The sequence below is a fragment of the Syzygium oleosum genome, unplaced genomic scaffold, assembly GCF_021117445.2.
Source record: "Syzygium oleosum isolate NSW1041296 unplaced genomic scaffold, Sole_v2.1 Sole_v2.25, whole genome shotgun sequence".
In the NCBI taxonomy this organism is placed as follows: Eukaryota; Viridiplantae; Streptophyta; class Magnoliopsida; order Myrtales; family Myrtaceae; genus Syzygium; species Syzygium oleosum.
This window is the reverse complement of record NW_026607509.1, coordinates 3,478,450-3,619,674: the sequence shown is the minus strand read 5'-3', so window position 1 is coordinate 3,619,674 and position 141,225 is coordinate 3,478,450. Positions and strand designations below refer to the sequence as shown.

The window sequence follows — 141,225 nt, the reverse complement described above, 5'->3', positions numbered from 1 at the left end:
TCAGCTGTCAAAAGAAAAGAGAGTGGTCGATCGAACACAATCAATGCTTTTAAAAAGCCCTCTCCAAAGTTGTGTAGGAGTTCCGCTAGTTTAAGAAATAGTTACGATATTTTATCAAGTCATTTAGAAAAATATTAGTAAGAGATCTTAATATCCCTATGGCATTAAAAATATGATGAAGAAATGATCAAATGAATGAAGGATCCGCGATCCGGTGAAACCCCATTCCAAATCAATTGCACATATAGTCTATAGATCTTGATGTGGATCAATAATATCACCTTAACATTTCTCACCCATAACGCTTTTATTATCAACGATTGAAATGAGTTTGCTTTACATGATTCAAAGACTAAATTTTTTTTTCTAAATCAACCTATGATATACTTTCGATTGTGACATCAGGTTTTTGAGTAAGTATTCCATGAGCCTATTACATATACCAAACTGAATGTGAACGCTTAGATTTGGTTAGGTCAATCATCTTCGATAGTCCCAATCCAATTTGGAAAATGCTTTGGTAACCGTCCTCTGTCATCAAACCAAATAACAGGCTATTATTCACCGTTCATTTTGTAGCGTGTTACCTGATTGTTTCACATAATTTCCTCCTCAGATAAATGTAATGCGCAGTTCACCTTTGGATGGTCTTACTCATACAGGAAGTTAGTCATGTAATAGTGATAAACGTAAAGACAGTGTATTGGATTACTTTTACACAAATGAAATACGGTAATATTTCGAAACGATGATACCGAAAATGTGTCAGCTAGTTTACTCGATTTAAATATTATACATGGAGGAGTTAGGATATGTAAATTGATGTTGAGCGACGTCGCAATATTGAGGTGATAGGTAACTCTTGTACCATCTCAAACTAGCATGGTCCATTTCAAAGTCATACTTGCATGAATGAATCGATTTATATATATGTATAACACATATAATTGTAATCTCTTCATGGTCGTAATTTTAACGTGAAACTCACAAGTAAATTGACTAGTCAGCATTACATGAATAAATTAAAGAACTTATACTGCACACGGGGAATAGAGTCTATTTTTCCTTTTACAAAAGCAATGATTTTTTTTTCATTTTACAAAGTAATCTTTAAATTATGCAGGAATAATTGTCTAACTTAAATAATAGTTATGTATCATGATTTGAGAACTGCTTACGTAAAGAATAAATTACACCGAAATGTATTGGTGCTTTTTAAAAAAGTCCAACTTTGTAGGTTTATAGACTTCAATTTTTGTGAATTCCTATCACGAAAATATATCTATTGGTGGAACTATTAGACAAAAAGGTGGGCTTAATGGTCCATAGTTATCGTTGAGGAGATGAAATGACAGAAACGGACGAGAAGAAAGCTATTTAAAAAAAATATGAAATTAAAGAGTGACTTGAAGCCGTGAATAATAACCATTTTGTTTTATTTTTCTGTTCCAGAAATAAGTTTGGAATAGAAATTCGTTTGATAACGCAATTTTATTTTTTAATTTCTGGAATAAATTTTGATTTCAGAAATAGGTTTGGAATAGAAATGAGAAGTAAAAATTTTCTACTTTTATATTTCTGAAATAAAAATGAGAAATAAAATTATTTTCATCGCTCGCCCTCGCTACTAACTGGTTGCCCACCCATCGCCGCCCACTTGCTGGCCGTCGTCTCCTGCCGTTCACCATCTCCTGTCGTGGGCCGCCATCTGCCAGCCACCGTCTCCCGCCGCCGGCCACCCTCCTCCCACCACCGTCCTCCTCCCGCCGCTGCCCACTATGGGCCGCCGCCCGCCGTCCGTCGGCCACCGTCTCCCGCCGCCAGCCTCCCGTCGCTACCCCCCTCCCACCGCCGGCAGTCACTCGCCTCTCGCCGCTACCCAACGCCGGCCGCCTCCAGCCGCCGTCCTCCGCACTGGCCGCGTCGCCGTCCGTTGCCGCCTCCCCTCACCGTTCGTCGCTCGTCGTTCGCTGCCAGCATTCGCCCTCCTCCCGCCGCCCTCCTCCCATCGTCGCCCCCCTCCCACCGCCGGCCGCCGTCCTCCGCACTGGTCGCGTCGCCGTTCGCTGCTGCCTCCCCCCACCGTCCGCCGCCCGTTGTTCGTTGCCACCGTCCGCCGCCCACCGTCAACTGCCCGCCGTCCACTCGCCGGCTAACCAAGAGGAAGAAATTTTGTGCCGTTATCAAATAATTTTTTTTTTCGGGAACAGAAATTTTGTGTCGTTATCAAACGCGCATTTTTACTCCAAAATTCATCCATAAAACAAAAATAGAAAAACTAGCCATAAATTTATTTCTAAAACAGAATAGTTGTCATTCGCGTCCTTATTTGCTTGGTTTCCAGTCTTTCAATTGAAAAACTCGTGGCCACTATTGCTCCGTCATTCCTAAAACTGACGGAGCGGTCATGCTAGCGGGACCCATCCAATTTTGCATGTACATTACACTCGTATCAATTTCTCCGTGTTTTCAAGCAATATTGGGCCGACAGTGTGACCTCACATAAATAGATTTTCAACCGAACGCGTCAGCCATTCGCTCACGCATCAAATAATATAATGATTAGGTTCAATATTTTTTATAACACCTCGATCACGAGAAGATTAATCGTAAACAAACCAATCTCACCAAGACCAACGTCGTTCCAGCAACACCAACAAACAAGCAATGAAAGAAGCAATCGTGCTGTATCCGTCACCGGCCATCGGCCACCTCATCTCCATGGTGGAGCTCGGCAAGCTCCTCCTCATCCACCGCCCTTCCCTTTCCATTCACATCCTCATCACCAACCAAGCTTACGACGCCGGCCCCACCACCGCCTACATCGCCTCCGTCTCCACCACCGTCCCCTCCATCGCCTTCCACTACTTCCCTGCCACCACCCTCCCCCCGGACTTCTCCACCACCTCCCCGAACCGCGAGACCCTCGCCCTTGAGCTCCTCCGCCTCAACAACCCTAACGTCTACTGCGCCCTCACCTCTATCACCAAAAACCACATCGTTCACGGCCTCATCATTGACTTCTTCTGCGTCGCTGCTGTCGCAGTCGTGCGTGAGCTCAACATCCCCTGCTACTACTTCTTCACTAGTGGTGCTGGTTTCCTCAGCTTCTACCTTTACGTCCCAATTCTTCACGACAAGTTTGCCAAAAGCTTTAAAGACTTTGACGCCCCCATAGATGTCCCCGGCACACCTCCAATACCACCCTCTGACGTTGCGAAACCGTTGCAGGATCGCTATGACGAGGCCTACAAGGGCTTCTTGGATTCGTCCCTGAAGATGCAGACTTCAGCCGGGATCATAGTCAACACCTTCGAGAAGCTCGAGCCAAGAGCGATACGAGCCATCATGGACGGCAAGTGTGTGCCTGGCGGGTCCACTCCTCCGCTTTACTGCATCGGACCGCTGATCTCGAGCAGGGAAGGAAACGACGGCGGATTTCCGGAGTGTCTGACGTGGCTGGACTCGCAGCCGAGAGGGAGCGTCGTGTTCCTGTGCTTCGGGAGCTTGGGCGTGTTCTCGGTGGAACAGCTGAAGGAAATAGCGACGGGGCTGGAGAGGAGCGGTCAACGGTTCTTGTGGGTGGTCCGTAACCCAACAGAGGACAAGAAACAGAAGGCAGCCACGTTCGCGATGCCCGACCCACACTTGGGCTCCCTGCTTCCGGAGGGTTTCTTGGAACGTACCAAAGAGAGGGGGCTCGTGGTCAAGAAATGGGCCCCGCAGGTGGCGGTGCTGAGCCACCCCTCAGTGGGCGGGTTTGTGACTCACTGCGGGTGGAACTCGGTGCTGGAGGCAGTGAGTGCGGGCATGCCGATGCTGGCGTGGCCGCTCTATGCGGAGCAGCGGCACAACAGGGTGTTGCTGGTGAAGGAGATGAGGATCGCCCTGCCGGTGGACGAGTCAGAGGGCGGGTTGGTGAGTTCGGAGGAGGTGGAGAAGCGTGTCAGTGAGCTAATGGAGGGTGAGGAGGGCAAGATGGTGAGAGAGCGAGCGCTTAACATGAAGGAAGAAGCTAAGGCTGCTCTAAGCCCCGGCGGGTCGTCTCAGTCGGCGTTGGCCGGACTCATTGATTCGTGGAAGCGCGAGTGAAATGCGCTGGATTTCGTAGGTCTTCTCGGTCGGCCGTCTGCTGATGAATTTTTCTTGTCGTCTTTTGGGTTTTTTTTTTTAGCAAGTCTTTTGGGTTTGAAACATTCGAGGATGGCGGATTGACGTGCGTTACGAACAATGGTTGAATATTATCTCGTAGCTTGTGCTTTGATTCTCTCCCATGCAGACAAAATCCTTTCTTTTATGGGTGAAATAAAATCTCTCTTCTTGCAAATTTATTATCTCCCTCTGTATTACCTATTTCCATTCTCTTCTCGGGGAGTCGGGAGGTGGTTTTGCAGACCGCAACAGTACAAAATCTCGGTACCGCGGTTGCAGTGCTGTTACTGTAGTAAAGCATGTAATATAAAACACATAACTCACAGTGCAGTTACAGCCTAAGAAGCACGGCCACTCTCCGGGGACCTCCGTGTTGTGTCGAACACGTGTCGAATGTGTCGAACACCAACACTCGTCCGACACTTTTTTTTTAACTATTTATTTATTTGTGAATTTGAATCAAATTAATTTGATTGAAATAATTATAAAAATGATAATTTATCATATATATATAAAAATATATTTAATATACAGCATATCTTAACGTTTTAAAATTTTTATTTTTTAAAAAATGACGTATCGACGTGCCATGTGGTATCATATATTATCAATATCGGTGCTATTTGGGTTACGGCACAACAAACAGTTACCCATCCTCGGCCACCTCACCACATGTTCTGTTTTTTTCCTTTTGGCCACAGACAGAGACCAATAAAATGTTAAACATACAGGTTGTCGTATTGGAAGGGGTTCTACATCGAACGACTAACTCTGCCGGTGGGCCGCAGCATTAACGTTGTTGTCGAACACCCATCCTCGGCCACCTCACCACATGTTCTGTTTTTTTCCTTTTGGCCACAGACAGAGACCAATAAAATGTTAAACATACAGGTGGTCGTATTGGAAGGTTCTACATCGAACGACTAACTCTGCGGGTGGGCCCCAGCATTAACGTTGTTGTCGAACACGTGTGTGCAAACGTGTGAGTCTTAAATCACCATCATGTACATCCATAGCCCAAAACAGATGTACTTAAGTTAAAAAATAAAATGAAAAACTTATGAAATTATGCATAGCTATTTTCAATAATAAAAGTTACTTTCATGATTATGACATTTGGGAAATTCTTAGATGACGATATTTACCTTTTAAACTTACAAATGATTTTGGTTCATACGGATTAATCATTGAAATGGTCAAAAAGTAATCCAAAAGCTTCCTTAAAGATGAGGGAAATTTATATAAGAATCACGCTACAAATTACACATTTGATCGCATTATAGTTATCATTGACGTATTAATAAACTCATATCTTAATATACTACGATTGATTTTTTAATCGCGCTTTCTATAAACAATTTCCTTTAATTTTCTTTTTCTACTCGACGTGTGCGTTGGTCAATATAAATGTTTTCGAAGAGATGCTATTTGATTCAAAGTTTGTGCCTTGAAGATGATGAAATCTAAAGGAACACTAAAATTGAAGAAAAATTAGTTGCACCAAAAAGAATGGGAACATTATTTGAAAGTCCGTACAATCAATAAATTGAAAGAAAAGATTGTGTCGAATATTCACGTTTGGCATCTCTAGACTCTACCTCAACCCCAAAGAAAAACTATAAATCATCATATAATTCCAAACTTTATTGATAACTTAGATCAGATCACATTTAAAAATACAGAATTGCATTAAATGATTCGATAGTGTTGAATTAAGTTTTCAAATAAGTCAATTACATAGTGTTTTCTCTATAGTGTTTTCAAATAAGGTACAATGCTCAAATTGTGACTTCCCCCTTCGACCTTGTCGGATCATGCAAGCTCCCGTAGTAGGGAAGGAGGCACTCGAAATGGCGTGTACGATAATTAGGCCTTTCCTCATCGTCGAGGATTAGGGATCGCTGCCGCCTGCTATCCTTTCTTTAACGATGCATGAATGCTACATTCGCCTAACCAAATTAGCTGTGTTCCTCATGCAAGCTTTTTTTACTGTGCTTGTAACCATAGATCTACGATATTATTATGCTAGAAGTTAAGAAAGGTCGATTATGTGTTTCTTATAAAAATCCTACGGGCTTAGCTGCCCTTTGTCAACCCATTTCCTTTGGGACTAGGAACCATTGGGAAAATTATACAAAGGATTCTAAGCATATTGCATTTGTGCCAATTCATTCATAAACTTTTCATTTGGACCAATTTAGTCATAACATTTTGACGATTTGCCAATTAATACTTAAATCTTTCAATTATGCTAATTCAGTCCTAAAATTTTTTACGATTTGCCAATTTAGTTCTTCTGACAAATTTTGATCAAAAATCACTCACATGGAGAATTTTTAAAAAATTGTTCACATTTAAATTTTTTTCTTTCCCTTTTTTTTATAACCATGTTTTGACAAGTTTGCCGGTTGACCTTTCTAGGCCATGTGCGAGGGTGTTGGGCTCTCACCTAGATTCAAGTGAGGGTTGCAATGCCCTCACTTGGTCTAGGCAAGAGCTGCAACCCTCGCCCATGGTTGACGAGGGCCGTAGCGTCCTCACCTCAACCAGGTCGCCAGCCCTCGCATTGGCTGGCAACCTCATTGCCTAGGGTTACGAAAAAAAAAAGAGAAGAGAACAAAAGAAAAAATATAATAATAAAATTCAGAAAAATTTAAAAAAATTATTCACCTTAGCATTGACCGTGCCATGTAGATCAATCGACACTGAGTAAACTGCAACGTTAGCAATTTTTGGCCAAAATTAGCTTAATGGAATAAATTGGCTAATTGTCAGAAGATTTAGGACTCAATTGCCAAATCGTCAAAAGTTTTAAGACTAAATTGACAAATCATCAAAAGGTTTAGGACTATTGGTCAAATTGAAAGATTTAAAACTGAATTGGTACAATTGTAATATATTTAAGATTTTTTTGGTAATTTCCCCAATAATCAATACCATCGGCCGTCAAAAGAAAGGGGAGTGGGGAGTGGTTAATCCATCCCAATCAATACTTTTAAAAAGCCCTCTCCAAAGTCGTGTAGAGCATGCTAGCTTGAGAAATAGTTAGAATTTTATCAAGTCATTTAGAAAAAAATTAGTAACAGATCTCCCTTACCAAAAAAAAAAAAAATTAGTAACAGATCCATATAGCACTAAAAATATGATGACAAAATGATCAAATGAATGAATGATCTGAGCCCAAACCAATAAGAAGCTATTGCACATATAGTCATATATCATGATGTGGATCAATCTCCTCTTAACAATTAATTAGGAACAAGGACCCTATAAGTGTTATAACTTTCGTACAACGCTTATTTGAATACCATAATTTTTTTTCGATCACTTAAGTATCACATTGATGAAAAATCATTCACATAAGTGCCTATTTCGGCAATTCATCCTACGTGTAATAAATTAGAGTCCCATGTAATTTTTTCATAAAATAAATTAAAGTCCAAAGTGAAAAATGAAACAAAATTGAAGTCCAAATTATAACACTTCCAGCAGTATTATCGCAATTAATTATATATGGGTCTCACCATAAAGCCTCCATTATCAATGATTGAAATGAGTATAGTATACATGATCTATATATTATAAAATATTCTTTCTAGACCAACGTACAATAATCATTCGATTGGGACATCATGTTTAAGAGCAAGTACCCCATGAACCTAATACATATACCAAATTGCATGAACGCTCAGATTTGGTGAGACTCATCATCTTCAGTGGTCCTGATCCAATTTTGAATATACATTACATATCTCAGGCAATATTGGGCCAATACTCTGACCTCACACAAATTAATTTTCAAGTGATTTTGTCATCCATTCCCTCGTGCATCGAATAATATAATGAAAGACTAGGCTAACATAACAGCACCGTTACAGAAAGAAGGACCACGCATTCCAGAGCACACGCATAAAATTTGTTCGTGTGGTAACAATATCTTCTTCACATCCTTGGGAAAATATGTGGGGGTGACTGCGCCATCACTGTTAATGAAAGGTACTATCTTTAATAACATCTCGATCTCGAGGAGATAAAATGGGAACCGGACTAAAAAGAAACAGAGCAATCTCACACGAAACCCTCAGTCTCAGAGAGCTTCAACGCCGTTCAAGCAACACCAACAAGCCCAAGCAATGAAGGAAGCAATCGTGCTGTATCCGTCACCGGCCATCGGCCACCTCATCTCCATGGTGGAGCTTGGCAAGCTCCTCCTCACCCACCGCCCTTCCCTCTCCATCCACATCCTCATCACCAACCAAGCATACGACGCCGGCTCCACCACCGCCTACATCGCCTCCGTCTCCGCCACTGTCCCCTCCATCGCCTTCCACTACTTCCCTGCCACCACCCTCCCCCGGACTACTCTACCACTTCCCCCCACCACGAGACCCTCGCCCTCGAGCTCCTCCGCCTCAACAACCCCAACGTCCGCCACGCCCTCACCACTATCTCCAAAAATCATGTCGTTCACGGCCTCATCATCGACTGCTTCTGCGTCGCTGCCGTCACCGTCGCGCGCGAGCTCAACATTCCCTACTACTACTTCTTCACTTCCGGCGCCGGCTTCCTTAACTTCTTCCTCTACTTCCCGACTCTTCACGACAAGTTTGCCAAAAGCTTTAAAGACTTTGACGCCCCCATAGATATCCCCGGCACACCGCCTATACCGCCCTCCGATGTTGTGAAGCCGATGCAGGATCGCTACGACGAGGCCTACAAGGGCTTCTTGGATTCGTCCCTGAAGATGCGGACTTCAGCCGGAATCATAGTCAACACCTTCGAGAAGCTGGAGCCGAGAGCTATACGAGCCACCATGGACGGCGATTGTGTGCCCGGCGGGCCCACTCCACCGATTTACAGCATCGGGCCGCTGATCTCGAGCAGGGGAGGTGACGATGGCGGATCGCCTGAGTGTCTGACGTGGCTGGACTCGCAGCCGAGAGGGAGCGTCGTGTTCCTGTGTTTCGGGAGCTTGGGCGTGTTCTCAGTGGAACAGCTGAAGGAAATAGCGACGGGGCTTGAGAGGAGCGGTCAACGGTTCTTGTGGGTGGTCCGCAACCCAACAACGGGCAAGAACCAAAAGGCGGTCACGTCGGCGATGCCCGATCCGGACTTGGGCTCGCTGCTTCCGGAGAGATTCTTGGAACGTACCAAAGAGAGGGGGCTCGTGGTCAAGAAATGGGCCCCGCAGGTGGCGGTGCTGAGCCACCCCTCAGTGGGCGGGTTCGTGACTCACTGCGGGTGGAACTCGGTGCTCGAGGCGGTGTGCGCGGGCGTGCCGATGCTGGCGTGGCCGCTCTATGCGGAGCAGCGGCACAACAGAGTGCTGCTGGTGCAGGAGATGAGGATCGCCCTGCCGGTGGACGAGTCGGAGGACGGGTCGGTGAGTTCGGAGGAGGTGGAGAAGCGAATCAGAGAGTTGATGGAGAGCGAGGAGGGCAAGATGGTGAGAGAGCGAGTGCTTGCCATGAAGGAAGAAGCTAAGGCTGCGCTGAGCCCCGGCGGGTCGTCTCGGTCGGCGTTGGCCGAACTCATTGAGTCGTGGAAGCGCGAGTGAGATGCCCTGGAATTGGTGGGTCGTCTCGGTCGGCCGCTTGTCGTCTTTTGCGTTACGACTTACGAAAAAAGTGGCATGTGCTTTTTATGTTTTTATTTTTTGGAAACGTGAACAGAAGGATGAGCATGGTTGAATTTTATCTGGTAGCCTGTGCTTTGATTCTCCCCCATGCATACAAAATCCCTTTTCAGTCTCTCTGTCTGTGTTGTCTGTCTCCATTTTCGGGTGCTTTTGCAGACAGCGACTTAAGGCGCAAATAGTAACCATTCTACTTCAGAAATTAAATTCTTGTCAGAAATTGATTTCTAGAATTCTTGCCAGAAATTGATTTCTGAAGGAGAAATCTGTTTGATAAAACATGACTAAATTTGCTCCAGAAATCTGTTTTGATTTGTTCATTTTTTTTGCACCTAAAAAAATTTAAATTTCACTCAAAATGGGTGGCTACAGGTATTCTAAGCTATTCTGTGAAGTTTTAAAATATTTTATTTTTTAATTTTTTTGGGCACCTCAAAAAATTTAAATTTCACTCAAAATGGGTGGCCACATGTATTTTTAAGCCATTATGTGAAGTTTTGAAATTTTTGATTTTTTTAAGCACCTCAAAAAATTTAAATTTCACTCAAAGTGGGTGGCCACAAGTATTCTAAGTCATTCTGTGAAGTTTTGAAATTTTTGATTTTTTGATTTTTTTGGACACCTAAAAAAATTTAAATTTCACTCAAGGGTGGCTTCTAGGCCATTCTGTGAAGTTTCGAAATTTTTTATTTTTTTATATTTTTTGAAAAAAATTCACCAAATTTCCTATTTTCCCGAAATCTGACTTTTTTTTATTTTCTAGAATTTTTCAATTTTTATGCATTTTCTGAAAAAAAAAATTAGTGAGATCTTAAAATGTGTTGTAAAGGCCACGAAAAAGAGAGAAAAGAGGGAGAATGCATTCTAGAAGAGAGAAACTACAAAAAGTAGTTTCTCTTTTTCTTGCCCAAAATTCATTCTGGAATAAAGTATTTTTGACAAACGCATTTTTATTCCAGAATGCAAAAATTGCTTCATAATGTATTCCGGAAATTTTTTAACAAACGCATTTCTGTTTCGGAATGAATTCTGGAGCAGAAATTTCCGGAATGCATTCTGGAGCAATTTTTGCATTCTGGAATAAAAATGCGTTTGGTAAAACTTCATTCTTTTTTTGGCTCTGGAATGAATTTTTGCTTCCAGAATGAGCTTTGGCCAAAAAAAGAAAAGCTACTTTTTGTATCTTCTCTATTCCAGAATGTATTCTAGCCCAAATTTCCTTCTTTACAAGAAATCAAAAATTTCAAAAAATCAAAAAATAAAAAATTTTCAAAATTTCACAGAATGCCCTAGAATATCTGTGGCCACCCACTTTGAGTGAAATTTAAATTTTTTTAGGTGCCAAAAAAAATCAAAAAATCAAAAATTTCAAATTTTTACAAAATGGCTTAGAATACCTGTGGCCATCTACTTTTAGTGAAATTTAAATTTTTTTAGGTGCTAAAAAAAATCAAAAATTTCAAAATTCCAAAATTTCACAGAATGACTTAGAGTACCTGTGGCCACTCACTTTGAGTGAAATTTAAATTTTTTTAGGTGACCAAAAAAAATAAAAAATAAAAAATTTTACATAATGGTTTAGAATACACGTGGCCATCCACTTTGAGTGAAATTTAAATTTTTTGAGGTGCCCAAAAAAATCAAAAAATAAAAAATTTTACATAATTGTTTAGAATACCTGTGGCCACCCACTTTGAGTGAAATTTAAATTTTTTTAGGTGCCCAAAAAAAATAAAAAAATCAAAACTTCACAGAATGGCTTAAAATACATTTGGCCACCCACTTTGAGTGAAATTTAAATTTTTTGAGGTGCCCAAAAGAAAATTTCAAAATAAAAAATTTCAATATTTTACAGAATGGCTTAGAATACCTATGACCACCCACTTTGAGTGAAATTTAAATTTTTTGAGGTGCCTGAAAAAAAAATCAAAAAATAAAAAACTTCAAAACTTTCTAGAATGGTTTAGAATACCTGTAGCCACCCACTTTGAGTGAAATTTAAATTTTTTGTGGTGTCCAAAAAAAAGCAAAAATAAAAAATTTTAAAACTTCACAGAATGGCTTAGAATACCTGTAACTACCCACTTTGAGTGAAATTTAAATTTTTGGGCACCTCCAAAAGCAGAAATTTCCTTCTGTTTCATCAAACAGATTTCTCTTCTTCTCCAAAAATCAATTTCTGGCAAGAATTCCATAAATCAATTTCTAGCAAGAATTTGATTTCTGGAGTAGAATGGATTCCGTGCGCGCCCTTACCATTATGAAATATTCTAAGCACCACGATATGAAAATAGAGTTAATATCATCCAAAAAATCTCACATGGATATATTTGTGACAAATTTAATTCAAACTAATTTTTTTACCACTAAAAATCCTAAATTTGTATACTTATAAAGAATTTACCCAAAAATAATTTTTTAATCTTAAAAAACCTCAAACTGGTACATTTGTGACAAATTTACGCTCCGCTAAATTGAATTAATACCGTGGAAATCACAAACCGGTAAATTTGTGACAAATAAATGGGCTAAACTGGTACACTTTGTCAACTGTCATATGCCATCCAACTTAGCAATTTAACAGTAAAATTTAACGAAAACTAATTAAGGGTAAATTTATCACAGATATACCAGTTTGAGATTTTTTGTGATATTAACCTTTGTATAAAAGATACTGGGACATCTAGCATAACTTTTTTTCTTTTTTCTTTCTCAATTGAAATCTCGCGGCTCACTGCAAATTGAATGTTTTTTTATTCGCTGAAATTTTTGCAATGTGTAATTATTGGCACGTGAATTTATATATGATATTTCTATACTATTTGGAAACTTAGATAATATTTTAAATTATGACAGAAAAGAAAAAAAAAATATTGGATTCCTTCGATTATTGACAAACACATAAGCCCTAAATGACTCGTTGCCTAGGATTATTTCACCTTCATGACGCAAGTGCACTACAAAACCAATCTGTAACATAACCTAATTAATTAATTGTACGATGAAAGCATCACAACATTTGAAATCGACTCCACGCATTTTCAAATGTCCAAATCATTGTTTGAAATTTCAGCCCTCGGTCGGAGTAGGTGCGGTGTCTATGTAATCTCCATGCATATAATTTGCATGTTCGTATAATCAATAAATTAGAAGAAAAGACAGTGTCGAATTTCCATGCTCGGCCCCACGTTTGAATTGAGTTGTCAAAGATGCCAATTACATAGTGATAGCGTTATCTAGTACAACGCTCAATCAATGCTTTTAAAAAGTCGTTTCTAAAGTCGAGTCCCACTAGTTTAGACAATCATTACAAATTTTATCAAATCATTTAAAAGGAAAAAGGTAAGAGGTCTTAATATCCTTAATATAGCACTCAAAATACAAAGGATTCAAATGAAATGCTAACCAAAACGAACGAAAAACTATTGTATATATAGTCATGTTTGGCTGGAATTACTCCTGCGACGAAATATAATTCATCGAAAGTTGTTCTTCGATTTTTAATGAGAGAAAATCGAATTTTGTGGCGACTCCGAACAAAAGATATTCAGGAGAGAACCAAGAACTTGTTTGTTTCAATCAAATAGTACGAACTCAAGTCGTGACAAGATTTAATCGATAGGAAATTTAGACTTCATAATCAATCCGAACAAATCTGACCAGCCATTGACTGGCAGCATTACATTCGAACTCCATCAGTACCACGCTACGCTGTTACTAGGTTTACAACATAGATAACTACAGCTAAGGAAACTGAAAGTACAGTGCAGGAAATCAAAGATAAAAAGACAGCATTTTGATTGTGTGTTCGGGGGGAGCGTTTTGCCGGCTATCGGATGGTATTTATACTGTGAGCATGATAAACGTCCTTTAGTGCCATCTATCATATCATATCAGATAACCGCCGTTGATCTTATCTTCGCCGTTTATCCTTACGACACCTATACAAAAACTGCCATCAATCTTATCTTTTATCCTTCATCTTGTAATTGTTGTTTGACCTTGTCTTTGCTTTGACACCTGTCCTTCTATGAATGGTAACTGTCATCGATCTCATCTTTGTCTTGACACCTGTCCTTTTCTGTAGGGTAATCGTCATCGATCTTGTTTTTGTCTCGACATCTGTCCCTTTTTGTTAGGTAACCACCACTGATTGTGCATAAAATCACGCGTTCTTTTTTCTTATGATAGCTTCGGTGGCCTGGTCTTCACATAGTGACAGTTTCATCGATAATCTACAATACGAATTCTCAAGTGGCAACTATTCCTTATTCGATTCCGGTCTTTTCAATTTTCAAATACTCAAACTTCCCACCCGTACATTTTAATGATTGTCAGTTGTCTGCTGCTGTAATCTTGACAACTAAACTTTATGGCTTACATAATTTTTCATTGATGATCCTACGCATTTAGCTCTATTGTCCTGTATATCCCCTAATTTTATTTTTATTGTCGACAACCTAATTAATTATCGGTGACAACAAGTCTATAGATAATGTGGATCATATATTATTTTAACAATTAAATATATATGGGTCTCACCATAGACCTACATTGTCAATTTTTGAAATGAGCCTAATCTGCATGATCTATAGACCAAAATATCTGCAAACCAACATTCGATTGCAATATAATGTTTTTAGATCGCGTATTCTATGAACCTGATACAAATATCAAACTGAATTTGAACGGTGAGATTTCATGAGACCGTCATTTTCAAGGGTTCAGATCCGAACAATATTGGACCCATGCTTTGACCTCACAAAAATAAATTCACAATAAATTGCATCAGCCATTTCGACCCGCATCCGACAAAATTGGAATTACGAGGCAAAATATATTTTATGGTCACCTCGATCTCGAGAAGATAGAACAGACAAATCTCCCTCACAACCTCCGTCTCAGAGAGCTTCGACGTCGTTCAAGGAACTCCACCAAGCCCAAGCAATGAAAGAAGCAATCGTGCTGTATCCGTCACCGGCCATCGGCCACCTCATCTCCATGGTGGAGCTCGGCAAGCTCCTCCTCACCCACCGCCCTTCCCTCTCCATCCACATCCTCATCACCAACCAAGCTTACGACGCCGGCTCCACCACCGCCTACATCGCCTCCGTCTCCGGCACCGTCCCCTCCATCGCCTTCCACTTCTTCCCTGCCACCACCCTCCCCCCAGACTTCTCCACCACCTCCCCCCACCACGAGACCCTCGCTTTCGAGCTCCTCCGCCTCAACAATCCCAACGTCCACCACACACTCGCCTCTATCTCCACAAACCACGTCGTTCACGGCCTCATCATCGACTTCTTCTGCGCCGCCGCCGTCACCGTCGCGCGCGAGCTCAACATCCCCTGCTACTATTTCTTCACTTCCGGCGCCTGTTTCCTCAACTTCTTCCTTTACGTCCCAACTCTTCACGACAAGTTTGCCAAAAGCTTTAAAGACTTTGACGCCCCCATAGATGTCCCCGGCACACCGCCTATACCGCCCTCCGATGTTGTGAAGCCGATGCAGGATCGCTACGACGAGGCCTACAAGGGCTTTTTGGATTCGTCCCTGAAGATGCAGACTTCGGCCGGGGTCATAGTCAATACCTTCGAGAAGCTCGAGCCAAGAGCTATACGAGCCATCATCGACGGCGAGTGTGTGCCCGGCGGGCCCACTCCCCAGGTTTACTGCATCGGGCCGCTGATCTCTAGCAGGGGAAGCGACGCCGGCAGATAGCCGGAGTGTCTGACGTGGCTGGACTCGCAGCCGAGAGGGAGCGTCGTGTTCCTGTGTTTCGGGAGCTTGGGCGTGTTCTCGGTGGAACAGCTGAAGGAAATAGCGACGGGGCTGGAGAGGAGCAATCAATGGTTCTTGTGGGTGGTCCGTAACCCGACAAAGGACAAGAACCAAAAGGCCGCCACGTCGGAGATGCCCGACCCGGACTTGGGCTCGCTTCTTCCGGAGGGTTTCTTGGAACGTACCAAAGAGAGGGGGCTCGTGGTCAAGAAATGGGCCCCGCAGGTGGCGGTACTGAGCCACGGCTCGGTGGGCGGGTTCGTGACCCACTGCGGGTGGAACTCGGTGCTCGAGGCGGTGTGCGCGGGCGTGCCGATGCTGGCGTGGCCGCTCTACGCGGAGCAGGGCCACAACAGGGTGTTGCTGGTGCAGGAGATGAAAATCGCCCTGCCGGTGGACGAGTCAGAGGACGGGTCGGTGAGTTCGGAGGAGGTGGAGAAGCGAGTCAGAGAGTTGATGGAGAGCGAGGAGGGTAAGATGGTGAGAGAGCGAGCGCTTGCAATGAAGGAAGAAGCTAAGGCTGCGCTGAGCCCCGGCGGGTCGTCTCGATCGGCGCTGGCCGGACTCACTAAGTCGTGGAAGCGCGAGTGAAATGCGCTGGAATTTGTAGGTCCTCGTCGCCGTCGTTCGTCTGTCGATAAATCTTTCTTATCGTCCTTTGGGTTTTGCAGTGTTCAACTAACGTACGACGAACAAAGTCGCACGTGCTTGATCTGTTCTTCTGTTTACCTAAATGTCAACATAAATGACGTGCAATGGTTGAATATCATCTTGCAGCTTGTGCTTTGATTCTCCTCCATGCAAACAAAATCCTTTCTTTTATGGGCGAAATAAAATCTCTCTTGAATTGTACCTGCATGGTTCTTGTCTCTCGATCATCGATGTGTTACTATCTCCATTTTCTGGTGGTTTCGTAGACCACAAGTGTACCTCAGGAAAAAAAATCTTAGCGTCAACATAAATGGTCTCATTCGACTTTAGAGTATGACGGTTTTAAAATGATATATGATTAAATGTATAATGTACAGCACTTTAAAACGCAGCGACAACATAACATTATGAAATATAAACTACCGCTATATGTGTTATTTTATTTTTTGGGCAAGGACAACCATTAAAATGTTCAACAGTCGCATGTCCACCCATTAAAATTTTTCTGTCGATGGTCCGGAAACCATTTAATCCGAGCTATCGTGACTCAACTAGGACCACCTGAGTCCAAAACGACACGCCGTTCTTGGATAACGGGCACAAGTGGTGACGAGGATGTAGAAGGGAGCATGGTTTGGGTGGACGGTTCCAATCATGAAATTGAGAACCGCTCAACGAGGACCGGTTCCAAAAAATTGGAATCGGGAACCGCCCGTTGGTTCTATGGATCCACTCGAGAATTGGACCGTCGGTCTGGTCCGATTCTCGGTTGGGTCTATGGAACTAGTCCCACCAAGTTTCACGTAAATGGAGGTAACCAAGAGCAAGTGAGGGACGCGATGAATGGTCGAAGGCGCTGCCGTGTATTGATGGGAATTGAGAGTCAGTGCTGTGAGTTAATGGGCAATGAGCTTAAGAATCGAGATCATGAATAAGAGATAGAGAGACGACTTAGACAAAGTAAGAGTGAGATAAGACTAATACTTAGTTGATGAACGTTGGGCTTAGATTAGGGATTTTAGGGCTTTCATTTTTCTTAAAATGTTTTTTTTTGTTGGAAAATTTTCTTAAAAATTATATATATATTACTGATCCGGTCCGGGTGGGCGGGTCCATTTCTAGAACCGGGAACCGGAAAGGTACTCACCGGTTCTAGTAAATTGGAACCGAGAACTGGACCGGTCCCCACGAAAATCACCAGTTCCTGTCCAGTCTGATCCGGTTCCGGGCGATTTCCGGTTCCTTTGCACACCCCACGTGGATGAACACAGAACGTTGTTTCATCCACGCAAGATGGCCATTAGGTCCACTGGGCCGGAAAGAGTGTGTCCGTGGGTCGGTGAGTTGGGTTTGGAGCTTTGGATTCTGTAATTCGCTATTTTTTTTCCAAAATAATCAATTTTGAATCAAATATTTTCTTTTATATATATATATATATATATATAGCTTCAGAAATATTATTTTAGTCTTATCTAATTTTTGTCGACCAAACATGACATCAAAGTAAAATGAACATTGTACATTCTAGACCTTATTTTAGTTGGGCCTAGATTCCATCTTTTATGGGGTTGCAGAATCAACAAGTCCAATTCAAGCTTTCGAACAATGGCGAACTCAACTAGCCCACGAGCTTAATTGAATCCTTAGTATCTTGGATTATATAAATTACACATTGCTATGTAAACTCAAGTTTGAGGCAGGCTGTTGGGTTCAAGTTTTGGGGGGGGCGGAGGGGTTGGTTTTGAGACTCCAAAGCCCCTTAAGTAAAATATGGGGTGTTTAGCAAATTTTTTGGGACTGCTTTGGCCAAATGCTGGTCTTGGCAAAGTTGAAAGCCCAAGCCAGGTGGAGACGGCTTTCATCATTTGCGGAAGGCAATTCCTTGGGTTAAATAAAAAAAATTTCTTCCAAAACTACGCTCACCAATTTTTTCATTTTCTGATTTTGCCCTTGTTACAGTTCATCTTCTCTAGACGAGGGCGGCCAACGAGGGGGTGGCAAGGTCGCACGACCCAAGCGACGGTCACCTTGGGTTGAGTGACCTCAAGCGGCCCTACCGGGGTCGTGTGACCCTCGCCGGGGGTCGTTGGGGGCTGCTTGAGGTCGTGCAACCTCAGACAACTGCTATCGGCGCTAAATCTAGCTCGACGGCGGCCTAAGCCATTCGCCGGAGTAAGCGAAGGGTTTGAGTATTTTTAATATAAAAAAAAAACGCAACCAAAGTCCTTTGCTAGAAGAAGTTTGCCAAACACCATTTAACCCAAAGTTACTTTACAAATGACATTTTACCAAATGCAATAAAAACCCTTTTAGCTCAAAAGCATTTGCATTATCCAAAAGACTTTCCCCACGGCTAAACCTAACGCACCCTAAAACTTTGGATGGTTAGTGTTTTTTTTTTAAAAGTAAACGAAAGATAAAATCGAACTTAAAGTGTCCCCTTGCGATTTTTTATTATCATGCAACGGGCTTCTGTCATGAAAGTGCTGAAACTTATCCAAAATTACGAAACCGGATCATAAATCGAACTAAACTAACTCTAAAAGTCAAAGGTGCTCGAGCAACATGCAAAGTGATGAGGTAAGCCATGAGTTCAGACAAGATATGCTCTCAAAAGGAGCGTGGTCCAAACATAACACCGACGATACTTACTTAAAAACCATGTAAAATGACGGGTTTCGTTGTCAAAGTGATGAAGGAAATCCGCACCAATATCATAATTTATCGTTCACGCGCCGTCGCCTCCGATAGAGATCCAGCTTCACGCTAATATGCATGACTGGAATATACTTGTTTGCTCCGCATTACGTCGCTGCGTCGCTATCTTGACAAGGAGCTGAACTCAAATTAAAGCCACTACTTGGCACTTTGCATGCTCCATAGGTATTAAGTCCAGATATGTCTAGAAATGGTGATTGGTGGTGGTGGTAGTGGCGGCGGTGGCCCAGACAAGACATATCGCCGCTGAGTATGCCATCTCCAGCACTTTTTAATTCGATGGATTACATGCAAAGCCGACACCTTTATAGTCAGACCTAGCAATCAATGTTGCATCAAATCACCTAACATTCCCTCTGACCATCCCACTTAACTATCAAGAGTTTTCCAAATGGGCTTGACAACTATCACGTGTTAAGAGCTTAGATAACGCGACGGTTTGTTCGAATAGTTTTAGGCCGACAGGAAAATGAAGCCGACGGCGTTAGTGGGACAACGGAAATTTACGATGGGCAAAATCGAATTTCAAGACCCGAACCCTAACACGAAGAGTGTTGCTGCCTTTTAACTGTCTCGACTCTCGGCTAGTTGAGTCCGACAAGATTCACTCCGTGCCTTCTTTTTGTTCCCGAATGTATTTCCGAAGCTACCTTTCTTCGTAACATACTTCAACTTTCCCCCCGAAGTTGACAGATGGGCGATAGATTACCAGCTCTTTCTCACGACTTTATTATTTGTAAAGCAAACAGTAATCTCATCACAATCATTATAACAGTAGTAGTAAATGCCCTAAATGGTGCATCCGCAAAAGAACTAAAAGCAAAAAAATAAAGTTGTCAGTATATTTTAATTTGAGTTTTTGCATTTCTGCATGGGTTCTAGCTAATTTTCCGGTTGGATCTACTAGGGCCATTCCGTGAATTCAACGCAGCATCGGTTTGTCCGATTTGATTGGTTATTTTATTCAAAACAAAAGATAAAGGATCACGGTCTGGTGGGTGAACTATAAAATTTAGTGAACAGTGGAATGATGTTGCTTTCGGAAGAAACCAGATTGCAATTTACAAAGCCGAAAGGAAACAACCAAACATGTTTGAAGATGATCATGTGCTTGAGGAGTGGGGTCTTGTCTTGTGGTACACAATAAAGTTGAGAAAATTACCATAAAGTCATAAACCTATTGTTCGAATGCCAATTTAATCCTTAAACCTTTTAATTTGATCAATTTAGCCTTACACTTTTTAACGATTGGTCAACGTAATCATTCCGGCTGATTTTGACACGAAAATTGCTTACATGGGCATAGGCTATCCTACATGACACAACCGGCATTGATGTGCACCATTTTTGTAATTTTTTTTTATAATTTTCTCAATTTTTTTCTTTTTTTCCCTTTTCTTTTCTTTCCTTTTTTTGTTTTTCTTATTTCTCTCCGACGGTCCGTGGCCTCGGCGGTGGTCAGTGGAGGTTGCTGACCACAGGTGAGGGCTGAGAAGCCCTTATCGACCCTCACTGGCCCAGATTTGGCAAGGGCGTGTGAGGGGCCGCGAACCCTTGCCCAGTGGCCGGTGAGGGCTTTGAACAAGCTATGACGTCCTCGCTTGTGAAAGAAAAGAAGAGAGAAAAAAAAGAAAAAAATCAGAAAAATTATTTAAAAAATGATAGAATTGTTCATGTCAGTGTCAGCGGTGTCAAGTAGTGCTGCCCGATATCCATGTTAGTGATTTCCAGCCAATTATCTCCAAAAAAGGTTAATACCAACAAAAATCCTATATCATGTCCTTGTGAAATTTTTTTTTTGTTTCACGTTGGTACAAGTTTGAGGTAGTTAGTATTGCGGTAGGCAACATTTAGAAATTATTATGATAAACATAAGGTCTTTTTGTCACACTGATACAAGTTTAATGGTTTGATCGGGCAAAAAAAAGTTTTTGGTGTTGATATCTCCGTGGACATAATTTAGGGTTTTTGGTGATATTTTTCCTATGAAGAATGTGATAAGACAATGAAGAATTCTAGCAAAAAATCAATGTTATTCTTAGAGACGATTTATTTAGTGATGCGTGAATATAATTTTAACAAGGACGGAGCCTCATGTAGCCTATTCACATGGGTTTTTCATTTTTTTTTTTGGTTATACGTAATCTCGGGTCTTTGAAAGGTTAAAGTAGCTTGGAAAACACTTACAATTTTCTAAGCATTTTGAAGTACTTATAATTTCGTAATTCGGTCGGCCATCAGCTCTCGAGCATAGCCCGCACGGATCAATTCACTCGTATTACGATCTATGGAGTTGGCTTACATGCAAGGGCCTCTTCACGCAAATATTGAAATAGACTGAATAACGATCTAGAGAAATGTTGTAATTTCCTAGATCTTATATAAGCAAAATAGCAACTATATTTAGTATTTCTCAATATAATCTCGAGCAAAATACAACGACCTATTTACTAAAGAAAATTTGATTTTCGAACCGGTAGAGTAACATCTAGATTTATTGACATCCTAATTTGTTCAAACATATAGTGACTCTATTTGTCGTACTATTCAATAACCGCAAATATTGTCGTGGTGCACCGGGGCACCATCCTTCTCATGGCACGCTCATTTAAAATGGGATTTTCTTCACGTTGAATACAATAAATTATGCTTAAATGGGAAAACTACCACTCTTGACATTAATGCACATACTTCTATTTACATTTGAGACATGCTTCATGGCGACAGTAGTGTCTCAGACCCGAAAGACGATTAAAAAGAGTTGGGCAATTTCCGCACTCAAGAAAGTCATGTTGGGAGCGCGCGGCAGAAACTCGATATATTCACTCAGGAAATCACCAAAAGGGAGCTCAAATCCGAGTCTATCAATTTATTCAGCTGAATTTACTTTCAATTAATAGTTTACGTCAATGAGTTATAAGTCAATTTGAATATATTAATTACTTTACATTATATCAATTTTTTTTATGCGAGACTTTTCTAACATGACAAATTCCGGCCCAACTTGACCAATACTTGACACCCGATCTTCCGGATCACCTCGAGCCCGCCACTATGCACGACTAAAGACATGGTGATGTCTCGTTGCTATATTTGTACTCCCGTGGGAGCCCCACATGCATTACTTTCAACTGTAGTCTTGTCCCGAGTCCGGCATTGTAGGCAAGACTTTATGGTCAGATGAAGTCACGAAACTTTTACAAATTCCGAGGATTCGTTGGTCGAGAATCGATGACCATTGAATCATAAATCTTCAAATCATTTAAACTTTTACGGTTTCCGAGGATTCATTGAAAGCTTTTGAATATTTGTGAGATGTCTAAGTGGCATTCACTGATTGGGAACACAGGAAAGCTGAATTTATCGTTAATATTAAGTGGATAAACACAACGAAAAAAAAGAATTAAAAAAAGAAAAAAATCAAGACACAATATTTATTTTGATTCACTTTTAAATTAGGGCTATATCCAGTAGATGATTTTACTATAATTAGCACTTCTCATTTCTCTATTATAACTATCAATTACAAAAAAAAGAGATTACATATACTCAGTATCTATTCATGGATCCAAGTCCAAATTATCAATAAAATATAAACCCAAATTATGAAAGCCATCTGGATAGAGAGTATGACCCACACCCCATGCTTTCTTGTCAATGGGAAGTGTGAACCATACCTCAACATTTATCCAGTAACAGAAGATCTTCCTCCTTTCTATAGGGACAAAAAACCAACCTAGGAGTTGATAAGAATACATATCCATCTATCCCTCAAGAGGGAGCCATGCGAAACCAAAGATTATCTTAGGAAAATAAAAAACAAAACCCAAAGTTATTGAAGAGATCATTTCTAGGTATTATTCGTTGGCCACAGTCGGCATTCATCGACGATGTAAAATCAAAATCACTATTGTCGTTGTTACTATTTGCAAGAAATATTTCTTCACCTTTTGGTTTAACTATACTAACAATCGAGGTCGGCTGGTTTTGTGATTGGGCTATTTTCACTTACAAATGCAGGAAGAGAAAATCATTTCACTATGATTTGTAAGGAATTGCAAGGGAACCAAATCGAAATTCTCTTCTATCCAAATGCTTAATAGCAATTATTAGGATTAAAGAATAGAACATTTTCATATAGCTTAGGGACTACATTAAATATGTATCAATAATTCAGAGACCACATTGAACAAATTAAAAGTTCATTAATCATATTGCATATTGAGCCAAAGTTCAGAGATAATTTGTGTCATTTTTGCAAAAAAAGAAAAAAGAAAATTGAAGTTCCTAATGAAGTGGGCCCAGTTATGTACACGTGATTTGTATAGATCTTACGTGGCACTTGATCACCCAATATTTTTCTCAAATAGCGTCCTCATAAACAATAGGCCATTGAATTCACACATATGGAAGGATTGACTTTAGAGAAGTTCGAAAACCCATCACTAATCCTTCCAAAAAAAATTTCTGGAATTGTTATGTCCTCCACGAATGGGAGACAATCCACGGACACAAACTTTCTTTGCCCTCGAATTAATTCTTTTCTTTTAAAAAGAATTCTTCACGTCAAAAATTCATAGAAAACTACAAGAAGACAATTCTTCACGTGGAGATTGTATCTATGCTGGCTGGCGTTGACTAGATCACCACTAATTCCCATGGAGCTTATGACTGGATATGAAACATCCACCTCGCTTGAACTCGCTTTGATTGACCCAATCAACTCGGCCAGGGCTGACAGAGATAGACCCACCCTTACTCAGGGCGGGAGCGCGGCCACCGCGGCGTCTCGCATGGACAATTTTCCTTCCACAAATATATATATTATGTCCGTACCACCAATGAAAATGGCACTTAAACATTTCACCGTACACTTGCTAACTCGAGAAAAAAAATTCCCACGAGAAACCGAAGGATTAACTTTAGTAAAGATAAAAAATCCATTGCTAATCCTTCCATTTGTGATAACAGCATGTTTTAGATCCCAAAAAAAAATTATTTAATTATGAATTATTGTGAGTCCATTCCTTCAATAATTTGTGATTTACAATATGCTGTTATCCCCACAGTGATCAAAAGCTGTAATGCTAGCAAAACTCTTTTAAATTCTAAAACTACTGTATTTCTGCGGACGCGAGACCATCCACATACTTCAAGTGGAAATCGTGACTGTGCTGGCGCTGCCCAAATCACCACCAATTCCCATGGAGCTTGTAACCGAGTTGGAAACATCCACCTCGCCCGACCCGGCTTTGAATGACTCGATCAACTCAGCCAGGGCTGATCGGGACGACCCGCCCTTGCTCAGTGCGGCTGCCGCGGCGTCTCGCATGGCCAGGACTCGATCCCTCACTGCCCTCCCTTTCTCCGATCGCATCAGCTCATTGACTCGCTCCTCCAGCTTGTCCGCCGAGACGAGTCCGTCGTCCTCCGATTCGGTCACAGACAGAGCCAGCTTCAGCTCCTCCACCAAGTAGGCCCTATTCAACCTCTGCTCCGCGTAGAGAGGCCAGGCCAGCATGGGCACACCACGGCACACCGCCTCGAGCACCGAGTTCCACCCGCAGTGCGTCACGAACCCGCCCACAGAACCGTGGCTCAGCACCTCCACCTGCGGGGCCCACGACTCCACTATCATCCCCCTCCCATTCGTCCTATCCACAAACCCTTGGGGCAGGAACGACTCGACGCTAGGCTCGAGCTCGGCTAACGTGCGCCGAGCTTCGTCGTTAGGCGGCGGAACCCGCACCACCCACAAGAACCGCACTCCGCTCATCTCCAACCCTACTGCCATTTCCTTCAGCTGCCTCGTTGAGAACGCACCCATGCTCCCGAAGCTCAGGAACAGCACACTTCGGCTCGGTTGCGAGTCGAGCCAGCCCAAGCACTCGTGCCTCTCGCCACCACCTTCGATTCCTCCGCCTGTCGCCACCAGTGGCCCAACACAGTACGTCGGAGGAGTGGCTCCGTCCGGCACGCAGTGGCCGTCCCTCAGAGCCCTGAGAGCACTGGCTTCGAGTGAGTCGAACGTGTTGACGATGATGCCGGCCGAGTTCGCCATCTGAACCGCCGTGTCCAAGAAATGGCTATAGACCTTGAGGCTCCGATCGCTGATGGCCATGGGCATGTCTCGGGGCGAGACCGGAGGGAAGCCAGGGATCTGAATGGGCACGTTGAGGTCTTTGAAGCTCTCGGGGTACTTCTTGTGGAGAGCGGGAATGTAGAGGAATGAAGCCAACCCGCTCGCGCCGGAGGTGTAGTAGTAGTAGGTAGGGATGTTGAGGGAGGTAGAGACGCCGAAAGCGGCGTTGCAGAAGAAGTCGATGACGAAGGCTTTGATGTCGGAGGACCTGGAGAGAGAGAGGAGGGTCTGGTGGAGCGTCGGGTTTTGGAGGCGGACGATCTCGAAGGTGGAGAAGATGAAGTTGGCGGGAGAGGAGGAGAGGTGGTCGGTGTTGGGGAGGGAGACGGCGGGGAGATGATGGAAGGTGATTGAAGGGTGGGAGGCGGAGACGGCGGCGACGAAGTGGGTGTCCGGAGGTGGGGTGGAGAGGAGGAGGACGGTGACGGAGAAGGAAGGGCGGTGACCAAGGATGCTCTTCGCGAGCTCCACCATGGAGGCGAGGTGGCCTCTTCCGGGTGAAGGGTAGAGGACGATGGAGCCGTCCATTTGGTGTGGGTCGAGAGTGACGGATGCGGCGGCGGAGATACGGCGGAGGAGGAGGCGGTGGCAGAGACGGAAGAGACTAGAGAGGTTGTCTTTGAGTGGGTGGGTTGCTGTCTGACTGCACTGAAGGGGGAAGGGAGGCAGAAACGAGAACGCGGTAGCCATCATTTATAGCATGAACTAGTGGTGCAGGACGACTCCGCGGCTCTCTCTCTCGAGAATGCTTGTTGTCTTATATATTTGTGTCTACATAAGAAAGAACAATATTTCATATAACTCTCCTTGTCGGAAAGAGCGACCTTTCATATTTGAAATTTTCGTATTTTTTAATATTTAAAAATTGATTATAATGATTATGAGCATTCTCAATTTTTAAATATCTATATGTGGAACTTTAGTAAGATCATTTGAAATTTTACGTTAAACATGTTTCATAATACTTCAAAAGAAAAATGAAAAAGGAAACTACCAAGAAAGTCAAAAAATTACTTTTTGTTGTTTAAAATAAGTACGGCTCATGATTGATATTTTCCGTCAATGTAGTATATTTGAACTATATCACATATTTTGAATAAGGAAAAATTGTCAGAAAAGTCCTGAATCTTTTTTTGATGTCAATTAAGTCCTAAACTTTTTATTTTTGTGTCAATTCAGTTCTTCCGGCTAATTTTGGCCGGATTTTGCTGACGTGGATGTCGAATAGTCTACGTGGCACCACCGGCTCTGACGTGGATAATTTTAAATATTTTTTAATATTTTTTCGATTTTTTAATATTTTTTCTGATTTTTTTAGGCGAGGCTCGGCCGACCCTCGCCAGATCCAGCTAGGGTTGGCCTCGCCAGATCCAGCTAGGGTTGGCCTCGCCCAAGCCTGATCTGGCAAGGTCGGCCCTCGCCCAAGCCACAGCGACCTCACCGAGCGTCGGCCGGGCCTCGCTTGTGGCGGGCGACGGCGGCCTCGCCCTGGCAAGGCTAAGCGGCTGGCCAAGGCCGGTGTCCGGTCACCGGCCAGGCCAAAGGTTTAAGAAAGAAGGAAAATAAAAAGGCAAAAAAAGAAAAATATGTTATTGAAAATTATCCACGTCAGCGCCGGCAGTGCCACGTAAACCGTTTGGCGTCCACATCAGCAAAATCCGGCCAAAATTAGCCGGAATGACTGAATTGATACAAAGACAAAAGGTTTATGACTCAATTGGCATAAATGCAAAAGGTTTATGACTTTTCTGACACTTTTCCCTTTTGAATAATGACTTTTCTCAACAAGTATACATTAGAAGTAAGGTTGCCTATACGAAGTGTTTACATTCACCGACACACAAAAACTTACGCTTAGCTTTGAATCATTTGATATCTTCATATTAGCGACCTATCCATGCAATATCAATGGAAGATGAAAGATCATTATTTACTTTCGGGAAAATTCCAAATCAGTACTCAAAGTAGGGCAATTTTCTCAAAAAAGGGTCCAAAATGGACATAGTATCAAATAAAGGCATGAAGTGCCCAATCAGTCTCAAATAAGGGACTGAAGTGCCCAATTAGTCTCAAGTAAGGGCCTGAGTTCGCCGGCTGGTCAAATGCTCACCGGTCAGCGAGCACGTCACTGTTCCGATCGTTGGAATAAGGGCAATTTTGTTTTTTACTTTTTAAAATTTTTTTGTTTCTTTTTTCCTTTTACTGATTTTTTCTTTCCCTTTTCTTGTTTTTTTTCCTCTTTTCCCTCTACCGGCCATAGCCGGGGTCGGCGGAGGTTGCCGGCCTCAGGCGGAGGCCGCCGTCGCTAGGGGCGGGCGAGGGCCCAGCCCAGGTGAGGGTTGCCGTCGCCCAACGCCAGTGAGGGAAACCTAGGGCCGCCCTCGCCGGTGTTGGGCGAGGACCGCCCTCGCCTGGGCTGGGCGGGCGAGGGCAACCCTCGCCCAACACCGGCGAGGGAAACCTAGGGCCGCCCTCGCCGACATCGAGCGAGGGTCGCCCTCGCCCACCTAGCCCAGGCGAGGGCAGCCTACGCCTGAGGCCAGCAACCTCCGCCGGCCTCGGCTATGGCCGGCGGAGGGAAAAGAGGAAAAAGAAAAAGAAAAGGGAAAGAAAAAAATAGTAAAAGGAAAAAAGAAACAAAAAAATTTAAAAAGTAAAAGACGAAATTGCCCTTATTCCAGCGATCGGAGCAGTGATGTGCTCGCCGGCCGGTGATCATTTGACCTGTTGGCGAACCCAGGCCCTTATTTGAGACTAATTGAGCACTTCGGGCCCCTATTTGAGACTGATTGGACACTTCAGGCCCTTATTTGACACTATGTCCACTTTAGACCCTTTTTTGAGAAAATGACCCCACTTTGGGTACTGATTTGAAATTTTCCCTTTACTTTCAGAAAGCATTGCTTGTTCTTCTTGCGTCAATATGATGTCAAAATCTCATTTCGATTTTTCTTTGTTATATAATCTAGAAAGGATCTTTAGATTTACGAAGCGGCAAACCTACAAGCAAGTCCGCGATTTCACGACACAAGAATCACTTTTCCTCTGCTTGTTACGACTAGCTGACTATTTTTTTTTTTTTGGTCAGATGACTAGCCAAAGTTTGAGCCATTGTTTATGTCATTTTTTAGGAGACTAGCAAGTATCACTTAGAGGGGGTGAATAGGTGATTCGAGTACTTTTTGATCAATTTAAAGTAGAAATAATTGATCATGGGCAAAGTCTGAACAATGTTCAGTTTTTGAACAAATTTTGAACGGCAAATAAGTAAATGTGCAATTAACTAAATAAAAAGAGTTTTAAAGAAGAGAAAAATTGCACACAGATGTATAGTGGTTCGACTTAGATCAAGTCTATGTTCACTCTTCCACGCTGACAGCCTACTAGCTGAATTTCACAAGATGATCAATTAAGAGATTACAAATTCTGAGTTATGACTTTTTTGTGAAAGATAGGTCACTATATCTCACTCAATCACTCTTACAATAGATTTCTCAATATCACAGATTTTGGCTTAAGAAGGACAAGTTACATTGGTCGGAGTTTGCTCAGACTTTGGAATAGATGATTATGGATATTATCTCTCTACTTCTGCTCCTCGACAATTTGTCTCATTTTATACTTCTCCACTTTCAAACTAGTCGTTGGACAATCTTCAAAGGATCATATTCCAATCTTCACCTTAGACAGATTTATATAAAAATGATTGAGTAGCCGTTGAGTGACAAAGTTTGAATCATGCTAGATGTGGTCGCTCATACAGCCAGAACTTTGGTTTCCATAAGTAGAGCTTCTCCATTTAGAAATAAACTTGTCATGGGTTTGATTGTCAATCAATTTAAGATATTTCGCGATGTAAATATTCCTTCCAAAATAGCCTTTTAAGATTGAATCAATCAATTCTTTCCATTGGTGAAATCAAAGCCAGATTACTAGCCGTTGTTCTGAGTTTGTGATAACATCTGGATAGATTCCGATTCCTATCTTGCGCTCAGAACTTGAGTCAGAATGATTTGTTCTGTAAATTCTGAATCTTTTGATTCCAATATATAAACTGAAGTTCTTCAATTGCCGTGTACAAAGTCTGAACTTTGTTTTTTTGCGGTGCAGGACCTGAACTTCTCCTTCTGATTTATGTAAAGTCTGGACTTCTAGTATATAACTTCCTAGACTTAGAATACTTCAAAAGCATATGTCAGACTTACTCATGGATAATTTTTCGACATCAAAATCTATTACGAAGTTTTCCCAACAATTTTCCCTAATTGTTTAAGCGACAAACAAAGCAATGCGGTTAAAAAGTCCACACCGTTAGAAAACAAATCTTGTTTTAGGCCTAATTCTCTAAAAAAATCCCCAATTTTAGGTCCAGTCCCAAATTTGCTTCGAATTTTTTTTTATCTAAGAAAAAACCTCAAACTTTGGGTCCAATCCTAAATCTATCCCTAACTTTGTTTTTATCTAAAAAAAACTCCCGACTTGTTCTAGTCTCAAATCTGCCTCGAATTTTGTTTTATCTAAAAAAATCACTAAATTTCAATCTATTCTCAAATTTACCCCCTTGGTTTAGTCCCAACTTGACGTGGCACTTTCACGTCGATAACAAATCCACATAAGCAAAGTAATGGGGTTTTTTTCTAGACAAAGAAATGTTCAGGGTAAATTTGGACTGAAGCTAAAGTTTGGATTTTTTTTTAGGTCAAAAAAAGTTTTATTGGGGTGGATTTCTTATTGACCCTAACTTTCATAACCTAGAACGGTATTATTTTGGAGAATTTTAACAATTTTTATTAGATTGGATTTGTTATCGAAGTGGAAATGTGACGTCGGTCTATACCTATCATCCCATTACTTTGCCGATGTGGATTGTTATCGACATGGAAATAACACGTCAACTTGGGACATAATCACTGGGTATATTTGAAAATAGATTGAAAATTGGTGATTTTTTTTAGACAAAATAAAATTCGGGGTAGATTTGGGATTGAGCTTAAAGTTTGGGATTTTTTCTGAGATAAAAAAAAAGTTCGGGATAGATTTGGGATTGAACCTAAAGTTTGGGGTTTTTTCCAAGATAAAAAAAAAATTCAGAGCAAATTTGGGACTTGACCTAAAGTTGGGGTTTTTTTGTGGGAATTAGGCCGTTTGTTTTATGTTTTTTTGTTGAGAAGCAAAAGGTAATAAGGGGCGGCACATCTACTAGAGTTTGATTGAATTCTTTGAGGTTTACATCGCGATGCCTGGCACGTCTTTGAGCCGATAAATTGTGGTGAGATTTATGGGCCTAATTCTGTAAAAAAAACCCCAACTTTAGGTCAAGTTTCAAATCTGCTCCGAACTTTTTTTTATCTTAAAAAAACCCCAAACTTTAGGTCAAGTCCCAAATCTGCCCCGAACTTTTTTTTGTCTTAAAAAAAACCCCAAACTTTAAGTCTAATCCCAAATTTTGTTTTTTGTAAAAAAAATCACCAAAATTCAATTTATTTTCAAAATATATACCCCGTGATCCAGTCCCAACTTGATGTGGCATTCCATGTCAATAACAAATCCACATCAACAAAGTAATGGGGTTTTCTTTTTAGATAAAGAAAAGTTCTGAGCAAATTTAGACTGAACCTAAAAATTAGGTTTTTTTTAAATTAAAATTTTTTTTGGGGATGGATTTATTATCGTCCCTAACTTTCATATCCTATAATGGTTTTATTTTGGAGAATTTCAATAATTTTAATGTGTTGGATTTGTTATTGAAGTGGAAATGCGACGTCGGTTTGTACCTATTGTCCTATTACTTTGCTGATGTGGATTTTTTATCGACATGGAAGTGCCACGTCAAGTTGGGACCGGATCATGGGGAAATATTTTTGAAAATAAATTGAATTTTGGTGATTTTTTTTACACAAAACAAAATTCGGGGTAGATTTGGAACTGGATTTAAAGTTTGGGTTTTTTTTTACACAAAAAAAAAGTTTGGGGCAGATTTAGGATTTGACCTAAAGTTTGGGGTTTTTTACGGAATTCACCTGAGATTTATGTAATTCATTTGTAAGATTGAGAGATTATCTCGAGAGTAATTGTGGGCTAAACATCGTGTGAGTCTTTGGATGTAATCCGGGGTTGGAAAACTCTGAGAGTGACTTGAGTGTGGATGTAATCTCTGCTGCATTGCTTGATGTACGGTGAAATTTTATACTGCTTTCCTAGTGGATGTAGCATCGACCGAACCACGTAGATATGGTGTCCAGTTTATTTGTTATTCTGTTTATTTTATTGTTCGATCATTTGGTTTTTACAATACCATATTTCTCGACAAATTTAATTATTGAGTGACGTGGTGAAAGTTAATTTTATTTATAGAGATGAATTATTTAATGATCCGCAGATACGGTTTTAAAAACGACGGAGCCATGCTGTCATGTAGCCTATTTAAACACGGGTCTTTCGTCCTTTTGGCTTTATAGAATATCGGGTCTTTGAGAGCTTGAACAAGTTTTTGGGAAAACACTTACAACAACTATATGTTGCATTCTCGAAATAAACTAGAGCACCATACAACGACCTATCTGGTAAGGAAAATTCTATTTTCAAACCAGCAAAGTAACATAGATTTACTGCAATCCTTCATTTATTAAAGAGCATAGCGACTCCACTTATTGTATTATTTAACAACAATGAATACTTTTGTGGTGCATCGTGTCGTGACCTCACCTCTCGTGAGTGCACCAACTAGGAGTTCGGCTAATGGATTATTAAGGCTAAGCTTAACTCGGGCCCTCCCAAGCCCTACCAATTCGCGACTTAGGGTTGAAGTTCTTAACGTGCAAAAGTTTTCATAATGGAGTCGCCACTAATTTATTTGAAGTAAGTCGATTAGAAACCTAAATAAAACATAGGGAGATATGTTTTATTTTTATGAACCAGAGATTCTATGCAATTTGTGATAATATCAAATCAATTTGTTCAATTTAAATCATGATAATATCCATATTAATAAACCAATATTTTCCAACTCGACATTTTCCAATGAAAATTTCAGCTCTTATAATGTTCATGGGCTTGGCCAAGAATTTTCTTGAACGTGGGCTTAGTCCAATTTCATTAAATTCAAAACCATTCACTCGAGTCCATCCGCCGCCAGTCCAATGCAAATACAGTTATATAGGCCTAAATATTAATCAAAATACTCCTAATCTATATGCGATTTAACTAATTTTTTGTCTAGGAACTGGGATCGATCACTAATTTTTTATGCAATGAACGACTAACTGGGTCGCAAAAATTTAGGTATCAACACATCGAAGCACCACCCTTCATATGACATTTACAATGTGATTTGTTTCATAGGAATATATCAATGTGAAGTATGATAAATTACACTTGAATAGAGAAACTACCATACTAGACAAAATAAGTTTTAACAATACATTTATTTACATTTGAAATGTGCTCATCACGGTGACAATAGTGTCCTAGAACACAGTACTAAGTAGAGGTGATTGACGGGCACTTGAATGGCACATTAATTAGCTCTCAAAATCGAGCCTGCCCCTTTCCATGACTAAGGGCCATTTAGTAACATTTCTGTTTTTTTGTTTTTCAGTTCTTTTTGTTCCTTGAAATAGAAAAAGAATAAAAATTCGTTTGATAACGTCAGTTAATTTTTTTGTTTCCTGGAATAGAAAAGTGGCCAGGGAATAGATTTGGAATATAAACAAGAAGCAAAAAAAATCTACTTCTTATTCTCAGGAACAAAATGAGAAACGAGATCAGTTCTCTCTCTTTCACAAAATATTCTCATGCTAAATCCTAAACCCCGAATCCCTAAAACCCTAAACCTAAAACCCTAAACTCTAAACCCTATACCCCAAACCCTAAACCCCAAAACCCGAATCCCTAAAGCCCTAAACCCAAACCCAAAACACTAAAGCTTAAACCCAAAGCCCTAAAACCCAAATCCTAAAACCCTAAAACCATAAATCCTAAAACCCTAACCCCAAACCTTAAAACCCTAAAACCCCAAATCCCAAAACCCGAATCCCTAAACCCCAAACACAAACCCTAAAACCCAAAATCCGAAACACTAAACCCAAAACCCTAAACTCTAAAAACCATAAACCCAAACCCTAAAACCCTAAACCGCAAATCCCGAACCCTAAACCCCAAACCCTCAAATCCTAAACCCTATACCCCAAACCCCAAAACCCGAATACCTAAAACCCTAACCACAAAACCCAAACCCTAAAACCTGAAAACCCGAAAACCTAAAACCCTATAACCCCAAACCTTAAAACCCTAAGTTTCTAAACCCTAAATTGCAATTTCCTTGACCACCACCTAATATTTACTTTGTCTATAATAAGTAATTTTCTTTATGATTGTGTTAAGGTCATCCAATTCCATATCATAATATATTTTAATTCTATTTCTAGTCCAGTTTTATCCAAACATGAATTGTTAAGTCTCTACTGACGTTTTGCTAATTAAATGAACAATTTGGGAGTTAAAATTTTTAGGGTCGTACCAAACTCATGTCTGTTCTTTTCCTATTTCAGAAATAGAAATTTTGTGCAGTTACCAAACGCGTTCTTTTGCTTAGAAACTCGTCCAAAGAATAAAAATAGAAAAAACTATTTTTGAACAGACATTATTTCTTGGAACAAAAATGTTATTAAATAAACCCTAAAGAAATGGGTGCTCTCTCGTTGCTACATTCATACACTCCCGTGGAAGCCCCATGTCTATTGCTTTCAATAGTAGTCTTGTCACCATCAAACAGATGTCGGCAAGGTTGATTATAGTCAGAAAATCGCACCATTGAAGTAGGTGCATTTCTACAAATTCGGTGACCCCGATTGTCGAGTATTGATGACCATTGCATCATAAAAGATCAAAAATTTATTTGCGTTATTCTGTCTAAAACATACGATAAAATGTATTAGGGTGCGATGTTTTTAGGATGATGGATCAGTCCCTCAAAAGACTATAGAAATTCCCATGAAGCAATACACCATTCATTGTCCAAGGAATCTTTGTCCCAAGGCCAAAATCTTCGTACGTTTATAATGGAATTTATGTGGATAAAGTGCCAAATTCTTTACAGGATACAGATCTAAGCCTTTTAGTAGTTTGTCATGCATCAGAAGAAATTGCGCCTCTATATTGGAGAAATTTCTGTTGTGCAAAATAACCCAGCCCAAAAAGAGTTTCTAGTGACTAATAAAGAGAGTGTTGGGGTGATTTTTCCGTTTTACACACTAAGTTTCACTAATTACAAATGTAGTGTCCGATAATTGAATTTGAATTCACACGGTATCTTCAAATTTTAGACATGTGAATATTAATCTTTGACCATATAACTTACTAACAGACACTGGATATCAAAACATTTGGCGCCGCGACACGCGTATTAACGTGTCTAATATTAGGGTCGCGGTTTATATTAAAATTTTACTATATTTTTCTTTTCACACATATGGACATTACAATAAATAATTTCTTTATCTGATGGGTTGCTCCCAGCGGGAAAGCCACCTAAAAGTCATACACATTAAAAATGTCGATGATGTGACTCCCTCCAAATGGGCACCCGACCGAGACAACCGAGAGTGTTCAGAGTTATTCGAACATTCGGCTTCTCGTTAATTGAAATGGGCGTCCCCCATCTACACAATACACGGGCCAATAATTAAAGCACCCGAGGCCGATATCCTGATACGTGATTTGAAAAGAATGCACAAATGCGATAATTCAAACTTGTCTTCGTGCATACATAATATATGATCCGGTGAACGCTTTTGTGATTAGGCTATTTTGCTTACAAATGCCGACTGATAGAGTTATTTTAGGATGCGCATGGCAACGATTCTGTGCCCGGAAACTGATTCTGGTTAGAAATGATTCTTTTTTATTCCGTGCTCGGAAATAATTTTTAAGCATTTGAAGGCGTTTGGTAACTGTTCAAAATTTCTATTCTTAGAATAAAAAAAAACAAAAATATGTTTGGTAACTACACAAAATTTCATTTTATTAATAGTATTTTAATAATATTTTTAAATTTTTAATATTTCTTTCTTTCTTTTTCTTTCTTTCCCTTTCCTTCCTTGGCCATGGTCGGTCGCCGGCGACCGGCTACAGGCCAGGGTCAGCGAGGGCATCGCGGCCCTCGCCGGTAGCGACGGCGAGGTCGGCCTCGCCTTGGCTGGGTGAGGGCCGCGGGCGGCAGGCCGAAGAACAACAAACCAAAAAAAAAAAGAAACCCAAGAAGAATCAGAAATGGAAAAATTGTTCTAGAATCAAAAAGCTATTTTTTTTGCTTCTTGATTTTATTCCAAAATTGATTCTGGGAACAATTTTTTGCAAAATTGTGCCCGGGCACAAAAAATTTAACAAACGGATTTCTGTTTCCAAACTAATTCTAGGAACAAATGATAAGTTGCCAAACGGGCCCTTACTATGATTAATAGGAATTGCAAGGGAATCAAATCGAAACATTTACGCACTTAACACCGAGTATGTTCTCATATTAATGTTCGGCACCAATCCTTTACGGTGAAAGGACAATTCGTGATACTTTTAGGAAAAGAGAATCACACCCCAAAAAGTTTATATTTACTGTGTTGACACTTATTTTTTAATTTACTCAAAATTAATTATACAAAAATTTAAGGGTTAATGTCCTTAATTCCTAAAACAAAAACATTTAATATTTAATAGCATTGCATATAGACATTAGGTATTTTTGCATTATTAGGATTTATTAGAACATATTTTTTTTATAAAAAAAAATCAAATCGGGCCGGGTCAGGGCCAGCCCGACCCGACCCCTTCTTCTTTTCCCCTCACTCGCGCGCAGCACTGGCCCTCTCCCTTTCTCTCTCTCTCACGCAACCGGCCACGGCCAATCTCTTCACCTCACCCACGCACGGCCCAGCCATCTCTTAGAATGGCGGGTCTCGACATACTGTATCAATCACAAGATATGCTCAAGCACAAAAAATAATTTTCCCGATCTTAAAGGGCATAGAATATTCCTAGCATATAAAGAAAGGACATATCTCGCCGATACATTCAGGTAGACCATTCCCTTAATAATACCATTCAGAAAGAAAACGTAAGTATATAATAATAAGTCCTTTATTTAATATATTAAGCGACGATAATCATTTTTGTTGAATATCAAATATGACTCGCTTATTCACGTCAAAACCCCACAGAAAAACAAGAAGAACTCTAAAACAACACTTCAGGTGGAGATTATAACCGTGCTGTCGCTGCCCAGATCACCTGCAATTCCCTTGGAGCTGGTGACCCGGTCGGGAACATCCACCTCGCCGGACCCGGCTTTGATGGACCCGGTCCACTCAGCTTGGGCCCATAGGGATGACCCCCCGTCGCTCAGCACGGCGGTTGCGGCGTCTCGCATGGCCAGGACTCGATCCCTTATTGCTCTCCCTTTCTCCGATCGCATCAGCTCATTGACTCGCTACTCCAGCTCATCCGCTGAGATGAGCCCATTCAACCTCTGCTCCGCGTAGAGCGGCCAGGCCAGCATGGGAAAGCCTCGGCACACCGCCTCAAGCACCGAGTTCCACCCGCAGTGCGTCACGAACCCGCCCACCGAGCTGTGGCTCAGTACCTCCACCTGCGGGGCCCACGACTCTGCTATCATCTCCCTCCCTCTTGTCCTATCCACAAACCCCTCGGGCGGGAACGACACGACGCCCGGCTCGACCTCGGCTAACACCTACCGAGCCTCATCGTGAGGCGGCGGGACCCGCACCACCCACAAGAACCGCACTTTGCTCCTTTCCAACCCTATTGCCATTTCCTTCAGCTGCCTCGTCGAGAACACTCCCATGCTCCCAAAGCTCAGAAACAGTACGCTCCGGCTCGGCTGCGAATCGAGCCAACTCAAGCACTCGTGCCTCTCTTCGCCACCTTTGGTTCCTCCGCCGGTAGCCACTTGTTAGCGATATTAGGATATCTATTTGATTCTGCATATCTCTCGGGATTATGCATATATCTCTTTCGATATTGCATATCCTTGATTGATTTAGATTTGATACAATATTTATCTTGTTTCCTTAATTATTTATCTAATAAGCTTATAAATAGGTTCTCCATGTACTCTTTTATATATTATCAAAAATACAAAAATCATTCTTCTGCTTTACTTTTAACTTGGTATCAAAGCCACCGTTCCTAAGGCAACTTAGTGCACCGGGTGCACTTCGCACCCGGTGCGCACCTCACACACCCCAGAAATTTACCCAATCCTATTTTTCCGCTTTATCATCCTTAGCGCAAAATAAATCCATCTCCGCTCAACAGTGTACATCTGGGTATCTTATTTCCGTATGAGTAAGCACCGCGGTGGTCGTGTTTCGACAATCGCACTGACCCCATCGCCCGTCGAGACTTTTTCATGGAGGTGGCTTTCTTTCAATGCCAGCCACAAAGGCCGCATCCCAGTAACTATTTTTCAAGCCAGCCATATAGGCCGCTTGATGCTACGATAAAGGCCGCGTCACTTAGTTACTGTTTCGCAAGCTAGCCCATTGGCCGTTTGCTATTCCCCTCCGATTCTCGACCTTTCGCGCGTCATTTCAAGAAGCCGACACCACCACCAGACTTGCAACTGTCAGACGATCAACAAATTGAAATCTCATCGTTAATGAAAGCCTGGAGCCAGCACACGCACCCTACGCGCAGCTACGCCACGCATCCTCCATGGGTCCAGATTATTTTTTAAACTCAAGTTGATTTGTTCCAATTCACTTGCATTTGAGGAAGATGTTAGCGATATTAGGATATCTATTTGATTCTGCATATCTCTCGGGCCTTGATTGATTTAGATTTGATATTATGTTTATCTTGTTTCCTTAATTTTTTATCTAATCAGCCTATAAATAAGCTCTCCATATACTCTTTTATATATTATCGAATATACAAAAATCCTTCATTTGCTTTACTTTTAACTCCATCAGTGGCCTGACACAGTATGTCGGAGGAGTGGCGCTGTCCGGCACGCAGAGGCCGTCCCTCAGAGCCTTGAGAGCGCTGGCTTCAAATGAGTCGAACGTGTTGACGATGAGACCGGCCGAGTTAGCCATCTGAACCGCCGTGTCCAAGAAAAAGTTATAGACCTTGAGGCTTCGATTGCTGATGGCCATGGGCATGTCTCGGGGCGAGACTGGAGGGAAGCCAGGCATCAGAATGGGCACGTCTAGGTCTGTGAAGCTCTCGGGGTACATCTTGTGAAGAGCGGGAACGTACAGGAACGAGGCCAACGCGCTCGCGCCGGAGGTGAAGTAGTAGTAGGTGGGGATGTTGAGGAAGGTGGAGACGCCGAAGGCGGCGTTGCAGAAGAAGTCGATGACGAAGGCTTTGACGGCGGAGGACATGGAGAGAGAGACGAGGGTCTGGTGGAGCGTCGGGTTGTGGAGGCGGACGATTTCGAAGGTGGAGAGGATGAAGTTGGCGGGAGAGGAGGAGAGGTGGTCGGAGTTGGGAGGGAGATGGCGGGGAGATGGTGGAAGGTGATTGAAGGGTGGGATGCGGAGACGGCGGCGACGAAGTGGGTGTTCGGAGGTGGGGTGGAGAGGAGGAGGACGGTGACGGAGAAGGAAGGGTGGTGGTTGAGGATGTGCTTCCCGAGCTCCACCATGGAGGCGAGGTGGCCTCTCCCTGGTGAAGGGTATTAGATAGTCAAATGTCTAAGGTTTCGATTAAGAGAGAAGAAAGTGCCCTCTTCAGTGATAAGAGAGGGTTCAAGGGTCAGAGGCGAACCGGTGCTGACAATAAAGATGGCAAGTCGAGGAAAAGCCATGTCGAATGGCAAAAGCAACCAGCTCGTGAAGAATGGCAAAAGCGTCCAGGAGAGACGAGTCTTCGACTAGGGGGAGCCTGGCGGGGCGATGGCAAAAGACGTAGTGGATGATGTTACGTCTGCAGCAAGGAGGGCCACTTTGCCAGAGATTGTCGAGCGAAGAAAGTTGAAGGAAATGTCGCAGCATTATCGAAGAAGACTGATTTCGATGAAGATAAGGAACGGGATTTCCAAACGTCTGTTGCAATGGTGGTATCAGACGAGCTCGCTGCCTCTTCCACAGTCAAGTCAAACGATGCGATGGCATTAATCTCTGTAAGTGAAAAGTCGATTAATTATGATTTCGACTGGATTGTTGATTCAGGGTGTTCGAGTCATATGACTGGAGATCAAGGCAAGCTGTCGAACATGCGTGAATATACCGGAGGACGTGTTGTTATTACTGCAGACGGCTCGAGGTTGCCGATTACTCATATCGACAAGACGATGATAACTCCTCGATTCCATTCACAGCTAGTTGAATTGAAAAGTGTGTATCACGTGCCAGGAATGAAGAAGAATTTATTGTCTGTGTCCCAGCTCACAGACTCGGGTAATTATGTGGTGTTCGGTCCACGAGATGTTAAGGTGTACCGAAGTGTGAAGCCCACTGGTCGACCAATCATGGAGGGACGTCGGCTGGAGTCCGTTTACGTGATGTCTGCTCAAACGGCATATGTAAACAAAACCCGAAGGAATGATACACCTGATTTATGGCATGCGCGGCTTAGGCATGTAAGTTATCACAAGTTGAAGGTGATGATGCAGAAGAACATGCTGAGGGGTCTTCCCCAGTTGGAAGTGCAAGAAGATGTGGTTTGTGCCGGGTGCCAGTATGGGAAGGCACATCAACTTCCGTATGAGGAATCATCGTTCAAAACTCGGATGCCTCTCGAGCTCGTTCACTCGGATGTGTTTGGTCCAGTGAAGCAGCCGTCTGTTAGCGGATTCAAGTATATGATCACTTTCATCGACGACTTCTCCAGGTATGTCTGGGTTGTTTTCATGAGGAAAAAATCCGAGGCGTTTATTAAATTTAAGGTGTTTAAGGAGAAGGTTGAAAGTGAAGTAGGCAGAAAAATTCGTTGCCTACGCACCGATAACGGGGGAGAATACACTTCCTACGAGTTCACGAAATATTTGCAAGAGTGCAAGATACGTCGACAGTATACTTGTCCGTATACACCGCAGCAGAACGGTGTTGCCGAAAGAAAGAATCGGCATCTAGCTGAGACATGCAGGAGCATGTTGCACGCGAAGAATGTTCCACCGAGGTTTTGGGCCGAATGTATGAAGACAACGGCTCACATGATTAACAGGCTGCCACAAGCAAGGTTTGGTTTTATGTCACCATACGAGAAGCTATGGAATCGCAAGCCTGTGGTAAGTCACTTTAGAGTTTTCGAGTGCGTATGTTATGCATTTGTGCCTGATCATCTTTGCAGCAAATTCGACAAGAAGGCGATTCGCTGCATATTCGTGGGATATGATGATCAACGAAATGGGTGGAAGTGCTGCGACCCTACAACAGGGAGGTGCTATACTTCAAGGAATGTGGTGTTCGATGAATTGTCGTCTTGGTGGTCACCTCAAGCTGTCGAATTGCCAAATTCACAGCATTTCGACGAAGAGGTCGAAGAAAGGCCGAAAGAATTCGACGAGAATCAGCCTATTGAAAAAGATGTCGAAAAAGATGTCGACACACAGTCACCAGGATCAACAAGTTCATTTGATGAGCGTCCAAGGTCGACAGAAGAACTTCGACCAAGTCAGGTCGAAGAACTTGAAGAGGAGGAGCCTCAACTTCGGAGATCGACGAGGCAAAGGAAGCCAAACCCCAAGTATGCCAATGCGGCATTGACTGTAGATGTTGGCATGGTCGAGCCTTCGACATATGAAGAAGCCTCGAAGGGTACAGAATGGAGGAAGGCCATGGAAGAAGAAATCCTCGCACTAAAGAAGAATGAGACGTGGGACTTGGTACCGAAACCTGAAGAGGTACGTCCTATTTCCTGCAAATGGGTTTATAAACTTAAAACTCGACTAGACGGGTCGATTGAGAGGTATAAAGCACGTCTAGTGGCTCGAGGTTTTTCGCAAAAATATGGGGTTGATTATGAAGAGACCTTTAGCCCGGTAGCAAAGGTTACCACAGTTCGAGTTCTATTAGCACTTGCAGCAAGCAAGTCGTGGAATGTGTGGCAGATGGATGTGAAGAATGCTTTCTTGCATGGAGAACTTGAGCGAGAGATATACATGGAGCAGCCAGATGGTTTCAAGAGCAAAACTTATCCAGAATATGTCTGCAAGCTAAAGAAAGCGTTGTATGGCTTAAAGCAAGCCCCGAGAGCGTGGTATGGAAAGATTGCAGAATTCTTGTTGAAGAGCGATTATAATGTAGCTCCAGCAGACTCGAGTCTGTTCATGAAGGCAGAAGATGGAAAGGTTGCAGCTGTGCTGGTTTATGTGGATGATCTCATCATTACTGGAGATGATGAAGATGAGATATGTCAAATTAGAGCCAACCTCTCTGTGCGGTTCTAGATGAAGGAGCTTGGAGAGCTGAAACACTTTCTGGGGCTCGAGGTTGATAGGACAAAAGAAGAATTATTCCTATGTCAACAAAAGTATGCACGAGATCTCTTGAAAAAATTCGGGATGCTCGATTGCAAACCTATATCTACTCCGTTGGATGGGAACGCAAAGCTATGTGCTGAAGAAGGTCGAGAGCTAGAAGATTCGTCTATGTATAGGCAACTGGTAGGTAGTCTAATCTACCTTACCATAACTCGGCCTGACATCGCTTTTGCAGTGGGAGTAGTGAGTCGATTCATGGAGAAGCCAAGGAAGCCTCACTTGGATGCAGCCAAGCGTATCCTGAGGTATGTAAAGAAGACTTTTGATTTTGGGCTTTTGTATAAAAAAGAATCATCGGGTGAGTTGGTCGGTCGTTGTGATGCCGGCTATGCTGGAGATCAACACACACGGCGATCAACTACTGGATACTCGTTTCATCTTGGATCAGCAGTAGTATCCTGGTGCAGTAAAAGACAGCCGACTGTGTCTTTGTCTACAACAGAAGCTGAATACAAAGCAGTAGAAATGGCAGCTCTGGAGAGCATGTGGCTAGTGCCGTTATTGGATGATCTTCATCAGTCGATAGATTATTCGACAATATTGTATTGTGATAATCTATCCGCTATAAGCTTGGCAGAAAATCCAGTTTTCCATGCTAGGACTAAGCATATGGAAGTCCACTATCACTTTCTGAAAGAGAAAGTGTTGGAGGGCGAGATCAAGATGGAGTACACCAAGACAGGTGATCAAGTTGCTGATATCTTCACCAAAGGTCTTGGAGCTGCAAAGTTTGAAGAGTTTCGAACTCAACTCGGTATGGTTTCAAAATCTATCCTAAGAGAGAGTAGTTGGTGAGGGGGAGTATTGAAGATATCACCGCCTTATCTCTCTAGATCTTTCGTAATTAGTCTTGACCTTTCGTATTTCAATGACTAGTTAATGTGATTGTTTGTATTTGGTCTTGACCTTTCGTGTTTCGATATCTAGTTAATATCATATACATGTATAGTTATTTATGAGTCATATCAAGAGTCATGTATTATGCCTATATAAAGGCAAGTCTAGTTAAAGTATTTGTAAGGTGAATCAAGTTATAATAAAATAGTTTATTCCTCTCCTCTCCTTGAGTGTTTTTCCTTGAGAGTTACCAATTAAAGTCGTTCACCTTCGAGAGTTGTCGACGATAGTTATCGACGATCGAGGCTTTCACTTTTGAGTGTTACACCTTAAATCTCAACAGAGCAAGCTCTGGAGGAGAGAGAGAGAGAGTGCAGTAATGGCGGTGGTGCTTTGTGGAGACTGTAGAGAGAGAGAGAGAGAGAGAGAGAGAGAGAGAGAGAGAGAGAGAGAGAGTGGGTGAGATCAGATCAAAAAGGAATAAAAAGCAAAAAAAAAAATAAAGAAGAAGAAACCGAAAATCGAGCCGAATCGATTTTTTTGGTTTGGTTCAAGGACGCACCCCAACAGTAAAAAAATCTAATCGAATCGAACCGTTGACACCCCTAGTGTGGGGAACGGTGGCCGAGGGAAGGATCGGAAGACGGAGGAGATTGTTATCAGGTCTGAGTAAGATTTGATTTAAGTGTGGTGAGCACTAAAGTTAAGAAGCCACGTGTTGCAATCCTATAAATGAGACAGCAGATTGGACCAGGACTGGGGACATCAGATCTTCATCCCCGTGGAAGCAAGAATTCAAGAATTCTTAGCACGTCTGTGTTCTCCTTTCTAAGGAAAACAGCAAGCCCTAATATAACTGCTTTGATTTGAAGTCTCATGTCCCCCAACGTGCGATGCTATGAAGTTCTCCACAAGAATGAAGTTCTGCACATGCACAGAGAAAACGCACAACACTCACTTCACCCACTCTTGATCAGGCAGAAGAAATCTTGCATGCCCTTTTGTTTTTATTGGGAAGAAATCTTGCGTGCAATTGAGGAAGGAACAAGCAACGGCGTTCTAAGTGCCTACTTTATCTAGTACAAAAAGCTCTGCTGCAGCAAAGACTTTTTAAGTTTATGACTCATTTTGACAGCTCTACTCATTTTGACAGCAAAGACTTGTTGGGTACTCGAATTTAACTCGTCTGTCTAAATACTCATTTATAGTTTGACCTATATTACAAACTGTCGCGACCTAAAATTCATCTCAGGCTAATGGATTGTTAAGACTAAGCCTAACTCGGACCCTCCCAAGCCCTATCAATTCGCAACTTAGGGTTTAAGTTTTTTAACATGCAAAAGTTTTTATGCTCGGAGTCGCCACTAATCAATTTATAGTAGGTTGATTAGAAACCTAAATAAAACATAGGGAGATATGTTTTATTCCTACGAACCAGAGATTCTAAGCCCGGGGACTTGATTACGCTAGATCTGGTCTAACGCCCTTTCGGTACCTTTTCTTTTCAAAAAATGTTTTGGCAGGCAGTTTGGATCCATTTCAACTTAGTTACTAACATGTGAGGTGTTCATGCGAGTGCGCAAACTACCAATTTAACACCCAGAAAGCATTAAATAAATTGCAAGTTTGGAAGAATTACTTACCTGGAAGCAACGTAAGCATCTGCATTGTTAGCTAGAAAATCACATTGACACCCTAATATGATTTCTAATTAACAAGCAATTCACTCAATTTCTTTTTTTGGATTTTCACTTATTTAAATGAAAGCTAGCCTATATGCAATGACATGCGAAAATTAACATGTGATTAATGCAGCCTAACATGCAAACTATATGTCATACGACGACGTGACCTAATTCTAACGACAGACAAATGATTTATTTTTGGTATTTTCAAATGAAATTCGAAATAAAAAATGCCAATTATCTAAGCATGCAATTTTAGACTAAAGAAAGCAAATTAACCTATTCTAGAACCCTCTTTTTGGTATTTTTTTTTATCGAAATTCGAAATTAAAATCAACCCGAAATGAACTATCAAGGTTAGAATAATATCTAATTAAACTAGGAAACAAATTACCCTAATTCCTAATTTAAATTAGAAATTATCTTATCTTTCTAGCAAATCTTGGTTGTGCTATTCTATTCAAAAAAAATGTTATCTAGATATATTCTAAACATGCAACATTATCTTCAAAGAAATCAATTCAAATTGCATCTAATCTTTTTGGGTTTTCTTTTAAAGAAACAAAATCAAATAAGAGATAAACACCACCATCAAATCAATATCCACAATCCGCAAAATTTTTCTTATCAAATTTAAATGAGGCAAAGAAATCAAACTAACGGTCATATCTATAGGGTTATAGATATCGACAGAAAGTTGATTGGTCAAATTCGGAAAGCAAATAAAATCTATTATCGTGTCCAAGTGATTATGGACAAGATAACGATTTTTCGTATCGCCGCGTATCGTACCTTAGGGATAAGGTCGAATAGTGGTCCAGATACGTTGCTAAATTAGGCAAAATTCCTAATTTTAAGTGTTTCAAATATTGCGGATATCCCAAATATTATCCTAAGATTTAGCAATCCACCAAATAATATCCACGAAATATTCAAACACCGAAAACTTAAGAAATTAAATATTTCAAAAAATATTCGGATAATGATCTTACTTAATTTGCGGATATTTTCCAAATTCGAACTTGCGGATCGGGATTACGGATTGCGATGAGCGGCGAAACGGTGGCCGACGGATCGACGACGGGCAGCGACTCCCCGCGGGACAGCAGCGGCGGTACTGAACGAGCTTGCACGGGTCGACAATAGCAGCGACGAGTGGTCTTCGGAAGTCACGGAACAGCAGCAGCTCACCACGGGAGGGCGACGAACGTCGGGGATGGCAGCAACTTCGGAGGATGTCGGCGTTGTGGTGGGGCAGGCGTCGCACGGAACGCAACCAAAGGAACAGCCGGCGTCGGGGTTGGCCTCGTGCGAGCAAGGGTAGCGACCAGCAGCAGTGATGGTGTGAGTGCAGCGGCGACAACAGCAGCGGGATTCTCAAGCGCCGCGAAGGAAGCAGCAGCGGAACCTGGGGGCAGCAACTGTTGACCAAAATTCCACGAACATGGACTAGTGGAATTGCTAGACACCTGGACTCTTTCTTCAACTTCACGTGGGTTTGTCTATTCAATTACCAAACACGCTTGATTTGACCGTGTTTGGCGTTGATCTAGGCTCCTCCACTGCTGGTCTGGACAGCAGAGGGACGCGAGCGCCGGCAGCAGCAGCTGGTGCAGTGGCAGTGGATCGTCGACAGCAACGGGAGCAGGCTTCGACCAGCAGCAGCTCGGGTCACCTAGGGACGGCAGCGGGTAGCAAAGGTGACGCAGGGCAGAACAGCAACCGAGCTCGGCGGGCGCTGGTCGGACTCGGTGGCGGAGGCAACGTGAGAGTGGCAACAGGGGTGTCGCGGACACGATGGAAGGGCGGCGTGGCGGTGGTTCACACACACGCAACTGACTCTGTCTCTCTCTTTCTTTCACTCACGTGTTCTCTGAAATTTCTGAACTTGAAAATTATGAGCGCCCCCCTTGATTATGACGCATAACGACATATTTATATCGCAACCCTAGGTTAATTAACCGGGCTTCCTAGTCTTAATGGGCTTAGGCTTGGGCTTAGATTTTAATTTAATTTAAATGGGCTGAATTAATTAAGGATAATGGGCCGAATTAAGCTCAAATTAAAACAACCGAGCCCGTTTGACTTGTAATTCCCGGCCCTTGCATTCCAAGCGAGCCGAGTCTCGTTCGATGAAATTTTAAGCTCATTCGCCACTGCCAATCTGATGCAAAAAATGCAATTAAATTAAATGGACCTAAACTATATGTTTATGCAATTTAAATATTTTTGTTTAGGGGTTAAAAATTTAATCCCTAATTTTCTATGCAAATTACACTAAATGATACGCCAAAATTTAGGTGTCAACACAAACTAGCCTGCTACATCCTTATATAACATTCTCATTAAGAATATTTAACCCTTTTAGGGATATTTTCGCATATCTGAAGTGAATACTTCACTCTAGAGAACCTTTCTTTTCTTACTTGTACGTAGAAATAAGAGCCAAGGTTTTGCAGTTGCTGTACTTGTACATGGAAAATGAGGATAGAGTGATGCTGCACATACTATCATTCATAGTGGAAGTGATTTTACAAACTCATGTAGCAAATGCAATTAAGAATTAAGCAAGTATGCCATACGAAATCATAAACTTATAATCTGCCACGTCAAGTAATAAACAAATTATAACAATCTCATCGCTTGCATCATTCATGAAGACGGTTAATGCTAGATATACTAACAAGTGGCAAATTACAATGACTTTTTCAGTTAACAAGAATATGTTTAATAGTCAACTCCAGCCTGTCACATAAGTTCATAAACGAAATTTTATTAACAATCTGAGCATGCTGAGGGATTATTGATGAGGTTAATAGCAGGAGGAGCTCTGGCTGTTGGGGAAAATAGGCCCGAGCGACTTTGAGCCTGTAATAAGACTTTGGTTGGCCCAAGAATATACACATTCTGAGAAGTGGGGGGATTTGACTTTGGCCCAAGAAGTCAACCAAGATTTGTTAAGGTTTTGTTATTTCTTTCGTTCGAATGGATTTTTGATGACCTGAAGTAAATTTGTTTTGCGAATGAAAATTAACGCTAATGTAATCACCCCTCTTGAGATTGGATTTCTTATCCATTCTTTCTGCTCGTGAATTATATTTTCATAGACCTCTCCTAACAAGCAGCCAGAATATGGACAGAACAATGGTTCTTGATTCATGATTTTGAATCTCCACGTTCTCAATTTTTATACTTTTTGTTTGACATTTCATTTGTGTATTTGTCATTCCTTTTACAAAAGAAAGGATGAGACATCAAATTGCAATACTTATTGAATTATAATGTAAGCACATGCAATATTTTGAGCACGTACTAAAATGAATCAATGGAATAAGAGTGAACATAAAACGTAAATCCCCCTCTCTTGAAAGCATAGACTAACGTGATAGCATATAATAATGTAAATTCCCTCTCCTAATAGCTTTCCTTCCTTTTATCAAAAGTTTCACCTGCCATCTGCTTGTGTGTGAAAAAGAAGAGGAAGCTATATGATTAGAAATTGTTTGAGTGTTAAAAATATTTTCTTTTCTCTTGTTTATTTGCTCCTCTCTAGTCTCTATTTATGGATAGTTAGAGGAAAATTCTCCAAGATCATCTTCCGATACCATATATTTCAATTTCCTTCTTTACGGAATTCTCTCTTTCCTTTTCTGTAACCATTTATTATCTCTCTTTTGTTTTGGCAAGAGTTGATTTATCTTATCATCCATGACAATGTATTACAAAAAAAAATTGTTGGTTATCTTGCAAAAAGATACAATGTTCTATCGTGATTTTAAAGAAATTCAGACCAAGAAACTGGAACTGCTTGGCGTTGTGACCCGGCATATCTCTTTATGACTAGGTTGGTAATCTTTCAGAAACTCTACGAGGTCTTGCCGGCAGTAGGGAAGACCCAATCTTTATGAGGCGTGGGTTGCCTTTGTGCCTACGGGGGCCGACGGTTCACTTCATCGGTTTCTTCGATCATCGCGGAAGAGGCCCTCTTTTTTCCGACTTCTTTCTAGTCTTATTTTGATTTGACTGCTTTTTGTTTGATCCTTTTAACGGATCAGCTTGCCAGGGAGTTCTTTTGGGAGCGTAAGGTGAGGACGCTCGTTTAGGCTCCACTTGATTTATTTTCTGAATCAGAACACATTCCTTCCTTTTCTTGTGAAAATTTTGTTGCCAATAGTTAGTCGTGATAACATCTTGCATCTCTTGATACTTCAAGTTAATTATCATTTCCAACTTTGCAAATGTTAATATGGCTGTAACATGATTACTGGTAAATATATTTTTACTTATGTTACTATATCTAATATGTTATATCGATAATATGTTATATCGATATTCATATCATAATGGTATAATATTGGCGGCCCCCCATACTTTAACGTTTGTATGAGAATTAATTGATATTAAATTGAAAGGAGCATGAGCTATTATTTAGAAATTACAATAAAACTTCAAAGATATATCTTAAAGTATGATGTAGGTTACACTTTGAACTTCTTATTATTGTAGAAATGTGTTTTAGAATAGTAACATTAGTAAAACTGAAAATAATTGAAAAATAAACAAAATCACTACAACGCCAATAGAAGATTGGTTGGTATTGTCTTGATCACTTGACAAAGTTCATCGAAATTGCCTTACTTTTCATTTGAAGAGTTCGAACACATACCCATTCAATATCATTTATTCGTCAAATGAAACGTAAAAAGGACATGGAACCTTTTTGTCTAGATCGATATATTTGTAAAAATGACACTATCTGACATCATTTGTTTGTGAAAACATTTTGTTCATATATGGCTACAGATAGGACGTTTTGAGCACACAGTCATTTGTAAGACCCTTGTATCAATTATTAGTCACTTGCTCTAGTGAACTGAGTTTACATATGTAAGAACGTTATGTTACTAGCTTATGCTAGTAAGCTTTTACCTTTTGTTTCCTTCAATCAATCTGCTAGTCCTTAGATTCGCAGGGAGAATAGGGTTGCAGTTAAAGAGATGATGCATGTACGAGCACAGTGGACACCCATTTGAGACAGTCCAACAACCAGTTCACGAGCGACATCACAAGAGAGACCCGTGAAGAGAAGATGCAGCGATTCAGGGAAGACAACAAAACAAGAAAAGACACAAATTTCACCTTCGGACAAAACATCCTGAATGAGGACAACGACTGCACATCTTCTTGGTTTCTTCGCTATAGCTTAGCTCTCCGTGGATCGATAGTTGTGAACCCGTGACCTCAAATTCTTGAATTCTTATAATTAGGGAAAAGAATAAATCGTGGAGTAATTTTACACCTAATTGGATCCACCACCTTCATGTCCACAAGTTGGAAATTTGGTTGTGGGGTCAACATGCAGATTTACGTGGTTAAAAGATTTCAATAAGATTATGATACTCTTCAAGCCTCAATATTTCTTCAGGTATGTCCTCGCATGGACCCAATTCATCGGGAGCCAGGAGAATCTCGAGTATTATATTGATGGATTCCACGTAAAACTTCACTCATTGCATAACTGACATAATGTAACAAACTGAATTACAATACGCAAAATCGAACAAACTTTGTCTTTAAATTTTGATATTTGCTCGCTTCTCCATGTGTACTGATTTCTTTGATCTAGCCATTGTGACTTATGTTTGTTCCATAAATCTGGTCCATGCAGAGTGTTTTTCGTAAGGTTAATGCTAAAAAGCTTCAGCGAGAAACTTAATCCTAATAAGTGGAACTGTTATCTACTTGTTTTGTGTGAAATTGACACAATTTATAAAGCAATGGAAGCCATTAGAGGAGCATATGAAGATCTAATAGCAGTGTAAAATCGGAGAGAGAGAATAAGAAACAGAAAAGAAGAAGGCAGTGTCTTATTTTTTCTTGAAGAATATAGATTATGATGAGTAAAATATAGTTGCAAATTTCACTTCTTTGATCTCGAAACCCTTCGCATCAGAACCAGCAACCAAAGCACGCGGTAGAACATGAAGAACCCGATCAGAATGTAAATGTTTGTCCACATCTCGCCCTCGTGAAGCCCTCGCTTCTGCAACACGTCTCTCCCACTCACCATGCACGTCTTGTTCTCGTCGTACCAGATCAAGCACCTTGACAAGAGGCACGAATACTCGTTGATGAGCAGCGCGTCGAGCGCATACTTGTACATGGAGAAGAAGTACATGAACAGCCAGTACTTGGGTATGCTCTGCTTCGAAATGAAGTAGCCCGAGAAGAGGAAGAAGGCCCCAAGTAATGCCGTCACTAAAGACGTCCCCGCAATGTAGTTTGGCGCAATGGAGCTCAAGAACAAGACGAAAGAGTTCGCCATCAGGATAATAATCCAGATGACCAGGACAAAGTAGGCGAAGGCTTGCCACGAGGCGCAAAGGCCCACAAGAAAGTACATCGAGGCCGAGTATATAATAGCCACGGCAAGCAAGTAGGGCAAGAAGACGAACGTGTTCGCTATCAAGTAGGACGAGAGTCGATAGACTCCACTCGACGTTTCTCGCAAGAGGATGGGCCTTTCGTTGATGAAGACGGGTAAGGCTTCGGTCGTGGAGGAGAGGAGGAAAGTGAGAGTGAAGGCGAAGAGACCAAACCTCTTTTCGATGCCTTCCTTGTTGAACCCTATGTTGATGTAGATAGTGCCGAGGACAAGCCCAACGAGGAGGGCTTCTATGGTGTTGATCAGGAGGAGCTGTCTCGTCCTGTAGATGATCTTCCACGACCTGTTGTAGAGTGTCAAGATTTCGTCGAGCCTCGAGCTCTTGTATCTGATCTTTGAGACTTTGTGATGATGATCTGAAGCAGTATTAGTCTCGGAGCAATGAGCTGGTGATGGAGGAAGTGACGGTGGAGACTGTGAGAGCGTCTCGGGTTTGTTGTTCTCTTGGAGCCGGTTCAGTATTTCCATGGTGTACTCGAGGGCATTAAGCTGAGGCGGCACGGTGAAGCCATTGGAGAGCAAGAAGCTTTGGAGGTCGCAGAGCGTTCCATGGTGGACCACCGACCCTTTTGAGAGCAACAGAATTCTGTCAATGGTGGAGAGGATCTTGAAGCTCGGCTGGTGGATCGACAAGATCACAGTCCGGTGACGTGTGACGGCGATCTTCTTGAGGATCTGCATGACATTGAACGCCGATGTGCTATCCAGCCCGGAAGTCGGCTCATCAAGGAGGAGCACTGCCGGATCGTGGAGGAGGCTGAGCCCGATCGAGACACGCCGCCGCTCACCTCCCGATAGGGCATTCCCTAGCCGGGTATCAGCCAGGTGGCTCAGCCCTAGCTCTGTCAGGAGAGAGGCCACGACCGTTAGGAGCTGTGACTTGTCAGGGATGAGCAGGCGGGCGGCGAAGACGAATGTCTCAGAGACGGTGAGTAGAGGGAGGCATGCGTCGTGCTGGGGGACGTAGGCTGAGAGTCTGCGGAATGTCGAAGGGTTGATGGGAGAAGAGTTGAGGAGGAGAGTTCCGCGGGTGGGCGTCACTCGAGCCGCCAAAATGTCAAGGAGGGTAGACTTCCCAGCCCCGCTTGGGCCGACTATCGCAAGGATTTGGGACGGGTAGGCGACGAGGGAGATGTCGCGGAGGATGTAGGTGGGAGGGGATAGTTTTGTGCATGGTTTAAAGGCTAGGAATTGATGGAGGGTTTTTGTGATGAAAGTGTTCGACTTTTTGTACGAAATGGAAGAAGCTGTTAGCCTGTAAAGAGCAGGTTGTGGTGGTGGTGGTGTGGTGGATGGAGATGGAGGAGATGGTGGTGGTGGTGGTGGTGGTGGAGAAGTTGAAGGTGAAGGTGAATGGTCTTCCATGGAGGAGTTGGTGGAGACTGAGGGAGGGATGGGCATATGAGAATGAGAGAGATAAAAGGGGAGGATTTGTTGGCAATAATTTCCATGTGTTGTGTTTTGGGAGTATAATACTGATGGGGATATGAAAGAGATTGACAATTAAAAAGTTTGAGGGCCACGCAAAATATAACTATAAAGAAAAAATAATCTGAAATTGTGACTTTGGCCATTTGCAAATGTCCTGTTGCCTCTAAATAATTAATGGCAAGACCAATAGAACTAGAATGTCAGTGATGTATTTGATGGCCTGCTAAAAAGGGTATAATATAATGCCATCCAATAATTTTTAGTCAGGTCATGATTGAGATCTGTGACCAGGAAAAACAGATCATATCTGCACAAAATTCAGCAATTTCTCTTCTTGACATCAAGCTTCAACAGGAACGTACGAATTAGATTAATCAGTCACACAAAATATGAGGCTTGAGATTCAGCAGACGCCCAAAGATTAGTTGAGAATGGCCCAGCAGCAGAGTCTAGAAAGAAATATCTGAAGAGTAATGTGACTCCACAGACCGGATGGTATTGATAAACCAGCAAGAGGACAGAGGTGCGACCTTGAGCCAACTCAGTGAGAAAGAATCATGTGACAGCCCATTCCAAATATTAAAAGCTCTTATTCCAGGAACAAGTTGTCGATCCACCACGAGAAATTGAGTCGGAGAGACGAATGCTAGGATTTGAACTCTTGACTTGTACTCCGACACCATATAAAAAAGTCCAAATCGAAAGTTTGAGTTATCCTGTGACACGAGACTCTGTATATATAAAAGTTGCATTATTGATAGGCGACGTGGGTTTACACTACTTGTATGTTCATATCAAGTGAAATGTTGGTATTGTGCGAACTGTTGGATCAAGTGTTTTTGTATAAGATGATACAAAATTTTATATTGGAAATAAACTCTCTCGCTGATCACGAGCTCTCACAAGCCAGCAGCACTTCACAACGCCATTATCATCAGTTCGCAGCACATCCTGTTGAGGTTGATGTCTTGTATTCTGTTATCCAAAATCCTTATGAGGCGGTTCCGAAAGGCCCCCTTACGACTGAACAGCACGGGGGTCCCGCTCCCCGGTGAGCGGGCAGGGGTCCGGGGGGGTCGCGGGGGCAGCGCCCTCGGGCCGCCAGAGGCTATTTTAGGCTATGTGGGCAATTTTGTAATTTGTACCATGTAGGGTTTCGCTATATATATTTAGGGCGAAACATGTCTCTAGAGAGAGAGGGAGGAGGTGAGAAAGAGTGGCTATACACTTTTCTACGTTATTAGTAAAACGGATCTCTTCTCCCCGTGGGCGTAGGTAGGCGGAACATCTCCCCTGCTGAACCACGTAAATTTTTGTGTTGTGCGAATTTTCATTACTTTCTTGCATCGTTGATAGGATCGAATTTAGATATTCGACACATCCGTGACTTGTCCATGCTCGTATGCGGTCCACAAGCCGTGAATGTTGCATCATTCGTCGACGAGTTGAAAGGAAAGACGAAAGCTCCACATTTTCACCCAAGGAAAAACGACGAAACAGAGAGAAACCTTCCTGGCCAACGAGTTTTTTCTTGGGGAAAACAGAAGGAGACAAAAGAGGTTGAGAAGAACCGATCGAACAAAGAGAGATTGATTGTAACTCGAGAACCTAGAAAATGACCTAACATCCCTACATAATACATATTACATTGGGTTCAGTTGAGGGAGGTCCCAATGTTCATCGATCAGTATGGGTCGTATACACATGATTGCATGAAGAACCATGTTATCCTTTGAAACATTGAGCTAACGGGTGTCCATCAAATTTGACGTATCTCATGTAATGATTTAGATAGGAAATGCGAGCTGCATACAGCGAGCATATAATATTACGTTTACATATATCATGATAAAGCACACGGCTATCTATAGTAATATAATATCATAATAGAAATATACAATCAATCGGGATTGCGAGATTACGATATGAGAGATACAAAAATTCAGGTAATATAATTCTAACAATAATCATTATTATGTTATTGAAAGATTTCTTCCAACTCAATAAACCTAACATTAACTTCCCTTTGAGTCATTTTAACGAATTATTTAATGACTTTTCTTTTCCCATAAATAGCTTTTTTTTTCACAATTTAGGGATACGATCAATATGCATTTTCTAGATATGATTATCTACATTGATAAACTTGGATATAAGCCGGAAAAAGAACATTAGAAGTTTCAAATCTTTTGTATAACGTTTAGCTTAGTGCGATAACTTTTCAATCGCTCATTTAAGTTTTTTAACTTTCGAATTTAAATATATCAGTTCATGGTTTCATATGGTCCATCCCGACTGCAAGTACCTTCACCTCCTCCTGAACCATGTCAACCACCTTTTTCCACCACCATCACCTCGAGAAAAGTATCAAAAAAGTTTTAAATTTTTCAATCGGACCAATTTAGTAATAAATATTTTCATATTTGTACCAATTCAGTCCATCTGGCCAATTTAGACTGGAAATTACTGGCGTGGATATCAGCTGTCCTGCGTGGCATGGCCAGCGCTGACATTGACATTTTTTTAAATAATTTTTTAGAGATTTTTTTTATAGTTTTTTTGTTTTTCCTTTTCTTTTCTTTACTTTTTTTGGGCCTGAGGGCTGACAATGGTCACTAGCCACGAGCGAGGGCCAAGACACCTTCGCCGGCACTGGGTGAGGATGTCGTAGCCCTCAGTAGCTCTGGGCGAGGGTCGTGAAGCCCTTGCCCAGCCCTCACCGGATCTGGGTCCGAGAGAGAGAACACTTCTTCTTCTTCTAGATCTTCAGCTTCCTCTGGTGGCAAAGCAATGTGCTTGTCTCTGCAACAAGCGCCGAGCTGAGAGCTTTCATGGACACGAAAGCCAGCCTAGACCCAGAAAGCAAGTACCTTTTGTCATGGACCCTCAATGGCGATCCTTGTGATGGGTCCTTGTAAGGCGTCGATTGCAACGACAACGGTTGCGTCGCCAACATTTTGCTACAGTGGAGACGGTTCACAGGGAGGCTCTCTTCGGCCATTGTTGGGCTCACCCACTTGAAGGAAATTATGGGTAATTCGTGATCGCCCAGTGTCGGTGAGGGTCGCCGGCCTTCGCTTGTGGCCGGTGACCTTGCTAGCCCTAAGGCAAAAAAAAAAAAAAAGATTAAGAAAAAAAGAAAAGAGAAAAGAGAAAAACAAAAAAAATTATAAAAAATGTCCACGTTAACACCGGTAGTGCCACATAAGATGCTCGTTGTCCGGTTTAAAAGTGCCTCAGATAGCGTCCACGTTAACACCGATAGTGCCACATAAGATGCTCGTTGTCCGGTTTAAAAGTGCCTCAGATAGCGTCCACGTTAGCGATTTCCGACTGAAACCTAAAAAAGAACTGAAAAATAACAATATTTTCCGATATTTGCCTAGGATCTAAAAGAGAACTAGTCTTGGGTCCACCGAAACCGAATCCAAGAACTCTATGCCTATGCCTGTGCCCGGCTCCTTGGCGTCCTAGCTCGAATTTATAGAGGTTGGGCCCAGGTTGCCAACACCTAGGCCGGGGTCCATTGAGGCCATGTCCCCGACCTCGGTGTTGGGGCTTGGGTCAATCAATGCCAAGCTTAGGACTCTGGTACTGATGTAGTTGGCCAGGGTCCCAAGCACAAGCCTGGCCTCGATGGACACAGGCCCATGCGCCGGGGACCCGAGCACGAGCGCGAGGACCCGAGCATGAGCGTCGAGGTCTTGGGCACTGCCTCGATGGACCCGAGCTCAAGAGTCAAGGACCCAAGCACAAGCACCAGGGTCCAAGACCCGGCCTCAATGAACACAGGCATGGCTGAGTACCTAGGCCCGACCTTGATGTTACCAGGCTTGGCATCCAGGCACAGGCATCGACACCGGTGTCCCGAGCCCAACCTCAAAAGATCAAGGCGCGGCAGCTAGGGTCTCGAGCACGGTCTCGATGGACCTAGGTGGGGGCATTGAGGACCCGATCTCGATGCTAAGGGCCCAGGAGCGAGTGTTGAGGTTCTTGTGCCCAAGCGTAGAGTTTCTGGTCCAAGTACCGATATTTAGTCATATTTTGAAAACTAATTTTCGATTTTTTAAAGAGGAAATCATTTTTCTGAATTTAAACTTTGGTAGGGTAACATTTTCCGTTGACTAGGTGTTTACACCTAAATTTTGGTGACCCAGTTAGTTATTTTACGCATTAAAAAATTAGGGATCGATCCTGGTCTCTAGAAAAAATATTAATTAAAATGCATATAGATATTAGAAGCATTTCCATAGGCTCATATAGTTCCATTTGCATTGGACCGGTGGCGGATGGACTTGAGTGAATGGCTCTGAATTTAATGAAATTGGACTAAGCCAGCGTTCAAGAAAATTCTTGGCCAAGCCCATGAACATTATAAGAGCTGAAATTTTCATTGGAAAATGTCGAGTTGGAAAATATTGATTTATTAATCTGAATATTATCATGATTTAAATTGAACAAATTGATTTGATATTATCACAGATTACAATAGATGGTGCAATATCTTCTTTGAATCGAAATAGGAAATAATTGCAAGCAAAAAACCCTACACTTTACCCATAAATACATTCATTAAGGGCTCATAAAAGGGGGAGGCCACACAAATTCAGAATTCACGGCCAAAAGAGAGAAAAAAAAAGAGAGAAAAGCGTGTGTGAGAGAGAGAGAGAGATTTACAGCTGAAAAAGAAGAAAAATTCTCTCTCCCGCGGTGGTTCCTCCTAAGCTTTGCAACCACCCATCATTGCCGCCAACACTTCCAGCGTTCGATAGATTTAGCCATTGAAGACCCACTGCCAAAGCAACGAAATCTAGTCAAGACTAGCCATGGTCAAGCGGTAAGTTTGATCCTTGGTGGTCTCTGTGCAAAAGAAAGAAGAGAGCACTCAAATAGATTGAGTGAAAGGTGCCAGCAAAGAAAAATAAAAACAAAAGAGTGGAGACGCCCAGAGATCAGAAACCCACACTTGGAGGTCACGGTTTTTGGTTTCTTTTTGGGCTTCCCGTGAGCACGAGTTTACATCCGCCTCTTGTCCGACACTCCTGACGCTCCAAGCCTGTCCCCGCCATCTTCGGGCAGCACCATCGACCAGCAGCGAAGGCTAAGAGTTCCTTCTCATTGCTGATCGCCGAGCACCATGGAGAGACAGCCCATCGGCGAGCCTCGTTCGAAAAACCTGCCGCGTGATTCGAGCCATCCACCGTTGAGCACCCCTCTTGGCTGTGCCACAATCCGTCGACCACACTCGTGAGGAGCCTAGCCGAGTCCATCAAGTACCACCGCTACTAGGTAAATCAATTCAGAGGTCGATTCCGATACAGACTGGGCTTGAGATCCCACTGATCGTCGCTCTACAACTGCTTACTTTGTTTTTTAGGTGACTCACAATTAAACAAATTATTTGAGCTGGGAAAGCTCTTAGAAGAAATAAGCAAATCGAACTTACCACTAGAAAGGCTAAGCGAATACGCATAGACCCCAAAGAAGATAACCTCGCTCACACATGAGTCGGATTCCCTTCGGGACGAATGCAAGGACCCGAAAAAGCATTCAATCTCGCTTACAAGAACAATTTCATTGCCTTGATGCGGCAAAGGATTAGGGGCCAAAAAGATTGTGATCAATGTAATGCTTGCTTGAAGCTGTGTCTATGCCCACCCTGTTCGTTTGGAAGTGGCTCCTTCATCCAAATGTTTCTGAAGTGTTTTGCACGGCTTGGCATTCTGGATCTCTGGAATCATGTCTAGGCGATTCAGGAGAATCCTCATGGTATTGGAAGGATCGTGAATTCCATTTTCGGAATAAACGCAGGCTGCTTGATAGGCTGGAAGGGATCCAACGTAAATGATTGTTTAGTTTAGTTTCTCTAGCTTTCTTCTTGAGCTAGAAGTTGGGAAAAATGTGTTCGTAGGAAATGGAATCGGAATGTAGTCGGACTTTGAGGCGTGTAACCACTCTCTTTTAAAATCAATTTGCCCCATGAAGTTGCTATAGGTTACTGGCAAATTCCCTTCAAGATACAACAAAGTCATGGTGAGAATACTGGATAGCAATTCCAATAAATCTCCTAAAACTCTCTGCGAAACAATTGAGAAAATGACTGTCTCGTTTTTCTCTTAAGGAAGACGAAAATGAAGGGAATTCCGAATATCTCTTAATTGTACAGAATTGTCCAATATATATAAGCAAATAGAACACACCTCTTAGTGTCTAACTGTCAATACGGACATACTCTTTCATGTCCGAAAAATTACAATTCGGACATAACCCTTCGTGTCTGAAAAACCGCCATCCGAACACAACCGTTCATGTTCGAAAAGCTGCGATTCGGACACAACTCTTCGAGCATGAAAACTGTCAATTTTGGACATACCTTTTAGTGTCCTAAAATGGACAGTTTTGTCCGAACAGTCATAAGTTTAAAAAAAATTACATAAATAAATAAAAATAGATTGTCAATTAAGGCTTATTTTGGTCCGCGGCGCAGATGCGTGCTAAGTGCGCGTAATGTGAGCGTTAAAATCTCGCACCCGCACGCGGGTATTGTGGGGTCTAGCCCACTCACCCATTTTCTCCATTTACAATAAAGGATAATATTTTAACTTATAAATAGACCAAAACTTTTCTTTCTTTCCTATGTGAGACAAGGAAATAGCCTTATTTGTTTGTTTTACAAACAAACACCAAAAGTCGCTACCGATACCGAGCTGAGTCCATTCGGCCAAGCCACCATCGACCGCCACTGTCCTCGTTTCCGCCGCTAACTTGGCCAAGCCGTCATCCCCGCCGAGAACCCCGCCGCCGGTCCACCACCGTCGGCCGTCCCGTGATCCACAAACCCAATTCGGGGTCAAGCTCGAATTTGGAAGTTATCCGTAAATTAGGTAAGAAACTTTATCCGATATCGTTTCAAATATTTAAATTCCTAATTTGAGTGATTTTGCTATCTTTGGTTGGTCGGCAGATATATTTGAATGATGCATGTCGCATCCGCAAGATTTTAAAATATCCTAAGTTAGGGAATTTTCCTAACTTAACAACGTGCATGGACGACTATCCGATCTCAATCATGAGATACGATACTCGGCGGCATGGAAAATTTTTATTCTATTCATAACCATTTGGATACAATAAGAGATTTTATAATATTTCCAAATTTAAGCGAATAGCCTCCTATCGATATTCATAACCACATGAATATGATCGTTGGTTTATATCGTTTTCCTAATTCAAAGATGATACAACAAATCTTGCGGATTGCATGGATTGGTTTCGACGGTGGTGGTCATTCGGTTGTTTGATTTCGTTTCTTTTTAAAAGAAAATCCCAAAAAATTTTAGTTAGGATTTGAATTGATTTTCTTAGAAGATAATTATGCATGTTTAGGATGTGTCTAAATAACTTTTTTCGAATAGAATAGGATAACCTAGATATGCTAGAAAGATAGGATAATTTTCCAACTTAAATTAGGATTCAAAGTAATTTACTTCCTAGTTTAGGTTAGATATTATTTTAATCTTGATGGTTTATTTAGGGTGATTTCTAATTTCGAATTTTCATAAAAAAAATACCCAAAAGAAGTCATTTTAGGATAGATTAAATTATCTTTTCTAGGATAGATTGCATATAAGTTAGGCATTTTTTTTAATTCCGAATTTGATTGAAAAACACCAAAAAATACCTCATTTGCCCGTCATTAGAGTTAGGTCATTTAATCGCATGTTCTAGGTTTAATTAATTGCATGTCATAATTTGCACGTCATAGCACGTAAGTTAGTTTTCATTTAATCAAGAGAAAACCCCAAAAAAATAAATTGAGTGAATTACTTGTTAACTAGAAATCATATTAGGAATGTTGATGTGATTTTCTAGCTAACAATGCAGATGTTTACGTCGCTTTGAGGTAGATTATTCTCCTAATCTAGCAATTTATTTATTGCTTTTATTATTGGATGTTACTTTTGTGGTTTGCGCACCCGCATGGTCACCTCACGTGTTAGTGACTAAGTTAAAATGAATCAAAGCTGCCTGCTCAAATGTTTTTCATGAAAAAAAAAGGTACCGAAAGGGCATTAGAGTAATCTAGCGTAATCAAGTCCCCGTACTCACAATCTCTTGTTCGTAGGAATAAAATATATATCTTCCTATACTTTATTTGTGTTTCTAATCGACCCACCATAAATATATTAGTGGCGACTCCGCTATGAAAATCATTTGCATGTTAATAACTTGAACTTTAAGTCGCGAATTGATAGGGTTTGAGAGAGCCCGAGTTAGGTTTAAACTTAATAATTCATTAGCCGAGCCCCTAGGTGGTCCCACCCACGGGAGGTGAGGTCGCGACACTAGGATAACATTTTTCGTCTACTCATTTTCCTAAGCGATTCAAATGTCGGAAAATAAGGAAAATATTTTTTTGAAAAAAAATTTCGCGAAATAAACGGAGCCTTAAGTGCACTAAACTTCTAGTGTACTTTTCTCCATAGAAGCCTACTTTTTGAAGTTTTTCCTATTAGTAAAGGGGTGGGAATGGGCATTTATTTTTTTTTGGTTGGTAGGCAAAATTTGTGTACTGGTATCAAGTTATAGGACCCAAAAGTACATAATCAATAAATTTTGGGAATTCCAAACAACAGTTTGCTCCTAGCCCTCGATTCATCAGCCTCGGTGCTTCTCCCCCTTAATTGGCCGAGTGACTTGTCAGCCTAGGATCTATTACTTCTTTTATGAGGTTATGTGTGGATTCACATGATTTTCATTGTGATTATTTCATGGCCAGTACTTGATACTTTTCATCGATTTAGTCCATTTATTCAATTTACTCGCACTTAAGATCGTGATTTATACCAGTAAATTCATCTAAGTGATGACTCGCCTTTTTCGAATACTGATGTTTAAATTCATAGAATTGGTATGTACAACACATATCATTTGTCAAGTTGAGTCCGCAAATTAAATTCAACAAACGTTCCGTTTATTTCGCAAAAAATGAATGGTGTGAATAATATTTTCCTAAAAAGTAAAAACTATGGTTATATTCCCTTACCAAAAAATGAAAAAAAATATATTTTCATCCTCCACGAAAATATTTAAACATAAATTGTTGTCGATAATGAAAACACTTTCCATCAACTCATTATTTTCAGAGATACAAACTATCACTTTTAAGAAAATATTTTTCAAATTATTTAATTTTCGCGAAACAAACAAAGTCAAAGTATTTTTTTCCTACTATGAATTATGAAATTGAGTATTGACATGTCCTAGAAGAAGATATTGTGAAACGAACTTGGGCCCGTCCATTTAATCTCCCTTAATGGGCTTTGTTGGATCCTAGACCATACATAATAGTACACAAGCCCAAGCCCACATTTAGGGATGGGTCTTTTGGACCGGATCTAATATTAGGAGTCCTAAAACTTGTGCTGGTTCAACACTTTGGTTCTAAAATCATTTTTTTTGGCAATTCTGTCCTAAAATTTATTCCGAATTTGCACTTTAGTCCTTCTACTAGGTCTATTTGTTTTTTGAGGGTGAAAAATCCATATTGTCTGTTTTTTTTTTTTATCAATTTAACACTAAACCACATAAGATCGAAGAAATTCTAAAAAGGCCACATGAGATTTTTCATTCATAAAATGAAAACAGATCCTACATAAGTGTATAAAGTGTGTAAGTTTTAGGACTAAAAAGGCCGAACCAACACAAATTTTAGTGCTCCTGCCGTAGTTATCGAGTAACCTAAACTTTTATTCATCCGTTATGTTTTGGGCCAATATTCCTAGCATTATTAACGTTTTCTATTATTTCTCTCAATTAAGAGCCTCTCCTGAGCCGAATAAAACTTTAGTTTCGGTTCGAATATTATTCCAACCTTACAAAAATTGAAGTCTATGTCTCTACAATTTGCAAGCAGTTTGTCCTTACGAGTTCTTGCGATTGATTGCTTCGTAAGAAGTTTTCGCACATTTTTTCTTTTGCTGCTCCTGCATGTTGAACGTTGCATTAATCAAAGGACGCTTGCTTGGAAACTACTTCACCCCTTCCTTTATCTCCCACGACCTCTTTCCAAGATTTCTTACCTTGGTTTGAAGGTATAGGAAGACAGAAAAGATGCGAATCAGTTGTTCGACCGCCGGCTGGCCATCTTTTTAGATCAGCGGAAATTATCTCATCGGATGCATTTAGGCCAACGCTTAATTAGCTAATGAAGTTCATTGCTTGATATTGTCAAAATATCTAACTAATACTTAGGTAAATGAAATCGCAACAAGAAGACCAAAAGACACAAGGATGCATTTGTTTCGCGGAAAATAATTGATTTCGAAAATATTTTCCTAAAAATGATCGTTTGTATCGCTTACAAAAATCAATAAAAGAAAAGTATTTTCATCGTCCACTAAAATAATTAGACATAAATTGTTGCCGATAATAGAAACATTTTTCATCGACTAATTATTTCTAGCGATTATTTATAAAAAAATATTTTCTAAATCATTCATTTTCCATGAAACAAACGGAGCCAGAACATGAAGGTGAACTCTAGCACCGATGAAAGGTCATTCTTGCTTTTGATGGTAGAGTCTTGAGAACACGATCTATTTTATTTTATTTTTTGGTATGAAAAAGTTTAGGAGGAGGGGAGATTATCCCATGCCAAGGCCAGGGCACACCATAGGCCTAGAATTTCTTATTGTGAATTTATAGATCGCCTATCAAAGGGGACTGCTGGCAATAGGATTCGAATATGAGCATGGTGTGAGGAGAGTTCGAACCTTACTAGCTAAGCCAACCCACTTTGGCAACAATCTATTTAATTAAAGGCCACAATCAATCAACCCAAAATAGAGGGAGTAAGTCTCTTTCGATGGTCCCGATTATATTTGTGAAAAGATTGCAAGTTGAGAAAAACCCTAATGACCCACCTCAGGTAGGAGAGAAATATGTATAACACAAGTTGGGTTTGACAATCATGTGAAATTTTGTGGGCTCTACATATGAATTAATAACTGAGATGTTCTGAATTTTTGTCTGGGAAGCTTCATATCGTGTAATATAATGTATTATCATATAGGACTCCAATTTTTAATATGTGTCTCTGTGTACACAATATATATGCAAAAAATAATCTCTGATTCCTAAGAAAAAGAGATTGCAAATGGATACTTAGAGCTGGTAACTACAATGCTACATATAAACGGGCCTTGCATATTTTATTTTTTTGTTATTCTTGCTTTTCATGAACTTTGTTTCTTCTTTCCCTCCTTAGTAATAACAACAATTAAACTATCCTCCGATTAGAAGTCGTGAGCCATTCGGATCTTCTGATTCACACACCCCAAAAGGCAAAATGGAAAATTAATGAGAAACCTCCTAGTGAAGCCTGCTTTTTCAACATGGAATATTTCCAACTTGTGCGTGCGACCCACTTTAGTCCAAAGAACTTGTTGAAATCGTTTTCCTTTTCCACGTCATCACTCCTATTGTCTGGGCTTTCCAAAGGTACCGATCTATCTAGGATTATTATTTTTAATTAAAGACAACGCAAACCGTAAGGTAATTTCCTCCTTACCAAAAAAAAAAAAAACCGTAAGGTAATTTCCTAGTAATTATACTTCATTGCAAACTTTAAGGTCTAAAGATATTACAAAGGGAGCTATAGGGCAAACTATCCACGATCAACACCAGCACAAGTAGGCCCTCCACTCCACTAAAAGTGTTATAACGGACCAATACACAAACCCTCATATAAATACACCCTCGAAGTCATCACTTGCCATTCAATCTCACTCTTTCTCATCCCGCATTGTCGGATTGCCTCCATTATCACGAAGAGCTCATAGCAGAGAAGAAAGAAAAGAAGATAAAGGCAATATCAAACACTTGAATCGTTACTCCGATAACCAGGAAAAGAGCAATGGCGACCAACCCTCGCCGGAGAAGAAAGATCGTCACCTATGTCATAGCCGGCGTGATAGCACAGACCGCCATCATCCTCCTCTTCGTGCTCCTGGTGATGCGTATCCGGAACCCAAAAGTCCGGCTCAGCTCCGTCACCGTCGAAAATCTCAAGCTCAACACTTCGTCCACGTCGCCTTCCTTTGGAATGCAGCTCCATGCACAGGTCGCCATCAAGAACACCAACTTCGGCCACTTCAAGTTTGACAACACTACTGCGACAATCTCCTATCGAGGCGCTGCCGTCGGAAGTGCCGATATCATGAAAGCCAAGGCGAAAGCAAGATCCACAAAAAAGATGAACTTGACAATGTCGGTTAGTTCTAAAAACTTTTCGTCGGTTACGCAGTTTAGGAGCGACGTCAATTCAGGGATCTTGACGTTGAATGGACATGCCAAGTTGAGTGGAAAGATTGTGCTGTTCAAGGTTTTCAAGAAGAAGAAATCTGCGGAAATGAACTGCACAATGGACGTGGATACTAAAGCCAAAGAGATCAAGAACTTGAAGTGCAAGTGAAATAAAATGCATACAAGGCATAGTCGTTGTAATTTGCTTTTTCTTAATTATTTTCTTTCTTGTTCGAGTCAGTTGGATTCTTCGTTTTTTTTTTCTTTTGGGGTTTTGCAAGTGTATGCTATGCTTTTTCTGTTTATGAAGAGGGATATTGTCGATTGGCCTCACGTTTGCATATCCTGTTGTGACATGAATATGTTGTTCTTATCAGTTTGAATTCAGCTTCTCAAGACCATTTAGGATGTTCTTAAGAACTCGAAATATACTTCCTCTTGTGAAACTTCACCGCCTTGAGTACTCTTGTGGCAGGGCTTGACTCACATGAATCGGATCAAACCATTTCAATTTCCAGAATTCATTGATCATGCTAAACTTAGATGCACTTGTGCAAATGTATGTAACTTATGTCGTGCATTAGCCGCTTTTTCGTTCATTGTATCGATCAGTGCACAACATTTCCAACATTACAGATGGCTTGTATGTGATTTACCTAGAAAGGAAAAATTGTAGTAAACCTACTTTACAATTCTTTTCCCTCAACCAGTGTAATGGGGTACGGTGAACTTTGTCATTGTTAGGTCATAGCATGGAAGATGATCAACTAAAGCTAACATGTTACCGTTAGCTATATATATATATATATATATATATATTATAACTTACCTTTCGAACATATATATCACGATGCTGCTTTTCCATTCCAAAAGAAGATTTCTAAGCGGGAACGTTATTCCCCATGAAAGTACTGAACTGGGGGAGTGATGCTTTAGCTTATTTTAAAAAAGAAATGTTAATAAGATCTTTGCAAATCAATGGCAATCGTCGTCTATCAGAAGACAATGATTTAAGAAGCAAGTTGAGGGTAATATACTGTCGGTGTTTCTGGGTTCCCCACCTGACCAGATTCACGTGGAAAAACGTGAAAGCGAGGGCCAATCTTCGGTTGGAGTTCTCTCTCTTCCACTCATCATCACTAGCTGGACAGCGGAAACTGAAATGCTTTGCTTGTATTGGAGTTCAGAAAAATTGGAAAAGGAGAAACGAAAAAGTGCAGACAGAGACATACCATGATGCTAAAGACCTCATAAACAGCAAAGCAGATTATCCCTTTTACAAGTTGCGTTCGTAGATGCTCGTGACAGTTCTCTCTTTTTCCCTCCCTTTATTTGTGCTTCGAACAAAGGTTTGTAGTCGCGAACCACCATTGCATTTTCCTCATTGGTCAGCATACTTTTTCTATTTCAACGGTCAGGTGGTATTCAGATCAATTTTCGCGCATTTCAACCAATCCACTTTAGCGTAAGGCGCACTTGGCATCAGCATGGTGGAATTAGAATTATAATCTTAGAGTGCTCCTAATAAAGCTCGTGGACGCAAAACCACAAGAAGAGAAGCAAGCTCCTTTGCCATTTAAGTTGGTCACTACCATTGTGATGCCAAATCAAACTAATGCACCCATAGAATAGGGTAAGAGACTTCAATTTTTAGCGAACAATCTTCCGCTAATTTGAGAGTTTCTTTTCTAGTAAGACAGTTCGAAAATTGTCATCAATTGCTAATTGTATGCAAATGCATTTTATGTCGGTGGAGGAAATATTTTCTTGGTCGTGTTGAAGTCGAACATAACGAAGCAAAGTCAAAATGGATGTGGAATTGATGTTGATAAAAGGCAACTTCTACCCATTTTACAATCAAGCATCTAAATTTTTCTTTTGACAATCAAATACCTCAGAGTAAGCGAATTACACTCGTGCCTCTGTTAAATTCATGGACGGAACACACTAATAACCACTAATGCGGCTCTAACGTCGTTAAGTGACCGTCTAATATGCTTACGTGGTCTCCACATGTTCGCCAATCATCATCAACCACTCCCGTCAGCCGCCAGCCAACGCCGCCGCCGCCACCACCCACAATTACCATTACGAGGACCGCCATCTGCCTGGAAGTTGTGCAACCTCTGGATCTATCGTGCGGAGGCCATGCAACTCCAACTCGAATAGCCCTTTGCGATTGGATAGTTATGGCCATTAAAATGCCGACATCTCAATGGTGGCAGCAGATGGAGGAGACGACGGCAAGAATTGATTGGGGGCGTACCAATTAAGAAAGAAGTGTAATAAGAAAAAGGAAAGAAATGAAAAAAGGGAAAGAAAGAAGGCAACACAAAATCATGTGTCGACTTGGAAAAATGAAATGACATGACTGTCTATGTCGTTCTTTTGACCTTATATATAGACCACCTCAGTAAAAATTATGTGAAGTGGCGCTCAAGTTAACAGAGATCTCACGTTGATTAACATTTGAAAAGTTGTGTTGCTCGATTTAAAAAGAAAAGGTAATTGATCGTAAAATGAAGAAAAATTCAGATGGTTACGATGTTGTTCCTCACGAATTAATAAATGCGAAACAATGGAAGTTTCAAATATTCCACGCTGCAAATTTTCCGTTTCTTTTGTCTTCGTGATTCTTGGCCCCGATACTTTGTCCTAGGCTTGGCTTCTTAATCTTCTGATGGGCTGGGCTGGGCTGTTCTACCAGATTCAGGATCGTCGGTCCACACTTAAGAGGCCTATTTACGTAGAAAATAAATGTCAACATCAAAAAAGAAAATAAATCAAACACAATTGCTAGAATGAATCCGTAATTCGACATATCAGCTGGAAAAAATGGATGATTCTACAAAAGCAAAAATTTGACACCGGTCACAAAAAAAAAAAAACGGAGAGAGAAGGAAGATGTGTCCCCGGAAAATGGTAACTTCGTGGTTTTAGATATGGGGTTAATACCACGAAAAATTTCAAATTAGTACACATTTGATAAATTTACCCCAAACTAATTTTTCGACCACCAAAAATTCCAAACTGGTACATCTGTGACAATTTTACCCTCCATTAGTTTCTGTTAAATTTTACTGTCAAATTTATGAGTTTGATAATACGTGACAATTGATAGGTGTACCATTTTAGGGTTTTACCCTCCGTTTGTCACAGGTGTACTGATTTGTGATTTTTCGTGATATTAATTTAATTTAACATAGGGTAAATTTGTCACAAATATACCAGTTTGGGGTTTTTCGTAGTATTAACCCTTAAATATGCTACGAGGAAATTTGTGTTGGACTTCTTTGCACGACTCAAATGCTCTGGACTCAAGAGCAGCCTCTGGTGCAAATCTCTGATTCAATTGTCCAAGCCGACATATTATGACTTTATGAAACAGTGATATCACATGACATGTCGATGTGATCTACGAAAATCTACGAAGTGTTGACCTCTAATTTTTAGCTTATTTTTTCAGATTTTTTTAAAAATCACAAAATTAGAATTAGGAAGCTTGTCCAAGCCCGGGAACCTATTTCTAAACCAAAAATATTTTTTAAAAAAAATTTCCTGAATTTTTCCTTAATTTCTTTTATTCATAATAATAGAGAAAATCAAGAAAAATAGCAAATGGAATCCAAAAATTCCATAAAAATATTCATTAGTCTTCTTTTAAATCCAATTTCATTAATATAGTGTCGATTTTATAAAATTTCAATTGAGAATATGTTTTTTCCCAAAATTGGATAAAAACAAGTCCAAATTGAATCAAAAATTCAATTAATTCATTTCTAGTCATTTTTCAATTAGAGTGTCTTCACAACAAATGATTCTAGAACCTTGAATTGCATAATGGTCGGTCCAATTGCATAATTTACTAAAGAAATGGAAAAGTCCCAAAATCCGATTGAAAATTAAAGATTTTTAGCCCAAATTGGGGATCATTATCAATTTGAAGTTGTCGTACCATGAGACCGTCATTTCTAGGGTTAATCAGTCATGGGTAATCCAATTTTGGCATCAATTTTGCCCAATCAGGTCATCTAAATGTTAAATTGAACAAAAACCATAATGATCCGAATTTACAATTTGAGAATTTTGGGTTTAATCGTGACAAAAATTAGGGCGAATCTCATATTCGGGTGTGAAATGTGATGAGGAATCCAATTTTAGGATTAAAATCGAAAAATAGGGTCAAAATCGGGTCGAATTTGCAAATTTAGACCAACCCGGGTTTGCCGGGTCGGACGGATCGACCCGACCCAACTCGGGTCGGCCTTCTTCCTCACCCAACTCACCCAGAACGTTCTAAACCCAGAAAAATATCCCGTGCCCGCCTCTTGATCGACTTAATCCAGCCAAATAAGCACGTGTAAATATCCGATTCCAGCTAGAGAATCTCTAGCTGGCATCGAAGATTCGATTTAACCAATTTGGAGTCGGTGATAACCAATTTTGGGCGGGAAATCGAGCTACAAAAGAGAGGAAAAAATCATTATCCAAGAGGGGGAACCTATTCGAGAAAATTCCTGAAAGAAAGGGAGATTTCTAAAGAAATAGTGAGTCGAGGGTCCCAAGACCGGGTGATCGGCCTAAACGGTGAACCTCCTCACCGGTGAACTTGTGTTGAAGCTGGTCACATTGGCCTGAAAGTCAAGCTCGGCCGGCATATCCAGACGTTCTCCGACGAAGCCGAGGCCACCTGCTCGGAGTGTAAGTGCTAAAGAAGAGTTCTACAGCCGCGGATTCACTCAAAAACTTCATTTGATCTCTAACGAAGCAGCTAAAGTTCGTCCATAATCACAGTTCTACAAAATTCCAGAAGATGAACTTGAGTTCAATCTTGCTAATCACGTGATTTCTTTTGTAACTTTGAGTTCTTTGATGATCAAAACATGTTTCTGAACATTTTTTTGTTATTTAATTGCATTTTGATGGTTAAACCTGCATAAACCGAGTCGGTCGTTCATGAACCACCTCGGCGAAGCTTGCACATCCTTGCCAGAGTGTTCCCCATGGCCATAAGCCATCCAAGTTAGCTTTTTCTCACCTTGTAGACGGCTAGAGCGATCTATATGAGAATTCGTGAACTTAAATGGATTGTTTGGGTAAGTTTGCAAGTTAGGTTTTTTTTATCGGTTTTTCACCAGCCGACGACGAACTAGTTAGGTTAGATTGATAATAGGTGATACGAACTCTTCATTAAACCAACTGAAATGGTTAAAATCTCACCAAAAGGTCGTCGGCGGTGAGCTTAAACCGATGGTCTTGATAACAATAAACCCTGAATCATGCACACTAGGTGATCAGCGAAATGCCGAAGAGAAAAAGTGCAAAACGGCGCCGTTTTGGTGTCGTGCCCGTCGGAGAGTCGGCTGGCGACGGCGATGCCTGGTTCGATTCGGCCAAATCGGCCTAAACCGGGCTGGTTCGGTTCGCTTTCTCGGCGGGAAAAGTTTTAAAACTATATATAAATCAATAAAAAAAACATTTAAAAAATCAGAAAATTCTAAAAAATTTGAAAAAAATCAGAAAATTTTAGAAATTCAGAAAAACTTTTAAAATAGAAAATTCAGAATTTTTTTTAGGAATTCAGAAAATTAGAAAAAATGAAAAAAAATTCTATAAAAATTCAGAAAAACCAGAAAAACAAATAAAAAATGTGACAAATTCAGAAAAATACAAAAAAATTGGAAAATTCAAAAATCCATAAAAAATTTTAAAAAAAATTCTCAAAAACATAAAAATCAACTCTCGAAAAGGACAATTCTCAGAAAATTATTTTTCAAAAAAAAATCAAAATAAAAAATAAAAATTTAACAGAATGACTCAAAAACATTGTGGCCAACCTTTACAAGCGAAATTAGAATTTTAGAGGTGCCTAAACGGTATTTTTAGAAAATCCTTAATTTATGGGTTTTTACCCCTAAAAAAACCCTAAACCCTAAAAACAGCACACATCATTGAATGAATAAGCCTTTAGGGCTTTATTAGGGTTTGAATGTTTTGAATTGATTTTCATTTTAGAGACCCAAATTAGGATTGTATTGTTTGTTTGCAATTGGTTGTATTGCTTATATTGATTGATTGAATTTTCACGATTAGGATGGTTAGAATTAGTGGATAGACCTCGGAAACTCGTGTGACACATTAGACACATCGTATCGTTTTAAGTACCGAAAGGGCGTTAGCGATCTCGATTCGAGATCATTAGCGTAACCAAGTCCCCGTATTCAGAATCTCTGGTTCGCAGAATCGTGGTATTTCTTCCGTACCTCGATTAGGTTTCTAGTCAACCTACCAATAATGACTAATGGCAACTCTAAATCAAAAACCTAGATTGAATAGAATAATAAGAAAATTACAACCCGCTATCACGCGAGGTATGGTCTGGGAGAGACCCCCCATTTGTCTAGTGATGGGATGTCTGTGGGACGTCTAGGCGAAATATCCGCATCGGACCTTAGTAGCCCGTTCAGGGATAGTTTCCCCATTCGTGACAAATGGAAGTACCTCCTTAGCGTGCCAAAGGCGCAGCGCGACATGAAGTCATAGAAATAATCGAGCAACCGATCATGTTTATTGGAGTTTCAGAGTTTATAAAAATTCAACGTGTAGATAAATGGGGATGAGCACGAGGCTGGGATCATGGTCTTCATCCCCTGCTTGCCTCACCATCGCCCTATGCGGGGCGAGGATGCCTCCTCCGAGCGATTGTTGGCACTTTTTATTAAAAGTTTGCGATTATGTACTAAATGGAAATTGGAGTTTTCGGATATTTCGGGGAATTATACCAGAAGATATAATCTTTCGCATTAGATCTGTCGAACCTCCTTCAACCTGTGATGGGGACGATACTCTTTTGTGGGAGGGTAATGAAAGCGGGTCATTCTCCGTTAAGTCAACGTGCGAGGTAATCAATGGGGTAGGCAATCAAGAATATGACAGTATATGGTCCACAATTTGAGAGTGAAAGGGACCTCAACGTATTAGAACTTTCCTCTAGCTAGCCGCTCATAAGTGACTGTTGACTAATGAATTGAAGACGTCTCGCAACTTGGGAGGAAATCCGTATTGCTTGAGATGTGAGTCCCATGTGGAAACAACTTTACTTGTTCTAAGGGATTGTCCAATTATCCGTAGGATATGGCTTGAGTTTGTCCCACAACAATATTTGGGAGAATTAATGAATCTGTCGCAATGGTTGAATTCAAATCTCGCTGGTAAGGAGTGATCGAATTTTCATCATGATCAAAACATAATTTTTGGAGTAGGTGTGTGGCTTTTTGGGCAATGAAGAAACAAGTCACTTTTCTAGGACAACTTTGTTTTCCCTTCGAATTCGATACGAGTAATTTGGTCACACACAGAGGAAATCATTAAAGCTTCGTCTATGAATAACTCGACGTTAAATGGATCGTGCACTTCTCCAATTTTGGTTAGACGGGATCCTCCACCTTCCGAGTGGATTAAACTTATCATGATGGGGCCTCAAAAGGCAACCCAGGACTTGCTGGTGCCGGGGTTTATTTAGAAATGAATGGAGTGACTGGCTTGGTGGTTTTGCTGCATTTGTAGGAATATATTTGTCGACACAAGCAGAACTTTGGACTTTGTGGTTAGGACTCAACTTTGCCAAATAACTTGGTTTTCATAAGATCATCATTGAGATTAACTCTAAAGTCATCACCGATCTTGTTAGTCCAGAACTTATGATCGATAATGCTGGCCCTACTTTGCTTAAAGATATCAAAAGACTGATGTGCTCTCACTTTGAGTTTAAAGTGCAATATAACTTTCGTGAAGGAAATCGCTCTGCTGACTGGTTTGCTAATCTTGGAATTGATAAGCACTTGGATACTAGTTTCTTTTCATTACCTCCTACAGAATTACTTCATGTTTTACTAGATGATAAAATAGGGACAGTGGATTTACGATGTTCAATTTTTATATTCGGTTTTAACCCTTTTTAATACAAAAAAAAGGGCCTCGTTTTTATAATACTTTGTTGTATAATAAAAATGATCTTATGGGTAGGTACTAAAAAAGAAAGGTTTCCAAGTTGATTTTATAGAATAAAGAAGCTCCAAACTTCACAAAATAGTAAATGTGAGACAATTCAGAATATCGAAAGATGGAAAAGAATTGCCTCACATTTCTTATATAGAGAGTTTTACATACCTTGTATAAAAGCACGGCTCCCAGGAGATGGAAATTACCCAAAACGTTTAATACCTATTACACATGTGCCAATTCAGTCCTAAACTTTTTAATTTGGCCAATTTAGTTTTAAACCTTTTGACGATTTGTCAATGTAATCCTTTTGGCCAATTTTGCTGGAAGTTGCTGACGTGGATGCTAGTTTTCTTGCATGCCACGGCCGGTACTAATAGGGATAATTTTTATAATTTTTATAATTTGTCAATGTAATTTTTTTTTCTCTTCTTTCTTTTTTTTCCTTTTTTTTTCTTCTAAGCCTGGCGAGGATCGTTGGCCACTGGATGAAGGCCACGGGGCCCTCGCCCGATGGCCGTCTAGGCAAGGGTCGCGACCCTTTGGGCGAGGGCTGCGAAGCCCTCGCTAGCCGCAGGCAAGGGTCACCGCCTTTGCCCTGTGGGCATCTAGATAAGGGCCGCGACCCTCGTCAACTGTCGGTGAGGGCTTCCCGAACCTTACTAGGTTTAGGCGAGGGCCAGGACCCTCACCCGCGACCGGCAAGAGCTTTACGGCCCTCGCCCAATGGCCGACGAGGGTCACCGACCTTTGCCTGTGGTCGTCAAGGGGCGGCCGGCGACCCTCACTGAACTTGGTAAGGAATAGAAGCAAAAGAAAAAGAAAAAAATAAAATAATTTACAAAAATTCATAATTTTTGTAAAAATTTATAAAAAAATTGTCCACATCAGCTCCGACCATCCGACGTGACCGGCGAATGTTGATCGGCCCTCGCTGGACTTGGTAAGGAAAAGAAACAAACAAAAATAATAAAATATAATGAAATTCAATAATCTATAAACAAATTCATAAACTTTTTTAAAGAAATTTAAGAAAAATTATGTATGTCAGCACCGACCGTCCCACCGACCATCCTATGTGGCACAACCAACACCCATGTTAGCAATTTACAGCCAAAATTGATTGGAATGACTACATTGGCAAATCGTCAAACGATTTAAATCTAAATTAGCCAAATTAAAAAGGTTTATAACTAAATTGGTACATGTGCAATAAGTTTAGGATTTTTTTATAATTTTCTCCCTAAGAGAAGAGGTTGGTCTTAAATTTTTTTTATATTTCATTTCATATATTCTTTTATTTTTAATTTATTATTTGTTATCACGATATACCCAGTTGTGCGGGGCATTTTCGAGGGGGGAAAATTTGCCACGTACGAGTGGTGCCCGTCAGTCGCAGTTGGTCATTCTATCGATAAATCATCATCTGAGAGCCAACATTTCATGTTTCAACGATGATTAATTACGCAAAAAATTGCGATCTTCCCCAACAGGGCAAGATCCACTGAACTGCCTTCAAATCACCTCTCGTCCAGTGAACCGAGAAAAACCCAAAACAGGAATTACGGTGTTGGGAGACGGAGGCACATGATCCGAACAAAGGGAGGGGAACAGAACAGAACAGAACAGATCGAATGGTCTTCGGAGGAGAGCCAACTTGGTCGGGCTTTTGTTGGGTTAACTCTGAAGTCTGAATTAGGTGCGTTGCACTGTGTCTCTCTCGATCTTGAGGAACCCCGAGGAAAAGAGTGACTCCGTGTCTGTGGGTTCCTGTAATGCAGTGAATCATCACCATTCCTCGTCCCATCGAAGCGCTCAAAACTCTTTGTTTTCTTTAACCTTCTTCTTGTCTCCTGCTCGTGCGCTTTCTACATTCACATTGAAAAATTGGTGGGCTTGAACGAGGTCAACAAGGGCTCTCTTAGTTTAAGGGAAATTGGCATTTCTGGTATGTTAAGGTTGCCTTGTTGTGGTCCCTATCAGTCATGAATAATTTATATGATTGCGGCCAATGAAAGCAACTCTCGCAAGCTGAGGTCTCGCCATGGAAGAGTTATTGGGAACTTGATCCTATGATTACAGCGAGGAGTTTCGACACCACTGTTTCAGAATTTGACCTCGTCGTGTGAGATTTGGTCCTCAAGTTTCGATACTGCACATAGTTTCTGAAGCAACATTCCACCCAATGGATGATCGTGGACACTGGTGAAGTTTTTCTTTGGGGGTGCCATCAAAGCCATGTAAACTTTCACTCTGCCTCTGGGTTTCTCATAGAAAAGCTAAAGCAAAAGAACGATAAAAAGTGCCTTTGGGCAGATAGATGGATGGATACCAGATAGAGTGGAGACACAAAGCTGCACTTCATCGACTGCTACGTATTGAAGGAATTGTGTCGGCGAAATAATCTCGTCACATCATTGAAATCAAAAGCCCGTCTTTTTTAGTTATTGGTGATGTACTTTCCACTTTTCACTTTTAATTTCTTTTATAATTCAAAACATGAAATCAAAAAGTTTGTCTAAAGCTCCTGTTTATGAACTTTTGAATATTAACAGTTCAAATTTGATTTGTTTAATGGCTGAAAAGCCAAATGACAATGCCCAACATGAAGGCTGCTAGGAATGCAGAAAATCAGCAGTGACTTTTTCGTGGGGTCATGCGAAACTTACACGTAAATTAACAAATTATTTCTTCATGAGTTTTTGAACGTTACATAATATTTTTTAATTTTAACGAAATAAATATCCCTTTTACTGAGGCGGTAAACATCGTTTTAATGTAAACAGTCAGGCCGCTGATCATAATGTTCTACATTCTAATGAATAACGACTAAACACTCGTAGATTCTCATAAACTCTGGTATAAAACTACATGAATTGCTATCATACGGCAATAATTTTTTATTTAAGATTTTAGGGATTGATTAGAAGGACCAGTGACTGACTGGGGCAAGAGAAAGCAGATGCACAAATCTTGACAGCTACAACCTTACCAGGAAGATCAACCACTACTATTAGCATTGCTCATTTACCAGCCAGTGTGACTGTGATAAGATCAAAGTTACAACACTGATCGAATTTTCAAGAACATTTACAAAAGCTGAGAAACTACAGCACAGAGTCCCTACACGCTGTAACTCTGTTTTTCCTAATGGAAAACGAATTCTCAGGAACAGAGCGGAACATCGTCCTACTTAATCTTCTGCCGTGCTTCTTGTATTGTCTTTTGGGGTATAGTTAACACCAAGCTAGCTTCGTAGTTGAAGCTCAGACTGAATCTCTGTCGACTTTCCATGAGAAGAAGGATCGCTTGCTGACCGCCATAGCACGGACCCATCTGCAAAAATGAATACCCCAACGCAAAGTGACATCTTTTCTTTCAGTCGAAGGCCAAAAAAACAAGAAAAAAGGAACCATTTTGACGACCTCTGTGGGATGTCAAGTAATGTTCTACTTCAGTGTTATCGTTATGTACCTCGCGAGGAATAGTATGATTTTTTGCAATGCAAAATGGCGCCCTGAATCCCATCGTGGTGTTGCTGAGCCAGCGAGTCATCCCTCCTCGCCGGCGACGACGTCACGCTCGTCGTTGCCAGAGTAGCCGACTTGCTCTTTCCCAGCAGGTGCTTCGGCCTCGCTCGAAACCCCTTCCCCATCCTCGGCGTAGAGCCCGCCGCCGTCACCGGAGACGACGCCGGCGATGTCAGCGGCGACTCGACCGAGGGGAACTTCACCGTGTCGCTGTACCTCTTGGAGACGCCCACGGACAGGGGCTTCACCAGATTCAAGTACTTCTGCAACCCGTCCTTCGAAAGCCGCCTCGAACTAGAACCGTCGGAGAAGAAGCTCTCCGAGAGTTTACCACGCGCAGGATTCGGGGTTTGCTTATTCTTGATTTGCTCCTTCGAAGCGTCATTGGTCGCCGGAGGAGCTGGTTGTACTTCTCTGGATTTGACAGCAAAGAAGACGTTGCCGCTGGCGCTGTTTTTGAGCTCTGTTTCCCCTGTTTTCTCTGCTTTGACGTCAGGGGTGGCCACGGACCTGGACCTGGACCTGGACCTCCTGAACATCAAGACCCGAAGTTTGGGAGACGACTTGAAAAGAGAGATCGGAGACTGAGGCTGCGAAGTGGGTTCCATGGGAAGGATCTTCCGCTTGGAGAAGGGAGTGGTGGGAGACAGAGACAGAGGGACGGCCGGTTTATCAGCTTCGAAATAACACGAAGCATCGCGGCTCTTGGCTTCGACCGAGCTCGTTTGTCTCATCTCGTTGGACTGAAGGAAAGCGGCAGCGCTGGAGTCAGCTCCACCTTCGGAGTCGCTGTCGGTGGTGACGTAGCGCGCGAGCTCCAGCTCGAAAAAGGAGTCGTCTTCCTCGTCGGACCCGTAGTCCGTTTGCGCAGTGGAGTAACGCGTCTCGTCCGGCGTTGCGACGGTGGCGGTGACGGGTCTCCACAAGAGTCTGAGGAAAGAGAGAGCTTCCATGGCCGCTACAGGAAGGAAAGAAGGGAGAAAGAAAGGACAGGGTGGGGGGGGGGGGGGGCTGAGGCTCTTTGACAGAGGGTTTTGAGAGCGGGTTTGGGTTTATAGAGAGAGAGATGGTGTGGTGTTGGCTGTTCCCCAGGACTATGGAACAGTGCATGCACTTTGAAATGCAACGCTACTTTCCCGCCGCACTGAACATTCGATGGTATAGCTCTGTTTAAACAATGGATATCGTATCAGCTACGGATATGATCAGGGGATTAAAGGGAAATGACTGCTGCGCTGCGTCAGGGAGAAATGTGGGCGTGGGGAAAGCTGAATTGCATCGCTGCGGCACGCAAACGAGACGAGACTCTCCTTGGTGTGGGTTTCGCCTTTTCTCAGGGCTGGATGGTATAGCTCAGCTTTTCTTGGGCTAAGCGATGCGTACGTACTTCCGTATGTTCTTGCCAACTTTCTTTAAAAATGCAAATTTGATAATAGACATTGAAGGGTTAAAAAATAAGGGTTAATACTAAAAAAAAAACTCAAAACTGATACATTTGTAACAAATTTACCCCAAATTAATTTTTTGATCACCAAAAACCTTAAACTGGTACATTTGTGATAAATTTACCCCAAACTAATTTTTTGGCCACTAAGGGTCCGTTTGGCAACTTGCCAAATAGTAAAAATTTCTGTCCTTTTGTTCCCAGAATCAGTTTAGGAGCAGAAATCCGTTTGTTAAATTTTTTGTGCCCGGGCACAATTTTGCAAAAAATTGTTCCCAAAATCAGTTTTGGAACAGAATCAAGAAGAAAAAAAAAGTAGCTTCTTGATTCTGAAACAATTTTTCCATTTCTGATTCTTCTTAATTTTCTTCTTTTTTTTGGTTTGTTGTTGTTCTTCGGTCTACCGCCTGCCACTGGCCACAAGCCGGTCGCCGGCGGCGAGGGCAGCAACACCCTCGCCGACCATGGCCAAGGAAGGGAAGGGAAAGAAAGAAAAAAAAAGAAAGAAATATTAAAAAATTCAAAATATTATTAAAATATTATTAATAAAATGAAATTTTGTATAGTTACTAAACGCATGTCTATTCTTTTTCTATTCTAAAAATAGAAATTTTGGGTAGTTACCAAACGCCTTCAAATGCTTAGAAATTGTTTCCGGGCACGGAATCAAAAAGAATCATTTCTGAGCAGAATCTGTTCCCGGGCACAGAATGGTTGTCATGCGCAGCCTAAAAATCTGTAAACTTGTGACAAATTTACTCTCCTCTAAATTGAAATAATACCACCAAAAATCACAAATTGGTAAACTTGTGACAAACGAAAAGGTAAAACCCCAAACTGATATATATCTGTCAACCGACACATGTCATTTAACTTAGCAATGTGACAATAAAATTCAACGAAAACTAACGAAGGGTAAATTTATCACCGGTGTATCAATTTAGAATTTTTCGTGTTGAGACCCGTGCAATGCACAGGCATCTCGCTATTGCGAAGTAAAGAAAAGAAATGATTCGATATACAAAATTGCAAATATGGAATAAGTAGAATGGCCCGAGGGAGAGAGAAAGGCAACGAGAATCCCGTGGTACTAAGCTACTCCTCTACAAGTCCAAGGGCTTCGTGGGCGAAGTCTCTATTTTGGACTGGACTTCGAGCTGCAATTTTGTACAGGAGCAGGCCCAAATTTCCCAACCGAAAAAAAAAAAAAAAAGCTGGTACTTGGTAAATCCATATTCCATGCATATATCGTACGAAAAATCTTATATCTAATGTAACAAAGATGGACATGATAACATGATGCGGCTTACTTAACCAGTGATCCTTGTATGTCGCGAATCTTTTTGATTGGTTTCGATAGTTATCACGCTTAATTAGGTGGATGATATCATGTCAGCATGTCACGTGATATATGCGTTGTTACATAAGAAAAAGGGAAACGGATCCCCGCTTTTAATTCTCACTTTTGATAAAGCAAACCTTCCAAGCTCTCCGTGGTTCATTTACCTGATCAGTATTTCTTGTCTCCATAACTGGAAGGAAGGAAAGCCTCTCTATCATCATCTGCTGAACTTTGCAAAGGAGAGTGAGGAGCACAGTACCGGTTAAACCTCGAGCCGAGTCTAATTAGTATCTAAAGCCGAGTGAAGAGTTGATGGCGGTGACAAGTAGCGCGAACTCGGTTATCTATCGGTCCCCACACAGAATGATGACGTGTGGGCAACAGGAGAGGGCCCAAAACGAAGGTACTCTTGCTGGTGCATATTTGGTGGCAGATGGTCGAAGCAGACGAGGAAACAAAACCAAAGAAGTTGACAGAGAGCGTGAAAATGGACTCATCAAACGTTGTCACCTTCCCCTGACCTAATTTGTCCATGTCCTCCAATCTTGCCATTTGACATGTGGAGGGCTCTATCATCACTTGTCCCAAATGAGTGATTGGCAAAGGCTCAACGTCGGTTGGAAAAGGCGCAATGCTGTACACAAAAGGATAGCTAAAAGAACTCGATATCGGTTGTGAATGTTCTCTTCATAAGTTCCAGACTGGTTTCATTCTATTCGTACTCTGGTATTTTTGTCTTCTACGACTTGTCGAGACAAACATCCATCCATCTTTTAATCGCATGGTTCATAGATCTTTTTGCAAGAATGCTTCGCTGTTTGATGCCGCGCACTGGACTCGTCCTTGTGCCTTGCAGGAGAAGTTCCGTCGGTTCGATTAAAATCCCATTTGCCTAACTTGGGGCAGCTCTTGCATGATAATATCTACAGTCCCAAATGCTTTAGCAGAAGATGGACATTCATGTGGGCACAATCATTACATTGTCATCGAATGCATAAGATGTGTGTAGAAGACTCTTCTTTCATAAACATAGCCAAGAAAAGGCGAGTCGATCGAATGCTGCCTCGAAGAAGGATTTCTGAGACGTATGGTACTGTCGAGAATTGAAGATATGCGGCGAGGTTGAACGCATTGGTGTGTGCTTCGGTTCTGATCAATGCTCCGAGGATCAGAGAGCAACATAGGCGCATGTGATTAACAGGGACAATATCAGATGTTACTGGCACAAGATTGAGATGCCGATGTTCATGTTCCTCAAAGCACAATTAATTACTGTCCAAGTTCATTATTATGAACATTTGATACCCGTGACTGACAGCATGCATTGCTTGTATAGGGGAGATCAAAAGGACAGAGTAGCATCGACAATATGTCAGCTTCGTCCCAATGAATCGGACGGTCGGACTACTCAAAAGTATCAAGAACCTCTCTTACCAAAGGACAACTATTCCACGGTCGTCTTCATTTTCTAGTACCGTTGATGGAGATAAGTCATGTAAAGCCGAGGCAACTGCTTAATATCAGAAATTCGTTTTGGACAAATTGAAAAGTTTCCGCCTCTCTTTTTGTAACGGCGTCACTCATTCGCAACCCGGATTACTACATCCTGAAGGGCGATTTTGGAGCATTGCATTCGCTTCGTGCAGCAACGGGCACGCAGCAAATTGTCACGACTTAATCTCACAAACTAGTCCTGCTGAGATTTTGAGAGAAACCGACAACACATAGAGTAGCAAAAGACGAGTCTGCTAAAGAACATAGCACGGCAAGAAGGACATTATCTTTTTTTAAGTTCAGTCCGAAGATTTTTCCTCCATTGGGAAAAATTAAAGTACTAGTTCCAACCATATTCTTTCCTCCTAGAGTTGGAGATTCCCACGGCGACTTCCAGTAAAGCCGACCGGGCATATCTCGCTCTGTTTTCTTTATCTCCAATTGGCCTTTTACTGTATTTCATCTTCTACATTGGTCCATCGCATCTCTTTGTGGACACCCTTCCTGGGAGCATTTTAGCCTCTTCTCATCTCCCTGAAAAAGAGGTCAAGAATTGATCTTGGTCAATTCGTGAAGACTTCCTAGGACACAAGCACAGATGGCCAGGGCAATGAAGGATAACCCGCGTGAATTGAGTACGTACCGATGGATCTTTTACAGTGGAGAACCGCCTCGTAAATGGAGCTCTCTGAATCGCAGGACCTCCGCCATTCATCCGCGGAGTACGCAGAGCTTATCCTGGGGGAGCACTCGACCGGATAGACGGAGTTCTTGATCGCCTGACTTTTTGCACTACGAGTTTCCTCTGCTTTGGGTCCCGTCCCGCGTCCTCGCATTATCTGAACGAGTGGCCTGAACAAATGCAAGTACTTCCGGAATATCCGCCTTGATAGTCGCCGGCACTGCCTCAACGATGGAGAACGCAATCTGCTTTCGGGCATCACGGTTCTCTTCGCATGAACTGGAGGAGGCAGGGAAGAAGTCGGGTCCAAGGCTTCGCAGGGCTTCAGCTTCAATGGATCGACGAAAAATGGCAAGACATAGCCGTCGCGAATGACCTCATCAGCATGAACAAAAGGTAACGGAGGCTGCGAAGCCGGGAAATCGAATTTGAAGTCATGAGAGATGGAGTTCCTGCGGAAGCTCTTTGAGGAAAGGAATCTGGGGTCCATTTCAATGAAATAAGCTTCTTCGGATGCATCAAGCGAGGCCCTGATGGAACCGTCTGTAATTTCTGTAAGGGGATTTCGGTTCACTAGCCAACTATACGAAAAGCTCTCAATGGAGAGAGGCTGGGAAGCTTCCATTTCTTCCTCTGTTTCTATCTGGAAATGAAGAAGGAAGTGAGGAAGGAATATATATAGAAATGAACAATTCCACAGGCCTCTCTTGCAAGCTAGTTGACTCCTATCTTCTATCATATATATAGTGAATCCATGCGCATGTTTAAATGGTTATACCAGGATTAGTATATGTGTGGTTGGTGACATGATAATGAATTTAAAGTTTTGAAAAGAAGATAAAAGAGAACAAGAAGTGAGCCCCACGATCACTCAAAAAATTCACTATCGTACTTTATCTTTTTAAATATTTTCTCCTTTAGACTTCCCAAGCAAGATGCTTCCCTTTTTCTCAAGTTATATAATTGCGGGAGCAGAGTTCTGAGGACATATCAAAAGTAAAACAGGACAGATTATTACGTTTGAAGCTGCAGCAACAGACCAGAAACACTATTGAGATTAAGCACCTCCATGATCATGTCTGCTAATGTGTCTTCGGAACTCGTAGAGATATAAGTAAAAAATTTGAAGCCGTGTCCAATGGAAACGGATTCATGCATCCTGCATTAATCTATTCAGGCAGCCTCCGTAGCTGCATGATCTCATAAGCTTCTGGTTGATCTTGTATCTTATTCACTGGTGGACAAATTTGCTGATTTCGCTTAGCATGCTTTTGCTTTCTCATCATCCCTTTCTGCTCCGCTCGCCACAGTACCTTCTTGCGCCGGGGTGGTTATGGCCGACCTGAGAAAAGAAAATCCTGACTTCTGATGTTACATTCTAACAGCTTATGCGAAACCTAATACATATTATTGAACATGCGAGTTCATGCTCATATTCTTCTCAGCTAGAACCAAAGCATGCAATGCCAAGCTAGCCGGCGTCATGGTTCTAGATAAGCCAAAATACATCACAAGACTGCAAAACAGTAGCAGAATCAAAATAAGGTTTTTTGCGGAATACTCTGGGAATACGATATCAACTCTCGGCCTTCTTTGGTTCTCGTTTTTCCGATCAGGTAGCTGGCACTGAATTATAGTTTTTTTCCCCCAAACTTTCTGGGAGAAGCCTGTAAACAAATCCATAGCTCGGGTTAAACTGCCCGAGGTAGGCAGGCCATTGTCAGGTGGGATTCGGGTATGTGCTCAAAGAGGGATCAAACCTTCTCTTGGGCGGACAAGCACAACGATGGAGTCATTAAACTTAGAGAGTAGCCAGCCTAAGAGTACTTTCGAAATCACATTTCAGTTAGAAAGCATCAGAAGATAATGGAAATATGACACTCAAGTGATGTTTAAGAAATAGAGAGATGGTGTGTCGTGAGCCAACTCATAAGAGCTGAAGAAAGAAATTAAGGGATAAAATATCAGGGAGTTTCAGTGGCAAGGAATACTCAGGCATTTGCATCCACTAATGACCCTGTTGTTTATGAAGGTGGAATCTTCTCAAAGTTAAATGCTGGAAAAAGTTCCGTCATTATCATGTAAGCTAACCTAACTATACCATTCACTAGCAAACTACAAATGCAAGACTACAAGGCAGACAAAGGGTGTCCCATGGGTGTCGGCAAATGACATGGACATCTACCCAAGTTTTTCTTTGAGGGCAAAAAGCCAGAGATGGAAAGAGACGTGAAAGGCAATTGGCCCCATCTGCCCTCTCTTTAAAGGACACTAAGCACTTTCAAGAGAATCTAAAACACTAAATAGAAAGCAGCGCGCTGTTCCAAACAGAATGTTTTCTCGACTGTGCTTGATTTCTTCACAATCATGAGGTAATGAACAAGCTTAACTGACGCATCACCACTGTGACTCAACAGTGAAAATTCCACGAAGAATCCATTGGTGATATCCTCTGTTTAATAAAGTGAAGTTAGTTTCACGGAGCGCATTTCACATAGAGACCATATTCCAAAAAAGACGATTCCTTTGATAATGCTAGGACCTGCCCATCTCTACATCAATCTCAACACCTTAAGACCTAAGAAGAATCCACAGAAACAACGAAATCTGACCAGAGAACTAGAGAGTTCTAGAGAAATGCAACTAACGAATGAAAAGAAAATCCTACAAGAAGATTTCTCTAAATTCAGCATTCCCAGTCCTCCAGCTTCCACAAAAGGAGCGCTGTTATTCCCTTTAAGTAAGCCCCTCTTTTCCATTTCCCCGCATCACATGTCATGCAGCATGTTTGTGTGTATGTGTGCGCGCAATGGGGGGAAGAGGGAGTGTGAACAAGGTAAGTTACTGCAGAAAGAAAACTCAGGACTTACCTAACCCCAAAATGAACATAACAAGAAATCAAGAGAAGCAGTGTCATTAGAAAAAATGATGGCAATGTTTAACTAGCTGGTCAAAGAATATACAGTTTTAGGTGATATTATTTCATCAGATCTAAGAATACAAATGCATTCCAAAGGCTATGCAACACCATTGATGCCAACAAGTTCCTTGATCGTGCGAAAACAGCACCCATCACCACTCCTAGGAAAATAAGCGGAAGCATCCTCTGCATATTGAAATGAGCCAAAGCAAAAGCCAATGAACTCACCAATATTGAGGACCATACTGGCATGTACTTGGTCAAGGAAGGTAGAAGAAACCCACGGAAGACAATCTCTTCCCAAACTGGGGCACATATTGAAACCACCACAGCGTAAAGGGCCATGGCCACGGGGTCTCGTGCAACTATTGATTGCTCAACACTGGAGACTGTAACTGGTGTAGAGGGAAGAACAGGCAACAAATTAAGGTTGACTTGAGACAAACGGTTCACAAGCGGAAACATAAGACATCCTAGACCAACATCAAAGTGCCATTTTCCTTTGAGGCTGAACCTAAACCAATCAGATGGAAGGGGACGGAATCTTGCAAGACAACGATGGAGGATTGCAATTCCAGCAAGACCTTCTACTACATCAGTCAAGAGGCTGTACAGTGCTTGGCCTCTGTATGTTAGGGTTTCCTTTCTGAACCCTCCCATGTGAGCCAGGAAAGGTATAATCCAAGATCCCACGAACCAAAATGATGCGATCCATAGAAGCATTACCTGCAGTACCAAATAGCAAATCCACCATTATAGTCTTGATTTAATTCTAAAATATTGTTAATTTCCAAGTTACAGAAGAACATTATCTAATGTACTTTGATGCATAAGCTCTGATTGGACACAGATTGGAGAACTCCTGGGCCCACCCAGACATAGACACAGACCCGGAGAGAGAGAGAGAGAGATGACAGTATCTTAAATGTAAGCAAAAGGCTCATGCACTTATTAATTGTTCGAATATCAGGAGATATAGAGTTCCATGACTTTTGGATCCAGCAGACTTCATCTCTTGTAAATGATCTTCCCACCCCACAGGTACCTTATTGATGCCAAAAGAAAAAACCAGAAAAAGATGAAAGAACAAAAGAAAACATCCACTTCAGTTTGGGCTACCACGAACCACCACGATATCATTCAACCAAAAAATATTAAGGTTGACCCAACAGAGACCAGGCACCTATGCCCCTATTGAATATTTCGTCCTTTCATTTTCATAGCCTCTTCCATAGCAGAACATGCATCACAAATGCTCATGTGCACATTGAGAAACCAAAAGCTTGTAAACACAACATACAAAAGGACCAAAGGTGCTACGTTGGTGCCAAAATATACAGCCCCCTCATTGAAAACACATTAATCAAGTCAGCTTATCCAAGGTGAAATGCAAATGCTGTCATATTCATTTTCCCAAACACTATCGGCTCAAATTTCCTTTTGCACAGTTTGCAGCTTTTCACTGAAGGAGAGAAAATAGCAGGTCATAAAATTTAACTCATAGGTTCAAACAAGCTAATTTATATACAACTATTAAGTTGAAGACTGCCTATTTGTTCAATAAATAACTGTGCCATGTCCGGAGAAATCATAATAGACATCTATAATATAAAAAACTATAGTAGACACTATTCGTGAAATAAGTATTGAAGTCCTCGACAGATTCTCTATAGCTTATCACATATAATATTAAACAGTAACAAAGACACATATATATCGAATGGAATAATAGTAGCTATAGTTGGGAAAAACCTGCAGAATTGTCTCTGCAGTCCATGGCACTGTCCAAGGTTTTGCTCTGAAAATTGCATCTTTCACCTGAAATACAAAGAACATCTGAATATCATCTGCAAGACATGTGATTTATAATCACTTTTGAGCTACTCCAAAACTGAAGTTGCGAAAAACATTCGTCCAGATCCACTTTCGCTCCTTAAGAGAAGCATTGTTGTCAAGATGCACAACTAAGCTCCAACACTTAAGCTATCTTGCAATTATTACCATAATCATAAGCCACTCACAGCTCATTAACACTGAAGTTGTTTTAACAATTATCATATTTGCATTGATAACAAAAAGTTAATCATATCTGCAGACAGCTCTTCACATGTGGATATTATAAACTATAGAAGGCAATAGTCAATAGACTCAATACACATGATATGTTAACTGCAAATACCATATTCAAATGGGTGTATAGAAATATAATCATAGCCATGTGTCACTCAGACCACTGAACTGGCAATACACACCATCAAGAATAGCATACACTGGCCCAGGTAACATAGTCTTTGACATCAAAAACAATAATTCACTAACCATACCATGAAGAAGGCCTTCCCATATTTGTAACAAGAAAAAGTATTACCTTATGGATACTCGAGAACCAATTCTTCTTCCCAGTATTTGATTGGTCAAATCCATGTTTCTCCAACTTTTCCAACCTCTTGTCTTCCACCAACTCAGAATCAGGATTTTGTGACGCGAATTCATCAGGTCGAAAACATGAAAATCTCCATCTCTACAAAACAAGAACCACTAATGAGTTCCAATTATGAAACAACAAATACACTCTACAACTATTGTTTTCTCCAAATTTTCTCACAAAGAATAAAAAAAACCCTAAACCCCCAAAAGCCAGAAGTTTATTTGAATTAACTAATATGAAAAACCAGCCAAACAGTAGCTTGAACTTAATATAACGTAAATCCTTCCTTCAGTGGAATGATGGAAATGGTGAAAAAAAGATAATGCAACAGGATAATAATGCTTCACATCAGGCCATCTTCAATTAAACTAAAGACAGGAAATTAGTTGGTTCTGACAACATCAAACAGAACAATCAGCTGATATACTAACAGATAATCGTTTCCGTATTTCCATCGGTTGTCATTATCAATTCTTGCTAACACCAATTAAACAGTAAAAAGCCATCTAATTTACTACCGAAGCTCGCGTAAGTTCCACAGCTATCAAAACTAATACTACATAACTCTCAAGCCGTGCTTGAGTTATCATTATCAGTTCTTCCTACCACTGACTAAACAATAAAAACCCATCTAATTTAGTACCGAATCTCGTACAAGTTCCACAGATAATGGAACTAATACTACGTAACCCTCAACCCGTGCTTGTGCTCGGACAATGCTTATGCAGATGGCACCTCGTACTGGCCACCCCTCGCCTCTAAGATGTAAAACAGCTGACTGAACAAATAAGGTTCGATATTCAGCCAGTCTACAAATACTCCTAGAGCCTCAAACTCAATCTTATCCTACAAGCTATCATAGAGAATCACGGATTCGACAACAACAACAACCACTGCGGCCAAGATTATCAGCGAAAACGAACTCTGTTTCCGCAAATTCGAACTCACGAAACAGGAATGCCCGAACATTAGAGAGCTTACCTGCTTCGAAGGCTTGTGGAGTGAGGTGGCGAAGGGCAAGCGGCGAGCGACGGGAAGGGAGAAAGTAGCCGCCGCGGACCGCCATCTCAAATCCCTAAGCCTAGAGGTAGGAGTAGCGAGAAGGGGAGGAGGAGGGCGGGAGAGCGCGCAGGAGGAGCAAGGGCCCGGCATCGAGGCAAGCACCGGCGGATTCGAAACGGGCAACGCATCAGATCGGCGGCGTCGGAGCTCCGATTCCGAGCATCGGATTCGACCGAGACGAGCCGGCGAGCGAGCGAGCGAGGGAGAGGGGATGGTGGTGAAGAACGGTTGACGCTACTGTGGTTCGTTCGTTCGTTCGGCGGGGGAGTGGGACCCGGTGAAGCGGTGACAGCTACGGCGGCGTCGTTGGCTGCACTTGCAAGTTGCGAGGAAGGGACACGGCGTGTTGCGCGGTCTCACCGGGAAACGAAACGCCGTCCGTTTTCCAGATCACGGAAACGACGCGTCGCCAAAGCATTGTCTTTTCCTTGTAATTTCTTTTTGTCCACCTAATGTCCCCAGGAAATTTCGCAAAAATACTATTAGCTAAAGCTAATTGCCTAATAATTATGTTAATAGGTTTGCTTTGCTTAACAAGTTCCATTTGTTTCGAGGAAAATGTATGATTTCAAAAAAAAAATTTCTTAAAATGATCGATTTTATTATTTGGAATAATTAGTCAACAAAAAATGTTCTCGTTGTTGACAATAATTTATATCTAAATATTTTTTATTCATTCGTTTTTATAAGTAATATAAACGGTCATTTTTAGGAAAATATTTTTCAAATTAATTATTTTCCACAAAACAAACGGAATCTAAGAGAACTAAACCTACAATTGTAGAACTACGAACATGTACTTGATCAAAAAGAGCAAAAATTATCTCAATCATAGAATTCGTTTGTTTCACGGAAAATGAATGACTCTGAAGACATTTTGCTAAAATTGATCGCTTGTTGTCGCTTGAAATAGTTAGCCAATGAAAAATATTTTCATTATCAACAACAATTTATGTCTAATCATTTTTGTGGATGATGAAAATATTTTTCATTCATTATTTTTTATAAGAGATACAAGCGATCATTTTTAGGAAAAAAATTTTCTAAATCATGCATTTTTCTTGAAACAAACAAAGCATGATCAATGGTTCGCTTGAAATAATTAGTCAGTGGAAAAAAATTTCATCATAGATAACAATTTATGTTTAAACATTTTCGTGAATGATAAAAATATTTTTTATTCATTCATTTTTGTAAGCGATACAAACGATCATTTTTAGGAAAATATTTTCCAAATCATTCATTTTCTCCGAAACAAATGCACCCGTATACTTAACTAAATTTTCATTTGAGAAAATGACAGTAATAATTCTTAAACTTTAGCCTATCGTGCCATGTTATACTCTGACTTTTAATTAGTTCAATATAGCCCTTGAGCTATTCCTAAATGTTATTTTTTTTTGTTTGATCAAACAAATGAGAAAGTCACCACAAGTTCCTAAATTATTGCAAAATATGCAATCTAGTATCTAAACCATCATGAAATGCACAATCTAATCTCTAAACTTTCGTCTTGTTTAATCTAATTCCTCAACTTTTCCTTAACAAAGTGAAATCAGTTCTTCGGTACTATGCACAAACCTTCAAAATTACACTATTGCTCGTATTTTAGAATACCTTTTTATTTCAAATCATTTCTTAAATCAATGAAAAATATACTTTTTTAAATACCTCTTAATATTTTTTATCCATGTAAATATTACGATAATTTTATTTAAGTATAGTTTAGCTAATAATCTCCATAATAATGAAAGAAGAACCTCATTTAAAGTTGTATGGGGTTGATATTCTTGCTACTTCAAGTCTGAGTAATTTCATAAGCATATCTGGATACCATATTATTTTATTAATATACACTCGTACTTATATTTATTTAAATCCTGCTCCTAATTTTTTAGATAGATAAATTTTGTGTTTCGTGTCTTCTTAATCAAATTTAATTAAATATGTATGTTTTCAAGCTCCACAATTAATGATCAATATAAATGAAATTATGTATTCCACATTGCTGCCTCCGCTGGAAATCAAGAAAAAATTAGCTCAAGTTAAGGAGCCCGCCTCGCCTCCCCTCTTACCTTGGCCAACCGTGAGCTATTGATCCAAAAATAAATATTTTTACAAAAATAAAACGCACAAATTTAACAAAACTTAATTAAGGAAACACGAAATATAAAAACTTGAAATTTTTATCTCTCTAAAAAATTATGACGATTAATTTAAGTACGAGTATCTATAACTTAATTAATATCGTTAGTAACTATCTTTATAAAAACACTTAGACTCGAAATAGCAAGAACATCAAACGATACAATTCTATATGAAGTTCTACTTTTACTATTATAGAACTCATAAGTTAAAATATACTTAAAAATGAAGCTATTATAACATTTATATAGACCAAAAAGGTCAAAAAAATAAATAAAAGATAATATATTTTTTGTTTATTTAGGAAATGGATTAAAATGAAAAGATATTAAAAAATCTGGGCAACAGTGTAGTTATGAAAGCCTTGAACAATATATATTGAACAAATTAAAAGTTAGGAACTAAATTGCACATTTCACAATAATTCAGGGAGTAAATTGCACATTTTGCAATAATTTAGAGACTCGTGATGACTTACTCCCTTGTTCAGTTGTTTAATGAAACAAAAGGACTACATGAGAATTTTGGAATGGTTCAAGGACGTGATAATTACTAAAAAATTCCTAAATTTATTACACGGATGTCAATTCAATCCTAAATTTTTTAAGGGATAAGTGCACTAAAAGTCCTAAAACTTTTCATGAAAGTGCAATTGAGTTTTAAAATTTTCAAAAAGTGCAATCAAGTCCTAAAATTTGTCAAGTTGGTGCAATCAAATAATTATGTTAACTCCGTCCAACTTAATAAATGGAAAATGTTAACGTGACATTTTTTATTACTTTCTCTTTCCTACATGGTATTTTTTATTTTCTTTTTCAAATTTAGTTAAATTAGATTAAATAATTTAAAAAGAATAATTTTTTTTCTAAAAACCAAGTAAAAAAAAAGAAAACAAGCCCTCAAAGGTGGCCACCGCCATAATTGCCAAGAAGGGCCAACGGACGTTACCTAGGCCTTGCCGAAGCCTGATGACCCTCGCCGAACTTGGGCGAGGGCCTACTAGCCCCGATTTGGGGGGAGGGTGCGACCCTCGCTCCAAATTTGAGCGAGGGTCGCTGGCCCTTCTTAGCGGCGTCCACCACCATTAGTGTGCAGTTGGTTTTTTTTTAACTTTTACCATTTTATTTTTTTTATCTAATTTAGTTTGTATTTTTTTAAAAAAATTAATATTTTTTCTAAACGTGACGCTTGGTGGATGCCGCATCATCGCCACCATCACCACGTGTCTTAAGAAAGTAATAAAATAAGACACATTAACATTTTCCGTTAGCCTAATCTGATGGAGTTAACGGAAGGATTTGATTGAACTAATTTGACAAATTTTAGGACTTGATTGCACTTTCAAAAGTTTTAGGACTTAATTACATTTTCGTGATAAGTTTTAGGACTTCCAGTTCATTTATCCCATTTTTTAATTTGCCATTTAGTCCTAAACCTTTTGACGATTTACCAATGAGTCATTCTAGCTAATTTTAGCCGGAAATCGCTAAAATAACAATCCAATTAGTGTTGACCAACATTAGCATAGACGATTTTTGCAAATTTTAAAATTTTTCCTTTTCTTTTTTCCCTATTTCCCTACGCCGGTTACCGGCTACAAGCGAGGGCATCCTGGCCTTGCCTGTGGCTAGCGGAGGGAAATAGGATAAATAGAAAAAAAAAAAAAGGAAAAAAATTAGATGTATTCTTAAAAGAATTGCAAAAATTATCCATGTCAACGCCGGTCTGTCACGTAGAACGGTTGGCATCCGTGTCAGCGATCATCGGCCAAAATTAGCCGAAAGAATTATATTGGCAAATCGTTAAATGGTTAATGACTAAATTGGTTAAATAAAAAATTTAGGACTAAAGTGATACCCATACAATAAGTTTAAGATTTTTTTTGATAATTTTCTCGTTCAAAGACTATATTAAATTAATTAAAAGTTCAAAAATAATATTGCAAATACAACAAAAATTCACAAACCATGAATGTCAATTTCACTCCCGTTTCACATGTAGAAAGATCTTTCGAAAAGTCACGTCAAGGCGGGGACCTTCAGTTGCCAAGAGTCCAAACCGTTAATGTCAAAGTTATATGTCTAAATTGGCCAAAAGAGAGTGATTTATCTCTACAAAAAAAGGGACCTAAATTGTCAGAGCGCAATTGATGGGGTTTACTTGTTTGATCTCCCTCTCCCCCACAATCGATCACAATCATGACTTTTGCCTCAACTTTCCATCAATAAGAAGGAATTTCTCTATACAGACAGGAAACTCCCTGACCCATGTATAATTGAAAGAAAATATAAAAAAATAATCCACATTTTAAAAAAGTGTTCATTTCTCTTTCTGGAAGCAGACTGCGGTAAAAAGAAGAATTCATTTCTCTTTCATGAGAAATTTAATTACTTTGTCTTATTTCAATTATTTAATAGCAGGCTAGTAGAATTTGTAGGCATTCTAGATCATCTTGACTTTTGCGCATCTAACGCGCATCTTAACTCTAATGGTGTCCAGACATTACACTAACCTTTTCATTAATTTTTGTGTTAGAAAAAGTCCCGTTTCGAAAAATTGGTATACTTTAGGACGATTAATATATCCTAATTGACTTTTTTGAGCACTCTCTTGGCAATCTCCTCTTCCCCGCAAGTTTCATTCTTTCACAAGCCACAGCTTGATCTGCTTAATTTGTCAAAGTTTAGTTCAACCACCATCTGAAGCGGGTCCTGTTTTCCCTCCCTTTTTTCCCTCCCCCTCGTTGAAGTATCATTCCATTTCCTACTGTAATCAGCTTCACCAGATATAAGCGTGTATTTATGAGCTCGCGAACATGAACTTACTAGTTACCATTCTAGAGTGAAGTTTTCCTAAGTGATGGAAGAACTTTTAACCCTCATGTGTAATATAAAGCTTTGTGCCTCTTCTTATTGTTCGAGGGTTTTGGCACTGTGGGTCGTGCTTCTACATGGGTTTGGATGGTGCATGGCCATCGGTGGGGAGGTAAGCTTGGGCTCGAGATTGGTGGCTAGTGAGGACCGAGCTTGGGTTTCAGATAATGGGACTTTCGCTTTTGGTTTTGCCACTGCGAATGGACGAGGTGACCGGTTTCAGTTGGCGGTTTGGTTCGCGCAGCTTCCTGGTGATCGGACCCTAGTTTGGTCAGCTAACCGGTAAATCGAAAGTCATCGTCATTACGCCTTTCCCATTAGTAAATGCCACTTGGTATAATGAAATGTTTCTGCAACATATAGTTTTGTTCATACATTCACAGGAATGCCAATGCTTAAAGAATTGCCATTTTCTGCATACCTCTTGTCCTTTAAATAGTCGTCCACTAGCTGTACAAGATGTGAATATCAATTATGCATGCCATGTTTCTTGAGATGTAACCTGTTTGTGTTATTCTACGACAGATGATTGTAGACAGTTTTTGGTTGAATATGTTGTAAATTTTACCTAGCAGTAGCAAAGATGAAAGGTCTAGCCAAAGTCTTCTCATAAGGTGTGCTGTATATTCTTAAAGTGACTTCAACAAGACCAATGGTGGATAGTTTTCAAAGCAATAGGTGCTCGAAGAATTTCCTTAATCACTTGAGGCTTAGGAAAGTAAGGAGTAGGGCCAGAGATGAAGAAAATCTTTCCGAAAGATATCGGATTTTGGAAAAGTGGCTAGCAAAAGCAGGAAATCATTGGATTATATGATCAATCATTAAGACTTACCCAGAGTCCTTAATTCTTAAAACTAAGACATGGACATGATAACGGAGTTACAGAGGTTCATAGAATTCTCTTGATCAATGAAAGCGGCTTGTCTAATTCATGCCCCATTTGTTCTTTTACTGGTTGTAGAATCAGAGTTAGCTTGTCAAATCTACTTTTTGTACATTCACTGCATTTCACTTGTCTTGGAAAGTTCTCAGTCTGGTCTCTGACTTTGATAATGGAGGAGAGCACAAAATTCTTTCTCCATAACTAGTCTTTACAAGAGCTTCTGCAGGTGTATATAGTGAATTTAAGCCAGCCATATTCATTCTCTCTCTGTTACTGTCATCTCCTTATAGAAACTCCCCGGTCAGCCAAAACGCGATCCTTGAGCTCGACACCACGGGGAACCTTGTCCTCCTCAACGGCACCACCACCGTATGGACTTCCAATACCTCCAACTCCGGTGTGCATTCAGCGACCATGTCTGAAACTGGCAACTTCATCCTCTACAATGCCACCGACCACATAGTATGGCAGAGCTTTTCGCATCCAACCGACACTCTCCTCCCTAACCAACTGTTAACCATCTCTCTCGAGCTCACCTCGGCGACTTCTCCTTCACATGGCGGTTACTACACTTTCAAAATGCTTCAACAGCCGGCATTGCTGAGCCTCGCACTCACATACCACTTGCCTGGAAGCTATGATTCCTCCCCTGAATTTTACTCTAACTACTCTTATTGGACCGGACCAGACATATCCAATGCAACTGGCCCAGTGATAGCGGTACTAGATGAGGCGGGAAGTTTTGGGATTGTGTATGGTGATTCAGCCGATGGAGCGGTCTATTTGTACGAAAACAATGGCGATGATGGAGGGTTACCTTCAGCTGTGAACCGATCGTCTCGGGCTTCGGTTCTTCGGAGATTGATTCTAGAGATGAATGGAAATTTAAGGTTATACCGATGGGATAACAATGTGAACGGTTCTAGCCAATGGGTACCAGACTGGGCCGCCGTTTTGAATCCTTGTACTATAGCTGGAATTTGTGGAAATGGGATATGCAATTTGGACAGGAGCAAAACGAGTGCTACTTGTTCATGCCTGCCAGGAACTTCTAAGGTTGGCACTGATGAACTGTGCTCAGAAAATTCTTCCCTGACCGGGAAATGCAATTCAGAAAATAGAAATAAAACATCTGAGTTTAGAATCTCAGTGGTTCAACAGACAAAGTACCATTTCTCCGATCGTTCTGTCGTAGCAAACTACAGCGATGTAGCTACAGTTTCAAATTGTGGTGATGCTTGTTTATCAGATTGCGAATGCGTTGCTTCTGTTTATGGTCTAAATGAGGACAACCCTTACTGTTGGGTACTTAAGAGCTTGGAATTTGGTGGATTTGAGGACCCCAGTTCGACCTTATTCGTGAAAGTCAAATCCAAAGGCTCGGCATTCATAGATGGCCACGAGAAAGTAGTGATTCTTCCAGTTGTAGTTGTCATGGCGGTTCTCATAGGTCTACTCTGTTTATTGTTGTACTACAATGTCAACAGGAGAAGGTTGCTTAGGAAAGCAATGGAAAGTTCCTTATTTACCTTGTCCGGTGCGCCAATGAATTTCACTTACCGTGACTTGCAAATTCGCACCAGCAACTTCTCGCAGCTAATTGGAACAGGTAAGTGCCAATATTGCTAAACTTTATTTATCCTGGCCAAACAGCAAAGGAAGCGGAGGGTAAACAGGATTTGGTCTGTTTGAGATCCGAGATTATTAATGTAGTCTATACGGTGTTATTTGCAGGGGGATTCGGAAGTGTGTATAAGGGAAGCCTTGCAGATGGAACTCTAGTCGCGGTGAAGAAGCTTGACAGGGTTTTACCTCATGGTGAGAATGAATTTATAGCCGAAGTGAACACCATCGGTTCAATGCATCACATGAACTTGGTTCGTTTATGCGGATATTGCTCTGAGGGTTCACAGAGGTAAAAAACCATCCCCATGAAGTATTTTGAGAGCATGGAAAGCTTGATTTGCATAACTTTGCATACCAGTTAGTGAAATAAGCCCATGTGCTCATTTGACTTTGTATGTTTAATTTAGTTATAAAGGAGAATCCTGACTAATCAACAGAAACTTTCCATTTTTATTCTTCTTGATTGCTTGATTGGTAATGGACAGGCTTCTTGTTTACGAGTTCATGAAAAACGGGTCCTTGGACAAGTGGATTTTTCCTCCGTTCAGCTTGCGAGACAGATTGCTAGATTGGCAAACCCGCTTCCACATAGCCATCGGGATGGCACAAGGGATCGCATACTTTCACGAGCAGTGTAGGAACCGGATCATACATTGCGACATTAAGCCGGAAAATATTCTACTGGATGAGAATTTCTGTCCCAAAGTTTCGGATTTCGGGCTAGCTAAGTTGATGGGGAGGGAGCACTCACATGTCATGACCATGGTAAGAGGAACTAGAGGCTACTTAGCTCCAGAATGGGTTAGTAACCGGCCTATCACAGTAAAGGCCGATGTCTATAGTTATGGGATGCTTCTTTTGGAGATCATCGGAGGACGGAGGAACCTGGACATGTCTTTTGACGCTCAAGACTTCTTCTACCCTGGCTGGGCTTTTAAGGTACCCTCTCAAACAAGAGAATTAATACCGTTTCATGGTGTTCACATTCCTTTTATAGCAGACGTTTGCATTCTTTCTTTTCGGATGCTTTCGCTATAATGATCCTGTCGACGTCCTTGCAGGAAATGACAAAGGGAACACCAATTAAAGTGGCGGATAGACGACTAGAAGGGTCCGTGCAAGAGGACGAGCTAATAAGAGCATTGAGAGTCGCATTCTGGTGCATTCAAGATGAAGTCTTCATGAGACCTACAATGGGGGAAGTGGTGAGGATGCTAGAAGGCTCGATGGAGATCAACTCGCCTCCAATGCCGCAGACTGTACTTGAATTAGTTGAAGAAGGGCTAGATCAAGTCCACAGGGCAATGAGAAGAGAATATCATCAGTTCAGCTCTTCTACTATCACCAGTCATCTATCGTCTAATGCTGCATGCAGTTACTCGACGATGTCGCCCAGATAATATAGACAAGATTAGAGGAAAGAGTGGCCAATCAAATGAGATAGATTCTTCGCAATTTCTGCGAGTATGGCTGAATGTCAAATCGCAGGATGGAACTGTCAGAATTGATCCAATTCTAATCCTCCAAAAGATCGTTGATAAGTCATAGCCAACCCGTAATGATCAAGTATGTTTCCTTTATGCCTATGCACAATCCTCCATCAATCGAAATGCTTAAGATAAACACTTAAAAAAGACATACCATACACTCGTTAAGAAAAGCCAGGTAAATTAACGTTTAGGTCTCGAAACCTCATACAGCTACGACTCTATGGCAAAGTCATTCAAGTTTAAACGTCTTCGCTGTTGAGGCACTGTAACCAGAGAGACCGTCATGATACATTGACCGTAAAATGACGCCAGCGTATTTCTTTGAACCTTGAGATTTGGAAGAACTTTCGAGGTAAGATCGGCTGCAGGCACAAAGCCCCTGCCAGTGGCTTGAGGCGCGGCTCCCGGGAAAATCTTGCTAGCCGGAATGGCCGAAGTTCACTGTTTCCAGGCTTCTTCAAGGTCGGCCACATCACCGGGAATGTACTTGCATGGCGGATTGTAATAGAACTGAACCCAAACAAAGTCCAACAGTCCTGTCTTCAGGGCATTCCCGATCCATGCACCAGGGAACAGACATTGTGGAGCGGCAGTCAAGTGCATCTTCTTATTACCGCGTCTGCTATACCCGGAAAGGTACGTCGAGAGATCATCCCGGTGCTGGTTCATGCCTCCTTCAATGTCGAAGCTGATGCCATCCAGAACCGCATCTCCAAGCGGCCGCGAAGAGGACTTCCCTCCCAGGAAATTGTTCCAGAGATAAGTTGCGACCCTCATAGCATCCTCGGCCGCAAAGAGGACTTCCCTCCCAAGAAATTGTTCCAGAGATAAGTTGCGACCCTCCTAGCATCCTCGGACGAGGCTAGCGTATAGCTACCAGCGCCTCCGATACTGGGCTTGGCACGACTTTATTTCAGGACTCAGCTTAGTGCAAGCATTGACGGATGGGTCGGTTTATCACCGGAGTTCGGCCATTTCCAAGTTCAGCAAGAAAACCTATGTTAACAAATTCATAGTTGCCGGTCGCACAAGTTCCGGCCAGAGAGCCTTCATTCCCGTTTCGGCCCGAACAAAGCATTAGTTCCGGTAGCTAAATCAGCATCTCTAACCACAGAAATGCCAAGGAAATCGAAAACTTAGAAGCCATCTAATGAAGACGGATGGTAAATTTTTCGTGTTTTCTTGTAACCTAGAACAGACTGTTATTCTTACAGTAGATTAAAAACGGTCACTTAATCATTTCTCTTATGTTAATTTGCTTTGCTTGCACTTACTTAGAGAACTGAACCTAGAATTGTAAAGCTATGTACATGTACTTGATATACAAGAGCAAAAAAATCTCAATCTTATACTTATCTTAAAAATATTTACTAAACGAACACTGATATCATCTTCTGTTAAGAGAGTTTGCTCCACTTAAGAAAATTTCTAATACATGAAATATCCCCGTAACTCAATACACGTAGTAGAAAAAAGGTGTTACAACTGTCAATACGATTTCGACCAAAAAAAAACTGTCAATACGATGAATTATTAGAGAGATTAGGGTGATTAATGAACAATTGCATTGATGTGTGTGTGTATATATTTATAATATATATTCCATTTTCAATGTGGATGATCTTCCGCTAAGTGATGTCACGGCGTGGACCTTCCGCTGCCAAGAGTCCAAACCATTAATGTCAAAGTTAGGAGTGATTTATCTCTACACGAAGAAGACCCGAATTGTCAAAGTTCAATCAACGTGGGGTTTGCTTAATTGATCTCCTAATCCCACATAGGGGTATAAAAGGATTGCGGAGATGAATCGTATAATGTTTTAAAAGATATTATTTATAGTTCCAAACTACACCGTGCTCTTTTCATTCTAAAAAATAAAGATGTAAAGAATTGAATTTAAGAGATATTTTCCATTTTCAAGTACACGAAAGGAAAAATCATATAGATTTAGTACTTGTGTGTTTTGAATACTTTCCAATTTCCATGTATATACATATGAAAATAATAATGTGCATACCTTTTTCAATGTACACATATTTAATTTTTATACACCTCTTTGCTCCCTATCGAGTGTCGAGAGAACAAAAAAACATCTATGACACATCTGATACATTTATCATTCTTTTGGAAGAGGGTAAAACTAACGGGCCAATTAATGTTGGTTGTCTCAGTTTTGTTAATGGATTGCATTCTTTAGAAAAAGATATAATCTTTATAAATATCATGAGGCAAAATGATATGTTATGATATGTTACTCAAGTATCTGCATACATTGCAGATCTTCTGTAATCATAAAAAATGAAAAAAAAAATTATGTTTTCTAATAAATGATATATTGTCACCTAAGTATTACAATTTTAGTGGTTGGTGATGTTTGTTTATTTCAAAGAGTTATAAGGTAATGTATCTCGAATAAATCTTAAAGTCTTAACTCATAAGAAATCTCAATAATTTTCTGACTGCAAAAACTTTATTCCAATATATGTATAGGTTAAAAATGTTTTTAAGCCGCGGTACGTGACCAGTGTGAACATAAATCCATGCGAACCATTTTTCATGCAGATCAAAGTCAGAAATACGTCAATTTCTGGGGCTCTGCCTGCTCTTTCTCTCGTCGCTGACACGCCATTATTGTTTGAAGACCGTAGAGATTCAAACACGTACCCCCCAGGTGTCCTACACATGTCCCATCCTATCCAGAAGCCGAAGCCGACCACTTGATCTGCTTATTTTTTCAAAGTTTAGCTCACCCACCACACTGCACGTGTCCTGATTTCCCTCCCTTTTTTTACTTCCCTCGTTGACCTCTCATGCCATTTCCCATAATGATCAGCTTCGCCAGATTTGCGTGTGTATATATGCGCTCACGAACGTGAACTTACACCGCTTTAGAGTGAAGCGCTTGGCTTGCCAGCTTCCAAACACAGAAGCTTTTCCAAGTGAAACAAGAACTTCAACCTTCATGTGTAATATAAAGCTTTGTGCCTCTTCTTATTGTCCATGGGTTTTTGCATTGTGGGTCGTGCTTCTGCATTGGTTTGGATGGTGCATGGCCGTGGGTGGTGAGATAAGATTGGGGTCGAGATTGGTGGCTGGTGAGGACAGAGCTTGGGTTTCGGATAATGGGACTTTCGCTCTTGGTTTTGCCGCTATGAATGGACGAGATGACCAGTTTCAGTTGGCGGTTTGGTTCTTTCAGCTCCGCGGCGATCGGACCCTAGTTTGGTCAGCTAACCAGTAAGTCCAAAGTCTGTCATCATTACGCCTTTCGCATTAGTGGATGTCACTTGGTGTAATGAAATGTTTTCATAATATATTGCTTCTGTTCATGAATTCACGGGAATGCCAATGCTTAAAGAGTTGCCACTTTCGGCATACATATCGTCCTTTAACCAGTCGTCCACTAGTTCTACAATATGTTGATACACCTTACCTAGCAATAGGAAAAGTAGGGAATCGGTGGATTATAGAATTAATTATTAAGACTTACTCAGAGTCCTTCAACCTTTTAAACTTACACATCAACATAATGACGGAGTTACAGTGGTTCACAGAATTCTCTTGATCAATGAAAGCTGCTTGTCTAATTTATGCCAGATTTATTCTTTGTTTAGTTCTAGAATCAAGAGTTAGTGTGTCAAATATACTTTTTGTGCACTCGCTGCCTTTCACTTGTCTTGGAAAGTTATCAGTTTCTGGTCTCTGACTTTGAAAATGGAAGAAAGCGCAAAATTCTTTCTCCAACTCTAGTCTTTACAAGAGCTTCTGCAGGTGTATATAATGAACTAAAGCGAACCAATTTCATTCTCTCTCTGTTACATCATCTCCGTATAGAAACTCCCCGGTCAGCGACAACGCGATCCTCGAGTTCGACACCACAGGGAACCTTGTCCTCCTCGATGGCGACACTGTCGTATGGATTTCCAACACCTCCAACTCCGGTGTGCAATCAGCGACTATGTCTGAAACCGGCAACTTCATCCTCAACAGTGCCACCGACCACATAGTATGGCAGAGCTTTTCACATCCAACCGACACGCTCCTCCCTAACCAACCATTAACTGTCTCTCTCAAGCTCACCTCAGCAACTTCGCCTTCACACGGTGGTTACTACACTCTAAAAATGCTTCAACAGCCGACATCGCTAAGCCTTGGACTCACATACAACTTGCCTGGAAGCTATGATTCCTCCCCTGAATTTTACTCCAACTACTCTTATTGGGCTGGACCGGACATCTCCAATGTGACTGGCCAAGTGATAGCGGTACTAGATGAGGCGGGAAGTTTCGGGATTGTGTACGGTGATTCATCCAATGGAGCAGTGTATGTGTATAAAAACAATGGCGACGATGAAGGGTTGTCTTCAGCTGTGAACCGATCGACTCGGCCTTCGGTTCTTCGGAGATTGATTCTCGAGACAAATGGAAATTTAAGGTTATACCGATGGGATAACGATGTGAACGGTTCTAGCCAATGGGTACCCGACTGGGCCGCTGTTTCAAATCCTTGTGATATAGCTGGAATTTGTGGAAATGGGATATGCAATTTAAATGGGAGCAAAACGAATGCTACTTGCACATGCCTGCCAGGAACTTCTAAGGTTGGCACTGATGAACTGTGCTCGGAAAATTCTTCCCTGACCGGGAAATGCGGTTCAGAAAATAGAAATCAGACATCTGAGTTTAGAATCTCAGTGGTTCAACAGACAAATTACTATTTCTCCGACTATGCTGTCATAGCAAACTACAGTGATATAGCTATGGTTTCAAAGTGCGGTGATGCTTGTTTATCAGATTGCGAATGTGTTGCTTCTGTTTATGGACTAGATGAGGAAAAGCCTTACTGTTGGCTACTTAGGAGCTTGGATTTTGGTGGGTTTGAGGACCCCAGTTCGACCTTATTCGTGAAAGTCAAATCTAACGGCTCGGCAACTCCTGAAGGTAATGCAAGAGGATCAGGGGGTTCATCCGGAAATGGCCACCAGAAAGTAGTGATTCTTCCGGTTGTACTTGTCATGGTGGTTCTCATAGGTCTACTCTGTACATTGTTGTATTACAATGTCCGCAGGAGGAGGTTGCTTAGGAAAGCAATGGAAAGCTCTTTATTAACCTTGTCTGGTGCACCAATGAACTTCACTTACCGCGACTTGCAAATTCGCACCAGCAACTTCTCGCAGCTGATTGGAACAGGTAACTACTGAGTGTAAAAACTTCTTTTATCCTAGGCAAACAGAGCCAAGGAAGCGTAGAGGAAACCAGCTTTAGTCTCTTTGAGATCGGAGATTACTGATGTAGTATATACCATGGTATTTGCAGGTGGATTTGGAAGTGTGTACAAGGGAAGCCTTGCAGATGGAACTCTAGTCGCAGTAAAGAAGCTTGACAGGGTTTTGCCTCATGGCGAAAAGGAGTTCATAACCGAAGTGAACACCATTGGTTCAATGCATCACATGAACTTGGTCCGTTTATGCGGCTATTGCTCTGAGTCGTCGCAGAGGTATAAAAAACCATCCCCATTCAGTATTTTGAGTGCATGAAAAGCTTGACCTGCATAACTTTGCATACAGGGTAGTGAAAAAAACTTGCGTGCACATATGACTTTGTATGTTTAATTCTCCATATGGAAGAATCCTGACTAATGAACCCTACTTTCCATTTTCATTCTTCTGGATTCTTTGATTGGTAATGGACAGGCTTCTTGTTTACGAGTTCATGAAAAACGGGTCCTTGGACAAGTGGATTTTCCCTTCGTTCAGCTCCCGAGACAGATTGCTAGATTGGCAAACCCGCTTCCGAATAGCCATTGGGATGGCACAAGGGATCTCATACTTTCACGAGCAGTGTAGGAACAGGATCATACACTGCGACATTAAGCCGGAAAATATTCTACTGGATGAGAATTTCTGTCCCAAAGTTTCAGATTTCGGGCTAGCTAAGTTGATGGGGAGAGAGCATTCACAAGTCATGACCATGGTTAGAGGAACTAGAGGCTACTTAGCTCCGGAATGGGTTAGTAACCGGCCTATTACAGTAAAGGCCGACGTCTATAGTTATGGGATGCTTCTTTTGGAGATCATAGGAGGACGGAGAAACCTGGACATGTCTTTTGACGCTCAAGACTTCTTCTACCCTGGCTGGGCTTTTAAGGTACCCTCTCGAACGAGAGAATTTATACTGTCTAATAGTGTTCGCATTTCCTATTATAGCAGTTCAGCACATTCTTTCTTTTCATATGCTTTTGTCATTATAAATCCTGTCAACCTCCTCTTAGGAATTGGCGAAAGGAACACCAATTAAAGTGGCAGATAGACGACTAGAAGGGGCCGTGCAAGAGGAAGAGCTAATGAGAGCATTGAGAGTCGCATTCTGGTGTATTCAAGATGAAGTGGTCGTGAGACCGACGATGGGGGAAGTGGTGCGGATGCTAGAAGGCTCGATGGAGATCAACGAACCTCCAATGCCGCAGACTGTTCTTGAATTAGTTGAAGAAGGGCTAGATCAAGTCTACAAGGCAATGAAAAGAGAATATAATCAGTCCAGCTCTTTTACTATCACCAGCCATCTGTCGTCTAATGCTACTTGTAGTTACTCGACGATGTCACCTAGATAATATAGACAGGATTAGAGGAAAGAACGACTGATCAAATGAAATAGATTCTTCGCACTTTTTTTTGCAAGTATGACTGAATGTCAAAGCGCAGGTCAATCCGATTCTAGTCCTCCAAAAGATCGTTGATAAGCCGTAGCTAACCTCAAATGATCAAATGTGTCCCTTTTGCCTATCCACAGACCTCAATCAATCGAAATGCTTTAGATAAAAGAATTAAAAGGATATACCAATTACCAAATATCCGTTAAGAAAACGTAGGTACAATGATGTGTGGGTTTCAAAACCTCATATAGATATGACTCTATGGGATCATCATTCAAGTTTTAAACGTGGCCTTAGATAGAGGCACTATAATCGGAGAGATTGTCGTAATACCTTGACCACAACATGATGCACATTTCATATTTGGAAAAGCGGGCGCCCTACCATAAGAAAGCTGCACACAGAACGATTACATTTGTCAATCCTGGACTTGGTCATAGTCAAGCCTTGCTGATTCCCACCCCTGACCATATTCATTTCACTCTACGTTCTCTACATTTATATATGATTAATAGTTCAGATTTCATCATGGTTGCGGTTCAATTTACCAGGTGATCAACCGACTGGTAAAAGAGAAGGATGGATAAACAGAAAACGTGAAGTAGCATTGTAAGTGTACAGAAATCCCAACTATTATGTACATTGCAAGGCAACCGTAACCATTGGAAGAATTATTCAAAGCCTTTACAGAAAAATGCGATGTTCCAGGGAACAAAACCTTGATTTCCATTATGCTAATCCTCGTCATCATCAAACACGACCCTCAATCTTCTCCCACCAATAGCCTTTTTGGCTATAGCAGTAGAGGGGACGTCATCACCTGAATCTGCCAACTCAGTATCCATTTTCTCTGGCGGTGCATCATTTGCTTGTTTGATGGGTGAACCAAGATCGTCATTGACGCTGCCAGTTATTTCAACTTCAGAAGTGCCCCTGGAGTTTGAAATGTTCAAGAAAACGCTATTCTGACCCCCCTTGGCTTTAACATTAATGGGCCAGTTTTGTTCATCCCTGGTGCAAAAGTTTAATCTGCTTGAGAAAATAATCCAAGACAATTTGACCCGAGCAGGTCAATGCAATCCACATTCATGCAAAATATGATGCAAATTACACTATTATCATGATATTATTGGCAATTTCATCTCACAAAAGCCAGCCATAAAAAATTTCATTTTCTCTGTTCCAAGACACTTCAGTGGGTCAATATTCAGCTCCATGTAAACTGACAGAAATCGATAGTTTGAGATCATACATAGCAAGTACACAATATATGTACATGAATAATTACATACACATACATAAATTTTATTGCTGATAAGTTAAGGCTCTTAGCTGATGGCTGCAGTCAATTATAAACAGAAGAAGAAAGCCAGAACAGTACTTTAGAAAGCAAAAAGTGTCTTCTTTGTTAACATACCCTTCTGCAGAATTTTCAACCATTGCCCCATCACTCTCTCTGTCCAAGAATGTCCCCTCTGTCAACGTTATTCTGATGCTCTCATTTTCAAAGCTCCTGATCTTTGACAATGCGGTGAGTTTTCTACTTCTATGAGCAAAGAGCATGTCAGAAGTATGTCTGTCTGTGGGCATGTGCGTGCACATATCTAGAATGACATATGCAGAAGAACAAAAACCTACAGTCTCCATATATCTGCTGTGGAAATGACGAGTCTTTAAAACTTAAATACTGTTTGAAATGTCAAATTTTATTTCTAAAGGTTCAGAACACAAGTAATGAGAAAGATATTGTGCAGCCATCTGATTAGAAGGAAGTGCACTTCAAGATTCACGTCTACGGAAACACATTACTTGTATGTAACTTTCTCTTTCTCATGAGACCTGCGCTAGGGGTATTCTGCTTCTAAACTGAGTGAAAATGGTCATTTAAAGTCCACCCCAAATGGTTTCCAAAATGCTTTAATCTTTAGGTTGTAAAGGTTGAAAGACAAGATCATACTACTAAAGTTTTGGCACTACTGAGGAGAATCTTAAAATAACGCTTAAAACTGAGACTAAAGCAACCACAACCTACAGCTTTCGTTAGAAAACTTACTTCATGACAGAGCTCAATGTTTCGTCATCAGAATCATCTTCCGACAACCTTCCTTCAATTTCTGCACTCTGCAATTTACTGCTGAAGAGTTTTTTATTCTCCTTGTTTCTTCCCCTGATGGCACGTACAAATTTCGGATAATATTAATTATCTGTTGCTGTGGAAGATCTCTCAAGCTGACAAAAACCTTATATCACAGCCGTGCGAAAATATAAGGCAGGGAAGATCAAGATTCCAGAATAAGATGTGGCAGGTTCCTCTTAGAAAACAAAGCTATAAACATGACGCCCATTCCAGCCATGGAATGATGTTAGATTAGACAGAAGTAGAGGAAATGCAAAATGGGTGGCAGTTTATATCAAGGAAACATGTGTAACAATCCAACCTATATAATCAATCCAGAAAGACTACCAACCACAGATTTCAAGTTGACTAATGGTGCAACAGATTAAATGCATTGGTTTTCAAGACCAAAATGCAGATGAACGAAAAACATTGGACTTCTCTTCAGATCATATTGGAAGCATATCAGCAAGTCCAAAATCAGAGTCAAGCATCCTCTGCCTTATCAGATTTGTGACTGACTATGGTTTGAGGGGCTGAAATAGACTCGAGACCGGACCACTTTCCCCGGGACTGGTATGAGCTGCCCGGTTAAATCCAGTATTTTGAACAATGCAGTAGACAAATAGCATAGCTATTGTAACAAACTTGTTTTGTTCTTTAAGAATGGCAAGCAGTCAAGCACCATGTACGTAACACCTGGGGATGCATGAAGGGAGTAATAGAGTCAAATTACCTCAGCCTCAATGATAGCAATGTCTCATTGTCCGAATCCTGCGTTTCATCAGCAGAATGATCACTAAGATTCTCATCTCTCAAATGCAAGGTGGCTTCAACCTTTTTCTGTCGGGGAACACGTAAACCGAGTTGTTTGAGTTTACGAGCAATTTGTGCAGGTGTGAATATTCTATCACCATCCAATGCGTTCGCAATCATATAGCTGCACCTTTTATGATCCTTGAACCTGTTTACCACATACCTTTTAGCATCAGTGATGCAAAGGAAAAGGACAATGTCCTAAAAAAGTGGAGAGATGATGATTGGACAAAACTCACTTCTCGAACAAAGCTCTAATAGCTGCCTCCTGATCTTCACTTAATGCACGTACTCTTTTTCTTGCGTGCCTGAAGCAAAACAGAGCATCAGCATTTCACATACCACTCAAAGCTCTCTATGAGCACATCCTATGTTATTACCATGGTTGCAAAGATAAAATCCTATTAAAGAAGAAAAAAAAGGACCTATTTCACCCTTAATTAAACAAGGGCAACTTCATTTTTATTAGAAAAATAAAAATAAAAGCAAAGGCATACTCCTGCTACTATGCCTCTTATCCTATTAATGGCATCTCTCCTCTTCTATGATGATGGTGTATGCTTCTTTCTTGAGATTTTCACAATCTTCTAAATGAAGAAACCGGGGATTTGCGCAACCTCATATTCTGAAGGAAAGATTGATTTATGGGAACCAAGAAACATAGACAATATATTTCTTATTTTCTAAAGGGAGTTGTTGTGGACCGACCACATAAACAGGGTACCAAATTCTGACTGGACAAAAGAAGCAACTAGAGCTTACTTCTTTGCTGGACTGACATAGCGTTCAAGGCCCAGCATTTCAATGTCTTTATAACTCGAGTGGCTCACGAAACAGGAAAAGAAAAATCTCTCTGTAATTGACCATACATAAGGCAATCAACTTTTCTTTATAACACAAGCATTCAGATAGGTGCTTACAAAGGTAGCCTCGTTGAATGATCTATCAAATCCTGTGACTTGAGAGACAAACTCCCTCTTTCCTGTGCATCTTCCCCATCCTCGGGCTGACTGGGCCTTGAAGTAGATTCCTTATTGTGAGGCATTCTGTTCTTTCGGGCAGTTCTCAATCCTAGTTGCTTAAGCTTGTTACCAACTTGAGCAGGTGAAACTTTACAATCAGGATCTAGAGCCTCCGCAATCAGATGATTGCATTTTTGTTCATCTTTGAACCTATAACAAAATTAAGCAACACAAAACACTGAGCAGTATGAATGATCACTTCATCCTTTGGTAAGGCATGAATACTGTTCTCAAGCCATATGACCAATAAAACAACATGGATCCACTATCACAGCACTTTTGAAAGAGGTTATCTTTCTTTTCTTTTCAGAAAATAAAATGATCTGACATTACTATGACACTCACAAATTATTAGTAAGGAGCATCATTGTACTGCTACTTACCTTTCATAGAGATCTCTAATTTTGGAGTCTAGCTCATGACTAAGAACGAGTCTTCTCTTTCTTTTAGAAACCTTGCCACGGTCATGGTCCAAGGAATTTCCACTGCAATAGCCATTCCCACACTTAAAGCAGGAAATTCAAGGGGTAATTGGGTATTATATCTTCAAGTTAGAAAATGTAGTACCATTCAAGTTTCTCTTTCCCATCAACGTCAATGGGTGAACTGGTGATTTCTGGTGATTCATCAGAGTCTGCATTGTCTCTGGAAACATGGAGGACATGATTTATATAATATTGACATTGTAGCAAAAGCTTGTGATCGCAAAAATCATCAAAATAAGGAGATTACAACAATAAATATAATAATGAAAAGTAAAAAGTGGCTATCTGGATAATTCATGTTTCAGGTAATATTCTCGCAGAATGTATAGTGCAAGTGAGAGATTTAAGGGTTTCTTACTTCTGGTACCCTAAGTCGTGACTTATCACCACATCAGCTTCATCTTCACCCAAGGCATCTGCTATGCTCCGACGAACCCATCCTGTAGTTTGCATGGAACCAATTTCTCCATAACCATTCTGTTTCTTCAACTTGCGGACCTCATGCAATAAATATTCAGCATTAATATGATGACACTCTTTGCGGGTCTTCCAGAAAAGCACTTCCACAAAAAGAAGGGGTTGCTGTTTCATCTTCCGTAGCATTTTTCTGACTAAGTTGGTCAAAAAGTTCACTATTTCTGTGTATTCCTTGTTTGGAGAAGACCTCTGCTCGACCAATATTTCGTGAAATATAGTCAAGAGTGATAACTGCAAATGTTATAGGACTCTTCAGATATTGAGAAACTTGATGAGTATCCAAAATTCATTAAAAAAAAAAAGTGTCCTTGACCTGATATAGCATTGGAGAAAGCTCGAGATCATCGGCAATCCTACTCAGAATTGATAGTATATAGTGATTTGTGTTGATAGAGTTGCTCTTGTAGAACTTTAATAACCAACACAGATTATGAATGATGTCATTGTTTGCAAAAGCTGATACTACGGTAGACACTTTAAAATCAACTTCATCATATTGAACAATCTGTTCATCACCAGAAGAATCACCAGTACTGTAACAAAGATCGTGAGGAGGATCAGATTTTCTTGAACATAGCAGATTGTTGTCAGTCTTCTGTTGCTCCATGGTAGATTCACCATGTTTCTCTAAAATATCAGCATCGAGAAAAATACCAGTTTCCCCACCATTAGAATCTGCATCTAATTGGCCATCTTGGTGACACTTGTCTCCAGAAGCTAGTTTTTCACCACTAGATATAGCAATTTCATTCTGAACCATAAGACAATCTGCCGAAGGGTCCATCTCTGCTTCTACTTTGTCAGTAACTCTTTTCCCCGTTCTCCTCTTTCTGGATTTTCTGGTAACCTATAAAATGAGTTGGTTGATAATTATATAATACCTAGATAGAGGGCATTTATAAACCAGAAAGATAATCAGTAAACTAAAAGCATAATGCATTTAAGATACAATCTATTGAAATAGAATAGTGAACTGAAAGCATTTAATATGGCATTACAAGCACTATATAAACAATCCCCGCATGCTTGACAAGATTATCAAGACTGCATGAATTCACTCAATAAAAGTTCATGGATGACAACCCTCATAATTTGGCACTGCATATTGGCATCTGATAATACAAGCTCAAGAAACAATCAAACCCTGTTATGTCAGTATCACTGGTCACTTGTGCAAGGGAACTTAAGCATAATGCATGACTGCAAAATATTCTGCATTGGTGTCCCGGTATGTTAATTTTGTGCGTGGGGTGATGCCTTCCTCGATAGAATCACATCCTAAGTATACAGCATGAACAGAAACAGACATCGACAGAAGTTGACAAAAATAATGGATGGAAATAACGACAGACATTGATTCTTCTCTAGAAAAACAGAAAAATTAAATTGGATCCAGCATTGCGCAGGTGGTGACTCTTGCACTCACGGTATGTCAACTCTGAGACTGCCAAAAGAATGAGTCATTGCAGGTGCTTGTGAATGAAGAGACCAAAAATTGATGTCGTAGGTGCGATGAATGATATGCGGCATTTGTAGCATTCATCTACCAGGCATTTCTTATTCCACTATTAAATGAGTTTCTACATGATAACGGAGCCTGCACCTAATTATGTATTCAAAAAGAGATAGGACTCATCAACTTGTCTCCTCCTACAAGAAAGTATAGCACAATGAATCAATAGGTCCAACCGAAATTTATTTGCCACGCAAGTTAAAATTCCAACGAGAAATTAGCCGCTCGTAGTTCACTGCTTAAGTACAAAGATTTTAATGGGAGTTTTCTTGTAAAAGACCAGTGCTTGAGAGAGGTGAGCAGCATGCAAAATTCTATGGCCCTTATCCAATGAATCACTGCACCAAAATTGCCAGAAAAGTGCACATTTACCATCTTGTACAATTGTCACATACCCTTAGTGTTCCGCGATCTTGAAGTCTCTCCATCAACTGCGTGATTGTGTGAATCACTTCTACCAAATCTGCAAGATCACTGATAGAGGAAAAAAGAAAATCAGGGAAGGAAACTTTGATAACTTTTTACACCTGGCAAACCACAATGACAGAAAACCGTGGAAAATTTATGAGAACATTTTACAAGTTTTTGCCAAAAAAAGAACATGTAACCCTGCTAAACTCACTAATACTTAGTACACCATCCTTAAAAATCTCAAGAATATGTCACTAATACTACCGTCCCACTAAAGATCAAAAGTCAGGCAGTCAGTAATCCACCAGCCCTTCTCTGTTAGTATAGGGTTTAAGATATATAAGGAAAGCAGACAAAAGTTAGAGAAAACATTTCAGTTAAAGGTGCTTATCCTCACACTTCATGTAATGTAGATCCACTTTGCATATAAATGGGGCAAAAGTAGTGTTGTCTCAGGGAGATGATTCCTCAGTGTGTAACTTGTCAGTAAGAACTTAGACTCGTCTTCTTTACCATATGACTTGTATGGGCAACATATGTCATCTAATGCTCAAATTATTAGCTGCTGCTTAATGATAGAACTATGTCCCAACCTAAGATAAAATGTTTAGAAAGCCAGTACTAGTAGTAATTTCACTTTGTAATGCAACAATAGCACATATGAAGTAGAAGACCTTCTAGGTTGCTTGTGAACATCGAACGATTTGACAAGATTGAGAAGGAAATGAGTCATTCCTTGATCAGTCTGATCATAAAATAACTTGTAAAGAAGAACCCGAGCAGTCTGAGGCTCCCTCGAATTTTCTGGCAATAATTTAAGCACCAAATCTAGTGTCCAAATCTGCAAAAGAAGACATTTTTAGGTGAATATAAAAACTAATTCCTTCCATAACAGCGCTTCCATTACTATTAGTTCTTTATTAGCGGGAAAACATCAAGTCATGTCAACATCCCCTCCAACATCAGAATGTAGTTTAAAACAGTTGCCAGAGAGCGCAAATACCAAACTTACAGGGGCTCCTTCACCATCTTTTGCACAAAAAACAAATCAAAACCACAACAACGTACAGTCTCGCAGTAAGTCCATCACAGCAGATTAGTTGTATTGTTTCATCCCATGATCCCAGTAGAAAAAGAAAGGCCAACTAAACTATAATGAGATGAGATATTTAGCGTTCCTTCGCAATGAACCCACATGAGGATGAACCACCTCACTCTTACATGCTGCGCTAACTGATTAATGTTGTACCAATTGTGATCCACTACTTATTTTGTATATCAAAATCCCACCATTACATTAATATATTAAGACCACTATCAGATTAGATATTTAGTATTTACTCGGCTGTACTATGTTTCTATCATATTACACAGTTTATTAATTCCTTCAAACTATATACTTGAGCAATTGAGGAGGAAAACTGGTGGAATGATCACTTAAGGATCTTTCCTTTCACTTCTTATGCTGTACTAAGTCCCTGTCACCTTTGAAAATTTCATCTCCACTGCACATCTCTCATACGTATCATCGGCCCCAACAAGTTAACAGTATAAAATTTGCAGGATCTTGAATATGACAATCTTGTTCCCCTCCTAACAAATGTGATCCATGACCTGAGTGAAAATTCAACATATTCACCCAAGCCTCCATCAACACATAAGCAACATAGAAGATGCATGTAGTCAAACTTGTCCTCCAAAAATCATTTCAAAGGGTAACCAAAAAGAAAAAATTACCATAGCTTTCAGAAGAGATCCTGCTGCTGATAAAAACTTGTAGTCTTTTGATTCCTTTAATCCATCAAAGGCATCACGCCACTTTGAAATAACCATCAGAAACATCGATTCATTCATTGATGCAGCAATTGGCCCACATATATCACCACTAAATAGGCTGCTGTCTTCATTGATACAACTAGATAGGGAACTGCCCATCTCTGCATCAGGCTGTAATATAACAAAATATTCATATGATATCTCACATGTATGTCACTGGAGACTGATTACAAAATCTGACCTTATGTATACTGCCCTCTATTTCAGAACTAGAAAGAAGAAATACTAACCATATCTCCTCTCACTTGGAACAATGAAAAAAGCTAAGGAGTGTAGGCAAGCAAATAACAGTATAATGATGCCTATCAAATCTTTACTGTAGAAGTAGGTTTTGTCAACTGCTCACAAGCATTACTTTCCATGGTTGTAGAAGGGTTGACCAAAAAAAAAAAAGGTTGTAGAAAGGTGACCATAAACTTTGCAACAATATCCTCCCACAATAATGTATGCAGATAGAATGACCTTTTAGCTCAAATCTATTTGATAAGAAACCTGAACTCAAGCAAAAAAATCCAAAAAAGAAGCAATGTATAAAGTACAGGTCCAAACAAAGCCCTCGTACATTTGCTCACTTAGAACTTATTCCTCTTTCTGGGAGGTCTCTCACATAATCTCCTTCATTTTGGCATTTCCTCATCTCAAAATTCCCCTTTACTAGAAGTAGTCTACAGCACACATATGGAATTGCCGTCAATCCAGAGAAAACAAACAGAAAAATCCATAACTGATCAGCCCTATACCTCACCTAGTAAACCCGAATAAGAAAGGCATTTATACTCCCAAAAGTACATAATTCAACACATGACCTACCCTAATTTTAAGAGGAAATAGTGCAATATGATCCTCCACATCGCACAGGATGTAGGTAAATATGTGTTTCCAAATTTAAATCTTACCTTGGATGCCAAAAATTTGTGATATTGAAAAGAAGTGACAAATTTTGCAGCCTCAAAGAAGTACACTACATCATTTCTCTGAATATTAAGTTGTTCCCTCTCAATATCCTCACGAACTGACTGCATCAAAACTGATACATGGACTAGATAAGTTTCAGCAATGCATCAAAGAGTGCTAATACAAAATAATGAAAATTGCCCCTTTAGTTTGAAACATACCATTGTAAGCCCCAGATAGAAACTGATTCAAGAAACCATGAAGCAACTTTAAAATGTTATCAGTTGTTGTCGGTATTCTCCCCTGGTCCCATACGATCTTTTTCATTGGACCCCGACAGAACTTATCAGATTTAGAGTATACATCAAGTGAAGCAGAATTAGGCCCTTTAAGAACTGCTTTGGAACCATCCTGCAGGAAGAAAGTAGAGTTTACTAAGCTCAATATTGATATGCGAGTAAAAGAAAAAGTAATTCATACCATGGTAAATCGCTCAAATGTCCCAGAAAAATGTGAATAGCGGCCGCCATATTGTATCCTGGAAAGCCTCCTTTTGTCCTTCTCCTCTTCAATAATCGATTTGAGGCCACTCAAGGAAGTTTTGGCTTCCGCATCCTTCGTGACATTATTGTGAATGAGTTCGGGACATGCATGTCAATCAATTATTTGTAAAGGACACAGAATAGAAGTCTACTCTAAATTTCAGCAAGAGACTCGTTTCAGGTTCTTTATCATGGAACACACAGTCAAATTGAGACACCAAGTATGATCTATGTGGCTTCCATTCTTGTTTCAGTAATATCACACTAATCATATTAAGACAAAATGCTTATTTCTCAGAAAATACAGACTAAAGTTTTAGTACTCTCCTCCACAGTCTATACAGTCCGATGTATCATAATCTGAAAAAATGAGAATAATAGAGGCATACCCACCTTGAGACTATTCAGATGTGCTTTTGCGACCAACTCAGGATCTTGGCCTTTAAATATATAGTAAAAGATTTCCAGCAAAAGCCAATTATCTTGATGAAGGTAGTTGGAAGAACCACCAACATGCTGAGCTACGAGTAAAAATAGATCCATCACATTTTCACGGAACAGAAGCTCCAAAAATCTGTCTCGAAGTGACAATATTTGAGTGGCAAATCCAGCAGCCTTCTGAAGTGCTGAAATGTCCTGGATGGCCAGTAGGTTTCGAAATAAAGTAAGAACGAGCTGCACTAACTTCCAGTCATCCTCTGTGAATACTTCACTGGAATGGATCCATGTAATTTGAACAAAATAAGAGCAAGTTGTTAGTAACAAATGACAGAAACCAAAGCAATCCAAATCGCACGCGCGCGCGCGCACACATTCACAAAATAAAAAGAGGGAAGTCAGTTAAAGTCCTGTACTACCAGTTCCAATATACGAAACACCAGAAGATATGGACTCTGAACCGTGTGCATGACAGTCAATACCGAGTCTATGATATCTCTATCTAAGTTCTTAGACAATGTATGCATAAAACGGATGGAATTGGATGAGTCGTGTCACCTTTCCAAGTTTTCCAGCGGGCTCTCAAGCAGCGAAATAATAACTGCAACTGTATCGCTCATAGAAATTGCAGATTTAAGATCCCATAAATACTCGATCTGTAGCGCAATATCAGAGGACGTGGGCTCAATGGGCATTGTGAGAAACACCAAGACCTTCACTATAGAAAACAAAAAAATTAATAATAAATCATCTCTTCTACTCAGACACGCATTCAATGAACTTGCAATGCAGCATCTGAGATGTCAATTTACCAGTGTTCAAAACCAAGCTGCGATCGTCTTGGCAATGCTCTAAAATGGGTATCAAGTCTTTGGACACGCAGTTCCATTTGCAGACTTGCTTGAAAACCTCTCTCGTCTGTGGGTCATCGCGCCTGAGAAATCTCAGCAGATCCTTTAAATTATCTGGTAACGAGTTGACAAACAGCGGTTTATCTCGGCAGGTGGATAACTACTACATCACTAGCTTACTATGATGGCATGATAAAGTAAAAACAACAAAACATAACGTTTGGACTTCCCTCTAATAAAGGGTGGTCTATTGTTTCTTTTCAACAACGGGGAAACATTCGTGACTGATGAGGGAAAGTGAAATTTGCCGGCATGCTGCGCCGACCCCGAAAAAGAATCAGTGAAATTTTCTAATTGCAGTGTTCTAGCATTTGGCGTCTAGGACGATGCACAGTGTTGGACAAAATTGTGCCTTTCGTGATGTGGAAACGAAAAATGAACGGAAAATACTTCGTTTCGTGTCCTCCATCAACAGAATGATCCAATAACAGAAAAAGGGGGGTCGACGGGGCATCCCCCTCCCCCCAAACCCGATCTGGTGCAATTCTTTAGTGATTATCTGACATAACCTATGATGGTTCAAGTAGAATTTCTCTATTCCGCCTCCGCAGTACCAATATTCCACATCCGTCGCTTGATCCGATGAGCCACGCGTGGGAATTAGACGCAACGGACGGGAGCTAAGCTAAAACATCAACTCAACAGAGCGTCTCAAACAGCAGCACGGCAACAACACTTTCAACCGAGACGAAATCCCTTAGTTCTCCCTTCGGCGCTTCGCATCGCGAAACAACCAAGCAAAAGAGGTCGGGAAAATCGCTGAGGAAATTTTTCGTACCTAGGCAGTGCGAGCCCTTTGAATAACCGACGCGATTGCCGTCGTCGTCCTCTTCGACGACGCCGAGGCCGGCGCAGATCGCGGACAAGCCTTGCGTGTCCATTACACCGCAAAAGCTCCGACGGACGGAGTTCCTGACGCGAGATCAGATGGTGGGAAACCTTGGGTGGAGAACTGGATCGAGGATGAGGGAATCGAGGGGAAGTGAAGTGACAGAGAAATGAGAAGAGTGACGAAAATAGAAATTCGAGGGTACGGGGGCTACTGGGCGCCAAATTATCAGATTTTCCCGCGCTGGACATTGTGAAGGAGGGATGATCGAGTGTTCTTCTGCTATAGTACGGATATTATAACCGCTTACGTGGCGCGTCTCTACATTGCAATTCTTTTATCTAGACTCGTTTGACAAGACTGAAAAATTTGGGAAAAATATTAAATAAAGACTTGAAGTGTCCCGGTCTTTTTAAATAAAAGCGTGAAATAAACTTTGTTTCAAATAAGACTATGAAGTGATCTTATTTTTTCAAATAAAGATTTGAAATAGATCTTGTTCAAAATAAGGGTATAAAGTGACTATGTCATATTTAAAGAAGGGTCTAACTTTCCTAATGGTTAAGGGTATTTACGCTCTTTACCTTTTTTCTTCTTTCTTTCTTTTTTCCTTTCTTTTTCTTTCTTTTTTTTTTCTTTTTCGGGTTTGTTCTTTGCCGGTGGCTAGAAAGGGCTTGGCAAGCCTCACCCAATCTAGTGATGCCATGAATTTTAGTCAAACGTACAATTTCGTCATTGAACTTGTAATTCGTTCAATGTGCTTATTGAATTTTTGGCATATGTTTAATCTAGTCTCTAGACTATATGAAAATGTTCATGTTGTCCTCGTATTTGAATTAATGTGAGGATAACATTGGATATTTTCATATAGTCCATGGATAGTCCATGCACTGGATTTAGCATTTACCGAAAATTCATGGACTAGATTGAACAAATTAAAAATTTGTGGATGACATTACACGTTAGCCTAAAAGCTCAGGGACCGTATTAGAAATTAAAAGTTCAATGATGACGTTGCACATTAGGTTAAAATTCGTGGACCATTCATGTAATTATTCCGATTAAGTATTTCATTATTTACTTATCCCATCTTGTAATTTATTTATTTAACTAAATCTTTTAAGTCTCTGTTAGTTATGGTTATCAAACATTTTAATCTCATCGAGTGCTGAACTGTTTAGTTTTAGCACTTAATCGGGTCACCAAACATGCTCTTAGATCATGAGTTTAAACCCAACTCTTCAAACTTACGTAATTATTCTAATCAATCTCTCCATTTTAAATTCGATTAATTGGAATAGACATATCCATTAGTAGCTAATAAGAGTATGATGCGAAACCTTTATTTTATTGTTTTGAAATAATCAACCAATGCACATAACTATAAATCTCAAAGATGAAGTTTGCAATTAAACCTTGAGCGATAAGATACACAAATTGTGTAACTAAGCTTTCCACGTCGAATCAGCTATCGCTTTAATAAGTATGTCACCGCCAATTAGCTAGATTTGAAGCTGGACAGAGTTGATTAGAAAGTTACGCAACTTCGAGGACTTGATTAGACAGATTACAAGTTGAATAGTTGATTCGAAAAATATACTAGTAAGTAAAGTTTTACCAAAATTGATCCCTAAACCATATACATATTCGATAAAGAAAGAGTTGTGCGCGATTTAGATGCATCCATGGTATCGAGTGAAAATCTGAACACATTCAGTAGCTCTTAAACTTTCAGGCCAAAATCTGACCCAAAAAAAAAAAAATGTCAGGCCAAAAGGAAATAAAGAAAAGAAGAGCTCTTAATATTTATTTTTAACATATTACTCATTTTCAGATCTAACAAGTAGCGACTGACATAATGTAACTCTAATTAAGGCAAAACACGTTAAACCTTTTTTAATAAATAAATGCTCTTATGGAGATTCAAATATAATTTTAGGGGATTTAGATAATATTTTGAATTTAATAGAAAGATCCATAAACAGCTTTTATAATTTCAAATAATTAAATTCTCTCTCTCCCACAAGAACGATCACTGTTCATGAATTGTTTTTAAAATGATTTTTAATATAAGAGAATTTCATAATTTCGATGCACCGTTCTTTTTATTGTCTACATGGAATTAATATTTTGAAAAAAATAAAATTATTTTAAACTAAGCGGGGCTTAATCAGTAGTACCAACTGCCAAGCCACTGACCAACATGGGTTTTTTTTTTTTTTTTTTAAAGATTAGGAACAAATCATCTCACAAGAAAACACGGCCCATTAATTACCAAAAAGCCAACCGTTCTCGTGGAAGTTTTTGCGCACAGCAGCGAGCGACCATTTCTTCTTTCGATACAAACTAAGCAAAACTCTCCTCCTGCTTCTTCTCCCCCAAAAGCGCCAAACTCGGCGGCGGCATTTCCAAGTTCAGCACTAACCGACCTCACTCCGCTCTTCTTCTTCGTCGACACGCTCCCAGCACATTGCATCGACCTGCCAATTGTCTTCTTCCCACCCTAGACCTGCGAACTGTTCTTCGTCAGCAGCAAAGATGGCGAATTTGGTGGCCACCAGATCGATCCAGGGCTCGCTGCTCCGTCCCGGCGGCGGACCTACGGAGGACCGGGCGGAGAAGCTGAAGCTGTCCGGCTTCGGCTCCAACGCGCTGGCCCGCGGCGGCAAGAGGAGCCCGCGGGCGGTTCCGAGGAGCGGGAGGATCGCCGCGAGGAGGACCGCGAATGCCGAGCCCAAGGTCGTGCCCGTGTCGCCCGAGGATGCTCCCCAGGTACGGCGCTTTCTGCTTTCTGGCTCGTGAACTGTTTGGATCGTCGTATCGGCGGGATGGATTATGGACGGAAGAAGTGCGGTTGGTTTTGGTTCGAGTCTGGAAGTAGTTTAGCTTGCGTTATGGAAATGATGCTGGATTCAAATTTTAGCTCGAAAGGAAGGAGACGACTGGCATTTGATCAGTGTGCTCACTGGAATGGCAAGTTCATCAACTGGATGGGGTGATTCCTGTCTGGAGACTCTGGAGTGTGATAACCAATCGCAATGTGCAGCTCGTAATCAGACCAGGACCCCATTTTAAGGACCTAGACACAATGGAGATTTGCTTCTGTAATCCGTTTTGTGCACCAGCACATGGCGTTAGGTCAGGCTAAGAATAACGACGGAGATTCGATGGATGATTTATGGTAGTGGTTTGCAAAGTCATGCGGCCGTTTATCATCGTGTGTCGAACTTAATTCGCTTGCTTAAATGCCTACTTACTGTTTGCACCTCTATATGAACAATTTTGCCGAATCAGTTTGGTATTCTTAGCATCAATCTCATGCTAACTACGCCGGGAAATGCAATATATTGGCTTGAAAGACCAATCATTTTAGGGCACTAGTCACTATATGAAAAATCAGTTTTCCTACGTCGTATATCATATGAAATACGCTTTATGAGAGAAGTAAGTGTTATGCATCCACCCGTTTGTTTTTTTGAAGAGATGAGAATTGTTTTTCCTTTCAAAATTTCAGGGAGTTCAGCATCTCAGTGACATGTCGGTGGGCATGTGGTCCACGCCTATGGTTAGGCGGAAGACTAAGATTGTTTGCACAATAGGTCCTTCCACCAACACAAAAGAAATGATATGGAAGCTAGCTGAAGCTGGTATGAATGTTGCTAGGCTGAACATGTCTCATGGAGACCATGCTTCTCATCAGAAAGTCATTGATCTGGTCAAGGAATACAATGCTCAGTCCAAAGATAATGTCATCGCCATAATGCTTGATACTAAGGCAGGTTCCTCTCATTATCCCCTCATAAGGCTCAGAAGCAGGTTCTCTACGGTGATTCTATGTTCCATAGCTTTATCTTGCTGTGACACAGTGTTTTTGTTGCTTTACTTCAGGGCCCCGAGGTTAGGAGTGGGGACCTTCCACAACCAATTATGTTAACTACTGGACAGGAATTCACCTTCACAATCCGTAGAGGGGTTGGAACGGCGGACTGTGTCAGCGTTAATTATGATGATTTTGTTAATGATGTAGAAGTGGGTGACATGCTTCTTGTTGATGGTATGATCAAAGTTTTCTTTAGAACCCATTATAGATCTAATTGCATTTGTATGCTCCTTGATGATACAAATTCCACCGATTGGTTTTTTTCTTCAGCACTGTTATGCCGTGGTTCATGCTTTGTCAACATTCATTAATTAAGAAGACACTGAGTTCACATTTCTTTCATGCATGCCGTTCTTACGGCTAAAAAGAGAAAAATATCACGCATGCACTATAAATAGTTATGCACTTCTCTTACATTGTATCAATGTTAGGTGGTATGATGTCATTAACGGTGAAGTCGAAGACGGAAGATTCAGTAAAATGTGCAGTTGTTGATGGAGGAGAGCTGAAGTCCAGGAGACATCTAAATGTCCGGGGAAAAAGCGCTACATTGCCTTCCATCACTGGTTGGATGTCAGATGATAATATACATTTCTAATCGTGTTCCATGTGACTACTTGCTATAGAAGTACATTGCTGATTAGACGCATTATGTGACTGCATTTGTTGTTCACGTACAGAGAAGGACTGGGATGATATCAAGTTTGGCGTGGAGAATAAAGTTGACTTTTATGCTGTTTCCTTTGTTAAAGACGCACAAGTTGTTCATGAGTTGAAAAACTACCTGAAAAGTTAGTACTTGCTTAAATACTTTTCTTGTTTCCAATGAGTACTAATAACGTCTAGTTCTGCTCCATATTACTTCTTACCTATTACCTTTAAACTTTGCAGGCTGTGATGCTGATATTCATGTTATCGTGAAAATTGAAAGTGCTGACTCCATACCGAATTTGCATTCAATTATTACAGCATCTGATGGGGTGATGATCTGAACTTTTTGACATCACATAAGTCTATCTCTGGTCTAGCTTCTCCTTTCGAATTATGATGAATGGGTTCCCTTATGCAATTCTGTGACATATTACTTGATTTTTAACTGCAACTATCCAGTACCAGGGAATGCAAAGTTAAACAAGAAAACTTGTGTTCTATCATCTGGATGAGTAATATGCATGGTGTCACCGGTGTTAAACAATATATCTGCCTCGAGACACCCATTCCCATAGTCATTTTTCCTAACATGAATGAATGGGTTGCTTGCATATTTTAACTTAAATTGCTGAAGTGGCACCTTGTTCTCTTGCTGATTATAAGGAATCGATTGAGCTCTATGTAGCTATTATCTTAGTAGTTTGCCAATATGGATTTCAGGCCATGGTTGCTAGAGGAGATCTTGGGGCGGAGCTCCCCATTGAAGAAGTTCCACTTTTGCAAGTACTTTCCTTTTCAAATTGGATAAGAGAAGAATATTTCTTGTTAATTTTCTGTAAGTTGTTACAGCAGTCCACATATGTAACTGTACTCATTCCATTGCAGGAAGAAATAATCCGGATGTGCCGCAGCATGGGTAAGGCTGTTATTGTGGCCACAAACATGTTGGAAAGCATGATTGTTCATCCGACACCAACTAGGGCAGAAGTGTCAGACATTGCTATCGCTGTTCGAGAGGGTGCTGATGCAGTCATGCTTTCTGGCGAGACTGCTCATGGAAAGTAAGCAGTTCTTCATATTTGACTTAATGTGGGTTCAAAGATTGTTCGGTTGCTATAAGGATTCTTTCTGCCTGAGAGGAAACAACTGGTATGATTCACTGTTTGGAAAATGGGGAGTGTTTTCCTACAGAGTTTGATTGCATTAGTACATGAATTCAGTTTAAAGCTTGGAAGGCTCAAAGCTGAGTTCGGTATTTTGTGGTTCTTTCCAAATAGTGACATGGTGAATATAGATCTCTTGAAGATAAGGTAATAGGCAAATCATACATCCTGACAACATCATCTCACCCTCTCGTAGGTTCCCATTGAAGGCTGTGAAAGTCATGCACACAGTCTCATTAAGGACTGAAGCAACCAGTGCTGCTGATGAAATGCCATCTAACCTTGGCCAAGCCTTTAAGGTCTCTTAATGCGTCATCCATATAGTCTGCAGCTTCTTATTGAGCCTATCCTCTATTTATTCATTTGTGTTTGACGTTCAAACCTAAACAATGACCATGGCATTCTTTTTTCATGTAGAACCATATGAGTGAGATGTTTGCCTATCATGCTACCATGATGTCAAACACTCTTGGAATCTCAACTGTTGTCTTCACCAGAACTGGTTTCATGGCCATTTTGCTAAGCCATTATCGCCCTTCTGGAACTATATTTGCCTTCACAAATGAGTAAGTAAAGGAATGCCGTTATATGTTGTAGTGGAATGCAATCAAAATGATATACTGTACCTGTTATGATCCATCTCTACTGAGTGGACTGGATTGATATCCGTAGAGACTCATTTATTCAAATCCAACTAAATTATGTGCAATGGGATTTGCCAACTTTATGTTTGGTAAAAAATTTGCATTATTAATGCCAATGTAGGAAGAGGATACAGCAGAGACTGGCTTTATATCAAGGAGTGTGCCCGATCTACATGGAGTTCTCTGATGATGCTGAACAAACCTTTGCTAATGCGTTGGCGGTGCTGCGGGTAAACTTACTGGGGCATTTACTCTTAGTAATCGGTTCTATGAACAGTGCATCTATTTGCTTAATAATTTGTGTTTTACTAGCTGAACCTGGGCTGACGTATTTGAAAGCACACACGTGTGTTTCGCTCCTGTAACGATGGCTGACTTCATTTTGGGCTGCCAGATGCTTCAAAGTTCCAATGATATTTGCACTAAAAATCTTTTTGTGAGCATTCATTTGGAAACTCTGTAGTTGCAGCTATGCATGCTGATTCTTCTTCTTAAATCATTCCTAATTCCAAGTGGCTCTCAGGACTAATGAGTTTTCTTTTTTGCTCTTTTTTTTAGTGGATACCCGTTTTTGTTTCCTTAAGCTTAAGATTTCTGGCTTTCATTCTCAGAAGCAAGGTATGGTCAAAGAAGGAGAAGAGGTTGCACTCTTACAGAGTGGTAGACAGCCTATTTGGCGTTTCCAGTCCACGCACAACATTCAGGTGCGCAAAGTGTAGCTGTGAGAAGGAAACTCAAGAAGCTGAACTTCCTCAATCAGGCGAGGCTTAAAACAGGTTGGGAAAAGTTGAGATCCATGCCAATCCGGCCTTTTTGGCTCGCCCTAATTTTTTAAGTTTTGTTTTGTCTGAATTACATGTTCCCAGTTCGACTCAAATTACTCTTTGCAAAAGTTTTATACTTCCAGTGCTTGTTGAGGATTAGGCCCTCCAGGGAATTGCATCCTGAGGGGTTAGAAACCCCATCTCTATCGTGGTTGAGGATGTAGCTGGAAACTGTAGCGTAGTGATGCTCATCTCCTCTTTATTATATCTGTTCCTTTCGTTTATCTTCTTGCACTCCCTATCTAAGACCACAATAGCTCATAGAAGCTCATGCGGGTTCATATATTTCTACAAGCCGCTGTAGAAGGGATGATGCTATAGAGAAACTTTGCCAAAAACGAGTGTGGTGATTGACAGCTCACTTTAGTCTTGCCGCAAGGGTGTCGCCTTATCACCGGTGGCAGGGTATCTGCTATTTAGTCCATGTTCTCGCTACTGCATATTAAATAAACACGGTGTAGTTGTTTTCTTTTGGCAAATCAAGAAAAGGGTTTGGCCAGCATTGGGACCTACTTCAATCACTGCTTGGATGTCCGGTCAAGGTGGCATCGAAGCTACAACTGCCCATCAGGCGAGGCCGGTCCCGTAAACGCAATCTGCTTTCTGTAAGTCAATTGAGGGCCCTACTCACTCCTCGTGCGCCTCCGCTCTTATCAAGAAAAAGTAAATCGTATACCATTCTTCTTGTTTTTACCTTGAGGCCTTTTGCCTCCGGGTAGACCATATTAAAGCATGATTCATATCTGGTAGATATCAGATACAATCTGTCCAATAGACATAGTATATAGCTCCGATAATATAAACGGTCCATCTACTCTTCCCTACCCTATTTAATTACAGGAGACACTATGTTAGTAATTTTCTCAAGATGGTAGCAACCTTTCAGCATGTTAAGTAACTCGGGCTTCGTTTGTTTTGTGAAAAATAAACATCGATCGTGTATAAGCGATAATAATTAATCAATGGATAAAAAATGCATGGGACCATAAGAAAATTCCCGAACCAATTGTCCAAATTGAATAACACTAATCCAGCAATGAAGTTTTAAGAAATAAAAAATGCAAAAGGTTTCCTTCAAGCTACCATTAGCTAGCGTCGTCCCTATGCATGCATGCCGCCAGAGGTGGCCGCCGGCGAGTTCATGGTGGAGACTCGGAAGATGGGACGTGTGCGGTGGGCAGATGAGAGTATTATCTCCGTCTTTTCTTGGCTCTGAGAGAGAGAGAGAGAGAGAGAGAGAGAGAGAGAGAGAGAGAGAGAGAGAGAGGGCTAGTAGTGATACTGGAGAGCTACTTTCTAAGGAGGTGCTCTTTCCCCATTGCCTATTGCTCATTCATAAAGAGCACATTTGCTTGATACTGATACACCTAAAGAGACAATACAGAAATATCGATCTCCTAATGTTACTCCTCTTCTACTTCACCCCCGCATTATTGTACAATTGAACAATCTAGTTACAAACCCCCCCCCCCCCCCTGATTGCTAAAACACCCGAGAAGGGGAATCGAAGAATGCTTCGTGAGGAACCCGATTTTTTGCTTCAAAGGGTCTCTGCAGCGTGCGAGTGCGACCAGTATTCCTTAACTAGCTGCCCGAACAGCGAGTCCTCTCTTTTCATCAGCTTCATTGGCTCGTCATACTCCACTAGCTTGCCTGTGATACAAGAAACCGGCTCGATGAAGACGTGGAAATTTGAAATTTTGATCCGTAAAATCGAGGTAGGATAGTTGTTTTTCAGTGGGTTCAATCTAAATGAAGCTAGCTTTAGGGAGTGGAACTCACCATCACTAATGGCAAGGACCTTTGTGCAATCCATTACGGTCGGTATTCTGTGAGCCACGGTGATCACAGTGCAATCAGCGAATTCGGCACGGATGGTTCTCTGTAAAATCAAGTCGGTCGCATTGTCTATCGATGCAGTTGCTTCGTCGAGCACCAGAATCCGGCTTCTCCTCAGAAGCGTGCGGCCCAAGCAGAACAATTGCCGTTGCCCCATGCTCCAATTCGACCCGTCTTCCACAACTGAATAATAAAGTGTGGCTGTCGTAAGTTACTACTTAAAACACTATCAAGGAGGCAAGTTCATGGCTTTAACATAGAGCCTTACCCATGGAGTCGAGTCCCTCTTGTTTCTCCTGAACCGCATCTTGGAGCTGACACTTCCCAAGAACCTGTTTATGTGCATTACCTCAGTTGGAAACATCAATAGTTTCTAACACATATATTCCAGGACAAAGAGAAACAGGGTTTACCTCCCAAATTTCTTGGTCAGTGTGTTGAGATAAGGGGTCCAAGTTATATCTCACTGTCCCGTTGAAAAGAGTGGGCTCTTGAGGTATAATCGCGAACCGTGACCTGAGATCCTGAAGTCCAATCTTGGTGATATCAACACCATCTACAAGAACTTTCCCTCCTGCGGGTTCCACTAGACGGAATAGAGCACCAATCAAGGTCGTCTTCCCACTGCCAGTTCGACCGACGATGCCTATCTTATGTCCTCCTTCAAAAGTGCAACTGATCCCTCGAAGAACAAGGGGCGTATCGGGCCTATACCTTATCTGTTTTGCATCAAGATTCAGTAATCTGATTATGTTCAGTCCTTGAACTAATCAGTGGGAGCAAAAGTTTACCTGCAGATCAACAATCTCGACTTTCCCCACAGATGGCCAGTTGGTAGGAGGTCGGTTTTCTTCTATCAGGAGAGGCGCTTCGCTTGGTATGTGCATGTACTGGTTAAGCCTCTCCACTGATATTATATGATTCGCTAGAGTGCATTGGTTTTGAATCGAGAAGACAAGGGAAACATTCAGGGAAAGACCATAAGATAATGCCATTCCGATGAATCCTGTTACACAACGTAACGGGCAACCACAACAAAGTTTTAGGCAGTTGATCTATCTTCCGTCAAATTCCAATTGACTAACCATAAAATATAAATGCTCGTTCATAATCAAGAAAGATAAAAAACATTAACTGACCAGGGCTAAATGTTCCTGGAGGAAGCAAAGCCATGCAGAGTGCCGTGGAGGACAGAACGGCAGCACTAAGTGTTTCTAGACGCTGTATCAACCATTCATTAGCTGCAAAACTGTGGAAAAAGGGACTAGCATTCTCATCGATGAGTTCCAGGTTCTTTCTAAAGAACCTTTCCTCCACTTCAAAAGCTCTTATGGACGTTGCCCCTGCCACTGACTCAGCAAGATGATTTGCAACATAAGACTTGGTCGTGCCATTGAGTCGCATCAACTCCTTTGCAGATGAAAAATAGTATCTCTGTAAGCCAAGTTCAAGTTCGATTAGGTTCTAGACGGAAAATAAATAAACATACACACTTAAACATATCCGATGAAAAACACATGCAAGCTGAAATGAGGATGTCATAAAGGAGTCACGCTACCATGTGAAAGCAGAACATTGTTGTCGGCTGAGCATCAATTCATAACTTCACTCAGCAAGACAAAATTCCTAATCTAACTGAGTCTGCATCTCTTCAGTGTGATAAAATGTTTCCGACTTGTGATCTTGTAGAGTTCAGCTCAAATGTTCGCAAAAAAGTGCAAGTTCCTATTTGAACATTTTAGGCAACCATTAAATATTACTGAAGATCCCCTCTTTTCTTGAAGTACAAGTGTCGTCACAATCAAATCTTTCTTGGATGACTTTGCCCACAATGGCTTTTAACTGACTATACTGTTAATTTATATTTGGATTTACTTATATTTAGGACCAAATAATACCACTGGAACAACAAAGATGTGTCCAGCCCGTATTAGGTGAAAAACAAAACTAATTTCTCTTATCGTGATTCTTTACGGCTAACCGAAAGTATTGCAGAACTGCAGTGACTGTCAGCAAGTCATAAGTTTTACCTGTAACTGAATTGCGAAATATATCATCGGAATCGACACAAAAAGGACTTGCCATGTAACAACCGCAAGTACTCCAAGATTAGAATATGTATTGGTTGTTGCTCCAACAGCAAAAACAAAACTGAATGGGACATCGATATCCACAATGCTGAGATCAGAGGAGACCTGCATGAGAAGGACGAGTTTATATACACATGATACAAATGCCTTTCATTCTTCATAATGACTTTTTGAGATGCTTACCCTACTAAGTATTCTCCCCAGGGGTGTTGAATCATAGAAAGACATTGGTGCGCGGAAGAGGGAGTTTAGCAGCTGAGAAAAGAGAGACTTTGACGACTGAAGGCCAAGAACAACAACAAAGAGTGATCTAGACAGCAAAAACAACAGGGAGGAAAACCCGATCACCAAGTAAACCGAGATCAAATGCAATGTGGTAACTTGAGGATTCTCCACATTTGCTGCCATCCAAGAGTTTTGAGATATTTGACAAGCTACAAATATAACTTGAGAAAGACAGGCCATAGCAAAGTATATATAGCCTTTATTCTGATTCAGATATTGTAGGTAAGGTTTAAACCCCGTGTCTCCAATCTCCCTTTCCTCTTGTTTGATCAATTGACCGCCTTTTGGCGCTTTCTGTGGTTTTCCTAAGTATGTCTTCTTAATCTCTTGCAAGGATGTTCCCTGTTTTGAGGAAGAAGTAACCTCCGCGAGTCTTTCAGATCCGGCAGTCTCTTTGTGTGCATGGACAAGGTCTTGAAACTCTTGGCTAGAGGCGAGTAACTGATGGTAAGGAGCTGCTTGCAGAATTTCTCCATCTGCCATCAACTGTTATAATATTGTTAGTAAGGTCTATTTGCAGGGATATGTGACAAACTTACAAATGCATGTTTGAGTTTGCACAAGAAAGCATGCAAAAGTCGCTGACTCCAAATGACAAAGAACAAAGAAAGATATCACAACCAATAATTTAAGTGGAAGTTAACAGCTTCACATTGAGACAATGAAAATATACTAACCAGGACACAATCAAATGAGGGAAGGAAATCAACTTGATGAGTCACTAGTAGGACTGTCTTCCCAGAAAGTGCTTCCACAATGTATTCCTGCAAAAGGAAGCGGGTCAGACTTGATCAAATGGTTGAGACATTGCAATTATTGCAGCAAATCAGAATATTAAATAATTACATTAAATAGGCTGGTAGCAGTATGTGCATCTACAGCACTAAAAGGGTCATCTAGCAGGTATATGTCGGCATCCTGGTAGAGAGCACGAGCAAGTTGAATCCGCTGCTTCTGGCCGCCACTGAGATTAACTCCTCTTTCGCCAATTTCAGTGAGGTCACCATAGGGAAGCAACTCTAGATCTTTCACCAATGAACATCTCTCAAGCGTCTCTTGGTAACGCCGACTATCCATTGCAGAACCGAATAAAATGTTTTCTTGTATGCTCCCGGTCTGGATCCATGCATTCTGAGAAACATAGGCGATCTTCCCATACACTTGAATCTGAAAATTAAGTGGACAAGGGAATTAGCATCAAATGAAAACACTAACCTTGAAATCTGGGAATTGTTACCACTAAGAAGATTTCGGACTGAAACATTAACAGGGGATAAAATTCTACGGTGGGCCATTTGAATAAGTTCTTTTTTAGGCCCATCCAAATAAGGTCTTAGAGCACAACAAAAACAGGGAGGAAATTTAGAACTTACAGTTCCTTGAGTATTTGGAACTTCTCCTAGAATTGCTGCCAAAAGGGTCGATTTTCCTGAACCGACTTCTCCACATATAGCGACTTTTTCACCAGGCCTGACCTCAAGGTTAATGTTCCTAAGAGTGGGATTCAGTGATTTCCCTTCCCATGAGAAACTTGCCGACTTTATCTTAATTGTATGGTCTACTCTCTCAAAGTTTCTCTTCTGCCTGAAATTTGTATTCTGCAGCTCCGGAGCCTCGAGAAACTTCACGATCCGTGTAAATGCGACCTTTGCTTGAATTACCACACCAATCACATCAGGAATAGATCGGATTGGGTCCTGAACAAGGCGCAAAGTAGCCACGAATGTGAAGACGTTATTAGCGTGCAGAGGAATGTTGAGGAAATAACATGCCCCGAATGTGGCAGCTGAAACCAAAACGGGTGAGGACCAGAAAAGAACACTATTATATGCCTTCCGTAGCTGCACAGCTGATAACCATTTGTATTCCACCATCCTCAAGCTTTCGATGACATTCTTAAAATGAACTTCCCAAGCATATAATTTCAAAACTTTCATGTTCACTAGAGCCTCATTGCATGCCTTCAGCCTCTCATCTTGTGCTGTCATAAGTCTCGTCTGGAACTTATGCTGCAACTTTGCAAGCGGTGTATTACAAAGCACCGTAAGAATGATAACTACCAAAGACGCAATTGTCGCCAACCCCACAGCACGAAATAGAATCAAAAGTGCGATGCAGAGCTGGAGGCTTGTTGTCCATGTCTGATGAAACCAAAAAGGAAATTCTCCAATTCTATATGCATCAACACTCACGTAATTCATGATCTCACCTCCTGAATGCATCAGCCGAGCAGCATTGGACAATCTCAACTGTTTCCTATAAACTGCTGCTGATAGTAAGGACCTCACTTTCAGACCGATAAGTCTGCTCCTGAAGTACCATTGCCTTTGAGCTAAAGACTCCAAAGACTTTGAAAAAAAGAGAGAGATCGCCAACACATAACCTTCGTATTTAAAGCTTTCTTTTCCCTCGGCAACCTCAATGAAAGCATTGAGAAGCAGAGGACCAGCAGAAACAGTGAGAATTTTCAGAAGTGCAAAGAACCCAGATATGATGATCTCTCTCCACTGGCATAAGATTATTGTCCTCAAAATAGATGGTTGCAATGAGGGGTCTGCTATCTTTTGTCTGTTCAGTTGCTCCAAGAATGACGCGTAACAATTTTCTGCTCTATCAGCCTCCCGCAACTTTGGTACATCTTCTTCCTTAAGAGTCTTCTCTCTCCCTCTTTTCATCAGAGAGTTCAACCACCAAAATGACATTCTGCTGAAGAATCCAGCTTTGGCAAATGGAGTAACTTGTGCAACTGTATCGGCTTTGCCGCTACCGTTGGCCTCTCCGGTCAGCGGAGTATACAGATGGCCTCCATTTGTAGCATCATCCTTATCGAGATCTTCATATCCCTTACAATAAGTACAAAATAACAAAAGAGATGCCCCGAGGAATGGAAGGATGTCCAAAGCTATTTTAAGAGAGACTTCTTTGCTTGTTATCGCGGTGAGCACAGATAACACGCAGAGCACACCTGCAAACAAGAAGGCGAGAGTGGCCAATAGCCGCAGCGGCGTTCTTGGGAGATCTCTCATCCGAAGACTACCAATGAAGCCAATCAACAACCACGTAAAACCTTGAAAAACGGCCGCTAACCACCGGCCGAGGGGTAAAGCAGTCTGCATTTGTCTCAGCTTCTCTTCCAAAATCCAAATGCCCAAACCTAAGTATATTAGCCCGACAAAGCCATTCACTATGGCCGATGCTATTTGCAATCGCGAGAGCCTTAGATACCGAGATGGGGCGCGGACTGACTTTGATGATGACTTATGAATCATACTGAACAAAAGCAAGACCAATAGAACAATGGTGAAGCAAATGACGAGGATGTGGTTGATACAGGTAGAAGGATGACCGAAAGACAAAAACTTGGGTGTGCGAGCTCCTCCGTCTGCATCTGTGCACTCAGATTCCCCGCAAAACACATCCCATATATTGCCCGTCATCTTCTACTTGCTCTCTTCCTGCCTTTGGACTCTGTTACGCGCCAAAAAAGGACCACTCAATTAAAAACGAACATTTCAGTGGGAATCTTGATAGAACTTAAATCTGAAAAATTAAAAAAGCAAAAGGCCACAACATCAAAACTAGAAAAAAAAAATTCCTGAATCTAAATGAGCCATAAAATACCAGCTTGCACTCTTCTTGGGAGAAATAAGTACATATATAGATCGCAAGTTATACATGCATGTGAAACTTTGTCATGATATGGAAGAGAGAGAGAGAGAGAGAGAGAGAGAGAGACCAAAGTGGCCGGTCTGCACTTTATAGTTTCATAAAATCCTTAGAAAGAGTCCCCCATTCTCTGCTCGGATCCACCAAAAGTTTAGCAAACAGATGTTGCCCAGATTTTCTTTAACATTCCCAATGACACAGAAATACAAAAAGAACCAAATGCTCGATTTTACTGGGCATACCTTAAATGGTCCAAAGGCGACACCTTTCTTCTAGGCTTTATTTCACAGAAGAGTTTCTTTCTTCCCCTGAAAGAGCTCGTCCAGAGAAAAAAAGAAAAGCTTTTGTTTTGGCTGTTGGAGGAGTTCAAATGCTCATAAGTTCCGCCGCAACGTTTCTCTCTCTCTCTCTCTCTCTCTCTCTCTCTCTCTTAGTCTACCCCTCTTTATCAAAAGACTCGATGCTCCAACAATGATGAGGAGACTTCGAAACCAACTTGGGTCCACCTGCCTCAAAGCCTAAAATACAGAGAAAAGAAGATTCCGCGAGAAACCTTCACATGCTCACGAAGAATCCCATTGCACGTCGTCGCCAACGCTTACAGAGCCGTATTGGCAAGAAACTCCATGAACAGAATCAGATTTTTTATCCACCCTTTCTAATAATGAAAAGCCAGAAGGACAGGATGAAATCAAAAGGGTGAGCACCAACCAGAAAATCGCACGAGACCCGAAATCGCCGCCCACGAGAAGCGCTCCGTGGCAAGCGAATGAGGTAGTCAGGTCAGTGCTACTTCCATTTCGCGGCCCGTCGCTTTCTCGTGCGCGGTTTTACTACAAACCGGGGAGGCTCTTGCGTTTCCTGTGCGTCTCGCGGCTGTGTTATAAGCAGAGAGGAGAAGGACGTGACAGCGTCACGGCTGGATTTTGACGCAGGAACGCAGGACGAAGAAGAGGAAGGAGACGACGAGGACGGTAGAGTTTCGCTTGTGTCTCACAACGTCATGGCTCACGTCGCTCAGAAGTGGACAGTTTTTTCGCGTCTTGGGTGGCTCCTATTTCTACTTTTTGTCTCTGCTGAAATACAACAATAATACGTGGTTCTTATTATTTCTCATTCTTTGTGGAGTAAATATCACGAAAACCCCTAACCGGTACATTTATAATAAAGAGTTTATACAAAAAAAAAATTCTAAATTGATATACTTATAACAATTTCACCCCGAACTAATTTTTTGGCCATAAAAAATCTCAAACTGGTACACCTGTGATAAATTTACCCAAAACTAATTTTTTGATCACGAAAAATTTCAAATTGGTACACTTGTGACAATTTTACCCCGAACTAATTTTTTGACCACGAAAAACCCAAAACTGATACATCTGTGATAAATTTACCCCGAATTGATTTTTTAACCATAAAAAATCTTAAATCGGTACATTTGTGACAAATTTACCTTCTATTAAATTAGATTAATTTCGCGAAAAGCCTCAAATTCGTAAACTTGTGACAAACAAAGGTGTATAACCCCAAACTGGTACACCCGTCAACTACATATGTCATCAAACTCAGCAATTTAACAGTAAAATTTAACAGGAACTAACATATGGTAAATTTGTCACATGTGTACCAGTTCGGGATTTTTGGTGGTCAAAAAATTAATTCGGGGTAAATTTATCACATGTGTACTAATTTGGGGTTTTTCGTGGTCAAAAAATTAGTCTGGGGTTAAATTGTTATAGGTGTACTAGTTTGGAGTTTTTTGTGATCAAAAAATTAGTTAGGAATAAATTTGTCAAAGATGTACTAGTTTGGGGTTTTTCGTGATATTAACCCTATAATAAATTTACCAAAAAACTAATTTTTTGACCATAAAAACCCCAAACTGGTACACCTGTGATAATTTTACACTCAGTTAGTTTCCGTTAAATTTGACAGTCAAATCTCTGAGTTGGATGACACGTGGGAGTTGACGGGTGTACCAGTTTGGGGTTTCACCCTCCGTCTATCACAAGTGCATCATTTCGTGGTTTTTTGTGATATTAATACAATTTAACGAAGGATAAATTTGTTACAAATGTATCGATTTGGGTCTTTTTGTGGTAAAAAAATTAGTTTATGATAAATCTATCATGAGTGTATCAGTGTGGGATTTTTATGATCAAAAAATTAATTTGGGATAAATTTATTAGAGATGTACCAGTTTTGAATTTTTCCTGATATTAACCCCGCTCGATTTTCCAATATATAATTATTAGGTTGATGTTTCTAGCTAAGCCGACATTATTGTAAATCTTTATCGATATGCATGTCGTTTCAAATCTTTTTAGTCGTTTAATATAAAGATTTTCAATTCCGTATTGATCTTGAGTTCCACCACCTCCTGCCAAACTTTATGGAGTTCTTTACAATAATGTAATCCGAGATCGATTGATGCACTTGATTAGATTAATAGTTGATAAAACTTTTTAAATGAGTTGATAATTCCTTGTTCGAACATAATATTTAATCCGAACCCCACTTTTGCTGACACCCAAAGATGACCAAATCTTTTTAAACAACGAGACTCGACATAGAAATCGGTTTTCGATGATTACACCATCGACCAGTGGTAGATAGCAAAAATACTTGTCAATGGCCAAAACAAACGATGACCACTCGGGGTTACCCCAGTTGTCATCCTTTTTACTTGGGAAGGAGGAGATGAGGAGTTCGAATTCCTAACTTCTCGAGGGGTTGGGGTTGGGAATGATTAGAGTTAGAGTAGGACATATAAAAAAAAAAACTCATCTTTAGTGGGTCTAGGTTGAATATGGGGTCATTTGAAATTTTGAAAACATGTCAAAATGGGTTGCAAACCCAAATTCGACTCATTTAAGTTATTAACTTGTAGGTTAAATAGCTTAAGTGAATCATAGCTTGTCATTTAACATAATTATTTATTTTATTTTTTTAAAAAATCTATTTTTTGAATTATTTTATTATTATTATTTTTTTATTTTTTCTTTTTCATTATTTTATTTTATTTTATTTTATTTTTTCCTTATTCTTTGGCCGGTAGCCGGCATTTTCCATTAGTAAGTTAGATGATGTTAAATTTAAGACTCGATTTAACCGATTTGATAAGTTTTAGAATTTTATTGTACTTTTTGCAAGTTTTAAGACTCAAATGCATTTTCTTGATAAGTTTTAAGACTTTTAGTGAGCATATTTTAAATTTAAAAAAAAATAAATTTAACAAATCATGTTATCTTCCAACATGAAATGATGGAGTGATGTATTTGGATAGTGCTTTGGCAGCCACCGCTTGGGACCACCACCAAGACAGCCAATTGTCGTCACTTCTTATTGCTGTGCAACGGTTGTCGCCTTTGATCACTGCTGATAGTTATCGCCGCCTGGCTAATCGTGTTCCGATGACTGAAGGTGAAAAGGAGTTTGAAGATGATCATTGTCACCTTCGACCATGAGGCCGATTTGCAACTGCTAGATTAGAAGTTCCTGAATTATGGCTTTGTTCATCTAGTTCGGGTATTCGCATAGAGAGCAAAATGCAGAGCTTCAGAAGATAACAACTCACACTTCATAATTTTGAGGATAAATTTTCTTGCTTTCGGAGTTCTCTGAATCGATAAACAATGGCCACTGTCGCACTCCATTTTCAATCCCACAATATATCAAAGATATCCCAGATTGTTTTTCAACCTGAAACGCTCAAAACCTTCTAATTCAATTTTGAAAGAACGGTCATTTCTACAAACTGCTTGTTGTCGCTAGATACGACGGAGGATCTTCAAAGGATTTTCAATTATATCTTAGATTGCACTAAACATATGATATGATTTTCTACACTAAGGAGAATATTCGAATAATTTCTAATCCCCTTATCTCATCCTATTCCAATTCGAATTCGGACGAACATAGGCAATCTAAGTTCAATGGCCTTACCTCGCTTATATTCTTAAGTCAATTGCGTAAGATACATTGATACAAGGCTCCAATTACGTTTTCTTGGTTGTCATGAGCCCTTGTAATTTAACATGCAAAACACGTGGTCCCCACGACATACCTTTCATTAGAAAGCTAATTAAATTTGGATTCCAGTAAGATAGCTCTTGATTGACTAAGCATATAGTCGACCCATGAAAACTACTCTTTAATGGAATATCCTAAAAAGCCACTAGCAAAATTCAAATATGGTTGGTAATTTTAAGTGATGATGGTAAACTACTCTTCAGAATTTCATTGTACGAACTTTTGGATTTTCATAATTGTTTCAATGTTATCATTACTTTTTTAGGATTAATACAACGAAAAATCTCAAACTGATACACTTATGATAAATTTACTCCAAATTAATTTTTGGACCACAAAAATTCCAAAACTGGTATACCCGTGACAAATTTACGATCCCATGTGAGTTTCCGTTAAATTTTTTCGTTAAATTTTTTGAATTTTGACACGTGACAGTTAACGGGTGTACCATTTTAGGGTTTTACCCTCACAGATGTACCGATTTGTAGTTTTTCGTGATATTAATTCAATTTAACGGATAGCAAATTTATCACAAATGTATCGATTTCAGTTTGGGAAAATTTGTCACAGCTGTATTAGTTTGAGGTTTTTGATGATCAAAAAATTAATTCGGAATAAATTTATCACATGTATTTTAATTTAGGATTTTCGTGATATTAATTTTTTTTTATAAAGTAAGCTCTCCGTAAAAGTTCTGTGAAAAGTCTTTGTACCTCTAAGATTACTGTAGGACCCCACTACGAAACAAAAGAATTTGGTGGGTCCAATGGAAAAGAAATGGAGGAACATGCCACACGAACGAAAATTCTATTTGATATTTATTGTAAGTGAAAATAATTCATATTATTTCATGACAAACGACTCCAAACAATTTAAACTTTTAAGAAAAATTATTTACTTAACACTGGCAACTAATTATTACTAACTCCGAGCACGGTAGCCAAAAGGACCACGTGCTCGAGTTGAGATGTCCATACCTACGAGGTCGAAAGGCCAACATGCAGTGTTATTTTTAGTATAAGTTAGATCGAGCTTTTTTATTTATCTAAGTTTGGCTATCATCACGTGCAAACACCTACCTAGATCGAGGTCCACATGGATCGTATTGTATCATATCAAAGTCGTTCGTTTCCAGCTAATTCTATGGTATATATAGCTCATGAAATAATTTACTCAATAGTAGCAACTAACTAAGAGCACGGTAACCTGAAGGACCATGTGCTCAAGTCGCGATGTCCATTATCTACTAAATCGAAAGGCCAACATGCGGCGATAATTTTAGAATCAAAGTTAGGTCGAGCTTTTACACTTGACTAATTCTAGCTTATTATTATGCGTGAACACCTACCTAGACCTCGAGTTCGCATAGATCGTATCATATCAAAGTCGTCTTTTTTCACCTAATTCTATGGTAACACACGGCTCGCGAAATAATTTACTTAGCACTGGCAGCTAACTATTGCTAATTACAAGTACGGTAGGCTGAAGGCTCACTTGCTCGGGTCGAGACGCCCATGTCTACTAGATCGAAAGGTCAGCACGCGGCGATAATTTTAGCATAAGTGAGGTCAAGCTTTTTGACTCGATTAAGTCTAGCTACAATTACGTGCAAAGGCCTATCTAGAGTTCTCCTAAATAGACCTGGATCCACACGGGTCACATCGGACAAAAGCGTTCTTCCACCTAATTCCATGATATGCACGGTTCATGCACTCTGCTCTAGGCAAACACGACCTTAAGGTGTTGTGCTGCAGGCCACTTTTGACTATCGATATATAATGGAATAATCACACAAATATTTTATGAATTTTAATTTAATATGTAATATGACTGTTTAACGTGATATTTAAATTTTAGTTTAATATATAATATAATTTTTAAATTTTTGATACATGTTCAACTTAATCTCTGAACTGTATAAATATATTCAATGTTGTCCTTTTATTAATTCAAGTTCATGGACTAAATTGAATATGTACCAAATATTTAGTGACCGCATTGAACAAATTATAAGTTTAGAAACTACATCATAAATTGAGTTATAATTTGGGATAACATTAAATAAATGGTTAATACCACGAAAAACCCCAAACTGGTACACCTGTAACAATTTTACCCCGAACTATTTTTTTGACTACAAAAAATCATAAACTGGTAAACCTGTGACAAATTTATCCCGAACTATTTTTTTGACCACCAAAAACCCCAAACTGGTATACTCGTGACAATTTTATCCAGAATTAATTTTTTGACCACAAAAAACCTCCAAATTGATATACCTGCGACAATTTTACCCCGAACTAATTTTTGACCACTAAAAATCCCAAACTGGTACATTTGTGACAATTTTACCCTCCGTTAGTATCCGTTAAATTGAATTAATATCACGAAAAATCACAAATTGGTAAACTTGTGATAAACAGAGAGGTAAAACTCCAAACCGGTACACCTGTCAACTACTACGTGTCATTAAACTTAGCAATTTAACAGTAAAATTTAAAGGAAACAAACGGAGGGTAAATTTGTCATAAGTGTACCAGTTTAGGATTTTTGGTGATAAAAAAATTAGTCCGGGGTATAATTATCACAGCTGTATCAGTTTGGAGTTTTTAGTGGTTAATAAATTAGTTCGGGGTAAAATTGTTATAAGTGCACCAGTTTGAGATTTTTGATGGTAAAAAAAATAGTTCGGAATAAATTTATCATAAATATATCAGTTTGAATTTTTTCGTGATATTTACCCTTAAATAAATTAAAAGTTTGTGAATCTTATCGTATATAAAATCAAATTTTTTGTCATTTTTTTCATACGTAATTGTACCGTAAAAAGAGTGCAATGACGCACCACGTACGTACGTCCTGTCAACTGTGGGAAACAGTCTCGAGTCTAATCATTAAAAACAAACAAAAAAGTACTACGCGGGCCATCTTGTCTCCATCGTGCACCGGCGATCTCCACTCCCTTTGCTCTTCCTTCCTACAAGAGGAGACCGAATCTAGATTTCCTGACATCACGGCTTACGCCAATTCTGGATCCAATCCCCACGTGGTATTTGCTGAGGCTACTTTTCTTTTCACAGTCACACAGTCATTAATGACACAAACAATTTATAAATTTTGATTTAACGTGTAATTTAATCTATAAATTTTTAATTTATTCAATATAATCCTTAAATTTTAGGTTAATATTCAATGTGATAGCTAAATTTTTAATTTGTTTAATATAGTCCATAAATTTTTGATACATGATTAATTTAGTCATTGAACTATATTAAAATGTTCAATGTAGCTATTTTTTCTTCTTCTAATCTACACGAAAAATGATAATTATAGACGCCTGCTCACTTCGATGCTAAAAAATTTCGAGTAATCAGTTGAGTGCTACTCTTAAAAAAAAATTCAAAAAAATTCAACATGGTAATTTTTTAATATAAATAGTCTAACATGGCTCGCCAGCAAAGTGACATCAACATTATTTGACCGAAAAAACATCGTCTAACTCATCTTTGCCCCCAAATAAGGGATTTTGAATCATCTAGGGTAGGGTTGATTGTCGAACGATCCAGGATAAGATTTCTTGTATACAGGCCTTACAATACGCCTTTTTAGTTGTAAATGCTACCCAACTTCCCAGGCCATTATCACCATGTCTACCAGGGCATTTTGATTGGCCATCTTGCCCTCTAGGCGGTAATGTTGGTCTTACTGGATTTTCTATATTTATATTGATCGGCGGATTAGGCCTAGCAAGGACGTTAGCATTTAGTGGTGCTGTACTGATTGCTAGCCTAGCATCTTCAACTTCAGGCATTGGACCAAGCTGTCGACCAACTTGGTTTGTCATCGTGTTGTTGCCGGCTCTATTCTCTAGAACACAACCATTCCCATGTGTTGGATCTTGATTCGAGGACTCAAGTCTCTGTCTAATTCTTATAGGGGGGTTGACTAGCACAACCTACATTATGATAAAAAAAATAAGGGTTGGGAACATACCCTGGCGCCACGGAACTTCCTTGGATTGGTAGATTGGATGATTCCGACTAGGACAAGGTCTAATTCACAGCATCATGACCATAAGCTTAGGCACGTCGAACATGTGACTGACCATGCAATTAGCCAAGTCATTTTGCTGCTCCTTAAATAACCTTATCATGATGGCCACCATATGAGGGTACGGTGCAACTTCTCTCAACTGCTCTTCAGTGAGACATCCGAGAAGATTTGCCCCTTCGTGTCGGCCTTTTTCTGCCGTACGGTTAATTGCTGAGGATTCTGAGTGTGTGGCAACTTCTTTCCCAATTCGTGGTACTGGGTTTTTATTACTAGGAGCACCGTCACTGCCTGGCTCTTGTTGGTGTCCGGTTCTCGCCATGGTAGCTTTCTCAGATCAACTAACAAGTCTCAGCGGTTGTGTCAGAAAGATATTTTGCCGAAAAGTGTCGACAAAGCACCTTTCAAAATGTGGATTGATATAGAAATCGACTAAGGATGCAAAAGATCCTTTGTTGATTCTTGGATTTGGTGTTCAGTGCTTGATTGGCAGTCCCTTGCTTGATTTACAATCCTAATATTTATAGCTAGTAATGACGGTTACCTCTTCCTAAAAGTTATTACAATCCATGTTTCTCGGCTATTATCATTCGTGGCTTTCAAGATTCGCGACTCTTACTAATTGGTGATCATGCTCGCATCATATATGAATGGGACGTTATGATTGCGGCCACAATTGTTGGCTTCAAGACTTGAACTCTTATCTTGCTCTTGGTTCATTGATCTTCACTTTAACTTTAGTTCTTTTATGGACCGAATCAAGTCTAATTTACTGACACTTCGTAGCTCAACACTTAGTAATTTTCTCTTATAACGCCTGTCGGCAACTCCTCATCGCCTTTGTCAATTACCTATAGTTACCGACTAAAAGGACGTAGCCAATTTTTACCTTAACCATGTCTTGCTCGGCCTCATCTAATCCAAGTTGACGGTCAAGGCCTTAGGCAATTCTTTTGTATTAATGATAGATAATTTCAATTGAGACGATTGTTTAACGATTAAACTCTTAGAATGATTGTCAACTTCTCGTTCGAACACGATACTCAACACGAACCTCACATGTTGGATTTTTCTATGTCTGTCTCCTCTTTCCGTGATTTATTTACATGAATTGGCTGTCATCATTGAGCTACTAACGTGCATAAAGCTTTTGTATGAAGCGTGCAGTCTTGTATACGAAGATCTCTCTGCTTCTCGTGTCAATCGTGTTTTTGTTTATTGATGAATTATTATAACTTAATTTTTTTTATAACATAAGTTCACCGGCCTTGCATCACTTCTATTACTAAGTCAATTGCGTAGGATACAAAGAAACATTTTTAAAAATAGCCGCACATAACCTATGGCTCCAATTACGTTTTCTTGGTTGTGACGAGCCCTTTTAGGGCCTGTTTGGTTCAGCATTCAAATGCTGCTTTGGGGCTCTAAAGGCCCTTGGGCAAATGCAAACTTGTTTGGCAATTTTTTTTGCAAGCTTTGAGGAGATGCAATTGCATCTCCAAAGCTTCCTAAGGGCCTTTGGCTAAATGGAGGGTTGAAGGAGCATTGGGGAAGTAGCATTTTCGGAATGCAAGTGGCACTGTTCATTCCGCTACTGTTCATCGCGCCCAAGGAGCCACACTGGAGGCGGCGCTCGGGTCGCGCGATCCAGATCTGGGTCGCGCGACCCGAGCACCGCCTGAGGTCGGCGGATCCAGGCGGTGGTTGCCGGGGTCAGGCGACCCCCAGGCGGCGGTCGTCGGAGGTCGCCCGACCCCCAGGTGGCAGTCGCCGAGGTCGCTCGACCCCGGCGACCACCGCCTGAGGTCGCTCGGCCTCGGCGGCGCTCGGGTCGCGACCCGGATCTGGATCGCGCGACCCAAGCGGCTGGCGAGGTCGGGCGACCCCGAGCGGTGGTCGCCGGGGTCGGGCGACCCCCAGGCGGTGGTTGCCGGAGGTCGGCCGACCTCAAGCGAGGCTGGCGGCGGCCAGATCTGGCCGCCGGAGGTTTGCCGGCGGCCGTTTTGGCCTACCGGACAGTCGCCGGACAGTCGCCGGCGGTGCTGGTTCAGGCCAAAAAAATTTTTTAAAAAAATATTAGCAAAAGTCCTTTACAAAATTAAGATTTTACCAAACGGTATTTAGACCAAAGTTGTTTTCAAATGTGATTTTAAAAGACACGTTACCAAACACTACTTGCATTTCGGAAAACCCCTTTAACTCAAAGGTATTTGCATTTTGCCAAATGCATTCCCCCAAAGCCGAACCAAACAGGCCCTTAATTTAACTTACAAAACACGTGGTCCCCTTGACAAATCTTTCATTAGAGAGCTAATTAAATTTTCATTCCAGTAAGATAGCTCTTGATTGATTATGAATTTTGTTAGAAAAAGATAGCTCTTGATTGACTAAGCATGTAGGCCCCGTTTGGTTCAGTATTGCAAATGGGCTTTGGGACTCTAAAGTCCCTTGGGCAAATGCAAAAGATGTTTGGTTCGTTTTTTCCTCAACTTTGGGGAAATGCGATTGAATTTCCAAAACCTTCTAAAGGTTTTTTACCCAAGGCAGGTCCGGAGGTATTTTGGAAAGTAGCATTTTCGGAATGGAAATAGACTTTTTCTTCTAACTTTGCCCTCGCTCAACTTTCATGATTCCAAAAATGTCCTCCAAAACCCTAATTTGTCGGCGAAGGCCTTAGCTACCAACGAGCGGTTGGCAAGCCATCAACAAGCAGCAATTGAGCCACAACCACCCTTGCCTGAGGTCACGAGAGGCGACCGTCGCATAGATCACGCGACCCAGACCTCGTCGGAGACACAGGCTTGGGTTTTAGCAACCTTAGACGACGCCTAGGTTGCGCAACCTTAGGCGAGGCTGGCCGATAGTTAGATTTGGCCGGCGGCGGTTGGCCGACGGTCGATTTGGCTTGCTGGCAGCTGAGTTCCGCCAGCAAATAGTTTGAGTTTTTTTTTTA

At 40.7% G+C, this 141,225-nt stretch overlaps 13 protein-coding genes and 4 pseudogenes across 15 annotated transcripts; 8 read left to right on the top strand and 9 right to left on the bottom strand.

The window, feature by feature from the left end:
* The first annotated feature begins 2,602 nt into the window (after positions 1–2,602).
* On the top strand, positions 2,603–4,327 carry LOC115671586 (UDP-glycosyltransferase 88B1-like). The gene has a single exon (XM_030593221.2). The coding sequence runs from the start codon at positions 2,668–2,670 to the stop codon at positions 4,090–4,092; it is 1,425 nt and encodes a 474-aa protein (XP_030449081.1). The 5' UTR covers positions 2,603–2,667; the 3' UTR covers positions 4,093–4,327.
* Positions 4,328–8,132: 3,805 nt separating this feature from the next.
* On the top strand, positions 8,133–9,855 carry LOC115671587 (UDP-glycosyltransferase 88B1-like; annotated as a pseudogene).
* Positions 9,856–14,647: 4,792 nt separating this feature from the next.
* Positions 14,648–16,224, top strand: LOC115671664 (UDP-glycosyltransferase 88B1-like; annotated as a pseudogene).
* A 7,722-nt stretch (positions 16,225–23,946) lies between these two features.
* On the bottom strand, positions 23,947–25,784 carry LOC115671645 (UDP-glycosyltransferase 88B1-like). Its single transcript, XM_030593267.2, has one exon. It carries the CDS (start codon positions 25,770–25,772, stop codon positions 24,090–24,092), a length of 1,683 nt encoding a protein of 560 aa, XP_030449127.1. The 5' UTR covers positions 25,773–25,784; the 3' UTR covers positions 23,947–24,089.
* A 10,534-nt stretch (positions 25,785–36,318) lies between these two features.
* LOC115671618 (UDP-glycosyltransferase 88B1-like) lies at positions 36,319–38,772 on the bottom strand (annotated as a pseudogene).
* A 2,715-nt stretch (positions 38,773–41,487) lies between these two features.
* Positions 41,488–42,375, top strand: LOC115671619 (uncharacterized mitochondrial protein AtMg00810-like). The gene has a single exon (XM_030593250.1). The coding sequence runs from the start codon at positions 41,488–41,490 to the stop codon at positions 42,373–42,375; it is 888 nt and encodes a 295-aa protein (XP_030449110.1).
* A 7,565-nt stretch (positions 42,376–49,940) lies between these two features.
* On the bottom strand, positions 49,941–52,026 carry LOC115671547 (ABC transporter G family member 4). Its single transcript, XM_030593168.2, has one exon. It carries the CDS (start codon positions 51,946–51,948, stop codon positions 50,023–50,025), a length of 1,926 nt encoding a protein of 641 aa, XP_030449028.1. The 5' UTR covers positions 51,949–52,026; the 3' UTR covers positions 49,941–50,022.
* Positions 52,027–63,687: 11,661 nt separating this feature from the next.
* Positions 63,688–64,667, top strand: LOC115671391 (late embryogenesis abundant protein At1g64065-like). Its single transcript, XM_030592939.2, has one exon. It carries the CDS (start codon positions 63,896–63,898, stop codon positions 64,451–64,453), a length of 558 nt encoding a protein of 185 aa, XP_030448799.1. The 5' UTR covers positions 63,688–63,895; the 3' UTR covers positions 64,454–64,667.
* A 10,606-nt stretch (positions 64,668–75,273) lies between these two features.
* On the bottom strand, positions 75,274–76,809 carry LOC115671595 (membrane-associated kinase regulator 5-like). Its single transcript, XM_030593229.2, has 2 exons — positions 75,760–76,809; positions 75,274–75,621 (listed from the first exon to the last, which is right to left on the bottom strand). Exons 1-2 carry the CDS (start codon positions 76,766–76,768, stop codon positions 75,533–75,535), a joined length of 1,098 nt encoding a protein of 365 aa, XP_030449089.1. The 5' UTR covers positions 76,769–76,809; the 3' UTR covers positions 75,274–75,532.
* Positions 76,810–80,099: 3,290 nt separating this feature from the next.
* LOC115671557 (probable membrane-associated kinase regulator 6) lies at positions 80,100–83,527 on the bottom strand. The gene is made up of 2 exons (XM_030593182.2): positions 80,739–83,527; positions 80,100–80,629 (listed from the first exon to the last, which is right to left on the bottom strand). The coding sequence occupies exons 1-2, from the start codon at positions 81,514–81,516 to the stop codon at positions 80,622–80,624; spliced, it is 786 nt and encodes a 261-aa protein (XP_030449042.1). The 5' UTR covers positions 81,517–83,527; the 3' UTR covers positions 80,100–80,621.
* A 138-nt stretch (positions 83,528–83,665) lies between these two features.
* On the bottom strand, positions 83,666–87,525 carry LOC115671556 (uncharacterized). Its single transcript, XM_030593181.2, has 4 exons — positions 87,107–87,525; positions 86,066–86,218; positions 85,450–85,515; positions 83,666–84,423 (listed from the first exon to the last, which is right to left on the bottom strand). The coding sequence occupies exons 1-4, from the start codon at positions 87,275–87,277 to the stop codon at positions 83,755–83,757; spliced, it is 1,059 nt and encodes a 352-aa protein (XP_030449041.1). The 5' UTR covers positions 87,278–87,525; the 3' UTR covers positions 83,666–83,754.
* A 4,512-nt stretch (positions 87,526–92,037) lies between these two features.
* On the top strand, positions 92,038–96,294 carry LOC115671691 (G-type lectin S-receptor-like serine/threonine-protein kinase At5g24080). Its single transcript, XM_030593313.2, has 5 exons — positions 92,038–92,487; positions 93,379–94,697; positions 94,823–95,003; positions 95,200–95,653; positions 95,776–96,294. The coding sequence occupies exons 1-5, from the start codon at positions 92,192–92,194 to the stop codon at positions 96,112–96,114; spliced, it is 2,589 nt and encodes an 862-aa protein (XP_030449173.1). The 5' UTR covers positions 92,038–92,191; the 3' UTR covers positions 96,115–96,294.
* A 90-nt stretch (positions 96,295–96,384) lies between these two features.
* On the bottom strand, positions 96,385–97,351 carry LOC115671621 (hevamine-A-like; annotated as a pseudogene).
* A 1,730-nt stretch (positions 97,352–99,081) lies between these two features.
* LOC115671690 (G-type lectin S-receptor-like serine/threonine-protein kinase At5g24080) lies at positions 99,082–102,875 on the top strand. The gene is made up of 5 exons (XM_030593311.2): positions 99,082–99,441; positions 100,039–101,393; positions 101,520–101,700; positions 101,897–102,350; positions 102,475–102,875. Exons 1-5 carry the CDS (start codon positions 99,167–99,169, stop codon positions 102,811–102,813), a joined length of 2,604 nt encoding a protein of 867 aa, XP_030449171.1. The 5' UTR covers positions 99,082–99,166; the 3' UTR covers positions 102,814–102,875.
* Positions 102,876–103,419: 544 nt separating this feature from the next.
* LOC115671515 (topoisomerase 1-associated factor 1) lies at positions 103,420–115,265 on the bottom strand. Of its 2 annotated transcripts, XM_030593107.2 has the most exons (20): positions 115,095–115,265; positions 114,218–114,370; positions 113,964–114,123; positions 113,361–113,679; positions 112,906–113,040; positions 112,647–112,836; positions 112,428–112,558; positions 111,433–111,642; positions 110,370–110,536; positions 109,680–109,758; positions 108,085–108,618; positions 107,653–108,002; positions 107,377–107,454; positions 107,193–107,294; positions 106,708–106,959; positions 106,027–106,095; positions 105,708–105,935; positions 104,909–105,022; positions 104,273–104,401; positions 103,420–103,866 (listed from the first exon to the last, which is right to left on the bottom strand). In XM_030593107.2, the coding sequence occupies exons 1-20, from the start codon at positions 115,195–115,197 to the stop codon at positions 103,590–103,592; spliced, it is 3,780 nt and encodes a 1,259-aa protein (XP_030448967.1). In that variant the 5' UTR covers positions 115,198–115,265; the 3' UTR covers positions 103,420–103,589. The 2 variants fall into 2 exon arrangements, with proteins under 2 accessions (XP_030448967.1, XP_056158902.1); XM_056302927.1 differs by lacking the exon at positions 115,095–115,265 and having other exon boundaries at positions 113,964–114,118; positions 114,218–114,355.
* Positions 115,266–117,447: 2,182 nt separating this feature from the next.
* On the top strand, positions 117,448–122,531 carry LOC115671516 (plastidial pyruvate kinase 2). Its single transcript, XM_056302928.1, has 12 exons — positions 117,448–117,917; positions 118,660–118,915; positions 119,029–119,199; positions 119,457–119,591; positions 119,706–119,816; positions 119,917–120,005; positions 120,397–120,459; positions 120,562–120,737; positions 121,036–121,138; positions 121,257–121,405; positions 121,605–121,713; positions 122,095–122,531. Exons 1-12 carry the CDS (start codon positions 117,684–117,686, stop codon positions 122,200–122,202), a joined length of 1,704 nt encoding a protein of 567 aa, XP_056158903.1. The 5' UTR covers positions 117,448–117,683; the 3' UTR covers positions 122,203–122,531.
* A 720-nt stretch (positions 122,532–123,251) lies between these two features.
* On the bottom strand, positions 123,252–131,212 carry LOC115671472 (ABC transporter C family member 10). Of its 2 annotated transcripts, none has more exons than XM_030593042.2 (12): positions 130,430–131,212; positions 127,895–129,989; positions 127,368–127,688; positions 127,199–127,285; positions 126,420–127,007; positions 126,177–126,341; positions 125,286–125,580; positions 124,938–125,152; positions 124,560–124,865; positions 124,415–124,478; positions 124,090–124,329; positions 123,252–123,960 (listed from the first exon to the last, which is right to left on the bottom strand). In XM_030593042.2, the coding sequence occupies exons 2-12, from the start codon at positions 129,956–129,958 to the stop codon at positions 123,848–123,850; spliced, it is 4,458 nt and encodes a 1,485-aa protein (XP_030448902.1). In that variant the 5' UTR covers positions 129,959–129,989; positions 130,430–131,212; the 3' UTR covers positions 123,252–123,847. The 2 variants fall into 2 exon arrangements, with proteins under 2 accessions (XP_030448902.1, XP_030448904.1); XM_030593044.2 differs by having other exon boundaries at positions 130,899–131,212.
* Positions 131,213–141,225: the final 10,013 nt, after the last annotated feature.

What these genes read in the sequence shown, in the direction of transcription:
- LOC115671557 (XM_030593182.2), bottom strand. Translation starts at nt 81,516, where the DNA reads ATGATAGAAGATAGGAGTCAACTAGCTTGCAAGAGAGGCCTGTGGAAT.
- LOC115671516 (XM_056302928.1), top strand. Translation starts at nt 117,684, where the DNA reads ATGGCGAATTTGGTGGCCACCAGATCGATCCAGGGCTCGCTGCTCCGT. An exon ending in CATCGCCATAATGCTTGATA is followed by an intron (nt 118,916 to 119,028) that starts CTAAGGCAGGTT and finishes TTGTTGCTTTAC; the next exon opens with TTCAGGGCCCCGAGGTTAGG. An exon ending in GGCGAGACTGCTCATGGAAA is followed by an intron (nt 120,738 to 121,035) that starts GTAAGCAGTTCT and finishes ACCCTCTCGTAG; the next exon opens with GTTCCCATTGAAGGCTGTGA.
- LOC115671391 (XM_030592939.2), top strand. Translation starts at nt 63,896, where the DNA reads ATGGCGACCAACCCTCGCCGGAGAAGAAAGATCGTCACCTATGTCATA.
- LOC115671619 (XM_030593250.1), top strand. Translation starts at nt 41,488, where the DNA reads ATGAAGGAGCTTGGAGAGCTGAAACACTTTCTGGGGCTCGAGGTTGAT.
- LOC115671547 (XM_030593168.2), bottom strand. Translation starts at nt 51,948, where the DNA reads ATGCCCATCCCTCCCTCAGTCTCCACCAACTCCTCCATGGAAGACCAT.
- LOC115671595 (XM_030593229.2), bottom strand. Translation starts at nt 76,768, where the DNA reads ATGGAAGCTCTCTCTTTCCTCAGACTCTTGTGGAGACCCGTCACCGCC. An exon ending in ATCATACTATTCCTCGCGAG is followed by an intron (nt 75,622 to 75,759) that starts GTACATAACGAT and finishes TCATTTTTGCAG; the next exon opens with ATGGGTCCGTGCTATGGCGG.
- LOC115671645 (XM_030593267.2), bottom strand. Translation starts at nt 25,772, where the DNA reads ATGATGGCTACCGCGTTCTCGTTTCTGCCTCCCTTCCCCCTTCAGTGC.
- LOC115671556 (XM_030593181.2), bottom strand. Translation starts at nt 87,277, where the DNA reads ATGCCGGGCCCTTGCTCCTCCTGCGCGCTCTCCCGCCCTCCTCCTCCC. An exon ending in TCCACAAGCCTTCGAAGCAG is followed by an intron (nt 86,219 to 87,106) that starts GTAAGCTCTCTA and finishes CTTGTTTTGTAG; the next exon opens with AGATGGAGATTTTCATGTTT. An exon ending in CTGCAGAGACAATTCTGCAG is followed by an intron (nt 84,424 to 85,449) that starts GTTTTTCCCAAC and finishes TTGGTACTGCAG; the next exon opens with GTAATGCTTCTATGGATCGC.
- LOC115671690 (XM_030593311.2), top strand. Translation starts at nt 99,167, where the DNA reads ATGTGTAATATAAAGCTTTGTGCCTCTTCTTATTGTCCATGGGTTTTT. An exon ending in CTCGCAGCTGATTGGAACAG is followed by an intron (nt 101,394 to 101,519) that starts GTAACTACTGAG and finishes TGGTATTTGCAG; the next exon opens with GTGGATTTGGAAGTGTGTAC. An exon ending in ACCCTGGCTGGGCTTTTAAG is followed by an intron (nt 102,351 to 102,474) that starts GTACCCTCTCGA and finishes ACCTCCTCTTAG; the next exon opens with GAATTGGCGAAAGGAACACC.
- LOC115671515 (XM_030593107.2), bottom strand. Translation starts at nt 115,197, where the DNA reads ATGGACACGCAAGGCTTGTCCGCGATCTGCGCCGGCCTCGGCGTCGTC. An exon ending in CACATCTGAATAGTCTCAAG is followed by an intron (nt 113,041 to 113,360) that starts GTGGGTATGCCT and finishes AATGTCACGAAG; the next exon opens with GATGCGGAAGCCAAAACTTC. An exon ending in GGGAAAGAGAAACTTGAATG is followed by an intron (nt 107,295 to 107,376) that starts GTACTACATTTT and finishes TGGCTATTGCAG; the next exon opens with TGGAAATTCCTTGGACCATG.
- LOC115671472 (XM_030593042.2), bottom strand. Translation starts at nt 129,958, where the DNA reads ATGACGGGCAATATATGGGATGTGTTTTGCGGGGAATCTGAGTGCACA. An exon ending in ATTTCGCAATTCAGTTACAG is followed by an intron (nt 125,581 to 126,176) that starts GTAAAACTTATG and finishes CTTGGCTTACAG; the next exon opens with AGATACTATTTTTCATCTGC. An exon ending in AGAGGGACTCGACTCCATGG is followed by an intron (nt 124,330 to 124,414) that starts GTAAGGCTCTAT and finishes TTTATTATTCAG; the next exon opens with TTGTGGAAGACGGGTCGAAT.
- LOC115671586 (XM_030593221.2), top strand. Translation starts at nt 2,668, where the DNA reads ATGAAAGAAGCAATCGTGCTGTATCCGTCACCGGCCATCGGCCACCTC.
- LOC115671691 (XM_030593313.2), top strand. Translation starts at nt 92,192, where the DNA reads ATGGAAGAACTTTTAACCCTCATGTGTAATATAAAGCTTTGTGCCTCT. An exon ending in CTCGCAGCTAATTGGAACAG is followed by an intron (nt 94,698 to 94,822) that starts GTAAGTGCCAAT and finishes TGTTATTTGCAG; the next exon opens with GGGGATTCGGAAGTGTGTAT. An exon ending in ACCCTGGCTGGGCTTTTAAG is followed by an intron (nt 95,654 to 95,775) that starts GTACCCTCTCAA and finishes ACGTCCTTGCAG; the next exon opens with GAAATGACAAAGGGAACACC.